The sequence below is a fragment of the Drosophila santomea genome, chromosome 2R, assembly GCF_016746245.2.
Source record: "Drosophila santomea strain STO CAGO 1482 chromosome 2R, Prin_Dsan_1.1, whole genome shotgun sequence".
NCBI classification, from domain to species: domain Eukaryota; kingdom Metazoa; phylum Arthropoda; class Insecta; order Diptera; family Drosophilidae; genus Drosophila; species Drosophila santomea.
Genome location: NC_053017.2, coordinates 13,459,041 through 13,567,029, shown reverse-complemented (window position 1 = coordinate 13,567,029; position 107,989 = coordinate 13,459,041). Strand labels below are relative to the sequence as shown.

The window sequence follows — 107,989 nt, the reverse complement described above, 5'->3', positions numbered from 1 at the left end:
TAAAAGAAAATAATTGAGGTGGAAACTAAACTAAATTTATAAAAAACTCTGTAATTGCACTGAATGGCACTTTATTTATTTATAAGTATATACATTTAAGGGGTATTCACAGTTCGATAGACCAATAAAAAAAGCAAGTACAGTTGCAAATTACCACTTCCTGTAGGCTTCGCATGCACTGTCAGTTTGGTGAACATGGCTAATTGCCCCGGTTTAATGTGGCATGCTCTATTGGCCAACTGATCGCTTTTGGCCGAAATGAGTTTTCTATCAGTTTGGCATCAATGTTCATTGCCCGGCTATTGGGATGACAATTAGTTCTACGTTTAAAAGCGACAGTCAAAAGCGAGGGGCCCGCATCAAGTACCAGGCATTGCATAATAAATCTCCCTACGAGTGTTACAATAGACCCACAGCCGAAACAGCTGAACTAACAACAAGAGTTGGTCAACGAAATAGCCGGTTTTGAGTGAGAGAGCCGCTTCTTTTCACTGACGTGTCATTCAACTCGATCGAGAAATTGTGGAGCTGAGAATTTCCAGAGTTGTAGAGAGTCCAGAACTGAGTGAGTTGGCCAAAGCAGCAAAAGCAGCCAAACAATTTCAGCTGAGCGAAGCGTAAACTGGCCCAGAACTCGAATACAACTTCACCGCTCTTCTCTCGCTCGTTTTTAGCCAGTTTGCGCTGACAATCGGCAAGAGTAGGGTCAAGTTCAGAAGTCTCTAGTTTTTTTGCCACGAAGATGATGCATATTTTGGTAACGCTGCTCCTGGTCGCCTTCCACGCGATACCCTCCACTTGGGCCGTCACCTGCACGGGCTGCGTGGATCTGGATGAGCTGAGTTTCCAGCAGACGGTGGAGCGATTTCCCTACTCCATAGTGAAATTCGATATCGCATATCCGTATGGCGAAAAGCATGAGGCCTTCACCGCCTTCTCCAAATCTGCCCACAAGGCGACCAAAGATCTGCTGATAGCCACCGTGGGTGTCAAGGACTATGGAGAACTGGAGAACAAGGTGCGTTTGTTATGGATTCCTAGGATTTAAGTTATGTACAAATGATTATTTGGCATATATTTTATATATTTTCTTTACTTTATATAATTATTATGGTTATCCTTGTAATTACATTTGCCAGGCCCTGGGCGACCGCTACAAAGTGGACGACAAGAACTTCCCGAGCATCTTCCTGTTCAAGGGCAACGCGGATGAGTACGTCCAGCTTCCCAGCCACTTGGACGTAACGGTGGACAATCTGAAGGCTTTTGTCGGTGCCAACACGCCCCTGTACATCGGTCGTGATGGCTGCATCAAGGAGTTCAACGAGGTGCTCAAGAACTATGCCAATCTCCCCGATGCAGAGCAACTGAAACTGATCAAGGAGCTGCAGGCCAAGCAGGAGCAGCTGACCAATCCCGAGCAGCAGCAGAACGCCAAGGCCTATCTGATCTACATGCGCAAGATCAACGAGCTGGGATACGATTTCCTGGAGGAGGAGACCAAGCGACTGCTGCGCCTCAAGGCCGGCAAGGTCACCGAGGCCAAGAAGGAGGAGCTGCTGAGGAAGCTGAATATCCTGGAAGTGTTCAGGGTTCACAAGGTCACCAAGACTGAGCAGGAGAAGGAGGAACTGTGAAGTCGTCAAACGAATATTTGTTAAATCTTTAAACAAAAATATGAATATTTAATGATATTTATACATGTCGGATCTCGGCAGAAAAATGTGCATGTACAATTTATACGAATTAGAAGTCTATCATCCAAATAAAGGCAGTTTTTTATGTTGTATTATTAAAAACAAACTTATATTTTCGGTTAGTTTTTCGACTAAATGCATCTGCTGAGTTTAACAATTTAAAATACATTTAAAACTCTACACAAAAGTACACGTTATACTTATTTTGTAAGAATAAACAAATAAAATAGCAGTAAGCAAATACTAATATAGTTGTATAATAGAAAAAACGTTTACAAATGCTGAGGGAAATATAACTTAATGATGCATGGTTGAGAGACATACATAAATAATTGCGGCTAACTAATAGCCAGGTAATAAATTTAAATACTATTTTTGTTGAGGGTCACTAAATATGGTAGCTAAATATGGATTTACCAACAAAATTATTCAAATTTGATTATATTCGACTTACAAAACATCTAATTCACTGTATTATGATTTTATTAGCTTTAATATGTACATTTAAGAATTATTTTGTTTTAAGAACCTTGTGGTCAAAAATCCTCCACAAAGGTGAAGTAAACATTTACGTGGAACTGCTTCTTACCATCGAATATGAAATCCAGTAGCACTCCATAGTCTCCTGTGGGCAAAGGTACTGGAAATACAGCGGTGTGATAATCGCTAACCATCTGCAAGCCCTAAAAATTGAAATTGAAGGTTTAAGATTCGCTGATGACCAATTCGCAGTAATCAAACTCACCTCATAAGGACATGTGTGATTTATTGTAGAATAATCCTTTATAAAGCTGTAAAACATTTTGATGACGGGATTATGTCGTTTTCGCATAAATAGGCAGGCGTCGATGGTGACGTCAAACAGAAATGGCTTATAGCCACTTAATTTTTTCACCATCTTTAATTTGAGGGTTACATTGTTAGCTGGATGCAGAAATGTTGCATTTATATTCAAGCTGGTCTTGTTTCGCGAGTACGCCTTTAGTCGGCAATAATGGAAAACGGCCCAGGATTTGTTTTTTGATTCACAAACAACATTTGTCAGTTTAACATACGGTGCTTCCTGAAAAAAAATTATTAAGTTCATTTTGAAAATAAGATTTCGAACACTTACACTGCTCATTAGGAAAAGTACTGCCAAGAATACCCCAGGAAGGATAACTTTAGGATTCATTGCTGATATAAATGCATATGTATGTGTGCATCTGAACAACAATGTGAGACTGGAAGAACACAACACCTGTATTTCACTTTAGTGGTCTAATATAACAGCTAATGAAAATTTAATATCAAGCTCGATAGAATCGCGACTAAAAATATAGAAGTGTTTTTCAATTTTTAGTTTCTATTATTGTTCGATTAATGCATGTATATATCAATTTTTTCAGTTCTCTTGACACGAAATCGATCTGTTTTGTTCATTAAAATTAGAGAGTCATTATTCGTAGGAGTAGGGCCCATTTGCGAACTGTGACATTGTTCACATAAATATTCTTCATTGGCAAATGGATTTTCGATTTACTGTGTGAGTACGAACTTTGCTCATTCCCCCATTTGCAAAAGTAAAAAATTACAAAACATGTCATTTATCATGCCAACAAAGTTTGTCTACTCCAAAGACGGTTTTGTTTTGCATTGACTTTGTAACAGGCATAAAATTAGAAAAGCCACTCACGGCTATATTCGAAAAACATGGCTAGAATACTCGACAATTAGTGGGATGAGGTATACACTAATTTCTTCATTAACGCAAAAAGGGATATTTTAAGGTATAACTATTTACTTTTAATTGTAGTATGTAATTGTAGTAAAATCATTGTAAAATAGAAAAAGCTAACTGTAGTTAGCCGGCGCGCCCAAATGGGCTGAATTAATAGAAGAGAAGGACACAAAGGGGCTCCAAGTTTTCCCCGTATGCCTTAATAAATAAAAATTAATATTACAAAAAAAAAAAAAAAGTATTCATTTTTGATAAAGCATATATTTGCTTCAAAATAAATAGCCTCTTCAAAAAAATAGCTATAAGATCGCTAGATGTTTTAGATGCATGCCCAAAAGTAGGTAACACAATTTGTCAGCCGAATAAATATGCATGTGCAGTCCTAAAAAAGTATAGCATACTTAGGAGGGCAACTGCAGTCTAGCGATCTTTTCAGTTTGTCCCCATAAAGCTTTAAAGGAGGGGAACTGCCCCAACCCCCACAAAACCGGTCGAGTGTTATACACTTAATGCACTGCTGCGAGATGGGGAGAGAAGGCTGTCTCACTCACACGATCGTGTCAAGGCGAATACGAATATTTATGGCATGCTGGTTTTTTTTCTCTTTATAAATATGGCTGCGTTGGCCGTGCAGTTTTCTCGAATGCTCGTTGGTTTTGGGGCCTGCGGGGATGGTAAGGGGAGAATCTGGGGGGTGGGAAGTTGCTGTTCTGGTGGCGCTCTGCCGCCTATGTGTCCGTGCGTGTATCTGTATCTGTGCTTGTATCAGTATCTGTGTCCGTAGCTGCGTTTGTGTTGGCGTTGTTATCGCTCATTTTCACTTTAATGTAATTTTTTGTGTGTGCACTCTTTGGAGTTTGCTCTTTTGTGCACACGCTGAGTTGGGGCCGCCATATTTATTTCTGTTCGAAATCAAAGCACTTGAAAAAAATGTGTCATTTTAATTTAGTATATGGTGCAGAGGAAATTTATATACATATTCAAATTTGGTTGTTTTCAAAAATTCCAATTCTCAATGAATAGTTACATATTTTATAATTTCTTATAGTAGTTGATTATTGAGAGGGAATTATTATTGTGACACTTCGACAAAATTCAAAATATAAGACCCTTGCAGATACTGATACTGCAATAATACTTTCAAGTTGATAATATTTTCTCCCAGTGCAGCAATAAACGCACTAAAAAGATGCGCGCTGTTGTTGTTTTCTGTACGCGAAAGTCAATGAACTTTTTCGGTGCTGTCTAAGCATTTTTCCGGGCTCCGCTTGTTTGCGATAACTATTTGGGTGCACTTTGTTGTGTATTTTGTACTTTTTGTACGGATACGGATACAGATACAGATACAGATACACATGCGCCCAGGGGGAGCAAAAACTGAAATGTATTTACTTGGGAGGGAATGTGATTTTCCTTATCGCTGGCCACTGCACAAAAAATCACAATGAGCACCCGCTTTTGGCAATTGTCTGGCCTTTCTTCGATCAGCAAGCAGCAACCTTTGACCCGCAGCTCTGCCAATTGGCAAGTAAAAAGCGGAAAACTCAATTGGAAAATCAGCATTCTGCTGGTGCTGGCGAATAACCAAAGAAAAAACTATTTTCACACACTCGCAACCGCAGATTAAACTCGGATTTATCTGTGAGCAGGGAAATGTGGAAAAGTGGAAAAGTGATGCAAATATTTGGTTTTCCACGCAAGTGCATACATCTCTGGAGATCGATCAATCGACAAACCCTTTCTTTGGCCTGGGAAATCAAGAAAATCACCCACGCAGAAATCGAAACCCATATATGGTATACCTTCAACCCCATCCCCTTAATATTCCCCTGCCCTCCGGCTGATTATCCATTCACCCCATTTTATGCACCTGGCAAGTGCGCAGTTGTTCAACTCAAGGAGTGCGTAAAATGTGCAGACAGGACAATCAGGAGCGGCAATCTGGAGCATTGAGCATTAGAAAATTGAGAAATTTATTGTCGCCGGCTAGACCGAAAAGTCATCATCAAGCGCAATGTTGCAGGTTCGGGTCCAGCCAAATTGATCTCCATCCCATCTCAGTCCGTACCATACCATAGTACCATCTTCAACTCCATCTTGGCCATCCGGGGACTACCTGCTGGGAGATTTACGTTTATGCATTTCATTTTGTCGTTTTGTTCAGTCGTTTTTCGATCGTTTTTTTGGCCATAAAACAGGTTCGGGCCACAGACTCTTACTTTATCAGCCGCTGCAGATCGCTGCACATTTAAAATGTGCATCCCAATCCCGACTTTTATTCCCTTTTCCCCGATTCAAAATCCAATCGCAGTTCTAGTCCCAATCCCGGTCCCATTTCCATTCCCAATCGCTGTCTTCTTACGTCCGCGATTCAACACGCCTACAAGTTGTCAACCCATAAAGAGTCAAGAATGCACTGAAAATACTTAGTTCACAAATATGGATAGAAAATATAAAAAAAGTGTATATTGTATAAGTTAGTATTTACGTCCTTTAAGAAATTATTAGATCATTTTTAGCCAGACTTAAATATAATTAATTCTTATTAATTTATAAGTAGGCACGCCTTGAATTCGAAACCCTTTAGTTGTCAGTTGATTTAAGTATGGTTTCATTATCTAGCATTATTTGCTAATTACAAAACACACCTTGTTCTTCGCAGTGTATGAAATCAATCGAAGGAGCTGGGGGGCTTGGGATCGGGGCGAGGTCATGACTGAAACTTATAGTTATACTCGGCAAATGCACAAAGTGTGTAATCCCCGACCCCAGCGATATGAAATCTGGTCGGTCGCCAGTGACTTTTGGCCGATGTGATATGGGATGCTGGGCCAAGAAACCCATTTTCACGACTCTCCTCCAACTGTGTTGATCGTTTTTTGTTGTTGCTGTTGCTTTTTTGCGGCCAGTTTTCTTGCTGGTATTGGTGTTGTGAGGCCAAGTAGTAGTGGGGCCAAAAACCTGCACAGGTAGTCTGGCTAACAGCTCTAAACCCGATTTTCCTCATCGCGTAATGCGTTTTTCGGACTCGCACACGGGCTACGAGAAAAATGTTTCATTTTTAGGGTTTTTGCTTTTCTCCAGCCTTCGTTGATTGCAGTTTGGGGCAGCTTCTCATGGCTTAATTGGTTGAAACGCAGTGGGCGGGGCAGCGTCTTGGTCGATTGGCGTTTTGGGCCTTCAGCGTCATCGGCCATTGCACCGAATGCAGATGCGTTTTCTGGTGCCTCCAAAGTCAATGACTCTTGAGGCATTTACCGTGGGCTTCCCAAAGAAACGCTTGACAGATTTACACACCAATGCATATTACGCAGAGAAACCAATTTGTATACGAAATTAATTACATTTTATTAAATGGATTTTTAAATGATTTAAGCAATTTCCAATAAAGTTTAATATAGCAACTCCAATTTGGAGAAGGATTTAAATATCGAATTAAATATAAAATGGGGAATTAAATGTTTATATACCACACCAAACATTTCTGTATTAGCAAAAAGAGGAAGATGTGAACTCCAAGCTTGGGTTTTTCTCAAAACGCCTGGGAAAACGGCGAAATGCAAACCGCCATAACAGAAAAACTCACTGATTAAGATTCATGGGTGATCTGATAGGACCAGCATGGTCCTGCGAAAAGGTAAACAACCCTTTTGTACTGCAAGGAGTGGCAAGGAGTTCTCCACCGCTGACCCTCATGCGCAGATGGATCATAATTAATGTCGAATAATTGGCGGAAATTTGTTTGCCATTTAATTGTCGGACTTTCACCACTCAACCACGCGGCACACTTTCCCCCTCGCCTTTGCATTTCCAATTTATTTTCACAATTTCTCAATCAATTCCCTTTATTGACCAAGATGCGGGCGCAGCCAGCTAAATTGGTGAATTGCAATTGCAACATTTCGTCGTCTTTTGGTCGTTCGACTTTCCCACTTTTCCACTTTTCCGGCGGGTCATTGACTCCCCCCTTTCATTTGCTTCACTGTTTTTCGGGAGCGGCGCGAATAAAATGAGCGAGCGCATAGCTTTTCCGCCATTCCCATTTCCATTCCCAGCGGAAATCCATAAATAGTTCGTGTGTGTGGGTGCGCCGTTTTTCACGCAGACGAAATAACAAGGAAAAGCAGGGAAAAACCAAATGATTGCCAGAAAACCTGCATCTTTCGCGGCGCGATTGCTATCTGCGATCGTCATTGTCCTTTGGTCAGGATTGGCGGCGTTCCCACCGACATGGATTTCCATTGTCAAAGAATATACACTCTTTTTTTTATATCAAAATCGAAATCGAGAAAAAAGTCAGGGTCGCAACAATAGGGCCCACAAAAGTCAGAAATCGCTTAAGGTTAACACATCGCAAACAATGCTGGATGGAATCGGGGAGCGGGAAGCGGGAAGCGGGACAAGTGTCGCGACCACGACGAGGGTTAAGAAAATGGAAAACCTGTTTGTATCATCTTGTATCTTGTATCTTGGACAGCCTGTACCTGGACCTGGACCTGGACCTGCTGTTTCCATTCCGAGCCCAATCCTAATTGAGGGTTGGTTGGGGGCATAGAGACGAGCGCCGAGTTTCCACGCTTTCCACGGATGCTGAGTCAGCGGCAATTGCTAAAAAAATAAATAAAATGGAAACGAAGGAAGGTGAATTGCCGAGGGATCGGCATCGGCATCGGAATCGGATTGGGATTGGGATCCTGAGAGCTGCAAGATCGCGTAAGCAACGGGCATCGAACAATTAACAACTGCAGGTCTGCAGGTGCCGAAGACAAACAGCAAAAGTCACATACTCCAAAACACAGGCGGTGCACAATGGCCACAGAGAGTCAGTAAGAAAACATTAGCCAAAGGCGAGGGGAAAGAGGAAAACGGAGGAAAAGCAAGGAAAATGCGAGCCGCAGGGGGGTGGGGGAAAAGGTCGCAGAGAAGAGACGCACACACACACAAAGAGGATAACTCGGCGACGGGACATGCGAGTGCACATTTTCGTCTATAAAATTTATTCGCATTAATCGCCGTCAGAGATAAAAGTAACGAAAGAATGGCCAAGGACGTGGACGTTTGCCGTGGTGAGAGGGGTCAGAGGTCGAGGGGTCGGGGATCGGAGTTGGGACTCAGAGTCCCGGGATGATAACGCAATATTGACACCTTGGGAAAGGCAGGTAGAACCTGCGATAGCCGGGCATCCTGCGACTCCAGCAATTCCGTGAGTGGCCCTTTTGTGAGTGCCACTGCCTAAGTGGCAACAAATTTGCAGCATGGAAAGTCCTTGGTCAAGGATATGCGACGACAATCGCAGGACTGTACCTAGAGCACTGTGAAACGAGGAAGTATTTGATAGTTAGGAATATTATATAATCGTTTATTGAAGGACTTATTCCTTGAAAAGTATTTAATACGCATTTGAAGGCAGCTCGAAAATATTCTTTAAGTTAGAAAATATCCTTTGTTCCTATTGGGAAGTTCTTGAAACAAGTGCAAATATAAATATATCACACTAGATTATTTCCAAATTAGTAGCTGAAACTGATAATAGACGTCCTTAACATAAATGTACCTATTATATCCTTTTATGAAATATAATATATCTTATATACAAATGCTTTATAAAACAAACACAATAAATGTTAATAAGGATTCAAGACTCTTTGCTAAATTACATAATCCTTCATGTTCATGTTCAGTTAAGAATTTTGACTGCTCCTTGTTAATTTGCATTATTGATTGGGATTACAGTGATGACCTCCATTTTGTAGGATTTTTCCGGAGTGTGCCCCGTGTCTATTTCCGTAGTGGGCCTGTCCCACCGCGGTGGTTCGCAGATGGAAGCGGTGTCCTGTCCTCCAGTGGATGGGTGGTTGGGGTGGGTGGTTGGGTGGCTCGACTGCTAGACAAGCAGCACCGCAAAGTGGAATGAAGCGTATGCGTGTGTAATTAAGTGCGCAAAAAGACGCAGGAGGCTGTCGAGGTGGGCGGCGGTGGGGGCGTGGCCATATATCTGTATTTATGGGACACACTTACACATGTATGCAAATAGGAAAAGCGTGTTGTTGTTGCCGTTGTACTCCTTGAAGGTTGTCCGTGGTGGTGGTGGATGTGTCGGTGGGCGGTGGGGTGATAAAAATGTTGATGTAAATTGCAAAAAGCAGTTTTTATGTCCCATTGCCACATTTTCCAAATGCGAGGTGTGGGGCATACAAAAAGCTGAAAGCCTGTGAAGTGGTGCAAAATATTATAAATATTCTGTGGATGGGGCATGTGGGGTGGCGGGTGGTATGGGTGGTTGGTTGTTTGCCACCATTCGCTTTGATGTGCCATTGTTTGCCTTAGTTTCGGTGTCTACTAATGACACGGATTCTGATTAACCAGGCTATAATTGCTGCCCTACTGCTTACTGATTATCGAGGGTGTAAGAATAGGCAGGATTTTGCATAGTACATAGTTGTATTAGTAGTGACTTTTACTTGTGCAATATCCCAGGGGTTAACACAAGTTTAAAGGCACAGTTTTGCATCCCTGGCTAGAACTTTTCGACGCTTTTCCGATAGTCTTCACTAAATGTTAGTAGGCTGTGCGATTACTTTACCTGTCAACTTTACTTGTCAAGCGGTGAAATATGTTTTTCCATCACAAGAATTCTTTTATAAAAGCAGACAGGCAAAGGGCAAAAGTTGACTCCCATACCTAATCGTATTCCGCCGCGAATTCGAGGTTTTATTTGTGTAAAATCGAAAGAGACAAGTGCTTAAAGATCAAAACAATTAAAAAACTTGTTAATTACACTTCCAAACATAATAAATTGAACATATAAAATAACTCCGTAGAATGGTGAGTACGTAAGCTAGTTACTGAGGGAGCCTCTAGAAATCATTCTATCGCCAGGCTACTACTTCCAAATCGCTTTCTGTGAAACTAAAACTCCCGAATCGAGTGCAACCGGAGTTCGTACCGCAGCACGGAAGGGAAGGTCGTTACACCAATAAGTTGCACTACTTCAAGAAGCACTTGCTGGACGAGGCTCGCAAGAAGAAGTATGCGCTGGACTTCTTGGAGCCCGTGGACACGGAGGCACTGAAGGTGCCCACATACTACACGGTTATCGATCGGCCCATGGACATAGGTACCATTCTGAAACGGGTGCAGAACAACTACTATAGATCCATCAATGAGGCGATTGCCGATTTCAAACAAATCATTCGCAATTGCTTCGCATTCAATCGTCCTGGCGATGTGGTTTATCGCAAGGGTCAGATGCTGGAAAAGTTCTTCATAAGGAAACTGAGAGTCTTGCCCGCTGGCCCCGAGATAGCCTGCAACAAGGATCCCAAGGCGACGGGCAGATCTAGGACGAATGTGAGAAAGATGGTCAGTTCCGCACTAACGGAACGCAAGTGCCGAGATCTATTGAAGAAGTTGCAGAGCTTCACCAATCAGTCGGACACCACGGCGCGCAACTTCTTCAATAGCAAGTGGGATTCGTTGCAAAAGAAACTGGACAGGCATTACTTCAAATCCGTCCATGACTTTTGCCTGCATGTGGATGGCATCTTCAGGAAGTACCACGAACCGGCTAAAATCATCTACGAAAGAGCCTTCAATCAGCCGGGAATATGGTGTGCCTCCATGAATGCCATGCGCAGCTCATCGGTGCATTCAGCTTTGGATAGCGCAGATCTCGATGAACTACTGACAGCCGCCAAGTTGGCGGAAAATGGCCTGGTGCAGTGCCTCCAACCGGCGGATTCCTGGGAACCTCTGAAAGCCAAGAGTTTGGTGGAGACTTTCAGTGCCACCTTAAGCCAGATGATCAACAAACTGGAGGCAGGACATCGAAATTCTGTGAGGCCAGCAGCTAGCAAGCGACAGAACTTGAGCCCCAAAGAGAGCAAGGACCTAATCCAAGGAGAATTCAAGCCAGCTAAGGATTTGCTGAATAGCACTGAAATCGATAACCTCGTGGCAGTGAGCATTGAGTCCTCGGATGATGAGGCCATCGTTGCCGCAGCGGAGGTCACGGACGCGGAGCGACGTGCCACACAGAAACTATTTGCCAAACTTCCGACGAACGCCATGAAGGAGATCATTCACATGGTCCAGCAGATCGAAGGATTTTCCTCGGAGGCTTGCGGCGATCTGAGCTTCGATGTCAAGGCTTTCGCCCCCGATACCATGGCCCTGATGAAGAGTGCCGTGACCAAGGCGATGAGGGTCCACAGCAAGCTGAACCTGAGGGATATGCAGCCCTCGGAAAAGGAGGGACTACAGCGCACACTGCAATCCCAGCTGGTGGATATTACACGGATGCTCAACAAGAATCGACGTCGCTCTTGTGGTCCCTTGATCAATTTCCGGACTAAGAATAATAGCACCAATAACGTGGTGCGCAAACGACCAACTGCTCCGATGTCCGCCAAATTGAAGACGTTACCGGGCCATGTAGTGGCTCCCAAATTGGGAATGGGTGTGGGTGAGAGTCGCAATCTGAGCGATAGCAGCGACGACTCATCCGCACCAACGAGTCCTGTCAAGCAGCGGCCTGTTAGTGCCACTCCAACGATGAATCTCCCGAAGGTGAGCAATCCTCCGCAGAAGAATCCCTTTGGATCCCCAAAGTTGTCCATCGCTGCCGAACTCCACATGAGCAGCAGCAGCGAATCGGAAAAGAAATCGAAGTCAGGGAGAAGTTCCAGGTCCAGGTCCAGGTCCCAAACCAAGTTAGGCGCCAGGTCAAGCTCCAGCTCCAGTTCCAGCTCCAGTTCCAGCTCCAGCTCCAGTTCGAGCTCCAGTTCGAGCTCCAGCTCCAGCTCAAGTTCCAGTTCAAACTCCAGTTCCAGCTCATCTTCGAGCAGCAGCTCCGATTCCAGCAGCGATTCCTCCGAGGATGAAGGGGCATCCCGTGCACCCGAAGGACAGCCGGGAGTGGCCAAGTCCTCATAAGACATCTACGTTTGCATTTTATATCTATCACATTTGTAACACCTTTGATATAAAAAATTTATGAGAATAAACGCTGTAAAGCAATTAAAAACTGTGATGTGTGACATTTATAGTTGGACAGCAAACATTTAAGCATAAAATTTAAAAACTGAAACAACAATTAAGGCGTTTATAATTGGAGAACACATTAATTCCTTAGCTCAGACGCACAAAAAGTCATTGACACATACGGACACAAAAACACGAAGAGGTTGGGAAATTGCGATCAGAGATCAGTGATTTGGCATCGCCGATCTCCGCTGTCTTTGCAACGATCACGTAGACCGGCAAAATTTTCACGAAAAATTATGCAAATTTCCCAACTTTCTCACGATCGCAGCCAAAAAAAGGATAACGATGCTCGCAGTACCTGACACCCAGCAGTCAAATTAGAGCGGAGATCACGCAGATCCTGTATCTCGCGGCGGAAGGAGTTTTTCCACAGCCCGGGAAATTTGCATAAGATTTTCACTTGGCGAATATAAGAAAATATAAGGGAAGGGAAGGGCGAGGATGCACTCTCATTTGCATAAGGAAACTCGCATTGCGAAACTGCCAAAAGGACTCGAATGCAAACGAAAGTGAAAATGGGTTGGAAAAAGGGAAATGCCACAGAGACAGGGGTTAATTACGGACACAGTGGACGGCGCCTCGTCTCACAGCATGCCGACACGCTCGCACACCTGAGTCCTGCGGCCCGAGTTCTTCGTCCTGGCAGCAGGGGGTTGAAGAGGGACGGCACTATGGCAATAGCGTCGCAGCTCATTTGCATAAGGTCCACAGCCACACATGAGATGTGCATGCAATTTAGTTGCCCAAAAATTATGTAAATCACTCGTGCAAAAAGGAGACTTTCTCACGCTCCTCGCTCAACTCCTTCGGCAATGTCCTGAATGTCCTGAATATCCTGAACTTGGAGGCAACGCGGTCCTGGCTGATCTGGCATTTCGGGGTGCGGTGTTTGGGTTTCTGCACACCGGGCAACAAATCAATTTTGATCGATTTTAATTTGGCCTTCGATTGATTTGGTCATTTGCATATTCAGGGGATCCCTATTTTCGTGCTGATTATTATGCAAATTCTACACCGAACTTCCTTGACTTGGGACAATAAAAAGTTGATGGACTTCCTTGAGGAAGGGTTAGCAATGCCCTTTTGCGAAAGGCTTGATTTATGCGAATTTCTGTTTATTTGAAATGAGAATGTATTAAAGGAAAACCTTCTGTAATGTATATAGTTTAAGTTACAGTTTATTTTAAGATAATGTTTCACCGACTTCTTAGTACAGCTTCTTAGGTTTCTTTGTAGTTTCTTATGCAATAGTATATTTTTAAGAAAAGTACATCTTTTGTAACTATTAAAGCAAAGACAAACTTCACAATCGCCGAGTGATATTGTAAATACAAATAATTTCATATTTTGTTTTGCAGAATTTTCGCACATGATTCGCTGGCTAAAAACCACCTCCTTTGACTCAACCACCACCACCCCGCTCACAACCCCTAAAGTGCAGGGAATTGTTGCAAAATCGCCACTGCGATTCGCCAAAAAACCAATCGAAGAGTCACGTCATGTTTGCGAAAATTGCACGGGCAGCCAATGCCAATGATTTCTACACCCATTCGCCAGGATTGCCAGGAGCAACCACCGGAGGCAGAGGGAACATTTTCCGCTCTACCGGAAGCAGGATATGAACTTTGATGTTGCCACTGGACTGCCAAAGGCGGACCATAAAAAAATCCGCAAAACGAGGGTTGTCTCTCGTAAAGTACTTATCGAAAACACCCCAAAACACCCTCCCTCCGTGCTACACCAACACACACACTCTCTCACACACACACACTAGCACACGCACATGTAGTGTGCATTATTAAAAGTGGATTGTGCGTGTGCGAGTGTCTTGTATCTGGCAATTTTGCCGCAACAACAAAATGCGACAAAGGGCCGCATGCAAATTTTTTTGTAGCAATCAGCCAGGGGTTGAAAAACGAACAAACGAAGTTAGGAAAAAAAAAAACCGGAAAATAAAGCCAAAGCTGCAGCAGACGTCGGCCAGACGGGGAAACCTTACGATATTATATAAGTACATATATATATAAGTCTATATTACCAACCACCCAGATGGCCCTTCTGCGATTCCTGCCCTGTGTTGTTTATGCTAAAAAGCGTTAAAAATGCGACAGGAGCTTCCACATTTCCTGCAATATTTTCCTGCTCTACTTTGGCTTTTCGCATTGCGGTTTGCATGGGGGGGATGGCCATTTTCCACCCGAGATTAACTGCCTTGGCAATAGGCATTTCCCCCTGCTAAAATTGGGAATATATATTTTCTCTTTTTCGAGAGCTTGTTGAGCAGGAAAATCCATTTAAGGCGCAGACGATTTTGCATTTTAAGCAAATAATCCAATGATACTTTTTATATCGATTTTGTTGTTTAAGAAATATGATTAAATATACACCGGAAACTGGAGCATTTAAAGCGTTAGTAAAGTAAGTGTATTAATCAAAATAAAATAAAGATGCATTTAAGCTGATGTTTATTCATTTCATTAATTTTAAAAATATACAATTATTTATAATTTATTAATGCCTGATGTAGGGACATAAAACTACTATTCCACCTTAGTAATGATTATAATTTTCTTGTAGTGCACGATCTCCAGCCGGGAAATGTGACAATTTCCAGACATTGGGGACCATACAGACTTTTCTTATCGCACTTGGATCTGCAACTGTCACTTTTCATGTGGAAACACGCGGAGAAACTGGAGATGAAGACAGGGAAAACGTGATGTCTGTAAACAAGGAGGACAAACATTCGCTGCTATCATATTTGGCATAAATTACACGCCGTACGCCATTTCCAGCGACCCTTGGAAAGTGCGGGTGTTTTGGGGTTGGGAAACGTATCCCTCGGATTCGTTTTCGGTTTTTTTTCGGTTTTTTTTATGCGACATAAACAACGCTCAAGATACGAGAATACAGGAAAATGCAGCGAAAATGAAAATAGATATACGCGCACTCGTCGCGCTTCACACGCGCAGGGATTGTTATGCTCCTCGAAAAGGATCCAATTACAAAGGATATCTGGGAACTTTGACTCGCACAAAGCAACATGCATTCGAAAGACCCAAGAACAAGAACAAAACTGAAAATGAAAATGAAAATGAAAAAAACGTAAAACCAAACAAAAACTGTTTGAATTTGTCGCATTTCGAGGCCTTTGTTTTCAGAAAGGACAGCGTGTGTCAGTCGCTCGAATCGCTCGAGGCTATCGATCCTGGTTTCACTTTCGTTAGCAGATCCTTTTGCATTGCATTGAATGCTGGTCGCCGATCCTGTCAAGCGTGTGCCAGAGCGAGAGGGCGCATAGCTGACCAACGTCCTGACTTCTTGACCTCTGCGGGCAAATTAGCCACGCTCAGTAATGAGATATGTACATTTCCCTGATGATCGAAGCTAATGAGAAATTGATGCTCATGGGGGTCGTTGCCTTGCAATTTATACATATACAACATATTTGATTGTAGATTGATATATGTATAAATTGAAGGTCGCAGAAAGAGGTGTAGTGTTAGTGCTTTTGAAACAACTTTTTTAAGTGTAACTTGTTTAAGTGAAATTTAGGCTTAAGTACATATAAGTTAATGATTTTAATTTTGTAGAATTTTTTGTAATTTGTAACTATGTGCATTACTTAGCATAACTACCGATAATGGTTTCTCATACTCATATATCAGTTGAAGTAGCCTGAAGGTCCGATGATCGCCGTGCTGTCGTGGCAATTATGCAATCTGAGGCGGCGTGGCCAGCATTTGAATTCCGAATGCCACGATCGTAGCCAAAATCGTGATGTGGCTTCAGTTTTGTTGGCGTAGGGCCGCCGATCCCAAAAATGAAAAACAAAAAGAGTCGAAAAGTAGAAGAAAAACCATGCGAGGCATGCAACAAATGTGTGAGTGTGCGTGTATCTGTATCTGTGCATCCACAAGTTCGAGTGTCTTGTGTTTTTACCAATTTCCCCTTCTTCTGGGAAAGCCAAGATGGCGACCTCGCTATCGCCCCCCCACCCACCCCTCGGCCCTTTGCAGGTTTTTCTTTTGCTTACTTTGTTGTCGTTCTTCTTTGGCGTTTTTGTTGACATTACCGAAAATGCTTTATCGCACTGCCGCTGCAGTTCATGCCGTCTCTTTCACTGCAACTACACCCGTCCCGTTCGCGCATGCACATGTGCAACGCATATTCCCGAAAATTAAATGCAACATTGCGCTGCCGCGACTCAATTGCGTGGTTAATGCTAATTATTTGTTATTCCACAGGCGAGAAGCGACGGAAAATGCAGGAAAACGGGAAAAACAGAAGTGGAAAACACACACATGCATACACATCTTTTTGGGAAGACACGCACATGGGACGTGCAATTGCTGGCGATTTCCGGCCGCACAGCGCCGAAAAAATAATAAAAACCGAAAATAGATAGAGCTGCGACTGTACCGGCGAGCACAGTTTAAATTGGCTATAATGACCTTCGGTGGTGAAATTAGTTTGTGTTTTAGAAACCGCGTTAATTAGTTGTAATTACAGCTTAGTTTGTGCCAATAAGAATGTTGGATGTTTGGAAACTATCCTCATAGAACAATGATCTTTATCTTAACTTTGTATCTTTGTTACATTATACACATAGAAATGTTTATAAGGGATTTTAGATGCAATTAAATTGCAAGAGAATACACTCAATTAATTAATATTAAAGACTCAGGAACTAAAAAACCAAATTGACATGTTTCACAGACTTCGTTATAAATGCAAATAAAGCCACAAAGGGGTTAAACAGTTTGGCAATTGATCGCCTCGCGTTGTCATTAGACATTGAGTGATAGTATTGCCCTCGAGTGTGCTTGTGGCACTTTGATTGTAATTAATGGGCTGCAATATTTATCGAGGGAAGACGCTTGGTCTGCAATCTCTAAGATACCAAGGTACCAATATTCCAGTATCCCAAAGATCCCAAGATAATAATAATAATGGCCTGTCACTTAGAAAGCCAACTGCAGCAGCCAGATCTTCGCCTCGACCAGCAGCAGCAGCAGACCAACAATCGTCTTTGTTGGTGGCATTGGACAATGGAGGACAATTTCTCGGCCACTTGTCAAAATAATTTGCGCCTGTCTTTGGGCCTCGAGATGCGGATACCTGCCGTGCAATTGTTGACTTAGTTGCAGTCGGAGTTCGAGTCCCCGTCCGAGTACGTGAAATGTGTGAGAAATTCTTGGACAAACTCGGGAAACATCCATAGATGCTATGGATGCGGAATATAGCAGCCCGGGAAGGGGTAGACTAATATTGGCCGAACATGCGATTAATGCGATTATATGGCTGTATACCCATTCTCCCTTTTTCCATTTGCCCCAAAACTACATCCACTGCGACTGCGACAAGTGATGGCGCAGTAAATTCCCTAAAAATTATCACCTGTGCACCCAAAGGGAAGCAATAGTTCAATAACCCAACAAAGAGCCACCAGAAGAATGACGAGAAATTATGGCAGCAGCAGCACAATGAGCTGGGAATATCCCGATCCTATGGACGCAGGACTATTATGCACTATGGGCGAAGGACAAACCAAAGCGAATGCCCAAATCGATTGCTGCTCCTGTTGCAAGAAGAAGGCGGGGGCCACTGCCACATCCACTGCCACAGCCACATGCAACAGGATGCTCGCACACGCACAAATGCGGGATGAAATCCCCGAATGCCTGAAAATCCCTGGGAAAAGTTAACTTTTTGATTCGATCGAGAGAATTATAAGGGGCGCAGCCGCACAATCACACGATAAAGTCACACGGACGGAGTAAAAAGGAAAATCGGTGAAAAAAGGGAACATGTTGCAAGTCAGGATCGCAGTTGCAATCGCAGCTGATCGTGTGTTCAGCAGGTTGCAGCGATTGGGGGAAAGGACCTGAGGGCTAATGATAGTGTCGAACAAAGGACGAAATTGGCTCTGCCATTCCATGGGAATCTCTTGCTCTGCCATCTAATACAGGTAATGTTTTATGCCCTGAGCTGGTTCATATCTCTACTAGATCGTTAGATCAGACAAGCCTCTATAAGGTGCTTAAGTTTCAAAAAGCTTCGCTTTGCCAAATTCTAATGCTAGAGAGCTCCATCAAGCTGAATAAATACAATACATATTTATAAAAGCTTATTCAAGAGAATAAAGTTCATTAAATTCTATTAAGTGGGCAGCATTTGTTTATTGCTAAAAGTTTAACAACAGCTCCTGTTATCAGAAATGTCTTCTGCTTTATTTTTGTGAAAAGCTAAGTAAGTATCTAAATTAGAAATGCTTACTTTTGCAGAATGTTATCAGACTTTTATTAACTAAATATTTTTATGTTAAATTAATTCTAGGCGAAACATTTCTTGCTGTTGGCGTTCTTTTAACGTTCTTAATATTGAATCAAAATATGTAAGTAATTTATATTTTAAAATGTAGGCGCTAATGTGATCGATTAGCTTTATACTGAATCTTATGAAGGTTCAATAAGGTTAGTTAGAAGAAATTATCAAAGAACTTTAAGTATATGTACATATGTAATGACTCTTTTCAGATATTAGAGGTCATTGCCAAGACCACAACAAGTCTTACATATGTATGCATATCTCCCGATCGTTCGAGAAAGCTTTTCTACGTGTCTAGCAAATTCTCCCGGTGAGATTCTTGAGCCCCATAGGCCTCACACATTCCTGTGCTGTGCCCCAACTAAGAACCACGTGTCTGGCGATTCTTGAAATCACCTCAAAGCGACAAAACACGACGCCAAGACAGCTTTTGACTTTTTGCGCAAAAATGGCGATATGCGATGTGCCAAAAATAAGCAAAAGCCCGCTCACCAATACTCGCACCACCGCGGCGCACACACACGTGGAGAGAAGCTTTCGTTTTGCTCTTTTTGTTGTGTGCAAAAATGCTCTCTGATTGGTCGGCTTGCGAATTTCGGGGGAATTCGCGAGTCGCAAAAGCGAATCGAAAGCTTGCACAATCCGCCGAGCGGCAACCGAAGGCCATCGGCTCCACTTCGGCCCCCGTCGGCTCCAAAGAGCGAGGGAGCGAGAGCATCAGTCTGTTTACGCGAAATTGTTATTGTTCGCAACTAGTTTTTGCGTTGTTTTTTTGCCTTGCCGGCATTTTGCTCTTGAATTTTTGTTTTCGCTGCGAAATTCAAGTTCAAGTTTAGGGACGGCGGGAATGTTGTTATTGTTACTCAATTCTGACGTGCTTTCGCACCGGAGTGTGTGTGTTCAAATGTATCTATGTGAGTGGGATTTGGGTTTTGGGCTGTGGTTCTGTTGACGCAACTTGTTGCTTTCACGTCTGGCGTAAAAATATTTAAAGGGCTTCGGTTGAGGTTTCTTGTTTTCCACTATTTAGAATGATTATTGTTCATTTATATCCATCAGATAGTTTTGGTATTTTACTATCTGACAGACAAAATTCTGTATAGCTCATTTATAAGATACTTTGTCATATTTATTTCCGAATAGTCGAACTTTTAAAAGGACTTTCTTAATTGTTTAATATAGCATTTACTGGATCCTGATTATATATTTTTAAGGTAACCAAGCTTTTACTAAAACCAAGCCTTCGGAATTTTGTCAGCTATCAAAATAATATAAATCCTTCTATATTTTTTTATAGACTAACAATTCTGCACTTAATAGTTAGCAAGGCTTTTTGCTGTAATTGTCATTGAGCGATCCGTCCTTCCGCATTTTCACGTAGCCGCTTTTTGACCCTGGCCCACCGAATTTGTTTTCGTGGTAAACAACAAACTCAACTCGAGAACCAAAACCATAATATGTATGTATATACACACACACACATACCGATATAGATTACAAAAATTTGCGCCGCATTTTGCTGTAAACAAAAATTGTGTAATAATAAAGAGTGACCCTGAAAAGCGCTTCAGAGATAAACAAGCGACCAACTGGCGGGTTAATTTTTTTGTTTTTTTTTATTTGTCGGTTGTTGTTTTCGACTCATGACGACTGGGTTAATATATTTGCAAAATTCTTACGTGGGCCCAAGGGCCGATGATAATTCTATGCTCGACGAAAGAGCTTTCCCCCCTCCAGAGGCCCAAATTAATATGTATATTTTTTTCGCTAGTTTGGGAACTTGGCTTTTTTTTGCTCAATTTGTGAGTCAGTGGCATTATGTACTAGTATATTATGTACTGAGGTACATACATACATACATACATGTACAGTCGAAGCTTTTTTCCACACACACGCCATTTTTGCGGAGCTCTCTCTCTGCAGTCGAGAATCGGCGAAAGAATTAAAAAACAGATTCAGTCGGCTATACAGTCCCCACTCAGAAACAGAGAAACTGAGAAGCCCAATTCCACTCGCAGTCCCTTTGGTAAACTGAACTGAACTCAAGGTCAGTGCTCGTACCGCCGCAGAAGTTTGGCGGTCCGTCCAGAACTTACAGCAGAGCGACACATGTAAATCGCCGCTGCCAACCCTGCCCCGCCCTTTGAGATACACGAACTAACAGATACAAAGATACGCGGATGGATGTGACCATCCGTAGGCTTGTGAATGCTGAAACACTTCCGAGAATCAGTTGTATTGCCCTTTTTTTACAATATTTTTTGCTGTTTAGTAACTTTGCGTCATTTTGCCATTCGAAGGCAAAGAGTTCACTTCGATTCGTGCCACAAAACCAAAGAAAACTCCAGCTAAATATAGTGTAAATCGAAGCGAACATACAATAATGCCGGTTAAAATTTTGGCCAACTTAGGGCCAGTGAAAACGTGGCTAGACTATGTGCGAAAATGTGAATCGAATTATGGTTAGAATCGGCGTTCTGATCAGCCAGCAGATACATTTGTAAAACGTGTTCTACGCACTCAAAGAACCCCGAAAAAAGTCGCTGGATCTTGCAGATACTATATGTACATGGAGTGAATAAAACAACAGCGGAAAAACAAGGTAAGTACACAAACACACATATGTACACACATACGTACACTCTGGAGGGCGGTTTCGCCCCCACCTTCCCTTACCATGTGACCATGGCCGTATAAATTCGAACCAAAAATTCACAACGCTCGACTTGAAATTTCCCTCAAATTGCTAAAAATAAAATAACGAATTTGTGCGTGCATGTAAATGCGTGCGTGCGTGTGTGTGTGTGTATGGGAGCGTGTTTTTGGTGCAAACATAGTGGAAAAATGCACCCCATGCGCCGCTCTAAAAATGCTAGCCTGTACTTAACGGGGGCGTGGTCGTCGGCTTTCCATTTCCCGAATTTCCACATGTTCATTGAGCGGCAAACTGCAACTGCAACCGCCACACTCGAGTGGCGCTGGCGGCACAAATGGCATGGCTCGCTATTTATAGCCAACGCATTCGTATCTGCGCGCTACATGGAGAGCATATGCATGTACTTTGTATCTGTATCTATGCATGTGCACATCTACGGCCGGATCTGCAACGACTGCGGCACGCATATCTACATGTGTACATATGTCACCCGAGGAACGCTATTTGAGTTACAAACGATCATTGCAAACATCAGTTTCATATCACATACTTTTTTCTCTCTGTACAGATAGTATCTTTGTATCTGTGCCAGCGAAAACGCCGTCAAAATGGCCGAACCATGCAAAGTTGCAGATGCACTGGGAGCCCATTTCCCCACCCCCTTAACTCCACTTCCCCCACACACACACTTTGCACACATGCACAGATGCATCTGTATCTTGTTTGCCTTCTCCCGCTCTTCCTCCTGCCCCCCTTCCCTGGGCCACTTTTCCCCTCTTCCACTGTCTCCCTGTTTCGCCTTCTTTCTGTTTGCTTTCGCCTAATTTTTCGTGCCTTTTTTTACACAATTCTCGTTTAAATGTTGCCTTTTGCTTTGCTATCTGGCGGCCCTGTGAATGTATTCGTATCTGTATCTGTATCTGTTTTTGTGCTATGCTTTCGTATCTGTGAGTGCGTTGCAAAAGTGCAATGACCCATTCGTGGTCCGCCCCCCACCCTGCCCCCTTGCCCAACTCCGCCAGCGGACCCACCAACACCACCATCGCTCTTCGAAGTCGCGGTCTACGTGCCACTTTCCATAGTTGCAGCGAATGACGCGCGCGATAAATTTCCAGCGTTTTCGTTTCTCCGCTGCTTCGTATTTGTCTAATTTTCCCTCTCTCCGACGAACTTTTTCGTGGTCTTCTTGTTGCATTTTTTTATTAATTTCCCCGGGCTGCAGTTTTTGTTTGTTTTTTCGACTGTTGCTCTACCCACACACAGAAAAAAATACACTCAAAAAATCTGTGATTAAAAATTTAATTAGTTGAAATACCAATTTTTGGACCAAAAATAGTTAGAAATCGAATAGCTGAAGAATAAACAAAAACTTAAGTTTAAAACTGAAATACTGCATTTCCAAATACGTTTAGTACTTCTCCTTTATACATCTTTCGAAAATCCTACTTTTTCTGAGTGTAGTGTGTATCTGCTAGATAGTATTCGTATTTTTGCCCTTCCGCCGCGTGCGTTTTGTGTAAACACTGGGTGGAAAGGGGAGATACATATACATATCTCTAAATTTTCGCCTCCATTAGCACACGAGTGTGAGCGGCAATCTTTATGGCAGGTCCTGCCGATCCTGCCGATCCTGTCGCTAAACTAAACTCTGCATGCTGCCCATTGTCCATCGTAGGCGGCGGCTCCTGTTTTCCCTTTGAGAGACGCTAATTGCCTATTGTGTTGGAGAGAATTTTCACGTGCCGCTGCTACTTCAAAGATTCTCTAAGCAGCGACACTTCAGCAACTAACTGAGAATCTTCAAGCATCTCAGCAGAAGCATGCTGGACCTCCTTCGAAATACAGCCAGGTAAAAGCAAACGATACGAGGGCTAAAGGTAAAGGGTTGCCTGGGAAAAGCCGGAAAAACGCAACCTCGATGTGTGTGTTTTTTTTTTTGCATTCATTTTTTACTTTGCATGACAAATGCTGCTATCAAGTCCAGGCATTGATTGAAACCCAAGGCGATGCTTTTCCGGGAAAATCCGTTTCATCCTTCTCTTCGCATGCAAATATTTATGCCGATAGTCGCTCAATGGTAATGACCAAAGAGCAAAGGGTTACGCATCGTAAAGCGGCGGGCCACATTTCCATCGAACTATTTTGGCACATTTTTGCGAAAAGTCGTAAACCCATAAACCCCAGACTCGAAACCCTTTCGCTGTGGCCATAAAAATCTTGCAGCAGGTTCCATAGGTTTTTATTGCCATGTGCTGACCTGCTGACCAGCAGCAGACAAAGAGCTGATAATACTAATCGCGAAAATGCGTAGGGCGAAAACATTTGTCGTGCAGTTTGCAAACACAAATACGAAATGCAAATTTAGATTCAGTGTCATATTCAGATTTAAGCTGAGAGCGTGATAAGAAGCACTTTAGAACAATGCCATTTTGGGCAGATGACTGCAAATTAGTGCTGCTCGACAAGGAACAAAGAATTACTTGATTGTTAAATCATTTTAGTGCCTTTTTTTTTGCTAGGATCCACACATGTCCAACGAGCAGGTAGCGAAAAGGATACAAGGATACTAGCAGTTCATTAAGAGTCCTTCGCTTCATTGAACGACTGTCTTGCGGTTGGATTATGTGCGGATTTCTCCCTGCTAATCCCCCATAATGAGCGGTGGCTTTGAGCTGGGAAAACGTCTTTATCTCCGGTATTAGCCACATCCTCTTGCAGTTAGTCAAAAAGTCAGCAAAGTCAACACTGACCAGATGATAATCCATTTAAGGAAATTCTCTGTGATGCACACATGTGGAGTGTCGTGGAGTTTCCTTTAACTAGCTGAACGTCCTTATGATTATTAATTTATTTATTTATTAATTAAGCTTAAGTTAAGTATCTTAAGTTCTCTTTTAAAATTAAGTCATTTTGCGTTATACTTTAGGAACATGCACAACTAAACACACAAAAAAATAATTCATTTTTGATTGCTTTCAAAATGATTTTCTTTCAATATTATTAATAATTAACCATATTTCCCATATTTTTCACTAATATTTTTTATTAAAGAAGTGATATTTCGTTGGGCCGGCGTTTCACAGCCTCTTGGAATCCACATTTTACACTTTCACTGGCACATTGACAGGCGCTGGGGGTAATGATGATAAGATTACAAGTGGGGAAAGGGGTCGGGGGCTCATATATGGAAGCATTGTAGTAAAAAGAGTAAAGCCCCCGGGCTCTTGCCCATAAATGCCCGCCCGAGTCCAGATTATGGAGTCCGAGTTGCGGCAACTTTTCCGCTTCTTTATGCCCGTACTTACACTCATTTCTTGCACTATCAGCTTGGAGCCGAATTCAGCGGGTGGCGGGGGGAGGTGAATGCACTTGCGAACTAGTTTTTCGGACTTTCGGGTGAAGATAGTGTTGGCCGTTCTCGCGGAGCTGCCAAAAAAAAAATGGGGAACAAAAACAAAGAATGCAGTTGAAAACACGGGCGGACGGAAAATGGCCCCGTGAAATGCGGTTGACCTTAATTTCAAAACATGATTAATGGGTTTGGCAAGCCAAAGTGAAGAAGGGCGGGGGGAGGGGTGATACACAGAGGAAACGACGATGAAAAAACTAATGATCAACAATTAAAAAATGTAAGTTGAGCGGCGACCAGAAATGTGTGGAGTACAGCTGGTAGAGATGAACATTGCGAAAAGAGAAATGTTCTTTTTGTAGACTTGATTTTAAAAACACAATTTAAACTCCTGAGACTTTCATATTTAAATCATTTTTAAAAAGACGTTTTTATCACGCAGTTATCTATTAGATTCTCATTCAAACTCACTGTTATTGCAAGATTCATAATATGACAAACTGCTGCAGATCTTTAAAAAGTCCATTACCTAAGGGTTCCTTGAAAATCTCAACCCCAAAGATTTAAGAAATTAAAAAAAACCAAAGACCCTAAGACATTTTACAGGTGCCTAGCATAATTTGCATGATAATAACGAAATCCCAAATTGGCAGTATGTTATGTTACCCTTCGAAAAGCCATCCCCTAGCGACCGTTAATTTGCAATTTGCATATAAAATCAAGAAATCGAAGGGTTATCGTCCGAGGGGTCGAAGGTCGAGACATATTCAAATTAATCGCGTTGCAGGCCGAAACTGCATTCAATTATGCATTGATTGCCGAAGGTCGTTACTTTATCTGTACACTTAAATTCAAATCCAAATTTGCATAGCTAAGAAGTTGTTGCAGAAAAAGGCCGAAAGAGCGGAAATAGAGGAAAGCGAGGAAAATAGAAAATATACGAAAATATACGAAAAGGCAAGGCGACAAAGTATCAAAACAGGCAGTTCAAAATGGCGACGAATGCCGCGGAGTAGTGGAATGAGAAGAAAGGGTGTCGAATCGAATCAAGATCGAACTACGAAAGACTATAGACCAGTTTTCGACGCAACCTGCTTAAATTCGAGTATTAACCGAAAAAAAAAATAGAAACGTAAAAAATGCAGTCGCCAAAAAGGAAAAAGAGTGGCAGACAGCTATGGGCCTCTCCTTCGCACGCACTGCATCCAATGGCAGCAGTTATATGTGCAGCACGCACACACACTCTCACACACATGCACACACATGCACACACGCAATCGCAATCTCGCTCACGCACAAAACTGCAACTGCGCGAAAGAGAGGGCGCGAGGGTGGATTCGTAGCACAGTTTTCCTGTTTCCCCTGCGCATTCGAACAGTTTTGCTCGCCGCTCTCTCGCTCTCACCCTCCGTGCATCGCTCCATCCCGCTCTGGCAGCGCTCGGGAAATTTGGTCTTCAATGACTTGCTGCACACGAAAACCGTGGCAGTTTTATTCAAGTTTGAGCGCTCGAATCTGCAACAACGTGCACGCAAAACTCTCAAAATTTCCTCAAAAACATCAAAATCACAAGGCGAGCGGAAAACTCAAGTAAAACGCTAAACGTGTCGCAGTTTCTTGGAAAATATCTAATATTTTTGGCAACATCTCGTGTTTTGTGCAACTTTGTGTGTGTGTTTGTGTGTTGGTGTGTAGCAGAAGAGCGAACAAGCATTAAAAATAACAACTAAATTAAAGAAAACTCTGTACTGAGAATGTGAAAACATTTTAAACAACGAAACAATACAAGATTAAACCAAAAACTGAATGCAAAATACCCTTTAAAGTGTGCCAGCAACTAATTCGGTCACTTAGCACCATCGATACTGTGCCCCACCTGCGGCATTTTCATTATTTCGTGGTAAGGCTAAAATAAATTATTAAAAAATTTAACTTAATCTAAGTACAAAAAATTAAAGTGTTTTTTCGCTAAGATGGTTTCTTATAATTTTCCCTTATTGAGAGTTCAACTTTATAACTGAGTAGCACAGTGCTCTTCGTTGGCCTTTAAATTTCCGAATTATTTTTGGTGTACTTTCGCAATTTTCAAGCCCAATACGTGTCAAAAAATCAGAAAAAAAATAGGCACTACAAAAAATGTAAACTGGAAACGCTAAGCCCAGCAAAACCGGTTTCCAAGTGCATTCGGCTCAATGACGTTTGTGATAATTTTAATTAAACGTTTTGCCCACAAAATGGTGGCCACTGTTGGCGAGCTCTGTTAGCAAAAGTTGGCCAAAGCTTTCCGCTTTCCGCCGGGAGCTTTCGTTTCGATTTGGCGATCGTGGCGTATACGCAATGCGCGATGCGCGATCTTCGAGGCGTTGAGGCGTCGCCTTTATGGCATTATTATAACCGCATCTAATGCGCTTGCTTCTTGCTACCAAATCGCTTACCTGCTCGGTGTTGCGCAAATCGGGAGTGGGAATGCGAATGGGAATGCGATTGGGATTGGGATCTCCGCAGGTTGCCCATTATCCTGTCGGCTAGACAATGGCTAGACAACAACAATTGATGATCTCTTGCGCATTTTCCGCAGACAATAATGCGATCGTTTGTTTGCCGCCTTTGTCTGATTGTCAGCATTTCTTTTCTCATTTTTTTTGCCATATACCTTCTGGTTTATTTTTTACGCTGCCTCGCCCCTTTGACATTTTCCTCTTGTTGTCTGATTGCCATTATCGTTTTTTGGGGCGGGGGGTGGATCCTGTGCCACTCTACCTGTTGGTAACCGAATATTCACACACGCCACATGGCCGAAGTTTGGGATGCGAACTCCTTGACGAATGGCCAACACATGACGCCAGGATGCCCAGGATGCCCAGGATGCCAGCATATGGCGTCCACTCGAATCTGAAACTCAACTCGACCACAGCCCGAGTGCCGAATTTGAAGTCATGCCAAGGACAAGGGCATAGGCATATGGCCTGTCTTGCGCCCCCGCACCCTCGTCTCTTTGTACACGAAATGAATGAAAATTATTGCAAGTTTTTCAGCCACATTTTCCCTTATTTTCCGTGCCTTCCCATTTCCATTTCCCGATTCCAGGCAGCGGTGGCAGGCAGCGGTAAAAAAAAAGGCAAGCCTGATATTATACATATAGATTTGAATATGTATATGTATGCGTAAAAGTAAAACGCGCGAAAAGCAGCCGGAAAAATACGCGCACACATCTTTCGAGGGATGTTTGCATATTTTTTTCCCCCATTTTTCCTGCACGTTTTCCTCGCCACCACCACCGCCGCCACCCACTGCCAACTCCCCCATTTTACTTTCACTTTTTTACGGCGCATAAAACTTCGGGGGGTGGTGAAGGGCATAAATTTAACAGGCAAGATTTTCCGCGAAAAAAAAGGAAATGGTGGAACTGGAGGTAGCAGTGGAGGAGCGACCATCCCCAATTTCGCACACCTGACTTCCATTTGCCCACCTGGGTGTGTGTGAGCTTCTGTGTGTGTGCTTCCTGTTGATTTTAGCAACCCATGCGAAATTTGAAATGTGCCTCTCCAACGCTCTGACATTTGCCAAAATCTGGTCGCTTGGCCGAGGCTCTAAAACTCGTACTAATTGCCATTTTCTACGCTTGTTCTCTTCCCATTACCGGTAACCAGGCAACCAGGTGATCCGTAGGCCTTAAACTGGCGCTCAAGGTCAGGAAGCATCTATCCTTCTACTCGCCGACGCTGCTGAGCGCCGCCTTCACCAGTCTGAACGGTGTGTACAACAACAGCAGCAACAGCAGCGATCCCGCTCCGGACGAGGAGCCCGACCAGCCAGCGAGCCAGCACCACAACCACCATTCAAGGGTGAGCCACCACCACATTCCGCGGGAGCCCAAGCAGGACAGGGATCGCGAGACGGAGCGCGACCAGGAGATGGGCGGCCCTACGGCGCCGGTGGCCAGCAGCGGCGAGGTGGGTCAGACGTACTGCCTCCGCTGGAACAACCACCAGACCAATCTGGTACAGATTCTGCACGCCCTTCACGAGGTGGGCAGCTATGTGGACTGCAGCCTGGTGGTGGACGATGAGCAGTTCCAGGCCCATCGCGTCGTTCTGGCGGCCAATTCACCATATTTCCAGCACATCCTCAAGGATGTGCCGCAGGACCACTGCAGCATTATTTTGCCGGGAGTGAAGGGCTTCGAGATTGCCGCTTTGCTGCAGTACATGTACACAGGCGAGACGACGGTGACCAAGAGCCAGGAGCCGGAGATCCTGCGCACGGCCAAGGAGCTGCAGGTTAAGGGTCTGTACGACAACTTGATGAAGTTCAATCATGCCAGCGTCACGCCCACCTCCAGTTCGGGAGCTGGCGGAGCCAAGCCCCAGAACGGATCAGCATCCAACCACTCCTCATCCGTGATCTCCACATCCACACACATCTCGCCCAGTGCCGCCATCTCGAGCAGCTGCTCGCCACCACCGCCGCCGCAGTTTGGCTATCAGCCGGGCTACAGCCACTATCCGCAGCAGCAGCCCATGTCGGCCAGTCAAATTCCGGCCGGTGAGGCTCCACTGACTCCAACACAGGCCACGCCCCACTCGGCAGCCTCGGGAGCGGGAGAAGCCGGCGGCCAGTGGCCACTGACACCCTCCGCCGCCGCTGCCATGTTGAACTCTGTCTACGAATCAGCCGCCGATATGAATCCTCTAAAGCGCAAGAAGCTGTCGGCTATTTCCAGCATGCTTCTGAGTGGAAACCGCGACACACCCATCCTGAGAAACGTTCTGGCCCAAGCTAATCCCGCTGACTCCTCGCAACCCGGACCCATGAATGCCAATGGCGAGAAGACGCCTACTCATCCGCACCAGAATACCCAGCTTCCAGCCGGATTGGGAGTAAGTGGAGGCGAGCGCAATCACAGCTTCAATGGCTCCGACTACGGCGGCGACAAGGAACCCCTTTCGCCCTACACAGATCGTTCCTTTGAGGAGGAGACCGGCCAGTCCGGCGGCAAGAAGCCGGAATGGAAGCGGTACAAGCAGTATACCAGAGCGGACATGATGTGCGCCATCCAGGCGGTGAGGGAGGGCATGAGTGCCCTGCAGGCGAGCAGGAAGTATGGTCTGCCCAGTCGCACCCTCTACGACAAAGTCCGTAAGCTGAACATCACCACGGGACGTGGCACCCACCGCACACCCAAACGCAGTCCTCCGGGCGCTGAGTCCTCACAGGGCTTTTCGTATTCCGCTGCGGCAGCCGCTGCTGCCCACAACTACGGACATGGACATGGACATGGCCATCACTCGGAGGTGAAGCGTGATCAGAAGGTGGACCATGTGCCCGCCCATCACGGCATGCCGCCCACCATTCCACCCTCAGCTGCGGCCCTCCTGGATCACGCTTTCCTTCAGCAGGCTCTGGAGAACCGTGGTGGTGACATGGCCGGCCGCGAGGCTCTCCATGCCATGGCTCTGGCCGCTGCGGCTCATGCCGCTGCCAATCGCCTGTCCAGCAGTCCGGCGGAGATGGACCAGCGCTCCAATGGCCATGGCATGCGGTCGCCAAGTCCGCAAGGTCGTCACTATCCGCACGAGCAGGAGGCCATGGACTTGGAGATGGAGAAGCACGAGCAGAATATAATCAAGCGGGAACGCGATCAGGACGAGCGTGAGGATGCGGACGATGAGGAGGATCACGAGCAAGAGCACGTGGAGGATCTGTCGCTGGCCAGAAAGGAGCGTCCACCATCGCCCTACTCGCCCCAGCCAACCGAGGGTGGTGGCGGCGTGATCATGCACGCCAGCAGTGCGTCCGCCAATGGCAAGGATCACGAGGACTACCCAGCCTCGCCGCAGTTCGTTCCCATTGGTCTGAAGAGGGAGCTGTTGGAAGGCGAGGACGCTCAGGCCCGGGCCGACTGATTGACGCTCACCATGGCCTGGCAGTATGCCACGGACAGCCTAGACTCCTTGGAGTAGGCCAGGCTCTGATAGCAACTCCTATATTGTTCAAACCCAATTAGATTCATCCTTGTGTTACTTTCCTTACTTACTTACAATCGGCGACTCAGGCGCCGACCAGCGTTGGTGAAGCTTTAAACGAAGAAACCTCATCCCAGTCGTTGTGGGAATCATCCGCACCAGCACCTGGCACCCATCGAAAATCAAACCCACACACTAAACTAAATTGTTGTCAGCATCACTTTGTGCCTAAAAACAGAAATGTTAGGATATAGTTAGTAGTATAGGTCAGGATAGAATACAGATAGTTACCCTAGGCTAGGCACTCGTAGGCCATCTTTGGAAACCAGCTAGTTGTAGGCCTTAAAACAGCTCAACTCCACCCATCCCAGATGCCAGAGGCCAACTGACAAACTAAGAGATATGTGTGCATATGTAAACCCACTTACATGAGACTGAAGGCGGCATCGGGTGGAGGTGGTGGAGAAGCTAACTAAGGACAGAGCAGAAGAGGCTCCCATCAGAATGGGTTGGCGTGTTAGCTACACCTTGTACAACTTTGTTAAATGCCAGTGATTTGTTTTAAAAATTATTAGCACTAGATTATTTATAACGACCATGCATGTACGTGGCCTTACATTTATGATTTTCTAATCGAAGAGAGAACAGAAGATCCCACTTGAACAGAACTACCTCAAATAGCGTATCTTTGTTAGCCTCATGTTATCCTGTTAGCGAGATATTTAAATCGTCCTGGGTTGAATTTATAAGACTGACACCGACTCAAACGTACCACGAGCAAGAGCACACGCATTCAAATATAATTACAAACTATACTTAATTACGAATCGAGATCCTTAGTTGAAAATCTGTAAGTTTCCCGCAAATTGATTAGTTATAAGGCCATCAACTAAATGTAAGCACTTAAACGTAAACTATTTATAAGGCAAACAAAACAAAACACATGAAAACATGCGCTGGGGGCAATGCAATAGGCTCTTTAATTATAAACACCTACACATATGCAACTATATAGTCGTACGGTCGATAATGTTAAATTGTTATACGAGTAACTCTGTACATAGCATCATAGTCCACACAAACACATGCGAATTCTAGATCTAGTTTTAAGTATTCCGAATTGTACTGCAATTTAAATTATCCCTAGACACCCGACTTTCATCATGTAAAGATCAGCGAAGAAACGCGAAATAAACTGACTGAAGAATCAAATAATTAATACGTTTTTTTCTGACAACGGCACAATATTTATTATAAAAAATACCAATATCTAATTTTACTAGATTAGTGCTAGATAATCCAAGGAGAACGCTGTAGTCGAACGCCTCGTTGCTCTGCTAAAGAGTGTGCATATAAACACATTTAACTCTAATAGTAACGGGTAGCATGACCTATTCGTATATATTGCAGACGAAGAACAGAACTCACAACAAGTTCCTAATCAGTGACATCCAACGCAGTTCGGATTTCGCTCCTCAAAATCGCAAATTCCGATGGCAAAACGAAATGGTTTATGTTGGGGCAAGTGCATGGGCTGCGTGGAGGGCATCGGCATTCGCGGAATATAGAACTCACGCTCTTCGTACGTCTTAACTATTCGAGGACAGTCCGCTGACCGGGGCCCATGGCAGTTGACAATCGAGAGGGAACGATCAATGCTGATGAGGGGCTCATCGTTGGGACTGTGCCCCCGCTGTTTGCAATGGGCCAGCAGCTTGGCCTCGCTAAGGAACTCCAATCGGCAGAAGTTGCAGTGATAGTTGATCCCCTTCTTGTGAAGCTGGAAGTGGCGGTCCAACTGGTGCTGCAACTCAAACTCATCCCGGCACTTATGGCAAATGTAGAGTCCGCGGTTCTGGAGATGCATATGGTAGTCTAGGAAGACTCTGCAAAAAAGCAACATTTATTATGAATTCCAATCAAATGAGAGTTACAACTTCGTGTAATATGTTCGTTGGTACTTACTTGCTGGTGAAGACATCGCCGCACTTGTGACAGTAGAACCAGCTCATCTTCCAATGCTCCATGTAATCGTGCTTCATTAGAGCTACTAGGGTGTCCGTCTGGTAGCCACAGCCCGGCGTAAAACAAGTGAATGCTTTCAGTCGCACCTGCGTCTTAAGCAGGTCAAGTAGGTAAAGATCTGCCAGCGAAGTGCAGCATTTTTAAATACAGATCGATAACATATTTCCAAAGATACTTACCATACTCTTTGTCGGTGGTCATATGCGTTTCCACCATACCGTAGTCTCCGTACAGAAGGGAGAGATTACCAGCGCTGTTGCTATTGCTGCGGCTGTGATTAACGATCCAGTCGCCAGTAAAGTTCATACGTCGTGCGTACATGGCATCCTCCTGCTCGTCATCGCCCTCTTCAAGTTCCTCGCCATCGCTTTCATTCTCTTCATCGTCTTCATAGTCCTCATCCACGTCGTACTTATCCCAGGCTTCGGAGCAAGCCCGTGAGCGAGGACGCGTGGAGCATGCCCTTGGCACCCGAGAGAACTGAACAGTTTGCCCTGAATCCTCCCGCTCCAGGTTTGCTAAGGCCTGTACAGAAAAGCAGTATAGGTAAATATAAACTTTTTTGCGATGCATGCATACTAACCTCCTGCTTGGCCTGGCAAATGGTGTGATGCATTTCCCACTCGTACTTCGTGTCCAACTGAGCATCGCACAAGTCACAAGGATATCGCTGCTGATGCTTCAAACGCTCATGCTGCCGCTTACTGATCATGGTTTCGAATTCTTCATCACAATGCCGACAGTAGTATATGCGCGCGGAACGGGTAACTCTGGATGGCGATTCTCCATCATAGCTAGCCTCATTGAGCACACGACACTTGGCGCGCGAAGGACGGGGCTGCTTTCTGCGTGTCTTGGAGCAGCGCCTCAAGTGCAAGGCGTAGTAGTCTCGCCGAAAATAGGCTCGACCACATTCATGGCACTCCAGCCGCGTTCGCCATTTCCAGCCCTCCGCTTGCTTCTCTTCTGTATTCTTAGCCGATGGAGAGTAGGGTTGCTGAGCGAGATAGACTTCCAGCACGGAGCAGGAGGAAGGCGAGCTGCGAACGCTCTGCCCGCTGTGCGCCACCTCCTCCTGACACTCTATCAGGGTGGTGGACACTTCCGCATCGGCAATGGGTGGACTGTGCTGGCTGGGCGAAGTGGTGGTGGTTGTCACCTTGGTGGTTTCTCCTCCGGAACGCTGCAGCAGTTGCATGCGCTGCATCAGGGATCGAGTGACCTCCGAGTGCATGTTCAGCTTGCACACGCACTCCACGCAAATGGCCTTTAAAGTGGATCGGATTACATCGGCCTGGAAATGAAAGAAATCTTAGAGTTGGCCTGGGCGTCAGGATGGAATCGTTTCCCGAGTACTCACATGGATCTTCCAGTCGCGACTTAGACGACGTTGCATCACATGGTTGGAGCGCAGATCCAAGAGAGCCGAGGCCTTTGCTGCCCCACATATGGTGCAATTGGAATCGTTGGCTTCCGCCTCCCGCTCGGCCGCTGCATGATTTTGTACCGGTTCCCCGCTATTGGCTTTTTCGACGGAGCAACTGCTGTCGGTGCTGGTGGGTTCCGGATCCGGGACTGTGGCATCCTGCATCCTGCTGCAAAAGGCGTGCTGCTGGGTGGCAAATGGCACACGGCTTGGGTGTCCGCCGGCTTCCGCTGGTCTCAATCTCTTCCACTTGATCTCTATGTCATTCCTGTTTGGAATTACCTGCGTCAGTCAAAAAACTACCCTCGAAAACGCCGAATTCTAAGCGTTTTTATCACGTAAATATTTTTTGAAGAGTAGAATGCAGTGTGACCGTAATGGTGGTTGTGAATATATACCACAGCAAACTTCAAAGGTCTGGCAACGCTAAACTAAGTCGGTAACCGTTAATTCGTTAAGCGCCTAAACGTATTCATAACCAAAATTTGGGATTAAAAGTTAATTGCCTAATTTTCTTGAGTATACAAAAACATACTTCCTCATGTATACTTCAAACTTGAGATTACAATACTACCGAACAACTTCTGAACCAAGTTCCAAAGAGAGTACTTCTAAAATCACTTAAAAACTGAACTGATTCCATCGCCGGCCATCCCGGACTACTGACCATGAAGTGGAACAGGTAACAAACCTGCGGCATCTCTCGCATATCCACCCTCGCAAGGATGGCACGAAGCGCATCACGATAACTACCATCGCCAGTAGTCACTGCGGCGCCCACTTCGTTATCCGCATAGGCAGCGGAGCCGGGTATCGAAGCGTCCCCAACACGTCCAGACATCATGTAGCGTAGTCCATTGGTGGAGGAGCCCACGTGAATGTAGCCATCCTCATCAATGGCGGCCATGGTGATGGTGTCGTGGTTATCGGGACCGGTCTCGATCCGCTCGATCCCATGTGGTCAAGTTCTTGTACGGAATGCAGGAGGTCCTAATGGCACTTCCGATCCAGCGCAGATCCACCATTGCAACAACCTTAATGGTGACTTCATCCGTTAGCGAGCCATCAAGGGAAGTATATCCGCGCTCGTCTAGATTGGCAGTAGATCTGGCACTGTTTATGATTATAGTATGGTATGTACGATAATAATCTTAGTCTTGTTTTGTTGCTACTATATTTGACTATCGCTTGTGAAAATATGAAGCGATTTGATAATCTGGAATAAATATGCCGAAGCAAAATGTAAAAGAAGTCAAATGTTACAGTTTTGCACTGGGGTGATATATTTAACGAAAATTTTTTTTTAAATTATTTTAATAATAAGTCCACAGCCCTTTTGATTTTTTTTAGCTCCGTTATGCGATTTGGCATACTTTGGGTATACCGTAGCACCATTTCAGGAGGAATAGCGTACCAGACGTCCTTTGTTCTTTCCCACAGCTCCATCATTCCACTTGGAGGGGCTGCATATTTTGCCAGTTGGGATTTTACATGGCTCCACAAATTTTCGATTGGATTCATATCCGGAGATTGCGGTGGCCACTTCAGCGACTGAAAATTTTGCTTTTCCATCCAATTTTTCACTAAATTCGAAGTGTGTTTGGGATCATTATCTTGCTGAAATATGCATTTTTTAGCAGCAATACCCATATTTTGAATCACTTCTGGAAGATTTTGTTGCAAAATGTTTAAGTACTGTTCCTTCCGCATTATACCTTCAATTAACACCAAGGGACCAACTCCGTTTTTGTGTATACAGCCCCAAACCATTATGGATCCGCCACCGTGCTTCACGATTTGCTTCACATTACTTGGTGACTGGACTGTGGGATCTCTAGTCCAATACCAAGAGCGTCCATCTGACTCGAAACGATTAATTTTGGTTTCATCTGACCATATAACCTGAAAAACCAAATTTTTGTGATTGTTTTAACTTATTATTTATGACCTACAGCATTCCAATCAGCTACCGTCCAATTTTCGTGAGTTGCAGCAAAGTTTCGACGTAAATTGATATGCCGTTTTGTTAGTAATGGTTTTTTTTCCATCTCTTTGGCTTTCAGGCCTAATCTGCCGAGACTGCGCCGGACTGTCCATTCACTGGCATCCAAATTAAGCTGTGCAGAAGCTTTTTTTGGTGAGATGTAGCGATTGCTCGTCACCAAGTTGGCCACGTGGCGTGTGTCGCGTTCGCTTAAAATTCTTGGCCGACCTCCAAGGTTTACTGGAATGCTTCCTTGAATGGTTTTTTTAAGTCTCTGCACAGTCATATGACTAACACCACATTTATTAGCCACTTTCCGAACCGATTCGCCATCTATAAGCAATTTAATTATTTTCTCTTTGATCTCGCTCTTCATAATTGCTGCATTGACAATTTGACTTAAAATGATCAAAGCTCATCAAGTTAAACTAAAACAAATTAATTTTAACGGTAAAAAAAGTTTCAGAACTAAAATGAAAAGCTTGGACATACAGAGTGCAAAACTGTAACATTTGACTTCTTTTACATTTTGCTTCGGCATATTTATTCCAGATTATCAAATCGCTTCATATTTTCACAAGCGATAGTCAAATATAGTAGCAACAAAACAAGACTAAGATTATTATCGTACATAAAATAGGAGAGAAGATACTGACCGTTGAAGTTAGAATATACAACTCGTGTTACAGTTTTGCTCGTCATTGTATATGTTCGAACCGACATTCCATAACAATCTGCATAACTGGATTTTTCGGGGGCGCGTGCTTTTAATTATGCCAAAAACGTTTTTAGTTAATTACGTTATTCCGCACTGAAAACATTTTTTGAGTCATTCTCTTAAATAGCTTAAAATCTTAAAAATATAAGTTCCGTTATTAATTTGTCTTTTATGTCTTTAACAAATTTTAAATTCTATATGCAGACATTTATTTTTCTTTTGAGGATTGCTTGTAAGGTTATTAAATTTTTTTATTATATTTAATTTATTCTACATTTTTCCATCAATGAACAATCCATAATATACATGCAATAATGCATTTATTATTAGTTCCAAATAGAACCTAGTTGCAAAAAAAAATTGTGCTCAGTGCACAAAGTCTACGGCTCCCTGATAATCTTAAAGGCGGGCAGATCATTTGCATTTAAGTTGATAGATGCCAAACACCTGGTACACAGACTCAAATTTTCGAATCAAATTAAACCTTTTTTATGCACTACTTTTTATTATATTTTTAAAAAATTGTTTCTTTTATTTTTAAAATTCAGGGTGAATTGCCAAAAAATCAGTAAAGTAACAAAAAATATTAATTTTATTATTGTACACTGTATTCTTAATTTGTGAAACTTTCTAAAATTCTATAGTCAACGGCGTCACAGCATAATAATTATAAAACTTTTTTTTTCAGTGCAAAATTTATCCGAATGCAAAATAGTTTTATAATGCCCGATTTTAGTGATTCCGTTGTATATAAAAACACCCCATCCATCTGAAACCCCACAGTCTTCAAAATAAAGTTATGAAGAAGTTATTGGCGGTGTTGACATGTATCCTGTTGCTGGCATTACTGGTTAGGTAAGAAAATAAAGACTGATTAAAATCCATCGTTTTTGATAAATGTATGAACTATGACAGATTTTTATGCACTTACAATGTAACGAGCTCTGGAGAGAGATCCACGGCCCCGCTCCTGCCGATGGTTATCAACACCTGGAACTTTCCAGAAGCCAACGAGGAGGCGTGGCGACTGCTCAATCTGGAGAAAGGCGGAGTTGGACAGACGAGGAGCGCAGTTGTGGGCGGTATTTCCATATGCGAAAAGCTGCAGTGCGACATGGCCGTTGGCTACGGCGGCAATCCCGACGAGCGCGGAGATACTTCCCTTGATGCCTTGCTTATGGATGGAGGCACCATGGAGGTGGGTGCAGTAGGGGATCTGCGCCGGATCAAAAGTGCCATCAAGGTGGCGCAGCATGTCTTGGAGCACACGCTACACACTCTTCTAGTTGGTGACGGGGCCGACGATTTCGGCATTGCAATGGGATTCCAGAACGAATCACTGAATTCCGACGAAAACATAGCAATTTTGCAAAATTGGACGGCGCACAACTGTCAGCCAAACTTTTGGCGAAATGTCTACCCAGATCCGAGGACCTCCTGTGGTCCATACAAGCCCTTAACCACATGGGATGCGAATGTCACGCAATCGGAGCGGATCGAGATCGGTCCCGATAACCACGACACCATCACCATGGCCGCCATCGATGAGGAGGGCTACATCCACGTGGGCACCTCCACCAACGGACTACGCCACACGATGCCTGGACGTGTTGGGGACGCTTCGATACCCGGCTCCGCTGCCTATGCGGATAACGAAGTGGGCGCCGCAGTGACCACTGGCGATGGAGACATCCTCATGCGCTTCCTGCCCTCTCTTCTTGCGGTGGAGGCCATGCGGGCGGGCAAAACGCCGGCGGAGGCAGTTGAGTTGGTCATTCAGCGAATCCGAAAGCACCAAAAATTTTTTGATGTCGCCATAATCGCTGTAAACCGGCTGGGAACGTACGCAGTCAAGTGCCAAGGAAGTGGCATGGCTAGGTATAATGGCGAATTCGGCTACATGGTCAGTAGTCCGGGACAACCGGTGCGCACGGAGTCGGTTCCATGCACAACGGACCATGAGAAAACACCGTCCGAAGCCGACAGGCAAGTTATCTGGTAATGTTTCCTACTTTTGTAAAATAACAAAATTAGCAACTTTTATGAATTTCTTAATTTCTAAATATAAATGAAAACAGATAGTCAAGCATTTAATGATAACCTTTTGCATTAAAGAATGTTTATTATTATTCTTAGCGTATTTTAATCAACTTGTTGCTTTGGTAAATGGTAAAAATTAGCTATGTTTGTCATTGAGAAGATTATAGTTGTCATGTTGAAATTGGATGACGGCCTAGTTCGGTTTCTATAAAAGGCCGGTACAATATTGAAGAATGTACCATAGTGCACCTCACCGGGAAACCGAAAAGCCGTGTTTAATCCACCATGATACTGAGTCAAAGAAATGGCATAATTGTGCGAGTTATGAAGGAGTCCGACTATCCAATAGTAAAAACCTTCTTGAGGGACTACTTTCACTACGATGAACCCATGGGAATGGGCCTTAAGGAGCAAATTCATCTACAAAACGAGGAAGAAGTGGATAGGCAATACCTGGCGGTAATCACTCAGGGACTTTCTTTAGTAGCGTTGGACGATAACAATGGAGGACTACTGGTTGGCATTGCCGTGGCTGAGACGATGGATCGCAGCGAAATGGCAAAGCAGCACAAGGAAGCCGACGAAATGGAGCCCAATGCCTTGGGTCGCAGCAGGAAGTTGATAGCCAAAATGGAGCGCGAAGCGAAGATTTTCGAACGCTTCGGAGTCTCCTCCTACATGAATCTGCTGGCCATCTCCGTTCACACCTCTATGAGGAAAAGAGGTCTATTGGTCATCCTTTCCCGCTCTCTTTTTGAGTTGGGTCGCTTGCGAGGACTTCCACTGTTCATCGGTAGCGGCACCAATTACTACTCCACCCAGGCGGCGATAAAAGAGGGATGTGAGAGCATCCATTCACTAGCCTATGCTGACTACAAGGACGACCACGGCCGACCTATATACAATCCACCAGCGCCTCATACCCACATCCGGGTTTTGGCCGCAAAACTTTAAGTCAACCAGACTTTTTAGTAATTAAGCAAACGTTTAACCTTAGATAGTTAAACTATAGTCGTGCTGGAAACTTAAATCCATATGGAGCAAATAAAGCTATTAAATGTAGAATGGTCTACTTTATTGTGCAGAGATAGTTCTGATTATGAATATATGAACGTATGATTTGGCAGGAATCTCAAAATCGTATACGAAGTCCCCACTTTCCCCACTTAAGCCAGATTCAAAAAATGTTTATCACTAAAATAATTGATCAGCGTACCAATCTCCTATTTCACTAAAAATAAAACCAAATCCTGTTGATAACAACTTCCTCTTCGCCACATAGAACACCCTATGAAAATTTAAATATTCCAGGTCAATTGATAAGGCCCGACCTACCATAGAATAAACAAGAGAGAACGCTATAGTCGAGTTCCCCGACTATCTGATACCCGTTACTCAGCTAGTGGAAGGGAGAAGAGTCTTAAACACAGTTTTTGGCGGTTTGTAGGCGTTATAGTGGGCGTGGCAGAAAGTTTTTTGGCAAATCGATAGAAATTTACAAGACCAATATAAAAATGAAAAAATATCAAAACATTTTTCAAAAGTGTGGGCGTGGCAGCTTTGGGCGGTTTGTGGGCGTTAGAGTGGGCGTGGCAAAAAGTTTTTTTGCAAATCGATAAAAATTTACAAGACTAATACAAAAATGAAAAAATTTCAAAACATTTTTCAAAAGTGTGGGTGTGGCAGCTTTGGGCGGTTTGTGGGCGTTAGAGTGGGCGTGGCAAAATTTTTTTTGACAAATCGATAGAAATTTACAACACCAATACAAAAATGAAAAAATATCAAAACATTTTTCAAAAGTGTGGGCGTGGCAGTTTTGGGCGGTTTGTGGGCGTTAGAGTGGGCGTGGCAGCATGATTCGACAAACTTGCGCTGCGTCTATGTCCCTGGAGTCTGTATGCTTAATGTCAACTTTCTAGCTTTTGTAGTTCCTGAGATCTCGACGTTCATACGGACAGACGGACAGACGGACAGACGGACAGACGGACAGACGGACATGGTCATATCGACTCGGCTATTGGTCCTGATCAAGAATATATATACTTTATATGGTCGGAAACGCTTCCTTCTGCCTGTTACATACTTTTCAACGAATCTAGTATACCCTTTTACTCTACGAGTAACGGGTATAATAAAACCAAATCCCGTTGGTAACAATTATCTCTTCGCCACATAGAAGCACCCATGAACTTTGAAATATACATATATGAAATTTGCAACCATTCTCAGAGATCAGCGCTGACATATAAAAGCCATGAGCTAGTTTTTCTGTAGGTTAGTTATGATTCCCACGACAATGGAAGGCGTCACGATACGCATCATGTGCCTTGAGGATTATGAAAACGTGAAAGCTTATTTGAAGGAAGAGTACTATACAGCGGAGCCTCTGTGCCAATCCAGCGGCGAACCCGTTCACCTGCAAAACGAGAAGATTAACGACGCTTGGTACCAGTTGATGATCGAAGAAGGCATCAGCCTGTTGGCCCTCGACGAAAACGATGGTGGCCGGATTGTGGGCTTAGTTATGGCATGTGCTCTTTACCCCGAGAATGCAAATACGGGAGCATTACGCATAGATATAACGAAGCTGGAGGATAACGCTTGGACCCGTATATATCAATTACTAGTGAAGGTCGAGCGAGAAGTCAATCTTCATGAGCGCTATGACATCTCGAAGGCGCTGTACTCCGCCGTGACCAGTGTGGCCTCCTGGATGAGGGGCAAGGGTCTGGGCTCCCGCCTGGCCGCCACTCTGATGGACCTGGGCCGATCGAAGGGTTTCCCCCTTATGGTGGCCTTCTGCACCAGCTTCTATTCCGCTCGACAGAAGAAGGCCTTGGGCATGGAGTGCATCTACTCCATCGACTACGCCGACTATAAGGATGATGAGGGACGAGTGGTCTTCGCACCGCCAGCCCCACACACAAAGGTGCGAGTAATGGCAATTAAACTGTGACAAATATTCTAAAACTTAGTCAAGGAATTAAAATAAAATATACGCATCTGGCATGAAACAAATTAAATTCTGGAATAAATTCTTACTTTACTTATTTATCCTATATAAGAATAAGAGATCCTTGCTCTCCTTGATTCATTCGGTTCGAAGGAAAAAATTCAAACTAATGCGCGCAAATACCAAATTTTGATTATCGATTATTCGTTTAGATAACAAATCGAGATGCTGTGTGTGATAGATTCCGCACACAGGCCGTCGCTCACCACTAGCTGTCATTCGGCGACGCGACGAACTGAAATCAACGTGCTTATTTTCCGCTCGGAATTTTGCTAGAAAAAAACTAATCGAAATGGGCGTACAAGTGGTTCCAATTGCTAATGGTGATGGTGAGTACTTAATGATTGCATTAAAACCCGCAGGAAATGCAGTAGACTACCGGCATTTCTAACCTATGAAGTGCATTTTCGCGATGCACAATTCGGAAAATTACCTGCGACAATATGGTCATCTCGCTCACACACATCCACTTTTGTATTCCCTGCCCGCAGGCAGCACCTTCCCCAAGAATGGCCAAAAGGTCACGGTTCACTACACCGGCACCCTGGACGATGGCACCAAGGTGAGTACTAGTCCCGGTCCTCGCGAACCCCAGCTAACGATCCGTCTTGAATCCCACACAGTTCGATTCGTCGCGCGACCGCAACAAGCCCTTCAAGTTCACCATCGGCAAGGGCGAGGTCATCCGTGGCTGGGATGAGGGAGTTGCCCAGTTGAGCGTTGGACAGCGCGCCAAGCTGATCTGCTCGCCGGATTATGCCTACGGAAGTCGTGGCCACCCCGGCGTCATTCCGCCCAACTCCACCCTCACCTTCGACGTCGAGCTGCTCAAGGTCGAATAGGCGCACAGGATGCCTAATGTGTATACCCCCAACCAAATGGCAGGGGGATGCGGACCGGCGCACCGGCGACGAGCCGAAGAACATCAAAATCGGAACCAGAACAATCCAGCAGCATTTGCCAACCCAAAATAATAATAATAACTTCACACCCAGCTCTAAACTAGAACTAATTTAACCGCAATGGGAACGCATCTTCTACCAATACAAATAAACATTTATTCAAGTCAATGACAAAACTATGTGTTTCTTATCTAAAAGATTGGGATAATCTACTCAAGTCAACTTCGCTTACCTCTCCCTGATGCAACTTTTTTCGAATACAAGTACACAACATCTCGTCTTTTTTTTATTTTTAAAACATGAAAATATACAAAATTGCCGGCATAAAAATGTTAAATCGTTTTCTTGATAGACTTGCACTAGTCCATTTGACAAGTTTAATTTTATTTAATATATATAAAGTGTAAAATCATCTCTTTCGCATATATATTCAATTCAGTGGTAACAGGATTTTTTTGAATCCTTTTTTTTACAATTAATCCAGGTCATTTTGCATTCCTTGTACCCCTTCCCAAATCACCTAGATAAGCTTCAGTTCTTGCAGACCACGTTCATAATCTTGTCAATAACTTCAAAGCGCTCCTTTTCGTATTTCTTGATATGCTTCAGCCAGTGGCCGCGCACTTTCTTCCAGCGGTTAACATTCGAGGAAAGCAAATCGAAAGCACTTGCTCCTTCCAGAGCCTTCTCCCGCTTCTTTTCCTCCTGGCTAAACTCCAGACGAGGCGGAATTATGGGTAGATCCGTGGGCTTTGGCTGCGGCAGCTGCGTGAGCATCTTCATCTCGCCGCTTTTCAATTGGGACAGGATCTCCTCGCCGTTTTCCTCACATTTGGTGGCCGTAAAAGAACCATCTGTTTGAAAAGCGGCCACAGCGGGATTCCTGGGTTGATTCGCCATCCAGGCGCGGCATATGGGGTACAAAGGAGTCCCATCCTGGTATTTGGAAAGGTCCAAACTACGCTCAAACAGTCGCATCACGTAGGACTCGCCAGGAGCTTTCTGGGCTGCTGCCGCTCCGCCAACATTCTTCTTGTAGAGCATTCTCCTGGCCTTGATGCGTCCTCCGGTGGCGGCGGCTGCACTCGACGATGTCGACGGCTTTCCGCTGACGCCCGCAGTAACCGCCTTGACATCTGGCTCTAGCTTGACTTGGAACTGGCGCTGCTGTTGCTGCTGGAGGAGCAGCTTCTTCGAGGGACGGCCCCGAATGGGCAAATCCGACTCTGCATCGTCGTCCGGCGGTTGGTTGATCGGCTCTGGTTTCTGCTCCTCCCGGCGCGACTCCCGAAGGCGCAGGGACATCTCCTTCTTCTTCGGCGTGGTCTTCATTTCTAGAAATCGTTTATTGGAGAGGAAAATTAAGGAAAAACTATTTCGAATGCCAAATCGGAAATCAAACGGACTTGCAGCGCTTCACAACACTGTGACTTCACTTCCCCACACAACACTACGCAAATCAGTGGTATTACAAAAGATACCACACATACAACTCGTATGCCGCCTAAACTTTATTTTTTTTAAACGTTTCTTGAATTTCCATTAGACAATTTTTTTATTTTAGATAATTCAATTATTTTATAAATTTATATTAATGTAAAAATAAGGGAATGTAAATTTGAAAATATTTGGTATTTTTAAATGTGGTGACAGGTCTCAAAGTATTTCGTTTTTTTTGATCCTTTTTCTCTGGTCACACTGCTGTTTTGTGATCGTGAAAAGAGCGACGTGAAATTAAACGTTTAATTAAGTTTAATGCTACAAATAAAATAAATAACTAAATTAAACAAAGCGGAGCATTTGCGTGAACTGTGCGTGTAGTTGTGAGTGTGTGAAAAAAAGCAAAACGAAAACAAAGCCAACTCGAAGGGGAAAAAGTGAAAATTCAGATTGAAAAGCACCAAAATATCGAAATCACAACATTGAATGTCAAAGAACCAACAGCAAAAAGAGCGAGAAACAAAGGAATATTGAAAAACTCTAAGAAGTTAACTTATTTGGTAAGTGAAAATGGGGAAAAAGAATGCAAATCGCAAATCTCTGGATTTTGCTTCTTCTGCTCATGCACACAGCCACATACCTTTGAGAACTGCGCAGGTGTGGGTGGATCTGCTCTGTGTGCAAATAACAAATTGTGAAAAACAACTCGCACATACAAGCATATCACCTAATGCACCAAATAAAAGCAATAAATAAACACATTCACACACAGGCAACATGCTGTGAATGCGTTTTTAAGGGGGGAGGGGCCATACCAAGTTTTTCAACATTTCACTTTTCCAATCGATCTCAGTTGTTTTTATATATGTATATTTTTTATCTACTATTGCGTAGCTGCCAATGTCACCTGTTTTTTGCTCTTTCTCTCTCTTGCGCTCTCACCCTCCCTCTCGCTCGCTCCCACGCTGGCTGTAGCTAGTTTTTATCTTGTGCCGTTAACACAGCCATTACGTGTCTCTTTCGCACTCGCACTGCACATTGGTATTCGTGTGTCTGTGCCAGACTGCACGTAACTGTATTAACCATTCGTACATGCGTATATGAATTTCCGCCTATTGATAACGGCTAAAACTCGCTCGAAATGGCCTTCTTTTCGAAATATGTAAACGAAACCCCTACCACCCAGCGCCCACTCAACCCCCCTCCAACCGCTTCTAATCGCAAAGTGCAAATATTGATTTCCTATGTGTGCTTTTAGATTTTCTCCCACTATCAATAACAATGAGCGCTCTCTGTACGTCGTTGTTGTTTCGGTTTAGTTTCGTATTAAGAAAACAAGTTCACAAGTTTTTGCACTTGTCATGCACTGTAAAAAACAGAAGCGATATTTAAGAGAGTGATGTTTAAGAGATAATGAATTAGAAATACATTCATACATCAAACTGCTTGAAAACTTTTGGTGGTATTTATAAGAGCAAATTGTAAATATAAAATCCATCTGTAAAAAACTAATGAAATTTCCCTTTTTTTTCAGTGTTTATTATTTTTTTCTGTTCCGTTTTGTGACTTTGTTTATGTGGCGATTTTCTTGTAATTGCGGGAATTTCCCGGCGTTTCAACAGTTGAGAGTGCAAATATAAAGCAGAGTGAGAAAAAACTCATCATCTCTTTGTGATTATCTGAATTCTGTTTCAGTATTTAAGCGGTAACTTTCCTTTCGAGCGACAAGCCTGTTCAATATTTTATTTTATTTTCAATAGCATCAAAACTACCCTTTGTCACGGCAATATTTTAATAAATACAACAACCTCATAAATTAAACCCAGATTTAAATGACGGTTCAAGCGTCTTATAATTTATGTGTGCTTATCATGAACAAAAAATGTAATTTGGAAATACCCATGATAGTGAGTACTTATGTACATACGTACATTCGTATGTATTTAAGCTATGATTCTTGGAGTTCCACTAAATGTCGCTTATAAAGTGATTTTTTGGATACCAAATATGCAAAAACCTAAAAAACTTCAATCATTACATTTATTTAAATGAATGGAACAGTGGATGCTTTTGTTGTATGATGCGGAGCGATAGTGCTTATTATACGCATTATTACCTACCTGACTTTATTTATGAGTACAGCTTTTTTGATTGTCATGCTGATATATCAGAGTTAAAATGCTCTTCTGACATAATAGTTAAGATTACATATTACATTCCATGTTGGTTATCCAACTCAAATACTGTATCAACAAAACTTAAAAGTCTTGTAAGTAAGTGTTTTTTCTTCACTTGAGTGACTACTGTACAGTATATTCTAGCGGTCTCAAAGAAAACTTTCCCATCAATTCAAATCTATCTTATCGCCAGCAATTGTGTTGATATTTTGTTTCGGGAAGGGGCGAGTTGAGGAAAATATATGTACATATGTCCCCTGTTGCGAAGAGACACAAATGTCGCGCGATAAGGTGGGCTTCCCCCCGCCAACCGCAACACACCTGGTTGGATTTGGACATCGACTAAAAATAACTCCGCTTCGATTATTTTCACAATTTGAAAAAGGCAAATTGCGGCGATTGGCGGTCTGATCATATGGGTGTATTATAATAAATGAATAACTTGTCGTATAAGTTATTAAGTAGTTTACACAGTAGGCAGGCGAGGTGTTCCACGTTGATTTTCCATTGCGATTTCCCCGCCGATTTTGATTTCCCATGCCCATATTCAATTCTAGAATTCGGCAATGACGTCAAGGCCTGACGTCTGCAGAAAATTCCGCAAAACGCCTCTTCAAATTATTGGCGAGGCAAGAAAAGCAAAAGAAAATCGGCGAGCAAGCACCAAAATACAAAATAAAATTATTTTCGTTCCATTTTTCGTCTTTTGGTATTTTGTGTGCTGCTTCCATTCCGTTTCATGTCTCTGCATTTGATTTATAATTTTCACAATTCACATACTTTTCTACGTTCCTCTATCTCTTTTTATTTAATTTCCGAGTCGTTTTGTTGTTTTGCGACAAAGTGAAAGTTGTTTTCCATGTTATTTACTGCAGCCTCTTGTTATTTTTTTTTTGGTTCATCTCCTCTTATTTTCCCAGTTCATTTCGGCTGTCCATATGTTTTGTGTTTCAAAAGCAAGTTTAAGGTGCGGGAAGGACGCCTTCTAGTACGTAGTTCCTTTCGCAATTATTTTTGTATTCAAGCATATTTTTGGCGATTTTTTGTTATTTATATATGTTTATTTTTTGACATGCCAGACAGCGAGATTTCCGGTCAATATGCATCGATACCTTAAAGTCTTCGAGGGCGCCAAAACGGCATGGTAATTCCCCAGTCGGGCCAAGATATTATCAGACTTATTGGGTTGATAGACAGGGAGATTACACGTTTGTTAGGCTGCGAAACTAAAGGTTTGGAGGAATACCATTTAAATCTAGATTTGGCATTGGAAAGTCCGGAAACAGCCATGATATTCAGGATAAAACTGGTTTAGTATATTCTTTTAATATTATGTGCTAAACCTAGTACAAGATGGCAAAAATAATTATTTGAACTAGAGTCAGCAGTAAAACAATTAACAACTGTTTTATGCAGAATAAATATTTGAGCCACATGAACATTCAAAGTTCACTGGCATCTGAATACCGAAATGTAATCATTGGAAATTCCCATAAGACAATTTCATGTAAATCGACCAAAGAACACGCGCTCACAGCACTGCTACCAAAAAGTTTCACAAAGGCATTTTAATGAATGGAAATTTTGCTCGACTAATTACAAGAGTTACACACACCCACCGAAATTTCACTCCCTCACAATCCAAAATACCTAAACAATCGTGAGCTGCCATAATTTTAATGACTTCGTAAACTTTTTTGTTTTTGTATGTTTTTGGCACACAGTGCAAACTTTTAGTTCTTTTTTCATGTTTTTGTTGCTCTTAGCTGGTTTTATGTTTGTTTTGCGTGTCCTCGAAAAGGCAGAATAAAATAAAAAACGAAGTATAGAATAATACAAATGATCTTTTACCTGTACAATAGGTTTAATGTCCAAACAGTGCGTAGCATAACTGTAGGTGTAGGTTATAAAAACTAAAATAAAAATTCTTATACAAAAACAAATTACAAAACAGTAGACTGTTAAAAATCATAAGAGGTATAGAAGACAGTTAAAGGTCTATAAAAGTAACCTTCAATATTCAGACAATAATAATAAGTGATGTTATTTCTTAGCCTGTCGAGTATAACCTATTTATTAGAATTTTTGGTTAAAATCTCTGCAAATCCGAACCGCACTGTACTCTTGTGTGTGCATATGAAGATATGTATGCACAGCATTATCATTTCCACACGAGTACTCTCAATTTCTTATATACACTATGGCCTGCGAAATATTTGACGTCGATTTCCGATTTTCTGGCTTGTGCATTCTGGGCATTCGCGTCTGTATGGGTGTATCTTTGTATCTCTATCTCTCCTATCTGCCCTGCATATATCTGGCTAATTGTGAAGGTCGTTTACGTCTGCAGTCGATCGCCCCATTCTTGTTGTTGTTTGTCTGCCACCCGCTATAAGGAAAAATAAGGGGGGAAACTGAGAGGCAGACGAAGCTGGCAAACAAAACGTAGCATTCTTAAGAGCACAGAAAAACGAATTTTCATTGCCTTCCCATCGACCCCTTGACGATCCCTGCCTCTTCCCCTCCGATTTTATCTCTTTTCCCACCAAATATCGTACCAAAAGAAAAAAAAGGAGAAATTGTCTAAATATTTTCAAATATCAGATCGCAATTTACGTGTTCCGCTCATCCGTCTATAAGTACCCCACAAAATGATGTTGGAATTTTATGGAACTAGCAAGAAAAAAATATAGAAGACAAGAAGAATTGTTTTCATCATATTCTGGGGTTTATCTTTAATGACTTCTTAATGACTCCTTAGCAACTTGAAAATGTTGTTATCGCGGGCAAGAACAGCTTGGTTTTGATTTTAAAATAAACAGCAACTGGAAAGTGAGAAAATATATATGAAATGAGAATTTATTATTTATGTTTTGCTGGCCAATTTTAAAGGCGCCATCGCCGCCAATTTGGTGGCTTATATTTTAATGAATTATACATTTTTTGTATAGATTTCGTGTCGCTGACATGGTTTTGCTTCGCTTTATTATTTGTTTTTATTTGTCAGACTAAAAGTGGGGCTGCGAGGGCGGTTCTAATACTTGGCTAAGCTGCTGGCTAATTTAAGCGATTTTCATTTGGTCGTTGATGGACAGCAATTAAATGCTTATCCCACTTGATGGGTTTTCGCTTTTTAATATGAATTTGCTGCGTCTTCAACTCTTTCACCTTAGCCAGCATATCATTAATTTTGTGCCTTCATCCTATTTTTTTTTGGTTTATTTGTTTGGTTTTATATGTACAGGCTTTCTTGTTGTTGCTGCACTTTTTCGAATATTTCATTCAATTTTCTTGGCTTCGTAGTGTTGGTGTGAAACTCCCACACAAAAATTTATTTTTATAAAAGAGAGCGGCTAAGAGAAAGATCGAAATTTCTTTTACAAAGTGGTATTGGTGTGGCAAAAATATTGAATGATTTAATTGATTCGTTACGGGATCTATTATTTTTCTCACATTTATTTTAAACTACCAAGCGTAATATCCTACTTGTTCCACGTTGCGTATGCTTGATATGCACTTTGATATCAAGTATTCACATTGTGTACTTCAGAAAACATTTACGAATTGTTTTGCTTCTCAGTATCTTTATTGTTAACACTGGGTTTTAGTACGAATTTCGACAATTTTCTCAGGAATAAATATATATATTATATCTTTTGTTTACGCTCTCCCAAACATTTTCCACACACAAGCACAGTGATGCCTCTTTGCTGCTCATGATCTTTTCGATTTGTAGGCCTTTGGTTCTCAAAATGTGCGATATTTGTATTTCAGTTCTTCGCTGGCATTCAAAGCGTTCAAACGCGTTCGAGGCAAACTGAAATTCAAATGATTTTTGTAACGAGAACTTCGGGAGGTTTTCGAACTTATGATTAAAAGTGGTGTATACCGAAAAAAAATTAAGCAAAACAATTTAAATTAAATACGACCAAACAAAATTAAAAATCAATAATATATATATAAATATATATAAAAATAATAACCAATTTTTAAAAGAAGCAGTGCCTTATCACGACGATAAAATTTGATAAGTGAAATTGTGTGATGAGTTCGACAACATATGTAAATAATAAACTTTCATAAATGCTAAAAGCAATTTTATGAAATTACAAGTTTTTCAGAAATATCATAGTGTAATCACTCGCCATTAATAATAAAAAGCAATTTACTTATATACAATGTAAGTTCAACGAAAACAAAAAATGACGTATATTTTAATTATGTGCTGTATTTAAAATGTAGAAATAATGAGGAAATTGTGTATTTAATTCAAATTCCCATTACCAAATCCGTTTATTTATCACTATCTGTCTGTATCAGCGATTGGATATGTATAGTTTGCCATATCAGTAAAATGAGGCGCCACTACCTTATCTATTCCGGCAATAGATAGTATTTACCAGATACATATATGTATGTGTGACCATTTAATTGTGCTATCCTTGACAATGGCCCATTCTTTTGGTCAATCAAAGCGAAATATAGACAATATGGCACGGCAGCGTTGTGTCATAAATATTTTTAAATATCCCATGTCATTTTGGCCGAGATCTCTCTGCCGTCTCTGCTTATCCGCAGCTTTTTTATTATTTTGAAAAATGATAAAAAAAAAGAAATAGAAAAAGTGCTCGCAACACGCTTAGTAAATGTTCTAAATCGGGCAATGGTATAATCTCGAATGAGTGAACCGAGAAATCGATTTCCTTTCCTCTTAGTAATTGAATTATAGCCAAGCACCTGACTGATGGGTTCTTTTGCACTTTTCCAGGTCTCCAGCTGTGACAAATGATGGCCTAAAATGGCGGCTACACCACCAATGCCGCCCGGATCAAACACCCACCAATTGAATGGCAAAAAAGTCGGCAAGGGCAATCCCCTAACTGAGGCGATCAATCAGCACTTTCAGCGGAAGAACCAGAACCAAAACCAGAGTCCCAATCCCAGTCATAACCCGAATCCCAATAGTCCCGCTAGCCGCAGCGGGAGCTATGAGCAGCTGGAGCTGCTGGATCACGCAACGCATCCACAGCAGGAACAGGAGGCCACCAGTGGCAAGGCCAAGCCGAGCTGTCATTGCACCAACATTAGTATTATGCACCTGTTTCATGAGATGAAGCAGGAGTTCCCCACGATACCCGATGCCATAGTGACGCAATGCGTCAATGAGAATTGCCATCAGCGCGAAAACTGTATCCAGATGTTGAGGAAGGAGCTCGCGCTCCATCCCATCCCAGTTCAAAGTTATCCGGCGAAGGTGTTGCAGCAACAGCAGCAGCAACACCACCAGAACAGGCAGGCCAAGCCTCCCACGCCGCTTAAACCGTCACGGGCAGCACCACCACATCCGGAAGCAGGGCTGAGCAATGGAGTGGCCACGCCGCCAGGTGTTGTTAGCTCACATCCTGATACGCAGCCTAGGCCACGACCCACGACGCTTAATCTGCAACGTCAGTTTAGCACGCAGCTGCAGCAAAAGATTCTGCAGCGCCAGCAGCGTCAGCAGAGGGATTACCACGCAGCCCAGCTGACGCCCACTTCCTTGAGCAAGCCGCTGCGCCGGGCACCGCCACTTCCGCCGCCACCCAAGCCGAAGCCCGGCAGCTTCTCCAACGATTCCTCATGTCTCACCAGTCCCATGAGCTCCAGCGAATCGGAGCTCTCGCTCAATGCGGCCCCCTTATCGTCACCAACGTCGTCGGCGGCGGCTACTGGTGCTGCGGCGTCAGCAGCAATCGCATCAACGCAACAACAACCCTCGCCGGTGCGACATCGCTCAGTCATTACGCTACAGCCAGAGCCGCCGTACGCGCGCGATTTTCGCAGCATTGACTTCCCGGCGACGAATACGTGTACGCCGCCGCTTCCCTCGCCCAGCTCGGCAGCGTCGCCAAGTGCCCCTGGCGGACGCAAGAGCTTCACCTCGCTCAATCTCACCCTGCGCCAACCGACGGGCTCGGCGCAATCGGCCATTGACATCACCGCCGGTCCGGCGCCCAGTGGACAGGGCAGTGGGATCACCTACTCCAGCGTTAGTTTTGACGCGCGCCGTGGAACGCAGAAGAATTTCCAGCTGACTGTGACGGACGAGGGCAGTGTCTTCAGTGCGGGCAGCGTTCGTCCAAGGACTTCATACGCCGCGCCCTGTGAGCCAGTGTCAAGTGTTCCAGCAAATCAACAGCCGCCTCCGCCAGCATCAGTGGTGGCAGATGGTCTGGGGGACGCCGATATGACGTCGGACGTGTTCCCATATCCAACGCAGGAGCAGAACCACATTGTGGCATCCAACTATAGTAACAATCATGCCGTCAGCGACAACAACAACATTGGGATCAGCAACAGCACGGACAGTAGTCCCACCATGCCCCTCTACGAAGGAGTCATGGAGGAATGCGATCGCGAAGGTCGGTTACCCTTTATCAGAATGGGGGTGTCCACATATAGCAGGAAGCTCGGTGATTTTAGGGGCACACGTGCGTTTCCAAGCTGCTTTTTTTTAACATTTTCCACTCGAATACTCTAGGAAGGGGGTTAAGTACTTTTAGAAGAAGTTTGAAAAAACATTTTTTTGATTGATAAAATTGTCATGAATCGCAATTATGTTCTAGATTCCCAAAGTATGCTCGAACCTAAACAATAATGGTCCGTATAATCAATTAACAAGAGTGTCTATTGCTTCGCTGACAAAATTCGGATCTACATTCTTGTTATTATTGAGTTCCAATGCCCGTTGGATTCCAATGCTTATCGACCAGACGCCGTCGTAGTTGGGCTCCGAACTTTTGTTATCAGCGAACAGGTTCGCCCAATATTGTTTACACTTGATAAGGAAATCGAATTACGCCCTAAAATAGAATTAGCGGGAACTGGGCTGTCTTGTGTTTCGCAAACTGAAACATTTGCGACAGGGTTCAATTTGCTTCAAGTGATTTTTGGGAATGGGTTCAAAGTGACACAACGCAGGGGTTACTTGGAGTCGTGATCGATGCAGGGTGTGCTCAAGACATGGAATCAAAAGCAGCGATCGATGATTGTGAAACTGGTTGATTATAAAGCAAAAGCGACATTATTCTAGATGGAGATACATCTTGACGTCATTAACTACGGGATGGTGCAGTTATCAGTAGGTGATAGTGAGTGAGATCACGAGAAAGGAAAACAAACAGTTGATGACGTACTGAATGAGATTTTTATACGCATGTTTGTTGGTCGAAGAAATTATGAGAAATGCATAGATAAATAAGTGATGTACACGTTTATTCATATATATTTATTTCCAATTAATTCAAGTTGATATATTTGTTCGCGTTTCAATTTTGTAGCATATCACATGTACGTATAGAACCTTATCCATATCGAAAGCCCACGCGCTTCGTTTGCTATAGATCGAAATGTCTTTTGTTATTTGTCTGGCTTCTGGCTTTGGCCATGTTTTTCCCGATTTCGTACCTCCCATCTCACTTTTCACATTATTTATACGTATTTCGCTTTGGCCGCTCTTTCTGCGACGTTTTCAATTTGTTTTCGCCGCGAGTCGTTCAAGTTCAGGGCGATTTATGTGGGTGGTAATACCACAGAGAGAAACAAAGGAAAAGAGAAGAAGGCGGCCAGGAAAATCTCTCCGTTTGATCAGCTAAGGTATTAAGCATACGCTGCGTGGGCCCAAAAGGCACTTACACTTTGACATTTAATCACGCGACGCTATCACGAGAAACCACTTTAAATGTCATTCATATCGTTGGAGAATTGTCCACCGGGGCAAAATACATTGGAATTTAGAAAAGCGAGAGCCATTAACGAAATCATTTATCAATTAAGATGCCAGCGAATCCCACATAATGATGTGACATATTCTGCACATAAACTTGGATCGGAGATCCCTTGGCCCACTGCCCTGTTGGCTATTTCCGTTGGAAATCTATCAAGCGTCTAAAAATATTCAAATGAACAGTCGTTCAAAAGCCAAACACAAAATGCATCGAAAGACTTTGTCTGTGTGTTTTTTGTATTCATTTATTTTTACCTATTTTTTCGTAGGAATAAATTATTATTAGATTGATTTTTGGTTGTGCTTGCTTGCGCATTTTAACTAAATTTATCTATTTAAATATAAATTCTGTTTATGAACCCCTCGCTATCTGCGGTAGCCAAGCGGGTGGTGGGGTAATTATTTTTAGCAACAAACAGAGTAATAAAATGAGAGGCGTTAGACAGAAAAAGAAATCTAGCTGCGGGGGAACATTTGGTAATGCGAATGCCGCCCAGCAATCATTTGTTGCCAGGCCAACGGAGCCACACATTCCACACAATCAATTGATCAGCTCTTCTTCCCTCTATATACTTCAGCTCATGCCGCCACTATTGAGCGGCAGAAGCAGCGGCGCGACAAGCTGGCCAATGCGCTGAGGGACAACAAGAAGCGGCTGCTCGTCCTGGAGCAGGAGATCAACATCCTGACTGAGCCGGTGCCGGTGGGGGAAACTGAAAGACTGGATAGAGATATCAAGCAACTGACTGAGGACTGCAAGCGGCTGCTTGACTGCTTAAATGGTAAGAATGATTGCACAGCATTTCGGCTGCCGACAAAGCTCATCCTGTTTCCTTAAATTCACAGAACCACAGGCGAATGGCCCTGGTCCGACGACCAGTCCAGCGAACCGCCAGCACCTGTTACCCGCAAGCAATGCTCCCCAGCAGCAGCCGCAGCATCAGCCACAGCCATTCCCGCGTCAGCGTCAAGGTGCTCGCGTCCAGGCGCCGCCCAGTTCACTGCGTCTGCACTCGGTGCCGGCAGCATCCATCTCCCAGCCGGTGCAGGACTTTGGGCAGCACCACAGCAGTGCTCCCACCTCCGCCTGCCTAACGCCCCAGATGCAGAGTCAACAGCAAATGTTCCAGCTGCAGCAGGAGCCGCCACCGACGTACGCCCAGTACTATGAGTTCCAGCAGTATCTGCAGCAGCAGCGACAGCAGCAGTTGCAACAGCAGATGCAGCAGCAACAGCAGCAGCAGTTGCAACAGCAGCAGTTACAACAGCAGCTGCAGCCACAACAGGAGGAAGAATTCCAGTCCGACTCCGACGTGGATGAGGAGGAGGAGACGCTCGACTCGTGGGCCTGCAACATGTGTACATTCCGCAACCATCCGCAACTAAATATTTGTGAGGCCTGTGAGAACGTTAGGATCCAGCCGGGTATGATACGCATTGTTCCCAGCGGAGGCGGGTCCGCTGCTGCTGCCACGCCCCCCGGCACCATTGAGCAGCAGCAGCAGCCGCCCCAGCAGCCGTACGCTCTGCATACATAACCCAAAAGCTGCAGAAAACGATTACAAAGTTCTCTTAATGTGCATGAGCTAGCTTCCGACTGTTCCTGCATGCTCGACTTTGAAACTGTGATAGCATTTAAACTAGTAGGCGGCAGGTTCATTATCCACTGCATGGCTCAACCTGAAAGACATGTGCGAAACGAAAAGAAAACAGCGAACGGAAACGAATTGCTTAGGCGCGGCCTCTTTAAATTATTTTTATTTGATTTATGTATGTATAATTTAATAATTAATAATTGCAATCGCCTCAGCCTCAGGCCGTTTAATTTAACAGTAACCTCTAACCGTTAAAAACTAGCTTTAAGCGAACGAAAAAAACAGAGTTTATTATTTTTAGCCACCTCAAAAGTAAATAAAGAACGTTATTTAAATATTTACACAAGCTTCGCCAGTTGTTGCTCTACACGTATGATTGGTAAAACGCAAAAATACATGTGTCTGGGCTTTGGCCAAATGTTTACTTTTAGCCCCTGTGCTGAGTCGTGAGGACATACATATAACTCTATCGCCGGGCGAAAATCGTAAGTATATATGTAATTAACTACAATATCATATTAATTGATCATCTTCGATGGGCAGGTATTATACACTCCTGGATTCTATCATGACAGTCGGCCAAACGCTCACCATGAGAACATAGACAGCTCCAGAGATACATATCTGAATGCTGTAACTGAATTTCGCTTAAGTCTTCGGTAACTTATCCTAAGGAATTGTAAAAAAGGAGGAAAAGAGGAACTATTTAGCATAAATGCTGCTGGCAGCAATTAATGTATTTTCGGTACTAGATAAGAAAAGACTTCAAGCCACGACGCATCAACTGAAACTAGCTATTATTAATTGTAAAGGAACCCGTGTATATTTTGTAAATATTTGTTAAACTAAACAGAAATGAGTTAGGATTTTCTACAAGGGAATTAGAAAAGGTCAACCGACAAGGAACTTTTGTAAGCTTTTTAAAAGCCGCATATTTATCGACATTAAACTGCAATTAAAGAGCGTGATTTGTGTTTTTATTTGGTGTTGGTGGGAGTAAGTATTCATAAAGAGTTGTAAATAAAGAATATTATTTATATTTGCAACATAATCACAAATACAGCAGGATACAGCATCAACAGATTGATAACGATTTTATCCTGTGTCTCTTCCATCATCAAGTTCGAGTCAATATTTTTCCTCAGATGCATTTTGTAGTTCCTATACTATCACGCAACTCAAAAGCTATTAAGGGAATTGCTATGTATTTATAACTAGTAATATGATTAAACAGTTTTTTAAAATTCAAAGATTTGAAAACCAACCGAATTGAAGATGCTAAACGATGAATACTCCGCTGCAACGAGAAAATATACCAGATTCGAATTGCGCAAGTCGCGGTGATGACGTCGTTGGGGGTGATCGGGAATGTGGGCACACTGTAGACTCTCGGTCCAAAGTGCGATTTACCAAACAATTTCGAAACTATGTGGAGGCAGACGATCCAAAGTACCAGGTTCCTGGCAGGAAACGCCACACTCTGCAGGCAAATTGCGACGCACAGTCCCAAATTGGGCGCGGAAAGCAATCGCAGCAAGGAGAAGGCAGCTGAGAATGAGTCTTTTATGGCCAACATCTTCCGTGGGTCTCTGGTATCCAGCCAAGTGTTCCCGTATCCAGATGTCCTCACCGCGGAGCAGAAGGAGCTGACCAACAGCCTGATTGATCCGTTCGAACGCTTCTTCTCCGATGTCAATGATGCCGCCCGCAACGATGCCAATGCCAAAATGGATGATGCCACTTCGACGGCTTTGTGGGAGCTTGGGGCCTTCGGAATCCAAGTGCCAGCTGACTACGGCGGCCTCGGTCTGAACAATACCCAGTACGGCCGCCTGTGCGCCATTGTGGGCATCAACGATCTGGGACTGGGTATCACGATTGGCGCCCATCAGAGCATTGGATTCAAGGGTATACTGCTGTACGGCACCCCGGAACAGAAGGAGAAGTACCTGCCCAAGGTGGCCGCCGAGCAAGTGTACGCTGCCTTTGCCCTTACGGAACCCAGTTCCGGATCTGACGCTGGATCCATTCGATGCCGTGCCGTGAAGAGTGCCGATGGCAAACACTACGTCCTAAATGGCTCGAAAATCTGGATTTCCAATGGTGGAATCGCCGAGATCATGACCGTTTTTGCACAGACCGAGCAGGTGGACCCGAAGACTGGCGAAAAGAAGGACAAGGTGACTGCCTTCATTGTGGAGCGATCTTTCGGTGGTGTTACCAATGGTCCGCCCGAGAAGAAAATGGGCATCAAGGCATCGAACACGGCCGAAGTCTACTTTGAAGATGTCAAAATTCCAGTTGAGAATGTGCTCGGCAAGGAAGGAGATGGATTCAAGGTGGCCATGAACATATTGAACAACGGTCGCTTTGGAATGGGCGCTACGCTATCGGGAACAATGAAGAAATGCATTGAACAGGCCACAGAGCATGCCAATAATCGAGTTCAGTTTGGTCAAAAACTAAAGAACTATGGATCCATTCAGGAGAAATTGGCCCAGATGAACATTCTGCAGTACGCCACGGAGTCGATGGCGTTCACTATTTCCCAAAACATGGATGCCGGCAGCAAGGACTACCACTTGGAAGCCGCCATCTCGAAGATCTATGCGTCGGAGAGCGCGTGGTACGTTTGCGACGAGGCTATACAGATTCTGGGCGGCATGGGATACATGGTGGATACTGGACTGGAAAGAGTCCTGCGAGACTTGCGCATTTTCCGCATATTCGAGGGCACCAACGACATTCTCCGGCTGTTCATTGCGCTGACTGGCATCCAATATGCTGGCTCCCACCTCAAGGAACTGCAGCGCGCGTTCAAGAATCCCTCGGCCAATTTGGGACTGATTTTCAAGGAGGCCTCCAGGCGGGCAGCCTCCACCGTCGGCTTGGGCGGCACAGATCTGAGTGGCCACGTAGTGAGTGAGCTCTTGCCCTATGCCAAAAAGACGGCCCATTGTATTGATCTTTTTGGACAATCGGTGGAAGAACTATTGCTGCGATACAACAAAAATATAGTTAACGAACAAATTTTGCTAACACGACTGGCCAATGCAGCCATTGATATATACGCAATGGTTGTGACGCAATCCCGATCATCTCGTGCAGTCAGTCTCAATCTGCCAACTGCACAACACGAGCTCAACATGACCAAGGCCCTCACAATTCAGGCGTCTGATCGAGTGATCAAGAATCTACAGGCTGCCACATCCAGTCACCATAGGTCTCTGAATGAGAAGATTTCCACCATCGCGAAAACTACTCTGGAAAATGGCGGTGTGACTACGACTGGAATCTTAGATCAAAACTAAAACAATATATTTTTATACGAATTTTAAGCCCTCTGATTGTTACCCTAGTATGAATGCCAATAAAGTCTTGTAAATAATAATCGCTAAAGTCTAAAGTACACATTGCTCGTTTTCGAGATCTTTGAAACTGATTATGCACTATCTTTGAACTGTTTTAGCATATGACTAACAAATACTCGGTCATCTATAACTGAACTCAGATAATAAAACTCTTGAAATTCAAGCACCTTTATGCCTTTAAAGCAGAAAAGCTCACAAATATATTTTAAAGCACTTACCTCGATTAGATTTTTACAGCCGGGCGGGCAATCTAAGAAAATATAAATTAAAACAAACTTAATTTTGTGGATTTAATTTTGATCATATATTTGTAATTATGTAGTATAGTTTGTGTTTAAAAATTCGCTTTTCATATTACAACTTTGTTTCTTTGCTGAAAACCTAAAAATCATCGTTGTTTACTTTTTAATTATTGTATTGTACGTCTTCAACAATATTTTTCTGTTAATTTTTAGCTATCAAGCGCCTTGGTGTTTTTAGAGTTTTGCCTTAAATGTAACAAGCAATATTCATTTAATTGACTTTCAAAAATTGCACGCAAAATTTTGTAACATAATAATTGCAGCAGGAAGTATTAAATATATTAGATAATAGTTGGAAACGCCTTCGCTGAATATATGGATAATAGGATTAACAATCGCATACTTACGTTTATATTTATAGGATATATAGTAAAGCACAGAGAATTTCGCTTGTTAACTAAGATATAGACAAACATAACACATATATAATACTTTTGTCGAGTGTAGAGAAGCTTAATAAAACAGCACTTTCTCTTTAGATATGCGAAAAGATTTAACAATTATTATGATCAGAATTTCATAAAATGTACAAATATAACTTGACGGTTATTCAGGCAGCCAGAATGCATATTTGATTACTAGGTGATCTGTGCAACTGAGTAGCGTAGCTCTTTGGCCAAGGATCTGGGTTTGATTATCACCGAAGGCTAAACTACAATGCTTTTTCTAACGACACTCTCATGAATGTATATGCCTTGTATATATTTATGTATGTATATTCTAATAAATTATTGTACTCTCTTGCTAGTGCCAAATGCCGCTTTGGCCGCATCTTCTAATTGTCCAATTGCATTTCCATCTCGCGATCGTCTCTGCTTTCTTAACGTATAAGTATTGCCGTACTTGGAGTATTTTTCTTGTTCATTACTTTTGGTTGAGATTATTGAATGATTGATTATTGCTGAACGAATTGGAGGGCTTAAAGGGTGACGTCGTGCTCTTCGTCGAGCATTTCAACAAACGCGCGTGGCACCAAACCTTTCATAAGACCCTGTTTTCCGTACATGTAGTCCTCGTTTACTGGTGAGCATTCTGTCACGAAAATCACCTGGAAAATTAGTGATATATATAAGCCTTGCTTAAGATAGGGCTTTTACTTCGAAAACTTTACCTCATTTGCGCTCAAATTAAGCTCGGTGTGATCCTTGGCGTCGTAGGAGCAAAGGACGCGTGCCCTCTGCATCTGATCCGTGCTGACGTGCATGGGCTGATTGGGCTTGTGGCCAGGGGCAACCATATTGGCAGAGTGATTGTTGCCGGGACCACGGGCTGCGGCTCCGGACGATATGTTGGACTTGCTGGCACTGGCCTCGTTCACGTCGAGCGGAATGTATGGCGTGGGGCCTCCCAAGCTGATGGAAGATGCAGAGTTTAATGAGTTTTTGATTCGGTTTGATTGCGGGCTCTAAATGGACAGATGAGCGGCTGAAACCTGACTTTACAAGGTGCAACAACTACCGATAACAGCAACCTATCTAGTAAGTATGATTTAAAATTAAATGCTAATGTTAACTGGCATGGAATCCGATTCGATATTAAGATCACAATAATAAGACCCCTAAACTGTGGAGACGGCTGTCGTATCGAACTCTATGTGAAAGTCTTCCAGCAGATTCGAAAGCGACTTGTCCAAATCGGGATCTAGATCGCTATCTAGGGCTGTGCCCCCCAATGAATCGGAATCACAGGAATGCATCGACACCGAGCTGGGAGGCCCACAATCAACGTCTTCGCTATTGATGCGCAGGCGTGGCTTGGGATGCTGCATTCTGTAAGACCACAAGCAGATATCATAACGCACAGTGAGATGACCAGAAGGGAGCAGAAGGGTTTCATCAAGGATGGGTCACGGTGTTTTGGTGTGCAAGAAAAGATTCGTTTGGTGCCTACATGGAAGTCACAGCCATCCTCCATCGCTCATCTTCTACTTACTTGGCCAGCTCACGCTGCAGCTGCTCCATGACATCGCCGCACTGTTTGTAGTACCGCACTTGCGTCTGGATGAAGGCGTGCAAGTGACGCAAGTGAGAGGCCTGCGATGTGCTGATCCCGTCCAGCAGCAGCTGGGTGATCTCCGACTGCCGGTCGAATTCGGCTTGAGCCACCCGCAAGTCGCGCTCCGCCTGGAAAACAATTGCAATTAGTAATTCGCTTATTGATTAGCCATAAATCTGGAGCGCGAGCTCGGTCAAGGTTTCGATACCTGTTCCAAGACGGCCTCTGGCGAGATGCCATCTTTCTATACATTCCGGGCAGCAGAGGGCAGAAGAAGACCGTAAGTGAAAAAGCCATTACGAAACCCAATCAATCATTCCCCCTTGCAAAAAGAAAAAACCACCTTATCCCACCCACTTACCGATTGCTGACCCAGCATGCTGCGCGCCTTCTTCACCCTGTTCTTGCAGGCGTCCAGATCCAGACGCTTGGTCTCCAGGATGCCGCGCTCCTTGCCAATTGTCTTCATTTCGCCGTCTAGGAACTTGCGCAACGGCTGTGTGAAGCAAATGCCCGAGGTGGCTATAAAGTCGTGCTCGCACTGGCCTAGCTTCTGTTCCGCCTGGCCGACCTTGATCAGAGCCTGGCCATAGGGCAGATCCTGGCCGAAATCGCCACCAGCCTCGATCATGTCCAGAGCCAGGTGCTCTAGGTTGCTCAACCTTTTGGGCTTCGACTTTTCGATCTTCTCGAAGATGAAGTCTTCGACCCGGTTCTGTGGATTGGGTATCAGCACCGACTCTGTATCGCGCACTATCTTCTCCGTCCATGTCTTGGTCAGATCAGCCCGCTCGGCAAGATTCTGGAAGTGCAAGTCGTACTCGGTGCGCTCCGTGGTGCCCAGTTTCTCCTCCGTGAGCTGAAAAGGTCATTTGCAGGTGATGGAGAGGCGTTGGAAAGGGCAAAGAAACAACGAAAGTGCTTGAGCTCGGTTTTGGGGGACATCTGCCATTTCCCCATCCACCGAAAGTCCAACACCACCCGCTTTTTTTCAGCCACCCAAATTCATTGATTTGTTCACCTGCACCACTCGTGAAATCGTGCTGCCCGCCTCCTTCACCAGGTTCTTCACATTGAAATTCGGCAGATTTATGTTCATTTTTGCCGAGATGTTCGCCAGATAATACTGCTGCTGATAAAGTTTAAATTTAAATTCCGCTGCACAGCCCAATTTGTTTGTATTTATTTCCTCTGACTCGTAGTGTGACCTATCGTTTCTCATTGGAATATACCAAATATACCGAAATAATACCTAATACTCTAATTGGAAATATAGGATGTTAGCTGACTGTTAACAGATACATATCTGTTAGCTAACAGTTTCGGGGGATGAGCATCTAGATGGTAACGAAAGCTACTGTGTCCGGGTTAAAAAAAAATTAAATTAAATGAAAATAAAATTGGCAAACTTCAAAATAATCAATAATAACGAATATTTTTATCATTTTGTAATATTTAAACTAACTTCAGCTTACCCTGTTTGAAGACCACGCACCTCATAAGTAAAACACGATATTAAACAGTTAAATTGAACTTTTCACATTTAATATACACTCATTAGACATATATTATCGGAGCGGAAAAATTGAAACATGCATTCAATTGATAACTTCTCACCACTCTGCTGCTTCTTACATTTATGGCTGACTTTCGCATTTCCTTATACAAGGTATGACAAACTGTGCAAAATCGAGTGTGCTTTATCACTTTCCTATATAGTTTTCGGCTCGAATTCATTCATATTGAGCGAGAATAATACACAGAGTTCTGGACAAAAATCAATTACAGCTATAAATATTTTAACTATCTGGTTTATATCGGATATTTTACACACATTTTAGGATGCACGTATTTTTTAGGTTTTCCTTCAATATTCCAATTATTCCAATGCCATGATATTCGTCAGAACACGAATCCGTTAAATTCCATTGTGCTGCAATTGTTGGTGATTATAATACTTAATGGACATTTATAATACATTTAATGGACATCTAGATTTTTATGGAATGGAGTGTGTTTTGCCCTACACTACTAGTGTTCTAGTGCTCACATTAATAGTTAAAAATCTACAAATTCTTTATCCGACCTCAATATTTGATACAGCAGGTCGCATTGCACACGTTAACAAAATGGTTTTGCTTAGGCTCTTGATTTAGTGGACCTTGTGTAAAATCACATATTGCATTAATGTAAAACTACGCTGACATGAACATAAAAGTAGCCCTTGTGTGTAAATCTAGTGTTTCTTGCATATTTCTGTTATCTTTGATTAATTTTGAAATGGTCCCGACTAACTTGAGAAACCTAGGGCGTGCGGATTGTGGGTGCACGATGGGCTTCTTTGATTCAAAAAAATGGCTTTGGTTAACAATTATGGCATAATTCCTAGGTCTATTTAAGCGCAATTTGCACAATGTGGTTAATATATATTTTCTGGTTCTCAATCGATCAATTAAATTATGAACTTTTAATCCACTCAACATTCATGTGAATAATAATGCCATTTTAAAATGCGATTCAATGCCTTTACAAATGTATAACTACACGTATATAATTAACAATAAGTTTCATTCGGCGGCCAAGCGCCATATCTTCAAAAAATCAGTACAATTGGTATTCATTCGTCCATGAACAAGGGTAAAATATTATTTTCTCATTTTAAAAATTATTGCTTTATTTTTTTTTGGATTCCTTTGTATTTTGATTTCTTTCAATCCAAAATATAACTAATTTATTCCAGTCGCAGCTAGGGCAAGGCGACCCAAACAGATTCGAGCATTGTAAATTATCCCAACTCATGCTTAGAGGAAAACGAAAACCATAAGAAACCAATTACAAATAATAGTTTTATATTTAGACAAACTATATACAATGATTAATGGAGGAAATGACTAGCGTAAATTAAAGCTAAACTTATGCACAATATGTACAGTTGGGAATAATACCCCCGGTAGTAGTCGAGTCTGTTTTTTTCTTTAACTTAGGATCTTGCATACTCTATAGGAAACTTGTGGATTACACTTTTGGTTAATTTCGGTGCTTAGAGTACATGCAGATTCTCGCAGCTTTTCGACTTGGAGTCCCGAGTCCACACGCGGCCCAAAAGACCCTTGACTTTCAGGCTGGTGGAGGTCCTTGATCCACGGTATTTGCGGGGACTGCAAGAGAGTAGGGTGCATGAGCATTGCGTTCTGATTGTGATGGCCTGTCGGCGTGGCGATGACTCACCTGCTTTGGGCACTGCCCGGGGGCGTGGCCACCGCCTCCCCCAGCGGACCCAGCGGTGTATTGGCATTCAGGCAGCCAGCATTCAGCGGCGAGCAGGCGCGTCTCTTTGACTTGCGAATCGAACGCTTTCGGAACAGATCCCTGTGGCAAAACAAAAAAAACATAATAACCAAAAATAAATAAAGTGAAAATTATTTATCAGTAGCTCAACACCCACCTGGACTTTTCGGGATTCTCGAGCTTGAGCCGTATCTGTGATAACAGACCCACCAGCAGCTCGTCCACGTTGTGATTAATGCCCACCGAGGTCTCGATGAATTTACAATCGTAGGCGGTGGCCATGGCCTTGCCCTCTGTAATGAAAGACACGATGGAGAGGTTAAGTGAAAATGTGTGGAAATTATGGCCAAAAGCATCACATTCAAGCTTAAGTTGGCCGCCCATCATCCCAGTTAATCAAATCGAATGGCCTCGCTTAGTTAACTCGGTGTTGGTCGTAAAACCTCATCCTGGTCCTGCACTGGGATTTGTATCTAAACATGATGCGGGAAATCCTACCCATCCCAGCCCATCCGTCACGTCTTGTCCACAGATGTGTACACAACTCGTAAAATCTGAAGCATCAAAGTTCGGTACACCATGCGTATGGTGACCCTCCTGGTGCAAATTTTATGACAGGCGCACATTTTTATTAACAATGTGACGAAAGTTACATATATTTATTTGTATATGTAATTTTCGGTTCGCTTTATTACAGTTTGATAGGCAGGTCAGCTCTTCCTGGGCGCTTAAAGACTTAAGCTCTTAACCTTCCATTTTTGATTACAGATGGAATAGTATCCTAATTAAAGGTAAACAAAAGTTTCGCAACATTGGGCAATATTTACCCCCATTGGATAATTAGTGCCTCACTGCCATCATTAAGTATGCCCAAAAGTTAGGAGGTAGAATTGGAAAGCACATTAAATTTGTAAAAAGGTTTTTAGAGTCTGTGGAGTGGCAAAATCACCTGTGACGCACTAACGCACTACGTTTTATCCATATTTTTCCAATCAGCGTGACAATGTATAGATTTATGAATATATCTTTTATCCAGACGTTTCTGGGGCAAGAGCTCATTTTATTATTGCCAGAGGCATACAAAATTCTATAAATACTTTATGAAATTAGGGCGTCGCATTAGGTGGACAAGAGCTCTCCACCCAAATTCCAGATTGTGCGTTGGAGGTGGGCTGTGGATGGTGGTTAGTGGGTAGTGGGTAGTGGGAGGCGAATGGAGGTCCTGTTGTCGCCCTGTTTACAACAATAGGCTTATGGGCCTTAAACCTTGAGCGGAACACATGCCACACGGGACGAAATGTAATCAATTTTGCGCTGAAACAATTTCCCTCCACTGCCATTTCTCTGGCTGAGCTGGGGAACCCTTTCCAACCACCACCCACCCTTACTTTCATAATAACAAACGTAATTTAACGGAAAATATTGAGTTACTTAGATGAAAGCGCCCGAGTTACCTTGGTCTTAAAGGGAATCTGATATAAAAGTCAAGTGAAAGCACTTGAGTAGACAAAAAGACCCCCGAAACTGGCGACCCTCGGGAAGAGTGGGGCATTTGGAATCACCTCCACTTAAGATTCCGGCTGTTTGGGTAGGCGAACCGCCGGATGACTTCCGCTTGGCAAACTCTTCAGCTGACCCTGCCCGACGACTGTCCTGTTTATACACTCGAAGTACATCGCTATATATACCCATATATAGTAACAGACCCAATCGAGCGCAGTTTGTGATGTTAATGGGGAGGGGGGAATTCACCGAAACCTCCCACATATTTATTAGCATTATAACGTGTCGCTTACCTTCGGAGGTGACCAGTCGACTCCTGGCCAGGTCGGCCTTGTTCGATACCAGGATGACTGCCTTCTGGGCGATGTTCTGATTGGTCCAGAGCACCTGCAGTACCTGCTCCGCCACACTGAAGCTGCTCCTGTCCGCGGCCGAGTAGATGACGCAGTAACCGTGCGGATCGTAGTTGGTCAGGCACTCATCCGGCTGTGAAAGGATGGAGAAATGGCGGTGACACCGAAGTGACATTGAGTGAGGTTGAGGGCTTTGCCAAAGTGTGATTTCCCGCTGCTGTGTGGGTAAGTTGATGGCCGTGCATGCTAATGGCATTATGAAATGTCACAGATAGAGTGCAGGGCGCCGGATGGATGAGCAGGTATGTATGTACAAGTATATATGTAATACCACTGGTCACAATAATGGCAACAAGGCTTTAGGGCCTGCATAATGGGTGTTTCGAAAGCACCTAAGTCCATTAGAGAATCAATTTGTTTCAAGTGCGTGTGCATGTGATCGCACTATGAAGAGCACCTGCACTTTATGCAAATAGGTAGATATTTTTGCAAAAAAGAAAGGACATGTTCCATTTCAATAAATTTTTAAAAATATTTCAAATTTATTTCCATTTAAAAGAGAATTGTTCTTAAATTATGCATTCCGCTACGTTATTGTGACCACTGTCCCATACCCTTGAGAAGATTATGAGTGCTTTGAAAGGTACTTACAGTCATTTCGGTGTATCCATGGTCGATGAATATCAGCTCGGACTCTTCGCCACTGAGTAATACTGAAACGGCCTTCTCGCCAGACTCATCATCTGCACACATTGAAGGGGAAAATCGAGGTTAGCACCAATGTATTAGCATGTGCTCAAAGCTATAGCTTAAGTTCGATAACTCAAATGTCAAGCAATGAAATGATTTACAACATTCACTTTTAAAAGTGCAGAAACAAAGAGCATGTGCATGTGTTTTAGTTGGCTGCTTGTGTGATGGGCTTATCTACAAGTGTCGTCCACTGCATGCGACTGTTTGGGTGTCCATTAGCCAAGTTGAATGAACACAGCTTCGGGGATTCACCGGAAGTGCTCACCGGACTGCCCCGAAATGTATGCTAATGTATGGGAAATTAAATTGGCCCCCACAAGTATGCAACGAAATGGGCGCCACATGGACTGCACGGAAAACCCGCCTGCAAATGGGTAGTGAAAGTGAGGAGGGGTAAATGCTGGGTGAATGCGACTTTGTTTGTGTGGGACTGAGTGTTTTCTCAATTATTATTCATTTAATGGGCTCTCTGTTTGCCTCTTTTTTAATTAAAAACGCTATAGGTGAAGCTGTGGCATTTATAGTTTTGAATATATGGCACGACCATTATTTCATTCCCATCCCTGTCCCCAGGTGGCAATCAATAATTGCAGCCAGAACGCGAGGCCCAGCATATCATTAATTAAATTTCATTAGTTGTGTTTGGGATGTGCATAATCATTTCAATATCGAATGGCCTGCCCTCAAGGCTGCCGCCCATCGACTGACTGGCCATAAATCACCAGCGAAACAAAGGCCGCATTCATTTGACAATCGACTGTGGAGCGGTCTATGGAACTATATATTATGTATCGCTATATTGGCTAGTTGGTGTTATATTTCTTTTTCGTTTTTTTTTGGGCGGGGGGGGAGAGGTGTTCTAACATCCGGGGCGTGGCTAGTGGGCGGGACCAGGTGTGTTTCGGAGTTTTCTAGCTTTCAAGCGCAGGGCTAATGCAATTGTGGATTGAGTGTTTGGTTTGGCTAGTTTTGTTGAGTTTGGTTAATTTTATATTGGAGAGTCGAAAAGCGTTTCAATTAGGTGTATAGAGATATTTGGATAAATATTAAGGAGTAGCATAGTTAACAAGGTTAATAATTATATTGTTCAGTTGCTGGTTGCTTTTACCGTCGGCGGCTTTTTCAATTAGAATGCGTATATCACAGTTGCCTAGATCTGATTACAATCACGATTTGTTGTTGTATGTACAAAGATGTTGTTGTTAATTCGGTTGTTGTTGAGTTTTTTCAAGTTTTGTAGGGTCAGTTTGAAACATTGAGTTGAATGATTGGTTGATATTCGGAATGGAGAGAAACAGAAAAAATTATCATTGCTTTATAAAACAGTATGATACATTAGCGGATTTTCGGTATGAGGTTTTGTGTGTTGGATAAGCAATTACACTGGGACCGTTTGCTATATATATGTATATATCATAAGGAATTTGGATTTGATCACAACCAAAAATCGTTAAATATCGCACTAAAAATTTCCAAATAAGCGACGAACGACAAAATTATTTTCATTTAATTTTTCCATTCGCTGCCAACATTTATGGTTTTGTTCATATTTTTTTCCCCATATTGCTTTCGTGCCAATAGAAATGTTTATTCGAATCTTTTCATTGACTCCCAGCCAAAGAATGAAACAGTTTTCCGCGGACGTTTCCATTCCTTTCTAGAGTCGCAAAAACCCAAAAATGATCCGAAATTTATTTTCATTGCAGCAGCGTTTGTTATGCTTTATGCCAATATGTGTTGACCCACCGAGCGGTGCCAAGTGCTCGGCGCTATCATAAAACGCCCAAAGCAAACGAAATCAAACAAAAAGCGGGGAGTACGAGTACAGAGCTATGGTATAGAAACTTTCCGAACACGGAATCATAAAAAGCCATGTGATACGGGGGCAAACAGACAGCACAGACGGCACACACACTGAGCAAAATAAAAAAATCTAATACAAATATAATATAGCCAGTATAAGACAACATAATACAGCAAGGCAGCTACAACATCGACTAGGCAAACGGAGGTAGTGCCAACAAATGCGCTATGAAATAATATCAAGTAAAGCCAAAGCGCTCGCTCACAGCCAGCAGACAGACATGGGATGACACGGTTGGATACTGGGGATACTGGGGACACAGGGGGCTATGCAGTGCTCTTTGGGCGGGAATGGAGTCCGGAATACGGAACAGGGTAAAACGGATGCAAGCATCTCCGGCGGGGTATAGTACAAACTCACCGATGCTCGTGTCGTAGGCGTGCAGGTACTCCGACGTCATGAACTGCGAGACGAGCGAACTCTTGCCCACCGCAGGACCTCCCAGCATCAGGACCCTGGAATCGGGAAACCGTAAAATAGGAAAGCGGAGAAAGTCAATTAGTCGCCCTCTTTATGTAACTATTATCCCAAGCTATCGAACTCGATTGGCCCTTATTCCTATTGTTATTTTAATGTTAATTAGGTTACTCTTGACCTTTCAATTTTGCAATTAAATGCAAATGGATTTCAAAAGGTTGCGGGGTAGAGCATTCAAATAAAAGCCAGACATTCTGGTCGATGCATATATCTTGATTTATAATGTGCCTTTAATTGTGCGGCCTTGACTAATGATACGCATCTGTTTCACAATGAAACCCACAAATAATATTTATTGCCAATCTCAGTTTTCGCATTTAATAATTTTTCCCAACTAAATGTTTTTGCTTAAAGCCTTACAATAAGTTTTGTGAGTTTAAAAATAGAAAACGAACTCACCTGTAGGGACCGTTGCCCGGATTGGATGTGCTGCTCTCCCGGCTGGAAGCCAGCGATGTTCGGGCGGATACGGATGCGGGGGCGGACAGCTGCTGCTGGGTGGTCAGGTGCTCCGTGCTGGAGTTGGAACTGGCCACGCTGTTGTTGGAGCGACTGCGTCGGCTCTTGAGGGAATCACCGCGATTTACCACACCCTTGCCGGTTATCGAGAAGTGTCGCAGTCTGTAGTACTCCTCCTCTACACCTGTATTCGGCATGGAAGCCACCCTAAATCCAAGATAAATGGGTTATAACCATGTTAACTAAACTGGGGTGAATATAAACCCACCTGGATCTCTGCTGGGGCAGACACAACTGATTTGGCCTTCCGGATGCTCGGCTGCCGGGCATCTTGACCGATTGCGAGCGGCTGTGATGTGGTGAGCCATATCTGAAATCCGAACATGGTGACCTCGTTAGTACCATAAACCAAACTAGAAATGCGAGTCCTCCATGTTCTCAATCTCATGTTCTGTCACTCGGGGTTTCAAAAGGGGAGAAGTCAACGAAATACCAGTTTAACCCTAAACTGCAGCTGACAGCGCTTTAATGGAGATCAAGATATGCATTTCTTACCCGATGCCGACACCAACAGCCGCTTCACTGGGCTCACCTGCCATGTCCTTGGAAACTGTGAGTGCCAACGGGGCAAAGGACATGTGCATGGTGTCCTTGGGCGTCGATGCGAACTAACCACAAGCCAGAAATTGGAAAATATTGATAATTCAAGTACCCAATCTCGTGAACAGACCGAAAACTAATGAAATGCTATGCAATGCAATGCAATGCAGCTTCGTTGGTGGAATATTTAAAATGTTTAAAATCCCATATCTGACAATCAAATGCAGGAACTGCGTCCAAGAGCATGTCAGAAATATTTGTTTATCTGCTGATTTTTCACAAAAACAAAAACGGAAACTGGCAACAGAAACTTTGCAAACTGGCAACAGGTCGTATGAGTAATTTGAAAAGTTATGAGCCCATCATGGATTTTTCTCGTTCGTTTTTTTCCCTACGCGAGTTTGTTGCAATGCAAAACGGCTGGCAGGTGAAGGCTATAAAGCAGTCCTCTGTTTTTTGTTTGTTTTTGTCTTTTTTTTTCCCCCCGTTTGCCGTTTGGCCATTTAAAATTTGATTGCTTTGGTCCGAGCATTTTTACGAGAGTCTTAAAAATCGATTGCCATTCAATCGGAAATTAAATCTCCGGCCGGACCATAAAACGTAATCCGTCAAAGGTCAGGACGGTTGGTAAATGGAAGGAGCAGTAGGAGGAGGATCGCTCGCAGCTCGTACTACATACCGCATCTCAAAGTCGCGCAGCTCCTCAATCGTGAGCGTGTTGGTCACATCCAGCAGCTGCCTCATGTTCTCGTCCCGCTTGTGCTGTTGCTGCTGCTGCTGCTGATGCTGCTGCTGTTGCTGCTGCTGGAGAGTGTGATGATTGTGGGCGTGGTTCTGGGGGTGGTGGTGCAAGTGGGTCGGCGGATGGGCCAGCTGCTGGGAGTTGCGCTTGCGAGCCACCAGCTCCTTGCCCTGCTCGACGCTGATGAAGTCCCCCTCGTTCTTGATTAGCAACGTCTCGACTGTATTGTCCAGACTTAACGAGGGCTATAAAAACAGAAGAAAAAAAAGCGATGAGAAAATGTAAAGAGGGTAAAGGAAACATCAAAAAGAAAAGGGTGACTGTCGGAAGTATCGTTGATTGTTAAGCGGATTGCTGCTTTTTCCAATTGAATCGCAACTACTCGACCAAGTACTCATGCCCCGATGACTTCATTCATTGCCACCATGAGCTTATAAATTTTTGCAGTGGTAGCACTCTGCCACTCGCCAAGGATTCGCCACTCTTCAAGGGTTTTTCCCCAGCGATTTAAAAAAAAAACTTTTTGCTTTATCTACACACCTTGAACAGGTGTTCTGACAGCCCATGCAAAAGCCTGGAAAATGCCGTAAACCTCTGCATTGCGTGTCTGCAGTTGCAAATTCAAATACGAATAGTTCCCGGCATTCGTGTCGAGGTGAATTTCCACTCCCGCAAATTTATGTTTTGCCTTCGTTTAACTGGCCAAGGACTATTGACCAGAATTTTGCCTGGCTTTCAGATAATAGCGCCTAATGTTACCCCTAATAAGCTTCTGCTACAGGCCTAATTTTGCTAACTACTTCCTTCGTTTCTAACTTTTGAATCAAGCAACTACCTTCCACATAACGAAGAAATCCAGTTCGAAGGTTTATTCAATTAAATAATAATACAATAAAAATCACATTTAGCGATAAACAACCTACTTACAATTGCAATATTCATTTTGATTCATAATCTTTATTGTAATCTGCTGGTACATTTAGTACCATTTCTATTGTGTTCTAATTGGTGTAGAAATTTCTCTGTTCTAGAAACATATTAGAGCTTGTACTTCTTGGAAAACCAACCAATTTATTTAAATCTCTTGTAAGTGCGGCAAACAAAGACTGCCAATAAACAAAACTCTATCAAAGTTCGGCTTTAAATTTGTGTGTTTCTGAGCAGAAAACAAATGACTGCCCATCGCCAGTCAGGTAAATTAAACCAGAATTTACGCAGACAGAAATGCTTGCACCATAAATTACACCAGCACTCGCCAAATATACATACATTTCGCCAAAGTCTACCTGAGAACGCATACCCACCCACCCGTATGGACACATTTATTTATTCAGCAAATGCCCAAATTAATTTGTGTATTTTATTGGCAGGCATGACAGTAGGGAAAAACGAAAAAGTTCGCCTGCATTTCCACCCAAGCGCTAATTAATAATGTGCGAATGTGTGTGTGTGTGTGTGAGGGGCTCTAATGATTCCGCCCACTAAAGGTTCTCGATTTCACAGCTCCTCCTATTTAGACATTCCCACACTCGGCACATGTATTTCAAGTGGCCAAGAGGGAAACTTTTGGGTATTACCAAGCCAGGGGAGCAATTTGATGGCGCCGAAAGGGGATGCGACACTTTCGCTGATGACGAAACCATCGCGAAAGTCCCCAACATCGCACAAGCAGTGACGCCGTACACGCGGCGTATGAGTAATATTGCGTTGGACATGCTGCTATGACGCTGCTCTTTTTCATCTTGGCTGCCATTTCCCATTTTCCCCATTACACAAACGCCGAAAATAGTTTTTCTTGCATCGCTTAGTGCGTTGCTTCTTTTCTTTTTTTTTTTTTCATTTTTCTCGATTATTTTTAGCATCGCATTGCATTGGGGGAAAAAAAGTTGCTACACACCCCAGAGTTCCCGAAAAAACGAGAAAGAAAAGAAGTGCGATTAAGAACAGAACTTCTAGGGTAGCATTTAAAGGGAAATGATTGCCGGGGGTTTTAAAGTTTCCAAACATTTATTTTTTTAAAGCTCTCTATTGTTTTTGGTGTCCCAAAGTTTGTAGCTATGAAATCGGAGTAGCTTTTGTGTAACAAACCATTTAAGTTGCTTTAAGACTGCACAGAAAAAGAACTTTAACTTATTTCAAGGCATTCTAAACTAAGTTTAATATGAAAACCATTTGTTATTAAGATCCGTGGGTAACCCACAAGTCATATTCCCATTTTTATCAGTTTCTCGCAGGGAATATTCTTATAGATTTCATGCTGATGCTTTCCAGTACTACGCAGCGCATTTGTGTATCCAAACTCATGAGAATTGGCTATTAAAAAGCAAACCGACTGGAGGTGTTAGGAAAATGTATAGAGCTCCCCGAAAACATTCAAATAAAATGTTGGGAATTTCGAATCAAGAGAAATCGAGGCATCCAGGCCCAAAAAAAATAGGATTGTCAAAGGAACAGTCTACGTGCAGAGTGGCAGGAATCGATGGCAGATTGGCTGAATTCAATAAGTTTTGGAGGAGAAAACGAAGACGTGAAAACCAGAAGCAAGTGAACAGATTGGAATGCAATTAGATTCGGTTTTGTTTATGGCAAATGCAAACAGAAATTGTTATCAAGTTCCCAGACTTAACTGTGCAGAATGTTCGCATAGATTATAATTGATATTACAGGAGCTGCCAGTACTCATTTCACACCCCATCGACTTGCAAGCTCTCCAGCAATTTGGGCATCGCTTAAAAATACATTTAGTTTGGCAAGTATGTATTGAAAATAATCGCGCGCCATGCATGCAAATCACTTTTCATGTTTTTGTTTCATTTTTACGCCGCTCTGTGTTCAATCGCCTGTAAAATCCGGCTGAAAAAAGACGGTGGTCGGGGGGGTGGGTGTTGGCCAGGTTTTCTGGCTATTTTCATGCCGCACGAATATTAAGAATAAATTGGTGAACTCGGCAAACTCGGAAAACTCGGAGAGCTTGATGTGGGGTCCGGCCAAAGTGGAAAACATATCATTACCGCATGCAGACGCTGTTTAAATTGCGATTTCCCAAAACACCATAATTTTCACGCCGCACACTAATCACGATGTTGGCCGAAATGAAAGTGTCTGCGATTTGATGTACCGCTTTTTCCCCAAAGTGAAACATTTCGGGTGATTTTTCCTCGTTAGGGATTTCTTTTCCTGAAACTGAATCTGAGCACGCGGCAGACAGCTGAGCAAGGGCAAAGTGCAACTTTAGTAAGGTTATTTACCTGCAGCAAACTATTTGCGCTGCTGGGAAATGTTTCCGCGAACGATTACTTTTGGTATGTTTGGCATATGCACAATAACAAGAGCAGAACGCTCGCAGATCTATATCTATATCTATATCTCCTTGTTGCTGTTTATTTATAGCAAAGGTTTATTTATGGCTGTGCTGCAGCAAGTGCAGTTGCAGATGCTGATGCTGATGCTGATGCTGATGCAGCTGTATCTGTATCTGTATCTGCTGTTTCTGCAGCAAATGCAGTAGCAGCCTTCGCCAAACCGAATGGGGTCAATGAATTTGCCATCAAAGTGGCAAAGTGGAGGATGAAAGCAGGTCCAGGTGTGCGGGGGCGGTTCATAAATCAGCTAATTAATGTCACTTTGTAAGGCAATTGTCCTCGAGCAGAATCGCACTGAGCGGCCTACTGAATCCGCCCAGAGACACAGTGCCCTCAAAATGGCAGAGGGAAAATGGTGGAGCGTGATTATGAAGTAGCTGCAGGGGTCACAGAGTATCAGCAGCCAGTACAGGCGGCATCAGGCATCAAGTGGCCGAATTAAGTAGCCGACCCGTTGGCAATTATCAAGTATACGCAGTGTCCAGCTGCGAGGAAAGTTCAGGTCCGGCCGGGCAATACTGTTGCCAATTGCTGGGTTCAAATCGCTGTGCTAAGGTTGAGGTGAACCTAATCGAGTCCGTGACCACAAAGCAAGCGTCGAATGTTTGGCCATAAGTGCGCTATAATTAGCCGCATTGGATATGGATTTTCGGCCCTGGCAGAGTCAATAACCGTTTCTCCCATTTATCATTTATCAATGATCGGCAAAATCGGCAACTAAAAGAGTGAATGGCCGCGGCGCTAAGTGAAAGTGCCAAAAAAAAATATGCTGGGGTAAACTGACCTTTGAAGGCTGCGGCAGCGAAATAATGGCCAATTAACTTGTGTAGTTGGCTAATTCAAATAATAGGTAATTAGTTGTGCTCAGTCTTTTGTAGTTGCATTTCATTGGCTTGCGTGTTTATGGTGGAAGTTTAAGGTCCAGCAAGGACAAACCTTAAGCGATTTATGGCATCAAAGGCCGTCGAAGGCCATTGAGCGGCAAATGCACTCTCGCACACATTTGCGTGAAATCAAAGGAAGCCATTCGACCACTCAATGTAAAATCAATAGGAAACAACAACCAACAATGGGAAAAACTGGGGAAACATGTTTGCGTTTCTGCCGATGTTTACTTTGAAGGTGGAAATGGCATGAGTGGAGGAGAGTGTGGTGCTGGGTGGATTAGACAACCTCCAAACGCCACCAGCCACCTGCCACTTGCCAACCGCCAACCGCCACCCACAAGGCTGCAATCGCCAACCAAGTGCGTGCCTGCTAATAATTCGCCAAAGGAGCGGACAAGGTGAGCAGGTAAACTGAATCGAAGGAGGTGAGAGGTGAATTGGTAGATAAATCGCCAGGTATCGTATCGTCCAAGTATCTGGCTGGGACGCATGCAATTTATGTAGATTTATACCGTCTCGATGCCCGCACACGCACACCCTGAATCCATCTGAAACTTACGGTGGCAATCGATCTACGCGAGAAACAATTACACTTTACACCTGATTGAAGGTTGGGCTACTAAATAATGGAGGATGCGCCACGCTTGGTTCTTGGGAAAAAAAATCTCCACTCCGCACGTCGTTTCTTATGGCTTGTTTTTGGGATTGGAAATTCAATTGAATGGTACATTATACTCTTCCTGCCAGTATGCTGTGCACATATCTATATCTGTTGTTGTTTTTCTTTTGCACCAGGAAATGCCTTCGCGCTGAACATCTATAATCTATCTGAATCTATAGCTGTATATGTATCTGTTTCTGTATTTGTATCTGTATCTACATACCATATATGCACTTCTACAACCCGCCCAGCGATTCGATTCTCTCTTTATGCATCACGGGCAAAAGTGCGAGGAATAAAATGCTAACTCACTGCCGTTTACAATGAAATCGTTAAATAAACTCGAACAGATAGATAATCTATATCTATATCTATATCTTTATATTTGTTTGTCTGGGCTCCGTGACAAGTTCCCGCCCCCTTTTGCCGCCACTTTGGCGGCCTTTGCTTTCATGTTTTTATGATCCGATGTGAGCAAGTAAATAAATAAGGCGAAAACAACCTGCGATCTGCTACGGACTCTCTATAAACTGGGCAACTGGGTCCCGCTTCGTTGTGGTAGTTTATTTTGACATCTGTCATCGGGGAGATGTTCGGAAAAATAAAAAATATCCCCCCCTCGCATTTCGCTGTCACTTGCAACATTTTAATTATTTACGACAAAATTCATTGTGGGTCAGAAACTCAGAAACTCATTCACCGAAAGCGGCGATTGTGTCGCAACATCCCATCAAGTGGGTGTCCACTCTGATAACAAGCTATCCGAATTCCGATCTAGGCAGGAATTCATCCATAACCACTATCGCGGACCCAAGCAGAGCGGAGCGGACTGGAATGGAATGGAAATTTATGACCAAATTGACGTCATTGTTACTCGATAAATCTCGCATTTCGCATATCGGCTGTTCGATGGATCAAGCCCATCAACTTGTTATCTTATCAACTGAGGGCTTATTGTTGCCCCCCCTCCTACTAGTTGTTGGCTCATTAGGAAAATCAATCAAGCGGAAGGCTTTGGGGGACTTTGTGGCGCATAGGAAATATAGCTGCAATATAGTTACCTCCTTGTAGCGCTTTGAAAGACTGCGGCAGATGCGCTTGTAGAAGGGCGCCATATTACACTAATTCACCGGATTTATAGACTTTGAATACGGAAATATCGTTAGGAATTGTTTAAGGGATTTATTATCCTTTTTACCGCCTTGATTGTTCGTAAGGCACTGCGTTTACATAGCTAACACAAACAGGTTGGCACTTTCAGTAACAACACGATCTCTAGATAATAATACTTCAGTGTGATTTCTCGCGTTTCCGCTGCTTAATGGCGATGCTTTGCTTTCGGATGGCGCTCTATAACTGACGAGATCGGTGGCGCGTGCCCCTCTTTTTATTAGCTGTGAAAATCTGGCGAGAGAGAGAAAGCGCCAGAGAGGAAAAGTGGAAAATTGGGAGTGGATGTGGGAGCGCAGACAAAGCGGTGCGATATGCGGAAAATGCGGATAATGGGGAGCGGAATTGCATGGCAGGCAGCCATGGGTTCCCACAAGGGAGCAAATCGAAGCTGGAGAGTTGGACAAAGAGAGCTTCCGTTATCCGTATGTCCCCACACAGATGTGCTCCCAAGAACATTATCAATAGAACCGGCCCATAAATCAATAAGTACTCATTATCCGCGAGCACCCCACATTGGAAAATTTCCTGGGAATCGGCAGCACACATGCAGGTACTATCCTTAGTAAGAAATCACGGCGCATCACGATTAATATTTATAGATTGCGATCGGAAAGATTCTTATTCAGTAGCTTAATCCTAGGAGAACTCACCTGCTGCACGACGATGGTGGCACGTGGCTGCTTGCAGACGGCGGCTGCCTCCAGGGGATTGGCGGTCACGTTGATGGGTCCATTGCCAGCGGCGTTGCGATCCTCCGTTTGGATGTAGAAGTGCTCCTCCTTCTGGTGGCGCTGCTTGTTCTTGAAGGATCTGCGGCGAGCGGAGTCCGTGGGACTGACCGCGGACTCGCTGCCCGGACTGGGCATCTTGTGGTGAAGATTCAGCAGGGAACCGGATCCGGAACCGGAAACGGAGCCATGCTTGGGCGGTATCTGCTCAAACTTGCTGGCAATGTCCTCGAACTTGTTTAGCTCGGCGTAGGAGTGATCGCTGGGCGAGGAGGAGGACTTGGCCTGGGGATAGAAGGCATCCGACTGCGGCACATACTGCTGGTTCTCCCGTATGGTTGTGTGGATCACCGAGTCCGGTCGGATGCGTTTGGAGTTCTTGCGCGACGGCGGTCGATCGCGCTCCCAGTCGCGCTGCTCCTGGTAGTGCTGCTGCAGTTGCTCCTGGTGGCTCAATCGCGAGTACTGCTGGAAGATGTCTGCTCCCGATTTTCGCTCATACACGGAACAGTTTTCCGCCTCCGAATCACTGCTGTTGCTGGCCGTCGTGGAGCTGGGAGCAAAGCACTCGCGCTGGATGCGCTCGTAGTCCAGAGCCTCCCGATCGAAGGGGAACATGGTACCGGGACCGGTGGCCTCCCGCAAGCATCGTTCGCTGCTTCCGCTGGAGGAACTGGATGAGTACTTGCGCTGCTGCGCCGATGGCGATAGTTGGTGCGGTGGAATGTTCTGTTGCGATGGTCGCTGTTTTTGCTTCCCGGAGCTACCGAAAAAATTCACATCCTTCATGGTGGGCGGCGCTGAGCTGACCTTGGATATGGCGCCCGTGGAGGCAATGGGCGTGGTCCGGCGCTTCTCCCGCTTCGGACTTGCCCGGCGACTGTGCGAGGGCGACACGCTGGGCGAGATGTGGTTGGGATCTCGCTCCCGGGGTCGCAGTTTCTTGCTGCGATTGCCAATGCTGTCGCCGCTGCGCTCGTCATCCTCCTCGTCGCCTTCACTGGCGGCCATAACTCCATTTCCTCCCACCCCGGATCCAGGTCCTCCTCCTCCTCCCACTCCTGCTCCACATCCTGCGCCCGAGCCCACTCCGGTGTCTTTAGCTGACTCATTACCATAGTTCTTGAAGGAAAAGTGGCTAGTGGACTTTTCGCTGCTGCGCGCCGACTTCGGTGACTGCGGGGGATCGAAGGTGAAGTGCTCCCGCACTCGAGTGGGCGGTGGAGCCGTACTAGGCTCCCGCTCCCGCTCCCGCTCCTGGCGTTGGCTACCCGGCGAGTGACCGCCCGTCGGGTGGCGTCGCTGCGAGGAGAGCAGTGGCGTCGTGGAGGACGGCTCGCCGGTCAGGATGGACAAACAGGACTCCTGGCTCTGCAAGGAAACGTAATAACACCATAAGGCCAATATTCTCTTAGAAAAAAACTCTTTCTGAACTGATTAACTGCTGGGTACATTTATGGAAATGCACTGGCAGTTTACGACTTGTAGGATAATGAAAATACTGTCCAAAGTGGATACTCATGTTTAACTAAAGCACTAAAGCAATCAAAGAGTTTTAAGGGATGCATAAAACTTAAAAACGTTTAAATTGTTACAAGTGCCTCATACACATTTTCCATTTTGAAGAATAAAGCACAATTCTGACTTTAAAAAGAAATAGGGACCCATTTCTGGGCGCAAGTGAATAAACTCATGATTCAGTTGCGAAAATGTTTGCTCCGCAAGCGGATTTAATCCGGAATTAAATTCCGCCACGTACCTCGACGCTGTCCTGGAGATTCATGTCGGGCCTGGGCGGATACCTTGAACAGCTCGTTAGTTCCAGCTCAGTGGCGCCGCGTCCATTGGTGCCTCCCCTGCCGCAACCCATGCCACCGAAACCCTCGTGCTCCGAATCGATGTGGACGGCGGTGAGCAGTGGTTCCTCCAGCGAGCTGAAGAGCGGCTCACTGGGACCCGAGTTGTCACCTGGCAGAGGAGCGAAGGAAACGAAAGAAGGTCGGAAGAAGGTATGAATAGCAGAAGGCGCGGGCCAGATTGATTAGTTGATTAATTAATTCGGCCACACAAGGACATCAATCAAGCAATCAGATTGGGATGTGTGTGAAGCAACTCACCCATGTCCAGGGAGTCGCACGTCTCCGAGGTATCCGTGTGGGTCACATTCGTGATGAGCGTGCAGGCGGAGTCCGTGGACGTGTTAATGGTGGTGTCCGGAATCGAGGCTGATGAGGTGCCCATCACCACCAGCTGCAAGGGGATTACAGGAATTACTTCTGCACTGTTGATTTTTAGCACTTTTAAAATGGATTAAATGCAAAAAGCTCTGTATAATCTCTGCCAATTTCTGAAGCCAGACTAATATATAACCAAGTGTCTGTATTAAATGAATACAAATGGCTTAGAAACTAGTGCTTCTGTGGCACTTGTATCTTTAAGATACAAAGATATTTTTGTATAATTTCGCAACATTTTGTTTTCCATATATACATACTTTTGGTACTCCGCCTGCCGTCGTCATATTGTGCATGGGTCCACCAACGGAGTTGTGATAGGCACTGGACACCGGATTCAGGGGTAGACCATTCAGTGGAGTCGACGACGTGGTCGAGGCATTGATCTTGTTCTTGATGCTGCGTCCGCTCTTGAAGTACAAACGCCGCAGGGCAGTGGCCGCCGAGGAGCCGGACGCACTGAATCCATCGTTGTCGGAGCCGCTGGAGTTGCTGCCTCCGGAAAAGAGACCCGAACCATTGAGCTGAGCTGCCGCCCTGGTCGCCGTCGGCGTCGATGGCTTGGATCTGGACACATTGCTGGGTAGGGAAGAGGCATTCGATAGTCTTCGGTTAGCACCGGAATGTGGTGACTGCGTTTGGGACTGGGACTGGGATTGGGTTTGCGACTGGGCGGGTGATGAGGCTCGAGGAGCTTGCGGTGACTTTTCGCTCCTTCCACCCGGTGTTTGTCCCAATGCCAAGGCCATCATCGCCGCCGATCGGGTGCTCATGTAACCAGCCGGTGGCTTGGACTTGCCGGTGCTGGAGCTGCTGTTGGAGTTGGAGTTGGATGTGGCTCTGGTGCTGCTATTGTTGCTGTGGTTACCCTGTGCGGCATGAGCAAGAGATGCCGTCATGGCTGTGTGGGAAAAAGGGATTAATAGTCAGCTTAGAGACATTTGCGGTTTCCTTTCTAGCTTTTACTTTCCTATTGCGGTTGCTTTATATGGTTTTGCAGACACAAACACTAATGGCTCTTTGCTTTCTAAGCACCATATGTATATACAAACTGGTTTCATTAAACTTAAATGTAATTGAAACTTCTTTGTACCTGTACTTCTGGAATAACAAATACAAAAGTTCCCATATAAATGCAGTTCAAACGATAACTAATAGCTGTGAACTACTACCCCGCACACCACCAAGCATTCGTAGTTCGCTCCTAAATCAACAAATAAAATCGATGGACTATAGCGTGACATGGGCACCTTACTCGTCGATGGCTCACATGTTGCGCCATTAGGTGAGTCAACCCCAAAACGGGGGGTAGCTGAGCTCCATTCTCCGGGGATTTTCCCTGGCCACAAACGCCGAGAGATTTTCGCACGTAAACGGGGCGAACTTTTCGTGGAAAAACAAAGCACACAATCAAACAGCGCTGAGATAATAATCATCAAATAATCGAATTCCATTCCACAATTAATTGTGCGGACGACAGAATATCCCGGACATCTCACTCCCGCCATTTATGGTTGTTTATCCAGGCGCACTCAAGAAGATTCCCCATTAGATGATGGCCATCGCCATCTCCCCCAAGCTTATATATACATATGCTAGTCCACTCCATGGACGACTGTCGCCTGGAGGTCAGGGAACTCGAGGCGCATAAAAAGAGGTCGACGGCGACGAAGAGTTTGGCCCAGAATTTGCGAAAAGTTTGACAGGCCCGGAAATTATATGGGCAGGGCCATTTGCATGTTGCCATTGTACATTATTTACACAAATGTCGCGAAAACTATGTCAACTATCAGCCAACAGCCATCGGGCCACAAATCTTACTCGACACGCAGAGAAAATAAGTTCGAGTTGATGTCATTAAAGCAGTACTTTTCAATGCAAAGAACACAAAACCATATTTCGAAATAAAATGGGAACATACGCTTACTAAATGATTTATACGAATTGTACTACTCACAGAGATTATGATCAATTATTCTGAGTACCAGAAGTTCTACAGTGATATTATATATAATGGTGTACAAAAGTATGCAACGCTAAATTTTCAATAGTCTGTCTACAAACATGGAGCATTGATTTAGCTCAACGCATACTTTTAGACACCTTTGTAATTAGTTTTGCTACCCAAGTGATTTAAAAGCCAATTACGTCAAAGTAAATTTGTAATTTAATTTCCATTGAGACGTGTGCACCCACCTCTGGCTCCTCGGCTCCTGGAAGATGCAGTTCCTGCTCCTGCTCCTGCTCCTGTTCCTGCTCCTGCTCCCGGTGCGGTGATGGTGCTGCTGGCGGTGCTATCGGCGGCGGTGCTGGTGGAGTTGCTGGAGTTGGTGGTGGAGGAGGAGGCTGAAGTGGGCGGCGATGTTATAGGCCCCGCGAGGGCGGGGTGGGGCGTTGGGCTGCTGGTCTCGCGGAAGATGGGGGAGCCGGGGACATAGCGGTCGGGCTGTAAGCAACAAGAAAAAGCGTTATTGTTTCCATTAATTACTGTTCAAATAGAGTTTCATTCCCTGTTAGCCCGCCGATAAGGAGTGTGTACCTAAGTATGCATATCGATATGTTCTTATTATTGTTGTTTGGCATTTATCAAACATCAAACGACATGGACGGCTATCGAGCTCCACTCGAGTCAGTCAAGTGCCAGTTGTCGAACGATTCCAACGATTCCGGGATTCGCATTCGCATTCGCAGCTGTCAGAGCTCGGAAATCGCAGTAGAAGTCATCGCCATGAATCCGCCGCACGGACTGTCAAAATCCGTACTCTTCACGGTGCTCGGCGTCGTCTTAATGTCAGCAGCTTTCTCGCATGGTATTTCTAACTATTTCATCTCCCATCTCCCATTACCCATTACCCATCATCCATCACCCATTTCCCATTTAAATCCTAACCTTACCCACTGATTGGCACTGAGTGCCCGCTTAGCAGGTCGTTTTCCGCTTAACTTAATTAGCTGTTTTATTGCGAAATTGCCTTGCCATACGACTCATAACTCATCGGAAATTTAGCGCGAAAAATCAGGTAAATTTAAAATGTGTTCTTGGCACTCATTTCGCCTCACTTTTCTGGGCATTGGACATAGAGACCTGATTTTCCCCCACTTGATTCACCGAACTGTGCCTTCCGTTCTATTCTCACAATTCGGTGCGGTTCGGTTCATTTTCTTCTGTTTTGTTGTCGAGTTCAGCTGTCGACGTCACTCGCCGATGACCACATTCAAATTTATTGATTGCCTCACAAAAGCTGATACAAATCATTTTTCAAAGATCTCTGTAGTCCTCCTCCAGTCACAGTGGAACGGGCGGATTTTAAAAGCGGCATCCTCGAGGGCAGCGAACTGAGGGCACTCAAGCTCAATGGCTATCCTTAGAACTGAATTTTACATTTATGCAAATTACAAAGGACTTGGTTTTAATTTTAGAACCAGCATTCATCCCCCACAAGTTGCCATCAAGTGTAAATAAATGTTCCAAATGGTTACACTTGATGTCAGTTATACTTTTGGCATACAGTTTACGAATACATCACTCACACGCCATGTTGACATGATGGTATGCTGGTGTAAATCAATAGGAAATTAAACTAGAACCATATTAAAAAAAAAGTTATTCCCATGATAAACTGTTTGAAAGGAATGCTGCTCATTTATTCATTTACATGAGTAATACTTTGAGTTTTTTCTTGCATGGTACCGACTATTTTTATATACCTGAGTAAGCGCTTGATTCCCGCAAACTCGTGACATTTATTTAGCGCCGATATCATATAAAATATTTAGCATTTTTCGCCGATTAGAGCCCATTGTGACTGCCTCACTCGGGATGATACAATGTTCTATCTTTCGAATACCGCGAACCGCATCGAAGCGTGCCAAGAATGATCCCGGCGGTCAAGACTTTTATGCAGAACTCATAGTGCAGATTGTGAACAGAAATAGATTCGTGTTCGTGGTAAGCGCTAAGGATTTCGATACACACCATTTCAATGTCTTTTGATTTCTTAGATTCATGTATAGCACCGTATAGCATACACCATTGTCGAGGGTCGAGCAAAAAGTCTCGTGTCATCAATCCGTTTACACATCTCGGGCCGCAGAAATTGTGGCCACTAGTGGGGCCATTGACGTCACTGTTATTACACAAAAGGCTGATTCAAATATAGATTGTGCTATTCGTATAGCCATATAGATAAATAGATAGATAGATAGATATAGCCGGCGATACATGTCGAGGACGTTGTCGTGCCACTTGGCAAATAGACAGAAAGTCTGCTGCCAAAATTCTCACTTAAATTCAATTAATTATTGTGTTTTTATAGCCGCTAATGTTTGTTTTTGTCTGCATCCACTGCTCTGGGGGGCTGGCTATTAATAAATTCTAAGAAAAGCACAACGACAACGCTGTGATGATCACGATGATCATCAAAATCAAAATCAAATTTAAATTCGAATACACGAAACGAAACGAAACGAAAACGAAAGCCAACGTCATGACCTCGTTCAATCCTCTATTACAAATACATATATCTGGTATTTTGCAGCGCTCGATTGCTATGTGTGCACCTATTTGGATGGGTACAGTGATACCTCCTGCCTGAAGAACGCCAGTGCCGTTACCGTGCTCAACTGCACCAAGAAGTACTGTGTGACAATGCGCGTCGAAATGCGGGTAAGTCGGTCATAAATACTTATGCACTTTGTAATAAAAAATAGAAACGTGGAAAAGAAATCGAAACAGAAAAAAGGTAAAGTACTTAAGTGGTTCTCCCTCGGCAGTTAATCTACTTATAGTAAATTCCTTTAGAAATAAATACTTTTAAAGCCTCTTGAAAATAATTACATTTCTAGAATAGCTTTAAAGATGTTAGGAGTGATGTCTACTAGGGTTGGGTAAAAAAGAAACAGACTAAAAAACTACATGTACATGTACATATGCCGTACAAATTTCCACTCTTGCCACCACACTGTGCATGTGAAAAAGTGAGTGGAAGGCGGAAAAACTTCGGCCCTATCGTAAAACGCCCGTGGAACGTGCCACAAAATGCTCCCGAGCGTCGGCAAACGGGAATTGTGGAGCGTTTAACTCTTCACGTATGCCGTCAGCCATCCGCAGCCATCTGCAGCCACACTCGCTCCCGCTCCCGCTCCCAATCTTCGCAATCCTTCCAATTTGGAGCTGCCGCAGCGCAGCTGTTGCGGCAACAAAGTGGCACATGGAATGCCTGATTTTTATGCATCGCTCAACTTTGTTTGGCTAAATGTTGCCACTGCTAAAGTTTCGCCCCTTTTTCTGAAATTAGCGACTGCCACATAAGGGATGAGCAAAAAACAAAAAAGAAAAAAAGAAACAACGAGTATATACGAATACAGACGGAGCCATTAAATCGTGCCTGCTCTCCACTTCCACTAATTGAATACAGAGCTGCACTTTCCGCCGGCCCACGCGGCGTATGAGCAATGGTAGCTTTAACATTGAGTAACTAAAAGTAACCATCTTGTCCTGCTATTTACTCAAAATCAATTTGTTTTCATATACCAGCTTACATTTGATATTGTGCAAGTAAACAGAATGCAAAAACGTTGTTATTCAAGTAAACATAAATTGCTGTCAGTAAAGTAATTTTAGTTAAATTAAATGTTTAATATTCCTCATCGAATGAAGTCAATCGGGCTAGACATTTTGCCAGTTGCAAAAGGTTTAATTCCCCCTTTTTATGTTTCTGCAATCAAGTGCAGACTTTTCGATTATTTTCACAGTATTGACGCCGCTTGTCTGGCATTAATTTTCACCAGTATGCGGCTCAAAGCCAACGAGCAACGAAAGTGGTTGTAAAATAAGCCCAAGAAGCGAAAACAGAGTGCATAAAAAATCCATTACCATAATTTAATGGAAAGCCAGGAGGGCGTATAAGGCGAATAAGGAGCACATACAGTGTGCACAGCGGATACCACAGCCAACAACTCCATGTAGCCGTTGGATCCCATGGAAGGCTTAGGCCAGCTTACGCCCCCACAAAGTCAACTTTGTCGCCTCTTTGAAGCCCCACTTCCCACCGAAAGTCTTACATAACCAAATGAGGTTTCCAAATTTGCTAGCGTCTCATTAGACGGGGCCGAAATCGCTGATTGAATTCCATGCGGATCAAAGCCGCCTGCCGAACAAAAACTTATGTTAGTCGCATTGCCAACGCTCGCCAGTCAGCTGCAATGCAATTAAAACTTTACCCGCCCAACAACCAATGTCCCTAGTGCGAACTTTGTTTACGCATTAGCTTTCGGGCCATAGATTGCTTCGGTGCCGCACATCCACATCCATATCCACATCCACATCCACATCCACATCCACATCCACATCCACATCCACATCCACATCCACATCCAAATCCACATTCACATCATATGCATTTCACCCTTTCACCCGCTTTTTGCTCGTATTTCTTTTTGAGGCACTTGGGACCTGGGGCATTAATTACTTTGGCCGCTGAAACGAGGGCAAATGCAAATTCGATTCGCAGATACGAAATGCAAATAAGCCCCTCTGTGAGCAAGCGTGATGATTGGTGGCAATGGGAAAGTGGGTATCATTAATCAGTCGCGCATACATTTGTAATGTGGATCTCCTATTGCCATTGCCATTTCAGCGCAACTCGAGCAAGGTGATGTCCTTTCAGCGCGACTGCCAGGACAAACCGCTGGTAAGTGAAACCACAGATGTTTGCAACTTTGTGTTACCTTTATATTGTATTTCAAAGTTGTTTAACCGTAAGTGCTTTCTCTAGACTTTCGAAGACTTTTCTCTATGTCTTGAGTTTGCAGTTTCATTTGAATCTTACATTTATGTTCCACTTAAAGCAAGCTTATTTGATTGCAATACTGATTTCCTGATTTCTTTCTCCTGCAGATGCAGTATGGCAATAAGCCAGATGAAACGTTTCGCACTTACTTCACATCCTGCCAGCAGGACCGCTGCAATGGACACGATGGTCGGATTAGGAACTCGACAAATGGCAGTTGGGGCAGCGCCATACACAACGCTATTGTTCCTGGAAAAGGTTCTGGTCAGGTCGTCCTTCTTAGTCCTTGCTTACCTTTACTTTTGACTATCATGGCACTTTGCCAGTTTCCATAAAGCTTTCACTTTTAATACCCCACCAAAATGTGTATCAAAATAGTTGCATGTATTTTGTATTCATAATTGCAACTTACTCATTTTAATAGGTGACTTTAGTTGAACTACTAAATGCTTGAATTTAACAAGGCTCCGCTTTATCCTACTATAACATCTAACTGACCCAATTAACGTGGTTTTTTCATGATAAAGCCAGATACCTTTCAGCTAAGCAAGGTCTTCCGATAACCAATTACAAGGCCATTAAACCTGGCCACACCAACTAATTGCTGCGGTTCGAGGCCAGTTGCAGACAGGCGATGAAAAAGTGTAGCTTGACTGTGGATCCTGGATGCAGGATACGGATGGGCCGTGGGCGAAATCAAACCACAACGGTAATTGCAGCGACCGCCAGGCTTTTAGGCCAATATCATTGGATCAAAGGTCGCCTTTGAGTTCCGGCATGTCCACGCGCTCAAGAACGACGATGAATTCCAGCTAATGACACTAAATGGCAACGCTAATGGCGTGTTTCTAATGGATTCGCTGACATCTTTACGTGTCGAAAGATGAAAACTCAAGTGCGATGTGCACAAATGTAATGTAAATTCGTTTTTGAAGGCTGGGCCCCCAAAAATTGCAGGCCAGTTAGAGGATGCCGCGCAGTAGCCTCGCAGATTCGACTATAATTTTTTTTTGGGTTAGCAATCAGTTTGGTTTGCTGATTTGTCTGTTTGCCTTGCCTCATTTGAGTTGCACGGAATAAATCTGAGAGAGCTTTGCCAAGTCCTTGACTTCTTAAGTACACATTTCTGAATTTGTGTTTGCCAAGCTCCACGCATTAAAGTACCCATGTGTAGAACGCCCGCCCGTTTTCAGTTTCCAGTTTCCAGTTTCGTTTGACACGCTTTTGGCGCTGGCTAAAAGCAAACAGCCAACAAACAAACAGCTGCGACAACAACAAGCACAACAGCCAACTTTACACGCCCCCTTCTTCCCACTGACAAGAGCGAAGTGGTAAGCGAAAAGTGGACGGTGGCAAGTGGGCGGTTCCGCCCCTTTCGTATTTCCGGTTTAACTCCCTTCCGGCCAGACAGACAGCAAAAATCGAAACCCAGTCGCAAAGTGGACATGTGCTCTGCAAAATTGAATGACACGCCGATTTTCTACACTTTTATTCACACACTTTTACAAGCCTTTGCTGATTTAATTCAATTTTAATTTTAATACCTTGGCACCTTTAAGAAATGTATGAGTTAAGCACAACATATAATATTCATTAAAACATAAAAGATAAAAGAACTTTTTCATTTCAAAAGAACTCAAGTTGCAGGCCGCAAAATGTGGAGCGTTCCCTAATTAAAACGTTTTTGGTCGCAATACAAGTTATACAAACAATTATTTGTAATTTCTTGCAAATTAAGACAGCGGCAGTAATGCAAACATCAAGGTGGCGGCACTCCCAGGGAATGAGGCTACTTAAGAAATGCCACAATTTCGGAGCAGGAAGTAATTTTTGCTCGACAAATATTGACTTGATCCCAATACGAAGACAGCGCCGTGAAATAACTTGAAAGCATTCCGCCTCCACCCAGCTGAGGTGATCCTATCCCAGCGAGGAGTGGGTAGTGGGTGGTGCAAAAGGCCGGTGGAGAGGATGAAGATGCTCACTTGACGGTGGCCACCGCAACGGACCATAAACAACGGAGACACACGAAAATGGGCAGCGGTTGCGGTTCACTTTTTCCCCATTCGTGTTCGCAGCTATCCAGCCCCCGCAGAGAGCTACGGCACTGAGAGAAATTATCTACCAAAACGTAAGAAATTACTTAGTTTAGAACATGGTCAATCTATTTTCAAATGATATCCAAAACATAAGCAGTTATTTAAAGAACTCTGGTGACCCTAGAAATCGCATTGATATAAAATCAAAAAATTATAGTATTAGTTTTTAATCACAATAAAGAGGAATGAAATAAAAGCTAAGAATGAATTAAACTTGTGAATGAATGGAAAAGACTGAATAAAAAATCAAGATCAAGATGAAAGAAATACTTGATATAAATATTTGCTGGACCGACTGCATCAGCAGCCATTTAAATAAAACAAAGAACATAATAATGAGCAGCAAAAATCACTTTCACTTCGTTTATTTATATTTTTTTCTTCGTGTAGACTGTGAAAAGGTGTGCTTACTGCAGAAATTGTAAATTCACTCGCCACGAAATGAGGACGCCACGGAATGTTGACAGTTCTCGTGAGGATGGGCCATAGTGATGGGCTGGTGCTGCGTTGGGATTGGGATCGGGATGGCATGGAAATCGAAAGGGGGGAATGGGAAATGGTTCCACATTTCTGAGTCAGCGGGTCGTCTGCACTAGATGTGCTGTGGGTTTTCTGCTTTTGGGTCTGGGGAATTGCAAATAGTTCAGACCGATTGTGATTGTGATGCCTCGCGCGGTCTGGTTATATGGCCAATTGGCAGTCAACAATGGCTGGATGACCCGATGATGATTCCATTCCAGTACCAGTGCGTTGAACCCGTCCGTCTGGACGGCGTACAGTGATGTCTGGTTGATTCCTTCACCCGCTCCGAGAATTGCCAATAAAATAATCGCACAAAGCTAGCGAAATGCGTGCCGGAAAACTATGCAACCCTTGTCTGCTCTGCAATATCCAATGCATTTGTAATTGTCTCTGGCTGTTTGGCTACTGGGATACCTTGTCCGATCCGGGTTATATTGTCCTATAAAACGGACAGTTTATTCCACCCGAAAGTGAGAGGGAAGAATGCGAGAACACTTCGAGAACAGGCGTGACAAGTAAACGCCGATGTATATCCGCCTATATTATAGGCATGCCTCATCAAATAAAGCTGAGCATGTGTTATAAAATTATACAATTCATTTTGACAAAATTCCACAAATTAATATGCGCCAAAAACAACGGGGAAAAATACAAAAAACCTGCGAAGGCGGAACAGGCAGAAGTGAAAGGCACTTGATTTATGCCTTTTCAGGAATCTTGCAGAGAGGTAAACCACCACAAAAAAAAAAAAATGCCGAAGAAAGTAGAACACTTTCGGGAAAGTGGGCGTGGCACCTGCCAAGAGGCACGTCCGCGTTTCCCAGGCACAATTTCTTTGCACAATTCTTATGTATAAATTTCCACAGTTGCTTTTGATGTGGGTTACCAATGAATAAAATATGAGCAATATTCTACGGGCAACGCAGCCAAGTTGTTGCGGTTTTCATTGATAAATGGAAATTTAAGTAAAGTAATTAAATTTAAATGAATTAAGTTGCTGTGGCTGGCAGTGTGGTCGTGTGCCTCTTTACTCAATGCCAAGAATCCAAAATTAAAACTTGCCAATCGTCCTAAATATGAAAACTATGTTGTTTAATTCATTTATTATTGTATTATATAAAAAAGCGGTTTAATGGCCTGGTACTTGACAAAATCCAATTAATGTGATAAAAAGCAATTAAAGTTGTGTTGCAAAAAATCACGTGCATGGGCTATGCATGTATGTACATATATTCCAAAAACTTGTTGACATCATATTTCTTAAAAAGTAGAACAATAATTAACACATTAAGCCGCCCACTCGGCGAAAATTTTGATGTGTGAAGGATGTTCAAAAATGAGAAAAAAATGGATTGCCATGCCTGGGCCAACTTATCTTGTGTGTTGCTCTTTGTAAATTTTGTAAAAATAATTGCTTCGCTCACCGATCTTTACACAAATGATTATTGATGAACACTTTGGCCTATTTTATCAAAATCAAAGCAGACGCGACAACGTCACTTTTGCCCCAATGAAGCGTGAAATTCGGACCGACAACGCGGGCAAAGCGCCAGCACACATTAAATCTTGCGAAAGTTTAACCCAACCAGCCAAAAAAAATCTAAAACAAAAAATCAAAAACCTGGCACACCTTTTTGATGAACTATAAGACCATAGACTTGGCGTATGAGATGGTTGAATTCTTTTATTTTTTGGCAAGTGCCGAAGAGCCGATGACGTCAAACGGCGGCAGTTGGCAGTTGGCAGACTTTTGGCCCAGACCACCAATTGACCAACCTTTCAATCTGTTTTCATATCATTTCTTTTTCGGGGGCACGCGTAGGTGGTGGCGGCTTGTTCGTCTCCAGGAAATCCCCGTGAATCACCTGAGGGTGGAGGAGCAGGATTTAAGGGGATTGTGTAAACAGAAAAGTCACCAAGGAATTCGACGCGGCCAGAATAATGCCGGGAATGCCAAAATATTGATGGAAGTCAAGCCGAGAGGCTTTTAGCGTCGCGTGCCAGATCCATCAGCTGTATATCTGTACATAGGAATCGCAAACGGAATCGGAATATCTCTGGATATATATGTAGATGCATATAGTGGGTGAGTGTAATTCCATAGCGGGCAGGCGTTGCGGCATTATCATCTAGAGGCGACAACAAAGATCTCCCGCTGAATGACCAGACACATTTATTTGTTTACACAGCTCGGTTGCCGTTGCCGTTGCCTCATCTTGACAATCAATTAATTTCCATCCCATCCCATCGCATTCGAATCCATTCCATGCCCGAGCACCTCCTGCCCCCCAGGAGAACGTAATGGTGCTGGTGTTGTGTCGACAAAGGCAAGTGGCGTCGTTGGCGCTAATTGTTTTTAATGAAAATTGCTAAGGATTTAATAAGGAAGAAGGCGGAACGCTGAACAAATGGATTTTAAAAGCCATTTCAATTATGCCATAAGTTTCTCATCAATCTGAGTGGTCAACACTACCACTACTACAACTGACACACGCGAACGGTGACGTCAAAGATTGCAACACTCGGCAAGTTGGAGTCCTATGCACTTTCTATATATAGTCTATATATAGCGTATGGATCCGTACTATACTAGTATGGATTTTATCATCTTTGTCTGCGCCAAAAGTTCACTGACTTTCGCCTCCGGCGGCAAAAGACGAAAATAGTTTTGCACATTTTAATGAGCTTTGGCAAATAAAAGCGAATTGCTGCATTCATTTGGCTAATGTTCTCTTTTCAATTTTCATAACTAAAGTGCATTTGCTGTTTTACAAAACAAGCGTAATTACAACTTAAAAACCAAATCCCAACTATTGCACCAAAAGCCCGCAGAAAAACAGAATTTTCAGCTGTTGGAATATATGCGAATATTTCTTCAACGATAAATACTGAAAAAGGAGGTTAACCAATTTGTTTGCTTGCGGCTGGCGAAAGTGACAACGGAAAAATCACATCGGTGCTTTTTACAAATGAGTTTCCGTATTTCATTGAATGCATATGCGATTGCATTCTTGCTATAAATATAATACACATTTTCACTTTCAGTTGCTGCTCAAAACTGAGTCAATGCGATGCGTGGGCGGCATTGCAGCTGCAGTGGCTGAATTTTAATGACCCGACAGTGCCAAAAATAAGATTTTAAATTTTTAGCCAGCCAAGCGGCTAAATAAACGCGTCCATTTAAATAGAAATGATCGCGAAAGTGTCAATCCAAATCTGCGTGGGCCGATGGCCAACTGCAAGAAGTCAATGCGCTCATTAAGCAAAACTAATCCACGCAAAAAAATAGATTTGTGTATTCAAATCAAGAGGCAAAATCAATCATGGGAGCGGAAAGAGTTGACAGTCGTGCCAAAACACAATTGTTTCGGAAGTTCAGGGTCTTCTCGCACTGAAGGTGAGTTAGTGAACCCACAAAAGTAGAAATAAAACGACCTTGGGGGTTTGCCAAAAACTGTGGCTAATATGTCAACATTCAGGCAGAGAAAATGGCTAATAAGCCACAAGTAAACCAACTCAAGATATATTCCAAATAAGTGTAACAACATTAATGTTTATTGATTATAAAATAAACCAAAAACTGTTAACTTTTCGACTGGAAATTATTCAGAACTAAGAAACTTCCTTGACCGCAGTTTACATTTTGCAGAAACTCTGATGCAAGTTCTAATTAAAGTTTGTATTTTGAAAATTGCATTTCAATGTACATTAAGTACAAAATTCATGGTTGTGTGACTTTGACAACAATTGAAGCCTGGTTAATTTAAAACATATTAAACTTAGAAAGGCATAGCTTTTTATTAGCAAAAGTACTGAACTGTGCTCACGTGCAAACATAACTTTTATCTGACTCTTGACATTTCCTGCCAGCTCCTTTAAAACTTTGCCACTCTGCTTTTGTTCAGCATTTAAGCAGTTCGATAAGAATGAAGCCACTTTTCCCTGCACTTTTCCCTGCTCAGCAAATTGAGTTTTTCCCAATAAATCTTAAAGCCTAAGCCCTTTTACAGCAGCTTACAGTTGCGTAGAAACTATTAAAATGAGCGGCAATAAATTTGCTAAAAGCGCTGCTGTGTGCTCAAGTCTATTGCTTGATTCAATTACGAAGGCAAAACTTCGTTTTCCGGCCACCAAAGGCACGGAGACCGGATGCACTACAGTGTCGTCCTTAAATACGTTATTTTCGAATTCAATCAACTTTTTGCCGTCTAAAAGTATGCAGCACTAATCGGATGTACGATGAACTTTCACGGCAAATCTGAGTGTCTGTCAGGGCTTCACATGATAGATAGCAAATGAAGGGGAAAAGAAAGAATGTATATTAGTACTCGATAGTTTGGCACTTTCAACTATCGAAAAATGGGAAAAAACCGAAAAGAAACCTGGTAGGCCATGAGCTGTCAGAATCGATGGCATATCCTTCAATCGGCAAATGAGGCAAGTCATTCTTTCGAAAATTGTCGCAGCGAGCAGAGCTCTTGAAAAGTAATAAAAAATAAAAATTAAATTCCTCTCATTGAGTCGTTGTGTTCCGTGTCGAGCAGAGTACTTGATTTTCGCAGCCAGCACGCCGCGTGTGCCGTTCTCGTTTAGATCCAACCACATACCAAAGTTCAGGCCCAGGTTCATCCAAGAACACCGCTCCATCCCTCCAAGCATACATCCAGCCATCCATCCCATCACCCATTCGATTCCATACAGTCCGGCAATTAAAGTTGTAATAATCGAAGCTTGAGAAAATGGTTACCGACGCCCAGGACACCGTTGCACCCAAGACCAGCAGCACCAAGGAGGTGCAGTGCCAGCACTCCGGCACCCTGGATGAGCCCCAGGCCCAGGAGCCATCGGCTCCGACCACCGCCCCCCTGGCCACGCCCAAGAGCGGCCGCGTGGGCATCTTCAATGCGGAGGACTTTCTGTCCCGTGCCCAGTTGAACGACAAGATCAACAACATCCTGCGCTCGCCCACCAAGGCGCCGAATGGTGTGCGCCAGCGTTCCGTGTTCACCAACAACAATCCGTCGCCGGTGAGTAGAGTTGCCACTCCATTGCCTCATAGGGTTGCCTGCCACATGTCAAATGGGTTTTTGACAGCTTTTTTTTTGCAAGCGTGGAGCTAATATGATAACCTTTCCCAATCCGAATCCCTAGAATGCCACCATGCGCTTGGTGTCGTCGATGAACAGCCCATTGGCACCACGCCTGAGCAGCCTGTCGCTGAGCGGTGGCATGAAGCGCGGCTTGGAGCGCGGCTTGGAGCGCGGCTTGGAGCGCGGTAGCAGCAGCAGCAGCATGGGTAATAGCGCCAGCGTGGGCACCAGCACCGCCGTCCTGGCCAAGGAGTGCTCCAGCCAGACGAGCAGCTGCAGCCGCAGCTACATGCAACTGGGCATGCATGCCGCAACGCACTCCGGTTTCGGTGTCCTGCCGCAGACTGCTGCAGGTGCTGGCTACGAGGCCATGGGCTTGGACATGGATGCCGCCAACATAACGCGCAGCGGCAAGAGTCTCACCGGTCGCTTCAACACTGGCTATGGCTATGAGGTGGATGGAGCCTACTGCGTGGTAGGTGCATTGATTTTCTGTCCCTTTCCCCCCTCCGTTTGTGGTATAGAAATATGTTATCCCTAGACACAGGGACATCACACCCAGCAGTTCCCATCGCCAATGCCGCCACCACCCTACGCCCTGGGTCGCGTCAGCTCGCGCACCTTTGAGTTCGACAACAATACACCACCGCCGTGTCCGGGATCTGGACCCATTGCCATGTCCAATGGCACCATCCAGCTGCGCCTGCGCGAGGGCGTTCGGTAAGTGATCTTCATGGGTGGCTACCTCAATAACTTCAAGATATCCCTTATTTTCAGTATTGATATGACCCTGGACAAGGCTGTGCGTGTGCTCAACCAGCGCAGCATGGTGGCCGTCGCCTTGTCGCGCAACTGCAGCAACTCGGCGCTCATCCATCCCAATGGAAGGATCCTGCAGAGCGGCTCCAAGGTGGAGATCGTCACCTACGACGGCATGAAGGCCAATAACTTTGTGTAAGCTTAGAAGTTGTATAGCACCTGTAATCATTCTCATTACATTTAAAGCAACAAGAGTTGAGTCAGGTGTGATAATTCAATTTCAAACCATTTACCCGCAGTCGCTATGCCAAAATGTGGTACAAAGGCGTCAGTTTCACCAGCGAGTCCTGTGCCCTCATCTATCTGGTGGACACAGCTGGCACACGCACCACCACCGATACCTTCACCGACCTGACCAAGGACTACACACTGGCCGTCTTCTATGAGTGAGTTGAGCACGAACAAAATTTCGAAAATCAATTCGGCAAGCTCCTCACTTTCCAATTAACAACCACCCAACAGCGATTCGCGCCACGGCCCATCCTTTATGTCCGATGCCCACGACGTAATCGCCAACTCCACCTACAACTGCGCCGAGGACGGCACCGAGGTGTACGACATCAATGGATTCCGCATCACGCAGGCGGCCGACGGCCTGGTGAAGGTCACCCGCCAGCACAACAAGTGCCTGATTCGCACCAGTCCGGGCAATGGATCCGCCACTCTGACCACACCCGGCATCCACTGCACGGCATCGCTGGGCAAGACCTCGCACCTGTTTGTCCGGTGAGTTGACGCCACTGCAGCCACGCCTATTTTTGCAGTAATGATGCACTCAAAGAATCGGTTCTACACTTTGGCAGTAATTGCCAAAAAGCAGTAAAACACCTTTCATACACAGTTCGAAAGATTTGAACACAGTTTGGACATGAATTTAAAGCTTTCTATTTATTAATCTGTTATTTTTTTCTTTCAGTCGTAATGAGAAGCGCATGCATTTCGACGGGTCCTGTTTCATAGTACGCAATGCTGGTCACTCGGCCGGATTCAATGAAAACAACCTGCTGATTGTCTACTAAGTACCGCTCGCACCATGGGATGTGCACCGCGTTGGGTGGCAAAACCAAGTGCCACCTATGGCCACCCAGCGGGTCAATTGAAAATCACCCCATTATACCACCAAACACACACATCACTAAAAACACACACACAAGCACACCGACTCAAGCGTCGATATAGTAACCCCGAAAAAAAAAACAACAAAAGAAAAGGAAAGGAAAGGAAAGAAAAACATTGGAAAACTGGGGCCTCGGCGTGGAGAGGGATCAGATCATATGAGAAAACCTGGTCTTTGAAACAAAAAAACAAAAATTCTAAATGTAAAAGTGCATTTAACAAAGATAGCTCGAAAAAGTGCGCGAGCAACGAAAACTGGCGATCCTGATCCTCGAAAGGATTTTGCTCTTCGATTGCTCGACGTAGGCGCAACGCAACCACTAGGGAATTAGTTTTAGTCCTAAACACACACTCACCTGTCTCTAAAATATCCCTCGATATCCTTGTTTTTATACGCATACAATTGTTTTGTACGGGCAAAAATAGCAGGTGGAAAAATCCACCTGATGCCTGAAACGCTGGCCAAGACAATGGGATTTCGATCAGGGCCAGCGTTTTGTGTTATAAAAAGAATGTATTCGTTTCGCGTTCCGCTTTTTTTCGGCCTTCTCAGTCTAACTAAATTAGTTACTAGCGAATTTCCATACGTTCTACTTTTAAATGCCAACTTTTAAGAGCAAGTTCCGACAAGGATAAAAATTGAAAGTTGCTAAATTTCCACCAAAAAAAAAAAATAAGCGAAACTTGTGAAAATGGTTTTTATCAAAATTGGCCTCTGAGTGGAGAGAGTTAGCTAGAAACGTTCGGCCCACGTAACACCTGTGTCAATTCAGTTAGTTCTAAGTTACCAGTTAAGATTAGTTAACCCAGTTACTGCAATCCAACCATGTTCATCCTCACACGTACACACACACCCAACACACACATCCACATGCACACACGTGTAAAATGAGTGGATTTAGTGCTTAAATTTCCAAGTGTAGGAGTAGTAGTAACACTTCCACACTCGTGAAACACAGTTACACTCGTACAAACACACACAAATCCATTTAAGGACAAGAAAGAAAGAGAAATTGTGACTGAAATGGAATACGATTTTTAATTAGCTTACGAAACACTCATTTAAGAAAAGGCAGTCGTCTTTGAAAACCAACTTTAAACACGCGCACCCTTGTGAATTTACATGCAAACATCATTCCTCTCAGAAAATGAGGGGCAATTAAACTTGTATAGCCTTACAACAATCTCCAAGACGCTAAATTTAATCATCATGTAAATCGAAATTTATGTGTACAAAAATCGATTTCAAAATGTAATACATGAAAATCCTAAATAAAGTAAATTCCGTCTGCGCAACTGAAATAGATTCGCATAATTTTGTGCATTCTCATGGGTTCATTTTTGGGTCCAGGATACAATTTACAGCGGCTCCTGGCAACCATATATTACCTCATACCATTCCTTTGGCACTGTAAAAGTACAAGAAAATTGCTTTACGACTACAATTCACATTACAACCCTCTTGGCGGAATTGTGCCACCTGAAGGGCCACCAGGACTTCAAATCTTTTCAGGCTTAAAGAGTTTTTGAGCAATGTAAATATGTAAAGGAATGAATTGCACGTTGTAAAATTTATTTAATTTAGGCCAAATCGTTTTCATAAGCAAATATTGTAAAAGATGAGGTCTTCATATGTGTTTACCTGCAAACAAATCCAAAAGCACAACGATATGGGATCGGCAGTCATGCAGACTAAGCTCTCCAACAGACTTAACCTGGAGTTGGAGCTGCCGGTGGAGTGGCGGCCCGTTGGCAGTGGCTGTTGATAGAGATTAGTGGATAATGCTGGGGGGCGGAACTATATGCCACGGCTGACTCTGTCATGGGAAGAAAGTTGGTCCATGGTTAGCGGGTACACAGAGAGAAAAGGCGAAAAGGTGAGCGTAAGCGAGGCAGTGAGAATGGTGCGGAAGCCACATGGCAAGGATACTCAAGCGGCAGTGGCGGTGCTGGAGTGTCTCCAACTGAGGCGGCCAGAGACAAAAACATCGCTAAAATACATCTAAAAATGCGTTTACTCTAGTGCTGCGAATCAAATGAAGCCCCAAAGCCCAAACCCTGAAACCCAGGAGTCCTGAATCCTGAACCTTATGCAGCCGAGGAGCTTCGCAGCCATAAAGGGCGAACCCACACATATGGCATATTCAATGCTCACGCTTGCGTGACTTGGTCGGAAAAATCCGGAGGATGGAAACGGGGACGGATACGGAGCCATTTGCCTCTCGCACCCGTGCTCAACATCAAACGCTTTTCACACTTAATTGGGCGTAAAATTAAATCAGAATTGATTAAAACACTTGAATGACAGCAGCAGTCGAAGCCAAAGCTTCGGTGCTCTATATGGTCCCGAATCTGGAGTAGGAGCCGGCCAAAAAGTCTAAGCATAAACAAACTTTTTGCTTCCCATTTCTCCTCCAGCTGACGCACGGCACGTCGTAGCCTCATCTGATCGAGTTTTTCCACCCAAAAACCCAAACCCCAAACGCAAAAGGGAACTCAAAGCCAAGCCACCCCATCGACATCCTCCTAAAAAGGACTAATTGCTGCCTAGAAACTCCGCTCTTCTTCTGCCTCTTGCCTTTAGAAAGTTTATCAAATTCAATTTCCGGCAAAAGTTGGTATGGGCTGGATAGGCAGGGCATCAATTTTTATTTCTACCATTTAATGGGCCTTCAATTATGCGAGTCTCAGTCTCGGTCTTGGTCCGCTGGTATACATTTACGTACACATTTATACAAATTCAATGAGGCTTAATTCCTGGCCATAAATCGTCGCATGGGTTCGTTTCACCTGTCTTCTGTCTGTGGTCATGCAGCAAATCAATTCGATTTCCGGCCAAAAAGGACGAGCACTCGCATTCGCATTGCAATGGCCAACGATAATTGCATTTTAACCGATTTACCCGGGAATATTCCAAACTGTGCCAATAAAGGATACACACCCATGCCGTTCAGCTTCGTTTAACGTAATGGGAAATGAATGGCCCTGAGGGGGGAAATGAAAAATTATGAATATTTACCCCTGCGGCTAAGAGGCTTAAATTCAAGCAGCAGTATTACCGGAACATACAGACAAATTCGAGTGACTCCATCTGTCATGGTTGAGCACTTCATCCGAATCTCTATACTCGTATGTTCGGATGCGTAAGCCTAAGGTGACAGCAATCAAATCAATCAGACCCGCCACCTGAGCTGAGCTGTGTTGGAGTTCAAAGTGAGTGGTGGTCCCCAATGAAGGTTTTCTCCTTGGCGAAGAATCCACAACCACCAAAAACCCATAACCACAACCTGGCATCGGCGAAAGGGTGATTGTGAACGACATGTTTTCAAGTATATATAGTTTATCAATGTCAAAGCTGCCAGGGTTGATTGCTGGTTGCGAATGTCATAACACAATTCACAAATTATTCATGAATAAAATGCAGTCTAAGGTAGAATGGGGCACTCTAAAACGTATGCGCCATCAGAAGTAATTAAGCTAATTAGAAACTGGCGAAATGCAAAGCAAACCAACGTAAAGTACTGGCTTTCAGTTTACCCCTTGAACCAATTCGAATTTATTTTGTTTAAAGAGTTGCGAATATAAATTGAAATTGTGTAATTGTTTTTCCAACTGTGTGCGGCAATAACAATTGAAATGTAACAACAGGCGAGCGTCAACATTATTATAATGGCGTTTAATTAAGTCGCTGAGTAAATCCTCTCTCAACACCGTAATTTGAATTGGCAGGCCGAAAAGCATAACAAAAGCCCCTGCCGAAGGCCAAATATTTTGGGGCCTAATCCTCTTGGCCCGGCCCGAAATAAGGACTTTATAAATTGGCAAGGAGATGGGCCCATGATGATGCCGAATGCTCTCCAATAACGAAAGTTTCGTCCAAATGAAATGTATGAAATGGAGGCTGGGCAAATGGTCCAATATTTTCACATTGCAATCTGTGGTGGTTTTACGTGTCCTTTTTGTTTTTGCCCTGAAATACACTGTCTTTGGCCAGAAATACTCGGTTTTTGGCCATGACAATACATTTTTTTTTGTTATGCCAAATTTGGCAGATGTTACCCATCATCATCAACGTCGTCTACTTTCGGCGGAAAAGGTTAGCGGAATAATATGATGGCTGTATTCGCCAAGGCAATCCTAATTAACCTGGTGCCTTTGCCGGCATTGCAATGCATGAAATCCCTTTAAATGCAAACCCTCAATCTCATTAAAATACCTCAGCATGTTGTCGTTGCCATCAAACTCAAGTATATCCCATTTCCATGCTGGTTTTTTGTCTGAGATTCCGTAACAGACTTCAGGCTTCGGCTTTTCCATTTTCACTGCCACATTCGGGCAGCCAATGGCAGTTATTTTCAACGACGGTTTTAATTAAGTCTAATGGTAAAATGTTGTTACGCAATTATGTCGGTGTCATTGTTTTCGGAAATGCCCTTTAAATTTTGGGGTCCACTCACGTGCTGACCCTGTTTCATGCGACCCTGGGTAAACCAAAAACCAATTTGGGGCCCACGTAGCGTGAAGTAGGTGCAAATCGAATTACCAATAACGAGAATTTCCCGCAATAATTTCAGTTAACACCTGACCGTAACGCCAGTTGATAATGGAGCCCACTGTCATATCCTTTTACCAAAGTTCCAGCGAAGTTAATAAATGTAAAGCTCGACAGTTTATACACTGCATAAAAATTGGTGTTTGAGTTTGAAAATTAGATTATAAAGTGGTTCTAGCAGTCCGTACTACTACCAAAAACAATTTAAATATAAAAATCTCCCTCCAAATAATGTAGATATTCACTAGAAATATTTTCACACAACATATTTAACAATTTGGGTTTGTTCAAGCTTGCGGTGCAATTATGGGAAGTTATGCGGTGTCAGGTGTTACATACAAAATTCTTCAGCAATAGCAGCCCCAGTCTAGCAATTGGTTACCCCCACCCAGATATGACTAAGGATGCGCCATGGCATATCTGTGGCATGGTCAAGCGGTACGTACATGATGGGCGAGGCCATTGATGTGGCTACCTTCTGCGGCAGGACCTCTTCCTGAAGATCCTGCGGATGCGGCGACTCCTTGGCCCGCTTCACTTGACTTTAGGCCAGCGAGCGCGGAGTTACGCGAAGATTCCTGGAAATAGTTGTGGGCGTGGCCGTGGGCGTGGCTATGGGCGTGGGTGCTGGCGAGGGGCAGGGGAGAGGCCGGCGGGGTGGGTTGTTGTGGAAGAGAGGGGCCCGTTCTGTTGCGTAAACGGGCCAAAGCACTCCGTAGACCCTCCGTATTGTCTTTGTCGGGCCCCACGTCCAAGCGAAATGCATCCGCAGATCAGTTCCCCAGCCTCCCACAATCCAGTGCCAGCTCCTAGTCGTACCTCTGCTCTACGCACTGCTCCTTGGCCAATCAATTAGATTGCACTTTGATCTGAGGAGATTAGGCGCCTGGCTGCACAGTTTGCAGTTTACAAGTTCCAAAGTTGTCGTCGCTCCGAGAAAATTACTAAATCTTGTTTGTGGTTCGATTGTGTTGTGTGTGGTCGAGCTATAATGTTTTTTAAATCGAATTTAATCGGTCCGATTGCGGGGCTTGTTAACTGAAGTCCAAAGATACTGCAAATACACAAAACATAACATTGTATATTAGGCACTATTCATTAGAAAGAAAAAGTAGTTAGGACGCTAGTGAATGTTCCCTCTAAATAATAAAAAAATTAGTATATTTTAAAAGTCTGCATCAGTTTTAAATGACTTTTTCAGTGTTAATGGCTTTCAACTAATTTGGCTGTAACCTACAAATACGCAAATTAGAGGAAACAAAACTTTTTGATTGCTTTAAACAAAGCTTTTTTTTTAGCGGTTTCAGTGAAAATGCATATAACCCTTGAAAGCAAAACATGTTTGTCAGCGAGACCAATTAAAACTCTATGCTACGAGTTGCTGCTAAAAAAAGAAAATATTAGACAAAAAGACCTACAATTCAATTGTACGACATCGTGCATCTTTTTCCAGGAGTCATGTTTTCCGGAAAGCCTTCAATTTACACTGCAGTAGAAACTTGCCTCGGGCTACTTTTACTTGGGGTAACAAAAGACCGTCGAGACTGGTTGATGATGCGCCCGAGGTGGGAAAAGTGAAACATAATTTCCGACACACAATTAAAAGCCAGGTCCTTTGGGCCCCCGACGGAATTTCATATTCATATTCCGTCCACAGGCGTTGGAGCCCCCCCACTTGTGTTTTTGGCCCTGTTGCTGGCTTTTGCCATTTGGCCATTTTGCCATTTTGCCATTTTTGTTGTGCATGCGAGATTCCAAGAAGCCAAGGCTGCTAGGGTGGGCATATGTCACCGGGAAAAGTGAAAAACAGCTTTGGCGGGTCAACAGCAGCAGCGATGAAAAGCCAAAGCGACGTTGAACACGAATGTCCTTGGATTAGTGTATCGCCAAAAGCAAAGAGTTTAAATAATATTTGGCTTTAATTCAAAAGTCTTCATATAATATTCGTTCAAATCAGCCATAAATAATCCCCTGCAAATTGGAAGTTTTGCTTAAACTTAGAAATGCACACGAGCAGCAAAATCCGAATTATGTTTTGCTGGGCTTTCATACAATTGAGTGATTTCAGTGGAAAAAACCGAAAGCCGTGAATTGGAATATGAGTTTCCTTTCGCTCGCACACACATATGGAAATTGTCGATACACAATCCTTTCATCAGCTTACGTCCAGCAGCACTGACTTTTTAAGGGGGAAAATGCTGAAAAATTGAACATGCCAGATAGTGAGTTTGATTTGGCCTAATACCCTCAGCTTTATTGGTGTTTTTGGACCATAAATTGAGCAAGACAAACTCAAACAGCGCAAGGAAATGCGTTAGTCATTCAAAACAAATGTTAATTTAGCCAAACAATAAACGAGAATTGCGCACCGGGGAATTTGCGGTTGCTCTGCAGACATCATTGAAGCTTTTAAGCCAAACGGCTTAAGCCAAAGTCCTTGAACTACAATTTGGCCGGCACAGTTGAGAGGCCGGCCACGCCCACTTTCCACTGCCCACCGCCCGCCGCCCCTTGAATAAGCAGGTGTACGGGTGTATGCAAATGTCCCAAGTCATTAAAATGTTGCCCCAGATAATAGTGATTTATGGCGGTTGCGAAAGGAGAAACATCAGCAGAGCAATGCCTCTGACAGACTAGAGATTCGGGTCACTTGTGGACTGGAGACTCCAGGATGTACACGGAAATTCGTTGGAAGCCAAACGAATGTTTTGGTCAACGGGAGGGCCAATAAACACGACAAAAAATCCTGCCGCCGTTTTTTTTTTTTTGTGACTTTCGAGGGGCAGGGCCAATGAACAAGGAAAACCATTGTAAACGAAATCATTTTCTGCGAAATACAAGAAACTTTTCTGCAACTCATCGTTTTGGTTGTGCCGCGTGAGTATGGGTGTATGGGTGAGTGTGTGTGCCTTTGGGCTCGCTACGAAAGCAATTTAGTCGCCAGTGACAGGCAGCAATTATTTTCTCATATTACGTATACGCAACGCGTGCCCAATGCGCTGTTAGCAGATTTATTCTTCCATTATGAGGCAAACAATTTTCTATTACGCTGCTGACTTTTCGTATTAAAAGTGAAAGAACGAACGAAGCGGCCAATGGAAATAACGCAGAAGTCAAAGCTGACACAAATACGTTCCCCCTGCCTTATTTACATAATTTTTTATCAAAATATAAAAATGAAAAAAGGAAAAGTCCGAAATGAATTGACAAGAAAATAGTCATTAAAAACCGGTCGACTATGCGGAAAATTAACTTTACAGCCGCTACAGGCGACTGACTGGCAAATGGTCATTGAAAAAGAGTCCTAAGCAGAGTGGGTGAATATTAATATAGTAGAAATTTGCATTCCAATTGAGTTCTGCGCCTGCGGCAAAGTCTTTGTACTATTAGTGCCATCCAGTGATATTGGGCATGTGTACATACACGACGTAATTGGTTTCCAACGTTCACACATCATCACTCATACGCACTGTGGCCGCTGGCAGCGCAGACAGGTAAATCACCATAACAATAATTATAATCATCGTGAGCATATATACCAGTGATAAAATTTCGCATTTTCACAGATTTTTCTCGCTTCAATAGAATTGATTATATCCGTTCCAATTTGATTGATGTGTGCTTCCGTGCGCTAATATATGTATATGTACATATACAATATAGATCATGCCAGCGGCAATATATCTAATTTACAATGCAGAAAAACAATGAAATAACGAATCGCTTTATTGACTCGATGGTACAGACGCTGTCAGTTTATAAATCGCAACGCAGGTGCTTTTGCTGGGAATAAATTGAAATGCTCAAATAGAAATAAATAAATTCCAGAATGAAAAAAGATTAATCACTTATCAATCATGCAATCGAATTGCATTACTTGTTGAAGAACTTCAACTGATCAATTATATAATATATTTCCATGAAACAAACATTCCTTAAATTAGTTTCTGATTGCTTTATCGTTTTTCTGTCCAATTTACAATGCGGTGAATTAAAATAGGAGAGGTTTAAAACATCAATTTGGCTAGCTTACTAAATACGTTTTAAATACGGCGACTAAATGAAAGAGTGAGTGGTCTGTGGTATTTCATATAGTTTGGAATGCAGCTTTCATGTGGCCTGTGGGCTCTGTAATAGCTACCTAATTAACTAGATATAGGCCAACTTTTGCGTGCTGGCGAAGTAACTTTTTTTGCTCGACGAGAGGGTCACAAGGCTCAAGGGATAACGAGCAGGACACAATTGACGAGCCGATAACAACGGTCCTTTGAATGTATCCCCTGGAAACCCAACCATCTCACCACAAGTCAAAGTTCCACTCACTCAACATCAAAAACATTCGTGAAGGCGTGCCTTTGTTTGTACGATTTCCAGTCGAATGATTAGGCCAACACATCAGCAGCAGATATAGTCAGCTCATCGCCAATGCCCACACACTCAAACAATCGAATCGATATAGGGAAAAAAATGAATTCGAGAAGGAATACGATTCACTCTTCGAAGCCTCTTCATTAAAGCGGCTCTGTGTGCTTGTGAATACATTGTGGACAGAATTGAGCAGAAATGTTCTCATATATTTCGGCATTACATCGTATATCCGGAGAAAACAATATGAGCCGGAAAAATGAACTAAACCGCTTGAATAAAGCTGTCCATCAAAGTGGTTGCCAAACATCATTAAATGCTCGCAGCAAACCAGACTGACTTAACCTTTTTCGCCATGGCCATCCACTCAATCGTCCAAAAAGGTTACCTGGACAACAGATTCGATTATCCCGTCCAGAACATACTACTTGAAGACCAAACAGTGTCTCTTTGTGGTTGCTTTCGGTGGTCGTTAATAACATTTCTCTTCATGACTTAAAATACATTTTAAAGAGTCACAATAGCTTCTAGATAAACTTTTTCAGACAGTATTTCAATAAAAACCGACCTCACTTTTCTACACGGGTCACTTTCAGGTTGCATATAAAAAGGACCTAAAAGGTTGCTTTATTCTAAAGAATTTACTTCTATTGGAGCTCAAAAGTGCTCAACTTAAAATGTTGAACGCGCAAGTTCAAGGTATTCCTTCCATTCCTGCATACTCTAGTGATCTTTGGCTGTCTGATTGCATTGTTAAGCTATCTACAAATTTGTTTCAAATGCAGTCGCGCTGCTAGTGCCACGAATCACAATTGCTTTTGTGGAGGGAGTCCCCTTGGAATGCATTGCTCTTTTGCTGGCCAAGCACAAAAGTCACTGGCCGGGTGGAAAGCTGCACTGCAATCCAGGCAGCACGAATAAGTCAATGTCTTGTGTTATTTGAGGAGGATGGGCTGGATTCCACTCCTGCTCAGAAGCCATTTCCATTTGCCATTCTGCCGTTGGCAGAATACAACTTTAGACATTGAGCTATAAGTATTTGTGCTTGCTCGCTGGTTTAATCAAGCATGAAATAGTCCAATCGTTGTGGCTTATATACGCGATGGAAGTATGATTAGGTTATTGACTCGCCAAGTTGAAAAAAACATATATACGAGAACAAGGGCGCTGCTCTAGCGAGCACTTAATTTGGGGGATTAAAAACCCTTCAGCAAGGGGAAAAGAGTAGGGGTCATAAGTTTTCATCTGGGGATTACACGGCGTATACGCAATTATAGCAACGTAATTAATTAATGATCGAAAGCTGCAGGTAAGGCAGCGAATTTAAATTGCAAAGCCTCTGCTTGTAATGCAGTGAAATCACCCGAACAAAGGGGCGTACATCACTTTCGCTTTTGATTTCTATTTATCTCCTCAATTCGCAATCAGCAATCCTCCGCCTTAATTAACCATATTCAAACCGACTTCTCTATGTCGATATGCATGTAAGACCAGGTGAATTTTCAAAGCCAAAACATCTGGTAGCCAATTAGCCTAATCCAGTTAGCTTCTGGGCCAGAAATTTTGAAGCAATTATCGTGACAAGTGAACTAGACTCACACACACATACGCACATGCTCAACCAGACACAAGAACAACATCCGACTGATTGATGCTTGTCACCTGTGTGTGTGTATGTGTGTGTGAGGGGTTGAAAAAGGGGGAGGTTCATCCTGTGTCTGCTTCGTCTGCTCATAAATCACAAACGAATCAGCGAACGCTTCAAATGACTTCATTAAAAAGCGTAACACACACACACTCAGAGAAAAGGGGAAGAGCGGCCGAAGCAAGGCTGCACTGAGAAGATGTTCTACCAAAAACTTTGCTTGATTTTATTGAAAGCAAATAACAGATCTTTCCTGATTCTGAGTGTAATAGAATAAAAGCATCGTCAGCAGGCCCAGTCAAGTGTACATGGGGGACAAGAGGGAGGGGATAAAACCAAGCTGAGTGGGGGCTAAATAGACCTACTCCCCCATTATCCATTATCCGCAGT

The 107,989-nt window shown here is 43.7% G+C and overlaps 16 protein-coding genes across 26 annotated transcripts; 11 read left to right on the top strand and 5 right to left on the bottom strand.

The window, feature by feature from the left end:
• The first annotated feature begins 599 nt into the window (after positions 1-599).
• On the top strand, positions 600-1,807 carry LOC120446552 (protein windbeutel). Its single transcript, XM_039627568.2, has 2 exons — positions 600-1,018; positions 1,140-1,807. Exons 1-2 carry the CDS (start codon positions 743-745, stop codon positions 1,635-1,637), a joined length of 774 nt encoding a protein of 257 aa, XP_039483502.1. The 5' UTR covers positions 600-742; the 3' UTR covers positions 1,638-1,807.
• A 426-nt stretch (positions 1,808-2,233) lies between these two features.
• Positions 2,234-2,911, bottom strand: LOC120446643. 2 transcript variants are annotated; one of them, XM_039627713.1, is made up of 3 exons: positions 2,812-2,911; positions 2,443-2,760; positions 2,234-2,380 (listed from the first exon to the last, which is right to left on the bottom strand). In XM_039627713.1, the coding sequence occupies exons 1-3, from the start codon at positions 2,869-2,871 to the stop codon at positions 2,234-2,236; spliced, it is 525 nt and encodes a 174-aa protein (XP_039483647.1). In that variant the 5' UTR covers positions 2,872-2,911. The 2 variants fall into 2 exon arrangements, with proteins under 2 accessions (XP_039483647.1, XP_039483646.1); XM_039627712.1 differs by having other exon boundaries at positions 2,443-2,906.
• A 7,095-nt stretch (positions 2,912-10,006) lies between these two features.
• Positions 10,007-12,435, top strand: LOC120446642 (bromodomain testis-specific protein). Its single transcript, XM_039627711.1, has 2 exons — positions 10,007-10,242; positions 10,297-12,435. The coding sequence occupies exons 1-2, from the start codon at positions 10,240-10,242 to the stop codon at positions 12,349-12,351; spliced, it is 2,058 nt and encodes a 685-aa protein (XP_039483645.1). The 5' UTR covers positions 10,007-10,239; the 3' UTR covers positions 12,352-12,435.
• Positions 12,436-26,548: 14,113 nt separating this feature from the next.
• On the top strand, positions 26,549-31,978 carry LOC120445591 (sex determination protein fruitless). Its single transcript, XM_039626085.1, has 2 exons — positions 26,549-26,697; positions 28,448-31,978. Exon 2 carries the CDS (start codon positions 28,712-28,714, stop codon positions 30,701-30,703), a length of 1,992 nt encoding a protein of 663 aa, XP_039482019.1. The 5' UTR covers positions 26,549-26,697; positions 28,448-28,711; the 3' UTR covers positions 30,704-31,978.
• An 8-nt stretch (positions 31,979-31,986) lies between these two features.
• LOC120445592 (zinc finger protein 33A) lies at positions 31,987-34,610 on the bottom strand. The gene is made up of 5 exons (XM_039626086.2): positions 34,149-34,610; positions 33,372-34,082; positions 32,968-33,313; positions 32,729-32,906; positions 31,987-32,649 (listed from the first exon to the last, which is right to left on the bottom strand). Exons 1-5 carry the CDS (start codon positions 34,377-34,379, stop codon positions 32,205-32,207), a joined length of 1,911 nt encoding a protein of 636 aa, XP_039482020.1. The 5' UTR covers positions 34,380-34,610; the 3' UTR covers positions 31,987-32,204.
• Positions 34,611-37,350: 2,740 nt separating this feature from the next.
• LOC120445349 (putative N(4)-(beta-N-acetylglucosaminyl)-L-asparaginase GM21137) lies at positions 37,351-38,995 on the top strand. 2 transcript variants are annotated; one of them, XM_039625690.1, is made up of 3 exons: positions 37,351-37,366; positions 37,605-37,771; positions 37,832-38,995. In XM_039625690.1, exons 2-3 carry the CDS (start codon positions 37,716-37,718, stop codon positions 38,916-38,918), a joined length of 1,143 nt encoding a protein of 380 aa, XP_039481624.1. In that variant the 5' UTR covers positions 37,351-37,366; positions 37,605-37,715; the 3' UTR covers positions 38,919-38,995. The 2 variants fall into 2 exon arrangements, with proteins under 2 accessions (XP_039481624.1, XP_039481623.1); XM_039625689.1 differs by lacking the exon at positions 37,351-37,366 and adding an exon at positions 37,474-37,489.
• A 246-nt stretch (positions 38,996-39,241) lies between these two features.
• LOC120446675 (arylalkylamine N-acetyltransferase-like 2) lies at positions 39,242-39,910 on the top strand. The gene has a single exon (XM_039627748.1). The coding sequence runs from the start codon at positions 39,242-39,244 to the stop codon at positions 39,908-39,910; it is 669 nt and encodes a 222-aa protein (XP_039483682.1).
• Positions 39,911-41,237: 1,327 nt separating this feature from the next.
• LOC120446054 (arylalkylamine N-acetyltransferase-like 2) lies at positions 41,238-41,912 on the top strand. The gene has a single exon (XM_039626831.1). It carries the CDS (start codon positions 41,238-41,240, stop codon positions 41,910-41,912), a length of 675 nt encoding a protein of 224 aa, XP_039482765.1.
• A 229-nt stretch (positions 41,913-42,141) lies between these two features.
• Positions 42,142-42,892, top strand: LOC120444609 (peptidyl-prolyl cis-trans isomerase Fkbp12). Its single transcript, XM_039624386.1, has 3 exons — positions 42,142-42,298; positions 42,461-42,531; positions 42,593-42,892. Exons 1-3 carry the CDS (start codon positions 42,262-42,264, stop codon positions 42,809-42,811), a joined length of 327 nt encoding a protein of 108 aa, XP_039480320.1. The 5' UTR covers positions 42,142-42,261; the 3' UTR covers positions 42,812-42,892.
• Positions 42,893-43,129: 237 nt separating this feature from the next.
• Positions 43,130-44,426, bottom strand: LOC120444608 (protein lin-37 homolog). Its single transcript, XM_039624384.2, has 2 exons — positions 44,278-44,426; positions 43,130-44,205 (listed from the first exon to the last, which is right to left on the bottom strand). The coding sequence occupies exon 2, from the start codon at positions 44,201-44,203 to the stop codon at positions 43,403-43,405; it is 801 nt and encodes a 266-aa protein (XP_039480318.1). The 5' UTR covers positions 44,204-44,205; positions 44,278-44,426; the 3' UTR covers positions 43,130-43,402.
• A 133-nt stretch (positions 44,427-44,559) lies between these two features.
• Positions 44,560-56,811, top strand: LOC120444607 (putative uncharacterized protein DDB_G0271606). Of its 3 annotated transcripts, XM_039624383.2 has the most exons (6): positions 44,560-44,871; positions 51,257-52,889; positions 54,832-55,035; positions 55,100-55,678; positions 56,280-56,333; positions 56,392-56,811. In XM_039624383.2, exons 2-6 carry the CDS (start codon positions 51,287-51,289, stop codon positions 56,418-56,420), a joined length of 2,469 nt encoding a protein of 822 aa, XP_039480317.1. In that variant the 5' UTR covers positions 44,560-44,871; positions 51,257-51,286; the 3' UTR covers positions 56,421-56,811. The 3 variants fall into 3 exon arrangements, with proteins under 3 accessions (XP_039480317.1, XP_039480315.1, XP_039480316.1); XM_039624381.2 differs by lacking the exons at positions 56,280-56,333; positions 56,392-56,811 and having other exon boundaries at positions 44,561-44,871; positions 55,100-56,242; XM_039624382.2 differs by lacking the exons at positions 44,560-44,871; positions 56,280-56,333; positions 56,392-56,811 and adding an exon at positions 50,617-50,668 and having other exon boundaries at positions 55,100-56,243.
• Positions 56,812-57,227: 416 nt separating this feature from the next.
• Positions 57,228-59,239, top strand: LOC120444920 (very long-chain specific acyl-CoA dehydrogenase, mitochondrial). Its single transcript, XM_039624914.2, has one exon. It carries the CDS (start codon positions 57,276-57,278, stop codon positions 59,157-59,159), a length of 1,884 nt encoding a protein of 627 aa, XP_039480848.1. The 5' UTR covers positions 57,228-57,275; the 3' UTR covers positions 59,160-59,239.
• Positions 59,240-59,499: 260 nt separating this feature from the next.
• On the bottom strand, positions 59,500-62,729 carry LOC120444921 (endophilin-B1). 4 transcript variants are annotated; one of them, XM_039624917.2, is made up of 6 exons: positions 62,538-62,729; positions 61,878-62,375; positions 61,725-61,760; positions 61,454-61,644; positions 61,086-61,290; positions 59,500-60,569 (listed from the first exon to the last, which is right to left on the bottom strand). In XM_039624917.2, the coding sequence occupies exons 1-6, from the start codon at positions 62,613-62,615 to the stop codon at positions 60,441-60,443; spliced, it is 1,137 nt and encodes a 378-aa protein (XP_039480851.1). In that variant the 5' UTR covers positions 62,616-62,729; the 3' UTR covers positions 59,500-60,440. The 4 variants fall into 4 exon arrangements, with proteins under 4 accessions (XP_039480851.1, XP_039480849.1, XP_039480852.1 ...); XM_039624915.2 differs by lacking the exon at positions 61,086-61,290 and adding an exon at positions 60,633-60,873 and having other exon boundaries at positions 62,538-62,728; XM_039624918.2 differs by lacking the exon at positions 61,725-61,760.
• A 344-nt stretch (positions 62,730-63,073) lies between these two features.
• LOC120444979 lies at positions 63,074-98,739 on the bottom strand. 4 transcript variants are annotated; one of them, XM_039625004.1, is made up of 16 exons: positions 98,680-98,739; positions 82,797-83,046; positions 80,861-81,501; positions 80,484-80,616; positions 80,126-80,334; positions 78,289-79,737; positions 71,493-71,800; positions 70,482-70,583; positions 70,154-70,420; positions 69,638-69,732; positions 68,522-68,569; positions 67,312-67,403; positions 66,601-66,793; positions 64,962-65,097; positions 64,745-64,885; positions 63,074-64,674 (listed from the first exon to the last, which is right to left on the bottom strand). In XM_039625004.1, the coding sequence occupies exons 1-16, from the start codon at positions 98,722-98,724 to the stop codon at positions 64,557-64,559; spliced, it is 4,227 nt and encodes a 1,408-aa protein (XP_039480938.1). In that variant the 5' UTR covers positions 98,725-98,739; the 3' UTR covers positions 63,074-64,556. The 4 variants fall into 4 exon arrangements, with proteins under 4 accessions (XP_039480938.1, XP_039480939.1, XP_039480940.1 ...); XM_039625005.1 differs by lacking the exon at positions 68,522-68,569; XM_039625006.1 differs by lacking the exons at positions 78,289-79,737; positions 80,126-80,334; positions 80,484-80,616; ... (1 more) ...; positions 82,797-83,046; positions 98,680-98,739 and adding an exon at positions 77,527-77,656.
• On the top strand, positions 83,249-89,597 carry LOC120444982. Its single transcript, XM_039625009.1, has 4 exons — positions 83,249-83,410; positions 85,139-85,266; positions 87,239-87,292; positions 87,499-89,597. The coding sequence occupies exons 1-4, from the start codon at positions 83,329-83,331 to the stop codon at positions 87,724-87,726; spliced, it is 492 nt and encodes a 163-aa protein (XP_039480943.1). The 5' UTR covers positions 83,249-83,328; the 3' UTR covers positions 87,727-89,597.
• On the top strand, positions 94,456-98,339 carry LOC120444981. Its single transcript, XM_039625008.2, has 7 exons — positions 94,456-95,039; positions 95,164-95,577; positions 95,644-95,822; positions 95,880-96,056; positions 96,161-96,307; positions 96,384-96,647; positions 96,838-98,339. The coding sequence occupies exons 1-7, from the start codon at positions 94,752-94,754 to the stop codon at positions 96,938-96,940; spliced, it is 1,572 nt and encodes a 523-aa protein (XP_039480942.1). The 5' UTR covers positions 94,456-94,751; the 3' UTR covers positions 96,941-98,339.
• Positions 98,740-107,989: the final 9,250 nt, after the last annotated feature.

Coding starts and splice junctions, on each gene's coding strand:
- LOC120446552 (XM_039627568.2), top strand. CDS start 743: ATGATGCATATTTTGGTAACGCTGCTCCTGGTCGCCTTCCACGCGATA. Junction 1,019..1,139: donor ATGGAGAACTGGAGAACAAG/GTGCGTTTGTTA, acceptor TACATTTGCCAG/GCCCTGGGCGACCGCTACAA.
- LOC120446643 (XM_039627712.1), bottom strand. CDS start 2,871: ATGAATCCTAAAGTTATCCTTCCTGGGGTATTCTTGGCAGTACTTTTC. Junction 2,381..2,442: donor ATCACACATGTCCTTATGAG/GTGAGTTTGATT, acceptor TTCAATTTTTAG/GGCTTGCAGATGGTTAGCGA.
- LOC120445591 (XM_039626085.1), top strand. CDS start 28,712: ATGGGCGGCCCTACGGCGCCGGTGGCCAGCAGCGGCGAGGTGGGTCAG.
- LOC120445592 (XM_039626086.2), bottom strand. CDS start 34,379: ATGCAGGATGCCACAGTCCCGGATCCGGAACCCACCAGCACCGACAGC. Junction 33,314..33,371: donor TTTGCCAGGCCAAGCAGGAG/GTTAGTATGCAT, acceptor TTTTCTGTACAG/GCCTTAGCAAACCTGGAGCG. Junction 32,650..32,728: donor GGCGATGTCTTCACCAGCAA/GTAAGTACCAAC, acceptor GCTTTTTTGCAG/AGTCTTCCTAGACTACCATA.
- LOC120445349 (XM_039625690.1), top strand. CDS start 37,716: ATGAAGAAGTTATTGGCGGTGTTGACATGTATCCTGTTGCTGGCATTA. Junction 37,772..37,831: donor TTGCTGGCATTACTGGTTAG/GTAAGAAAATAA, acceptor GAACTATGACAG/ATTTTTATGCACTTACAATG.
- LOC120446675 (XM_039627748.1), top strand. CDS start 39,242: ATGATACTGAGTCAAAGAAATGGCATAATTGTGCGAGTTATGAAGGAG.
- LOC120446054 (XM_039626831.1), top strand. CDS start 41,238: ATGATTCCCACGACAATGGAAGGCGTCACGATACGCATCATGTGCCTT.
- LOC120444609 (XM_039624386.1), top strand. CDS start 42,262: ATGGGCGTACAAGTGGTTCCAATTGCTAATGGTGATG. Junction 42,299..42,460: donor TCCAATTGCTAATGGTGATG/GTGAGTACTTAA, acceptor CCCTGCCCGCAG/GCAGCACCTTCCCCAAGAAT. Junction 42,532..42,592: donor CCCTGGACGATGGCACCAAG/GTGAGTACTAGT, acceptor AATCCCACACAG/TTCGATTCGTCGCGCGACCG.
- LOC120444608 (XM_039624384.2), bottom strand. CDS start 44,203: ATGAAGACCACGCCGAAGAAGAAGGAGATGTCCCTGCGCCTTCGGGAG.
- LOC120444607 (XM_039624382.2), top strand. CDS start 51,287: ATGGCGGCTACACCACCAATGCCGCCCGGATCAAACACCCACCAATTG. Junction 52,890..54,831: donor GGAGGAATGCGATCGCGAAG/GTCGGTTACCCT, acceptor TATATACTTCAG/CTCATGCCGCCACTATTGAG. Junction 55,036..55,099: donor GCTGCTTGACTGCTTAAATG/GTAAGAATGATT, acceptor TTAAATTCACAG/AACCACAGGCGAATGGCCCT.
- LOC120444920 (XM_039624914.2), top strand. CDS start 57,276: ATGTGGAGGCAGACGATCCAAAGTACCAGGTTCCTGGCAGGAAACGCC.
- LOC120444921 (XM_039624915.2), bottom strand. CDS start 62,615: ATGAACATAAATCTGCCGAATTTCAATGTGAAGAACCTGGTGAAGGAG. Junction 62,376..62,537: donor CGATTTCACGAGTGGTGCAG/GTGAACAAATCA, acceptor TGACCTTTTCAG/CTCACGGAGGAGAAACTGGG. Junction 61,761..61,877: donor GCATGCTGGGTCAGCAATCG/GTAAGTGGGTGG, acceptor CGGAATGTATAG/AAAGATGGCATCTCGCCAGA.
- LOC120444982 (XM_039625009.1), top strand. CDS start 83,329: ATGAATCCGCCGCACGGACTGTCAAAATCCGTACTCTTCACGGTGCTC. Junction 83,411..85,138: donor GTCAGCAGCTTTCTCGCATG/GTATTTCTAACT, acceptor GGTATTTTGCAG/CGCTCGATTGCTATGTGTGC. Junction 87,293..87,498: donor ACTGCCAGGACAAACCGCTG/GTAAGTGAAACC, acceptor TTTCTCCTGCAG/ATGCAGTATGGCAATAAGCC.
- LOC120444981 (XM_039625008.2), top strand. CDS start 94,752: ATGGTTACCGACGCCCAGGACACCGTTGCACCCAAGACCAGCAGCACC. Junction 96,057..96,160: donor ATGAAGGCCAATAACTTTGT/GTAAGCTTAGAA, acceptor ATTTACCCGCAG/TCGCTATGCCAAAATGTGGT. Junction 96,308..96,383: donor ACACTGGCCGTCTTCTATGA/GTGAGTTGAGCA, acceptor ACCACCCAACAG/CGATTCGCGCCACGGCCCAT.
- LOC120444979 (XM_039625004.1), bottom strand. CDS start 98,724: ATGACTGCCGATCCCATATCGTTGTGCTTTTGGATTTGTTTGCAG. Junction 70,584..71,492: donor CTGCGCGACTTTGAGATGCG/GTATGTAGTACG, acceptor TTCGGATTTCAG/ATATGGCTCACCACATCACA. Junction 68,570..69,637: donor CGCCTACGACACGAGCATCG/GTGAGTTTGTAC, acceptor GATTGTAATCAG/ATCTAGGCAACTGTGATATA.